Source organism: Lepus europaeus, chromosome 5, assembly GCF_033115175.1.
Source record: "Lepus europaeus isolate LE1 chromosome 5, mLepTim1.pri, whole genome shotgun sequence".
Taxonomy (NCBI): domain Eukaryota; kingdom Metazoa; phylum Chordata; class Mammalia; order Lagomorpha; family Leporidae; genus Lepus; species Lepus europaeus.
In genome coordinates, this window is record NC_084831.1 from 23,520,649 (window position 1) to 23,662,534 (window position 141,886).

The window sequence follows — 141,886 nt, forward strand, 5'->3', positions numbered from 1 at the left end:
GTTTTTCCACAAGTTTATTTAAAAAAAAAAAAAAAAAAAAAAGATTTGAAAGGCAGAGTTAAAGAGAGACAGAGAATCTTCCATCTTCTGGTTTACTCCCCAAATGGCCACAATGGCCAGGAATCTGGAACTCCATCCAGGTCTCCCATGTGGGTAGAGGCTGAAACACTTGGGCCACCTTCCACCACTTTCCCAGGCACATTAGTAGGCAGCTGGATCAGAAGTGGACACCCATGCATGATGCCCACATTGTAGGTGGCAGCTGGCTCCCCACGAGTTGCTTTTTTTGTAGCATTCTGGCCAAGGTCATTTAATATACCCACTTTAAGAAATCTGAGCATAGGGCATCAAATAAATAATATCTTTGGCAGAAAAGTGCTTGTCAAGAGGAGTTGGCAAAGACCCTGTCCGTTAAAAGATCGTGTGCAATCAAGAAGCATGTTCTTTCACCTCTTCAGTGTTCTGCTTCCAGTAGGAAAAAAATATTTGTTACTAATAAATAATTATTCTGGGGCCAGAGCTGTGGCGTAGGTTAAGCCTCTGGCTGTAGTGCCGGCATCTGATATGGGTGCTGGTTAGAGTCCTAGTTGCTCCATTTCTGATCCAACTCCCTGCTGATGTGCCTGGGAAAGCAGTAGAAAATGGCCCAGGTTCTTGGGCCCCTGCCCCGATGTGGGAGACCTGGATGAAGCTCCTGGCTCCGGTCTGGCCCAGCTCCAGCCATTGCGGTCATTTGGGGGAGTGAATCAGTGGATGAAGATCTCTATTTCTGCCTTTCAAATAAATAAAACTTTAAAACTAACTAATTATTCTCTGCTTGTCATTTTCAGGGGAGTAAACCTAGAAACACAGAAAAGCGGGGCACCCTCAGTAAACAGCTTCTCAGAAGTTTAAATGGATTACATCCCATGGCCACACCACGCTTTGCTCTGAAGACTCAGACAGCAATAAAGGCAATCCACATGGCTCTTGTAAAAAAGGCATCTATTTGGCTTTTAATACAAAATGACTCAGAGAAACACAGGAAGCAAATATCACACACGCCAGTTACTGAATTAAGACAAAACAAAACCCAATCAACAAATTTCAGTCACATTCCCTGTCTTCAGCCTGGATTAGAAAACAGGAAACTACAAACCAATCAATATTTGTCCCTTTGAAGAATCTTATTTAAAATATAAAAAGAGTGAAAAACAAACAAGAAAACCAGTCCCTGAAATCTGGCAGGTGGTCTGGAGGCCACGAGAGCCTCCCCAACCATCCTGGTGACGTGGGACACAGTGGCTGCTGGAGGACGGCCACTGCTCCCTGCTTCTTGCTAGTAATGGCCATCTGGGGGCGGTGCCGGCCTGGGCACAACGTGGTGCCGCTCATGCAGACGGAGGACAAGCAGCCTTGGTGTCTTCTGCTCCGCATCTTCACTGGATCTCCCCCATGTACAGTCTCTTGTCACTGGATGCCGACAGAACTAAGATAAAAGGAACAGAGAAGATAACTGGAAATTATGAAGGCTCAAGTAGACCTGGTGCTCAAGGGCTCTTGTGTCAAGAGTCAATTTTGGGACAGAAGAGCAATTGGATTTAGCTTGAACTCCCCTCCTACACAGCACCCACAGGAAACGGTAGCCTGGTTTTTCAATCCAAGTCTTCTGAAAATCATGAGGATGACAGTGCTGTGGGAAATACATTATCAGGCTCTAAGTCCTGATGCCCTTGTCAGTCAGACCCCAGGAGAAAGAGCTTCCTAATCACACTGTAAGAGAGGAACTGCTGTCAGTTGTTTCATAAATGTGCTTCTGCTTGTTATAATGAATATTTACACCCTCACTTGGACACTTACCTTCTTAAATTCAAGGCTCATTATTCCATTTAGATAGCCAATAAAATTTAAGTTGCAACTTATGTCTAAATCTTAAGAAATATTATTTTTTTTCATGCAAATATACCACTGAGGCATAGACTTTAAGAAAATGCAAAAATCTGGAAATAAAAGGACTTGATCGATTTGAGATCAAGAAAATGGAACATTGCTCTTACCCTCACCACTTAAGACAAAATGGCGAGCCTGTCACTGATACCCATGAAGACTGCGTGAAATGCCTAGAAGCAGCTTTCCACTTCCACCTCTGTACTCCTGAGGCCCCTCTGCAGGAGACTGCCACAGGAGCCCCTTCCCGGTTTTTAGGACAGACTTACTGATGGGCTCGTCAGGATGGAAAGCCACTTCATTGATGGAGCCAGCATGGCCAGGCAGCTTATACAGTATTCTCCTGCTCGTGGTATCCCACACATACACAAACCTGCAAGGGGTCATAAACAGCAAGGATAAGGTTTCCCAGGGTGAGGAGTATGCACGCCCTTTTTATTTTTTAAAGATTCATTCATTTATTTACTGGAAAATTCATCATTTATTTGAGAGACAGAGATTGATCTTCCATACGCTAGTTCACTCCCCAAATACCTGCCACAACTGGTGGTGGGGGGAAGTCCAGGCCAAAGTCAGGAGCCAGGAATTCCATCTGAGTTTCTACGTGGGTAGCAGGAACTCAAGTACTTGGGCCATCATGCCCTGCATTCCCAGTAACTGGACTGGAAGTGGAGCAGCTGGGGCTTGAACTCCAATATGGGATGTGGGTGATTCAGGTCGGGGCGTAACCTGTTGTGCCACAATGTCAAACTCAAAGGCATGGCTTTTTAAGGGACACTTGAGCAAAAACTATTAATCTGCCCCATATTTACTTAACTGTGTTTTAGTCTTTTGAAACTAGGATTACAGAGTTTATAAGACATGGACCTTGAGCAACTGAGCAGGAAAAACAAGAATAGTTAAAAATAGAAGCATCATTGGTATGTCTAAACAGACACATCTGAAATGGCAAAGACCATGGAGAGGAAAAGAAACAGGTATTCTAGGCCAGTGCCGCGGCTCACTAGGCTAATCCTCCACCTTGCGGCGCCGGCACACCGGGTTCTAGTCCCAGTCGGGGCACCGATCCTGTCCCGGTTGCCCCTCTTCCAGGCCAGCCCTCTGCTGTGACCCGGAGTACAGTGGAGGATGACCCAAGTGCTTGGGCCCTGTACCCCAAGGGAGACCAGGAGAAGCACCTGGCTCCTGCCATCGGAACAGCGCGGTGCGCCAGCCGCAGCGCGGCTACCGCGGCGGCCATTGGAGGGTGAACCAACGGCAAAAGGAAGACCTTTCTCTCTGTCTCTCTCTCACTGTCCACTCTGCCTGTCAAAAATAATGATAAAAAAAAAAAAAAAAAAGAAACAGGTATTCTCGCAGACCCCATACGAAAACCTTCTTCAAAGAATATCTAGTGTAATATAATCATCCAGGAACGTGTTAAACTCATTAGCTCAACTCACGGCATGCTGAGAACCTAGATTATACCTACAGCTAAATTTCTTAGTATTGTATTCAATGTCTAGTACTGTATTTAAACAGAGCCCAGAGAAGGTACTGGAAGCCTTTATAATATACAAATAACCCAGTCACTTGAGCTAAATCTTGCAGTAAATTCATAGGCAGAAAGAATACTGAATTCTAGGGGTATTCTAGAACGGGAAGAGGTCAACCAAAATCAGCTAAACTTATTTATTTATTTATTTTTTGACAGAAGAGTTAGACAGTGAGAGACAGACAGAGAGGAGAAAGGTCTTGCTTTTTCCGTTGGTTCACCCCCCCCAAGTGGCCGCTATGGCCAGCGTGTTGCGGCCGGGACGCTGTAGCGATCCAAAGCCAGGAGCCAGGCGCCTCCTCCTGGTCTCCCATGCGGGTGCAAGGCCCAAGGACTTGGGCCATCCTCCACTGCACTCCCGGGCCACAGCAGAGAGCTGGACTGGAAGAGGAGCAACCGGGACAGAATCCGGTGCCCCAACCGGCACTAGAACCCGGGGTGCTGGAGCTGCAGGTGGAGGATTAGCCTAGTGAGCCACGGTGCCGGCCCTAAACTCCTCATTTTATAGACAAGAAAACTAGGGTACAGTGACTTTTCAGAGATGACATAGTTCATCAGTGGTAGAGTTAAAAAAAAAAAAAAAGTTGATATGACTTTGAAATTTGCCTGAGTTATTTTAGCTAACGGGTAAAAGTTATCACTTCCATGTGACTATGCCAAAGTATTCTACTGGTAAGTTAAGAGAGGTGGTGGGGATGGGTTTTGGCTCAGCAGTTTAGTCACTCTTTGACCGCTTGGAATGTCCACATCCCACACCGAGGTGCCTGGGTTCGAGTTTTGGTTCTGTTCTCCATTCCAGATTCCTGCTAATATGTACCCAGGGAGGCAGCAGATGATGGCTCGAGTAGTTGGCTCCCTGCCTCCCATGTGGGAGACCTGGATTGGGTTTGAGTCTCCTGGCTTCAGCTTGGCCCAACCTTGGGTGTGGTAGACATTTGGGGAATGAACCAGCATATGGAAGCTCTGTCTTTTAAATATGATAAATAAGTTTAAAAATTAAAAGGAGTGGTCATTTTCATGCAGCTATTAAAGTTTTTATGGAACTGGTATTGTGGCACAGCAGGTTAAGTTGTTGCTTGGAATGCTGGCATTCTGTATCAGTGCTGGTTCAAGGCCTGGCTGCTCCATTTCTTGTCGAGCTCCACTAATGTGCCTGGGAAAGCAACAGATGATGGCTCAAGTACTTGGGCCCTTGCTACCTATGTAGGAGACCTAGATGGAGTTCTGGGGTCCTGGCTTCAGCCTTGCCAGTCCTGGCTGTTGTGGTCATTTGGGGAGTGAACCATCAGATGGAAACTCTCTTTTTGTCTCTCCCTTTCTCTCTGTAACTCTTTCAAATGAATAAACAAATCTTCAAAAAATTATTTACATATTTATTCAATCAATAGCTCACCAGTACACAATTATAAAATGGTGAGTTCTTGCCCAAAACAACAATTTTGGTCCATAGGCAAAAAATTTTTTTAAGGCAGAGAGAGAACAAGAGAGCGAATGAGAGAATGAGCTCTGGAGTCACAAGGACCTGACTCATGTCTCCGTGCAGCTACTTACTAAGTAACCTTAGACATTACTATCTCCGAGATTCTTTCCTTAGTAACAATCATGTAGAAAATATCAATCTCATAGCTTTGATGAGAAAAATAAGGTCATTTATGTAAAGTTTCCAGCACAGAGAATTAATGATAGCTATTGTTATTGTGAGGACATTTATATCAAAACAGAATCACATTAAGTCCATAGGCTCAATCAATCATTCTTGGTCAAGACTGGACAACTTTTCTGTAATCCTTGATAGGGTGATTTCTGAGTAGAAAGGAGAAATGTGCCATACGCAGGCCAAGCTGAACAGCAGGTTTCTGAGGAGCAAAGGCAGGCTTCCCAGGCACTTAAGATTGCAGAACCCCAGATCTCCAAGGTTTACTTCAAGACCTTACCCTGGGAGGATGTGACTTAGTGCTAAATTTAGAAGGGTTCCTTCTCCTCTCTTTACTTTGGTGTGGCAACATGCAGCAGGAACTAGGGTCCTTATACAGAACTGCTTGCTGAGTTGGGGCTAAGTGGTGAGGCCAGCAGGGGGACAGAGCGGGGCAGGCATGCCTCAGACCAGAGTCATGCTTCCACACCGAAGTTTAAAGACGTCAGGGAGGGAACAAGGCAAGAGGGGAAACTGCAAATCAGAAAGCGTCAACTTCAGAAACAAACTGTTTTCAGAAAAAAAAAAAATGCTTATGTGAACATAATTAAATAATTACATAGGAAAGATACACTATTTCTGCTGAAAATTATATGAACTACTTCAATGAATGCAAGTCTGTTTCTTAAGGTCTTCCTATTATTTGACAACTGAAAATCCCTTCAGCCTCCCTCTTCAAGGCAGCTCTCTAACCACCCGGACTGAAATCATCAACGTGGCAGAGCTTCACGTGGACTCTGTCTTCTCCCAGAAAATACCTGAATACTGTCAGGAAGAATAAAGGGATGGGGCTTTCTGAAATTTTCAAGTATGTTTAGCATATTTGCAAACAAGACAGAGGCAGACCACAGCAAAGCCTCTCTATGGCAGTGCTAGGGCCCCAAAAGGCAGAAAGCCCTAGAACATTCTAAAGGCCCTGGCTAGCTCCAGAAAGGCTTCTCATTTACAGGATGGTGCTTGTTCCAGAAAGGAAGGAAGAGAATATATAAAGAAGACAAGAATGGGTTTAAAAAGGGTAAAGACATGTCTCAATGGGAGCCAAACCCACAATCCACCATCAAAAGGTCTTATCATTCTCTTTACCACCTACAAGTGTGGCCCATCAGTTGGCATTTAGACATCCCTGTTCAACCTGATTCCCTCCCAAGTAAGGGTCACTAAAGACAAACCAAATACATCAGCATCTGACAGATTCTCATTGTTTCTCATTCAGCATGTGATGCCTGAGTCAGTTTAAAATCACATTTAAGAAAACTCCAGTCTATTAATTCAGCAGATGACTGGAAAATGCCCAGAATCTGACCAGCAGCCATGAGCTAGGAATTTATTCCTGTAATATCCACTAAGTGCTTAGAATAGCTTAAGGAGTGGGGTTGGTGCTGTGGCACAGATTAATCCTCCACCTGTGGCGCCGGTTCAAGTCCCAGCTGCTCCTCTTCTGATCCACCTCTCTGCTGTGGTCTGGGAAAGCAATAGACAATGGCCCAAGTGCTTGGGCCCCTGTACCCACGAGGGAGACCCAGAAGAAGCCCCTGGTTCCTGGCTTTGGATTGGCCCAGATCCGGTTGTTGCAGCCATTTGGGGAGTGAACCAGCGGATGGAAGACCTCTTTCTCTCTCTCTCTCTCCCTCTTACTGTCTGTAACTCTTTCTCTCAATTAAACAAATAAAATAAATTTGAAGAACAGCTCAAGCACTATTAAACACTGCCCTGGGTTCACAGAAATGACTGAGACCACAGGTGTCCAATATGTTGGACTCTAAGATGTAATTAATATAAAGATTTGGTGTATGAAGTGTGACTACACCAAAGAGTAATTACTTATACCTAAGAGGTAAGGGAGAGAGAAGGCTAGGGAAAGTTATAGATGTAACACAGAGGTGGTTTACCAGAGATGAGAGTTTGGATAATGGAGAAGAGGGGCTATGAGAAGCTGGCAGTGAGGATGCAGAAGGGGGTTAGAATAAGGAGAGCTCCCTGAGTGAAGCACTGTGGTGATGGCGGGGATGTGTATTTGAATGAACTGAAGCATGACAGAAGATCAGATGAGGGAGACTAATTATGAGTCTGAATTTTACTTTGATGGTAAAGGGAATCCAATAGAATCAAAGAAATTGTTGATCCAGTAGGTCTAAAATTTTTTTTTTTTTTTTTTGACAGGCAGAGTGGACAGCGAGAGAGAGATAGAGAGAAAGGTCTTCCTTTTTCCGTTGGTTCACCCTCTAATTGCCGCCGTGGCTGGCGCACCCGTGCTGATCCGAAGCCAGGAGCCAGGTACTTCTCCTGGTCTCCCATGGGGTGCAGGGCCCAAGGACTTGGACCATCCTCCACTGCACTCCCGGGCCATAGCAGAGAGCTGGCCTGGAAGAGGGGCAACCGGGACAGAATCCGGCACCCCGACCGGGACTAGAACCCGGTGTGCCGGTGCCGCTAGGCGGAGGATTAGCCTGTTGAGCCACGGTGCCGGCCCTACCATGGTTTTTAAAATCCCCTTTTCTGCACACAGCTTCCATCTCTGAATACAGCTATAACTCTGCTTCAGCTCTGAATCCGCACCTCATGTATTGAACATGAGAAGACCTGCAAGCTACATCGTTCTTCACCTCACACGCAGTGACCCTTACCTGTCAGCTGAGCCAGCTGCTATTTTGCTTCCATCAGGTGACCAAGAACATCTCAGAAGATTCTGTAATGATTAATAAACAGGAATCTACTAGACAGTCATGTACCAAACTTCTCTTTGCTAGATTAGAGAATCACTGAGACTAAATTTCTGAGGTAGTTTTATTCTCTCTACAAAGATGATCAACAATTATACTCTGTGGTCCAAAACAGTACACTTTATTTTATATTACATAAAAATTAACTGTAGAAAATGCTTAATCAATGGCTAATTAGATTGGATCTGGCAATAAAATTTTGCTCTGCTCACAAATGGAGATGCCCCTTATCCTGATCCTCATTAAAAATTGTTTTTGGTTTACCTTGAAGAAAAATTAAAAAAATCCAACCCAACAGACTTCATTTATAAAACTAAAGTAAATCTCAATGAGCTCTCAAAAGAAAAATCATGTCTACAAACAAATTAAATGTAAGGAAAAGCTGGTTTCAACATACCTGATCTCAGAATTTGAAGGTCTGAGAAAATTTTCTGGCTCTCAGAATCCAGGCCATGGAGCTTAGAGAGGGACATTCTCTCAAGGCTCTAACAGATGGTCACTGGGAGGCTCAGGAAGACCATCTGGGTAATAGTCATGGAGCCTGGATCTCATATGAAGTACTGATCTGAGAGAGTTATAAGTCTAAGGAATTATAAGGAATACAAGTCTAAGGGTGGAATTACAAGTCTAAGGGTGGGGCCGGTGTTGTGGTGTAGCAGGCAAAGCCATTGCCTGTAATGACAGCATCACACACAGGCGCTGGTTCTAGTCCTGGCTGCTCCACTTCCAATCCAGCTCTCTACTATGGCCTGGGAAAGTGGCAGAGAGGCCCAAGTCCTTGGGCCCCTACACCTGTGTGGGAGACCCAGAAGAAGCTTCTGGCTCCTAGCTTTGGATCGGCCCAGCTCCAGCCATTGCAGCCATTTGGGGAGTGAACCAGTGGGTGGGAAGACCTCTCTCTCTGCCTCTCTGTAACTCTTTCAAACGAATAAATACATCTTAAAAAAAAAAAAAAAAAAGTCCTCACAGCCTTCTACACCTCACCTCTATGTGTTTCACTGTCAGCAAGATGCCTTCTGCTGAAGAACGTTACTGGAACACAGCCAACTCTGAGCAGAGCTACTCCTCTCTGTATTTAGTATCACCTGAAATGTTTCTTAGAACCAAATGGACAATAAAACTGTTTTGCCATGCAGAACTCACCTTTTCAAAGTTGTGCACGTTCCCTTGAAATATCTTCACACACCTCTCTTTGGGGGCAAAAGGCCGGACGTCCCAGACCCGCACTACAAAACAAATCCAAACCACAAAACAACTGTCAGCCAGAGGACTCCTGAGAACCCACTGGGACGGTTTCATGCCAGTGACAGATGGTGTTTCCTGACTGGAGAAGTTCCAACATGACACGTGCTGCACGTTAAGGCTTTTTTCCTTTTGTAGGGGAATAAATGTATCCAAGTCCCATTAGCTGGGGTTAAGGACACAGAGGAAAGACAACAAGATAGGAAAGAGAAATGCTAAACATCTTTTTAAAAAGATTTATTTATTTAAAAGGCAGAGTGAAGGAGACAGAAGAGATCTATCTGCTGGTTAACTGCCCAAATGGCTGCAATGACCAAGGCTGTGTCAGGCCAAAGACAGGAACCTGGGACTTTATCTGAGTCTCCCCCATGGGTAGCAGAGGTCCAAGTACCTGGGCCATCTCCCCAGCTTTCCCAAGCACATCAGTAAGAAGCTGGATTGGAAGTAGAGAAGCTGAGACTTGAACCTGTGCTCTGATATGGGATCCTGGCATTACAGGCAGAGGCTTAATGTACTGCAGCACCATGGTGCTGGCCCATTTGTCTTTTCTTAGAAACCCATTTTAAGGTTCAAATAAGACGATAAGGTTCTAAGAATTGGAGGTAATAAACAGAGAATTTCTTAATCATAATAAGAAAGTAAAGATGTTGACGCAACGAATTTGAGTACCCATGGAGTGCCTGGTACTCTTCTTTTAAACATTTTTTTACTTACTGTGATTTATTGAAATGAGGGGGACTGAAAGAGAAAGAGAGAGAGAGAGAGAGAGAGAGAGAGAGAATGAGAATCTTTCATCTATAGGTTTACTCCCTAAATGCTCGCAACAGAGGGGGCCTAGCCAAGCAAAAGACAGAAGCCTGAACTCAATCAAGGTCTCCCATGAGGATGGCGGGGACCAAACCACTGGAACCATGACCTGCTGTGGCCCAGGGCATGCATCTAGCAGGAGGCTAGAATTCCCAGGCAGGACCTGAACTCAGGTACCCTGCTAAGGAATGCAAGCATCCCAAGTGGTGTCTTAATCACTGGGCCAAACGTCCATTCCCAGGTACTGCTTTTGATAAGAAATGCCAGTGAATGCATTTTAGTTCCTGATAAGCCTGTGAATTTCAGTATCGGGGCACTTCCAAACTCTCCCAATATTAACTATGCGAGAACACTGCATAAAGTTCATGAAAAAATGGAATTAAAAGATAGTGCTTGGGCTTCTGCCACCCATGTGGGAGACCAGGATGAAGTTTCTGGCTCCTGGCTCTGGTCTGGCCCAGCCCTGGCTACTGAGGTCATTTGGGAAGTGAAGCAGTGGATGGAAGATCTCTCCCTCCCTTTCTCTGTGTTGCTTTGCCTTTCAAATAAACAAAGAAGGAAAAAAAAAAAAAACCTTAACAACAACAAACAGAGAATGGGCAAGAATATGTGTTTGTATAAATCTAGAACACTGAGATGTTTTAATGAGGACCTCTTCTCACTTCAGTATTTTTAGGGAGGGAAGATACACTGGCAGAAAACACAATAGGTCTATTGATCCCCCAAGCTTGGTACTCTCTGAAAATGCTTGTGAAATGCCTTGAATGGACCACGGGATTCTCATCTTCCATATTAACTAATCATTAGACTTTCTTGTATCCTGCATGGATTCACTGTGTATCAAGCTGAAATGGACCTTAAAAAGGCAAGTCTAGTCCTATAATTTCATCACTGTAGAAACTGATGCTCAGAAAGGAGAAATATTGTGTGCAAGTTACTATTCAGGGACTAGATGGCAGATCGGGGCCCAGAGTCCCAGATTCTTGACCATCTAGTCTATAATTTTTCCCTTTACAATGTCTTCTCCTAACTGCCTAGTAGAATACGAGAGCCATTCTTGACTTCTTCCTTGGACTCTTCCTTTATCCCAGTACACATTTCTAGCACTCAATGTTACTTTATTCAGAGTGACAATGATTGGGCATTGGGAGAGCTTCCCTCTGCAAAGTTACCTGTATTGTCCATTGCATTGGACAAGAGATAAGAGCCTTCAGAACTTAAACTTAACCCAGTCACTGAATCTGCATGGCCTCTCATGGTGTAGGTTAGCTTGTTTTGGCGTAGGTCCCAGACCTGCAAAAACAAAAAGGTGTTCCTAGAAATCAAGCTGAGAAATAGTAAAGAAACATTATTACGCAAGAGTCAATGGCCCGGGAAAACCAGTATTTTAATCTGGCTCTGGGCCACAAATTACTTTACCACAAAATATAGGATTTCTGTTAAAAAGAAAAGAACTTTTATTTTCTTTTTTTTTTTTTTTTTTTTTTTTTTGACAGGCAGAGTGGACAGTAGAGAGAGACAGAGAGAAAGGTCTTCCTTTTGCCGTTGGTTCACCCTCCAATGGCCGCCGCGGTAGCGCGCTGCGGCCGGCGCACCGCGCTGATCCGATGGCAGGAGCCAGGTGCTTCTCCTGGTCTCCCATGGGGTGCAGGGCCCAAGCACTTGGGCCATCCTCCACTGCACTCCCTGGCCACAGCAGAGAGCTGGCCTGGAAGAGGGGCAACCGGGACAGGATCGGTGCCCCGACCGGGACTAGAACCCGGTGTGCCGGCGCCGCAAGGCGGAGGATTAGCCTAGTGAGCCGCGGCGCCGGCCAGAACTTTTATTTTCTTAAAAAAGTCAAAGTTACTATGTTTGCTTAAATGTCAAATATTAAGATAAAGTTTAACAACAACAAAATTTATAGAGGTTCTTCAAGAAGTATTTTAAAAATTTATTTGGAAAGCACAGAAAGAGAGAGAGAGAGAGGCCAAAAGAGATATTCCATCTGCTTCTTCAGTCTCCAATTGCCTGCTAGGGCTAGGCTAGGACCCTCCATCAAGGTCTCCCATGAAGGTGGCAGGAACCCAAGGATTTTGGTCATCAACTGTTGACTCTCAGGGGTGCATATCTGCAGGAAGTTAAGAGTCAGAAGTAGAGCTGGGACTCAAACCCAGTTACTCTGAGAACTGGATGCGAGCACATCTAGTGATGTCTTAACCGCTATGCAATGTACACCCCGTGGAAGCTATTTCCAGATCACAACAAAATGTACTGGGCATTAGTGAAAAAATTAAATGTCATTTAAAACATTTAAACTGTGATTATCAGCCACCAGTTAATAGTGGCATATTGGTTAAGATGCTTCCTGGGATTCATCTGATATAGAAGTGCCTGGTTTGTGTCACGGCTCCCCTGTTTCAGATCCAGTTTCTTGCTAATGAGTGGCCTGAGAAGCAGCAGATGATGGCTTATGTATTTTGGTCCTTGCCACCTATGTGGGAGACTCAGTTTGAGTCCTGGGATCCTGGCTTCAGTCTGGCACAGCCTTGGTTGTTATGGCTATCTGGGGAGTGAATCAGCAGATGGAAAATCTTTTTCTGTCTCTTTCAAACAAAATTAAATCACATAAAAATTAAGAAATAAAAGGGAACTATCAGAACTACATAAAAACAAGTAACATTGTAATTTGAAAGCATCGCCATTACATGTAACAAGACAATATACAAAAACAGATGCTTAATTTTCATTTAACGTTATAGTATGTATGCACGCACGCACGCGCATGAACACACACACACACATAACATACACACAAACATATATAAATACAGTTTGGAAAAGTGCATTTATTTAAAAAAAAAATGCAGACTCACTATTGCCTGTATAGGCAAGGTAAGATAAACTGTTTAACTGGAAATAATCTAAATGTCAAATATAAAAACAGATGGTTTATTAAATTATAGTTCACAAGCACACTGGAGAGTTCTCTTACAGGAGACAGGATGGCATAGTGGAAACAATGGAGATTCAAGGTCAGAAGGAACTGGAGTTTATTGGGCCACTAAATCTTTCTAAGCCTGCTTGGGAAAACAGAGATTACAGTATCTACTTCTTTCGACTGCTCTAAAGATGTACAAATGAGAGTGCTCAGCATAGGACTGGCACATGGCAGGCCTGCAATAATTGGTAGCTATTATTAAGCAGTTCCTAACAAAAAAAAAAAAAAAAAAAAAAAAAAAAAAAAAAAAAACCTCTGGAGCCTGAATGTAAAAATATTTACATAATAAGATATTAAGCAAAAAGGAAAATACAAAGCACTATATTTACATTGACTGCAACTATATAAAATAAACATTAAGACCGACAGAAATAGTCTGGATGTCACATGGAAAAAGAACAGCAATTGTGTTAAGGTCAATGGTTTTATACAAAATTTATTCCAAATTTTATTTAACATTGCTACATAGTCTTCACAGAATAAAATTCTTGCTATTCCTTATAGCAAAGCACCTTCCCTCATTCAGAAATGAGTTAGGTATTGTACGCTAGAGCAATACACAAGTCCACTTTCTCCATCAATAACTCTTTCATGTGTGGAGCCCAACATACTTTATATACGATCATTTTGTGTCAGAATGTTTGCTGCCTCAGTAACCAGGAAAGCTTGAAATGGCTGACATTTTGTTCAAGCCACTGTTCCTCCCTTTAGGGAAGGCACTGTCAAAGCCTTTAGCTCAGTAACAACCAGGAGAGAATGCACTATGCAACCTCTCACAGCACTTGTGTGCTATTTCCAGACTTTCCTCCTTGAGGCCTGCACAACTTGTTTGTGTAGGGTCAAAATGTTTCCAAAGTTTGCCATGGAAAAGAGTATGGTACTAATCTAAGGAAAACATTTTTGCAAACCTCCTAATCAGTCATTCATAGAACATTTGGGTATACATTAGTGGTAAATACTGCTGTAGGTGAAAAACAGAGTCCCTGCTCTCCAGAAGCACACAGTCGAGCAGGAAAAACAGGCATGCAAACAAGTGAGAGAGGCTGCACCAGCAGCAGTAGAAAAGAGCAAAGAGGGATTGCTTCCCTTGTGGAACAGGGATGAGAGCAAGAAAAGGAAGCTTCCGGAGAGAATAAAGCACCTGAGCAGGGTCTGCACTAAAGAAGACATACAAAGTCGAGGGTATTTCCAGCTGAAGGTAATATGCAAAAGTAGAGCCAAAATGACAAAACTGCTGGACTATAGGGAATTAGGCACAGAGAATCAGCAGCTCACAAAAGATTTTCTTTTTTAAAAGATTTATTTGTTTTGGAAGGCACAGTTAGAGAGGCAGAGAGAGAGAAAGAGAGTGAGTCTTCCATAAGCTGGTTCACTCCTCATATGGCCACAATGGTTGGAGCTGTGCCAATCCAAAGCCAGGAGCCTGGAGCTTCTTTCAGGTCTCCCATGCAGATGCAGGCACCCAAGGACTTGGGTCATCTTCTACTGCTTTCCTAGGCCATAGCAGAGAAGATTGGAAGTGGAACAGCCAGGACCAGAGCCTGTATGGAATGCCGGTACTGCAGGCAGCAGCTTTACCAGCTATGCCACAGCGCCAGCCCCTTCATGAAACATTTTGAAATCCTGGCTTGGTATCCATTTCATAGGGGAACCAAAGGATTCAGAGTAGGGGAATGAGTTAGTCAGATTTGCATTCTGGAAAGATCCTTCTGAGCAAGATAATTCAAAGGATAAGAACAGAGTGTAGGAAATCAGTGAAGACCTACACTAGCCCTAAATCACTAGTTAACAAATAAAAATTATCAAATAAACTACTACCCTGACCACAGCTCAGGATGATAACATCAAAGGACAGCCAAACCTTCAAGCCCTCAAACACACCATCTTCTTTCTCATTTTTCTGACTCCTCGATCTTGTCACAGGAGACTGTCAGGAACAGCATATTTGCTCACAAATATCAACAGAATTCATTTACCTCAGATTCTAAAAGGAGTTCCCATTCCTGTTCCTCCTGTCTCAGAATAGCCAGTGCTATCTGAGAAGTAAACAAAAAGTAGGCTCTTTGATGAGCACCTCCAAATGCAATAGGGCAGTATAGTGATTTGCCAAGTGCTCCAGACAGGTAAGCCTGTAAATGCTTTACACTTGTTACCTGACATAGGCAACAAGACACAGTGGAACGATTATTAGTCCTCTGGAGATAGAGCTTTGATCCTGGCTCTACCACTGACTGATCAACAATGTAGTCTCAGCTAATTCAGTAAACCTCTTATAGGCTTTACTTTACTATCTATAAAATAAGATGAATAGACTAGATGTTTAAGGTCCCTTTCATGTCTGACACTCTGTAAGTCCATTTCTGATTCAAAGGGAGCCTCTCTTTTGTATATCTAAATAAATTCATGAGGGCCTGAGGACAGTGAAGAGTACCTTCTAGGGGCAGGTGTCTGGCCTTGTGGTTAAGGTACCTATTAGGACGCCTGTGTCCCACACAGGAGTACGTGGGTTTAGTCCCTGACTGCAGCTTTTGATTCTAGTCTCCTGCTAATCTGGACTTGGGAAGGCAGTGGTGATAACATCAATAATTGGGTGGCTATTCACATGGGAGATCTGGATTGGGTTACTGGCTTTGCTCCACTAACTCCTTTTATTTATTTATTTTTTTGACAGGCAGAGTTAGACAGTGAGAGAGAGAGAGAGACAGAGAGAAAGGTCTTCCTTCCATTGGTTCACCCTCCAAACGGCTGCCATGGATGGCACAGTGTGCCAATTCAAAGCCAAGAGCCAGGTGTTTCTTCCTGGTCTTGCATGCGGGTACAGGGCCCAAGCACTTGGGCCATCCTCCACTGCCTTCCCAGGCCACAGCAGAGAGCTGGACTGGAAGAGGAGCAACTGGGACAGAATCTGGTGCCCCAACTGGGACTAGAACTCAGGGTGCCGGCGCCGCAGGTGGAAGATTAGCCATGTGAGCTGTGGTGCCGGCCTGATCCCCTAACTCTTAACAGCCCCCAGTTGTGGGCATATGAGTAAGCCATCAGAAGGGAGCCCTCTCTTTCTATTTGTATATTTGCCTCTCAAAAACCAACTAAACAACAAACTGCTCCTCTGTATTCAGGGACAATTTAATCTCCTAAAGCACAGTATTTTTTTTTTTTTTTTAAGATTTATTTTATTTATTTAAAAGACGGTGTTAACAGAGGAAGGCAGAGACAGAGAGTGGTTTTCCATCTGCTGGTTGACTTCCCAAATGGTTGCAATGGCCATGGGTAGGCCAATCCAAAGCCAAGAGCCAGAAGCTTCCTCTGGACCTTCCATATGGGTGCAGGGGCCCAAGCACTTGGGCCATCCTCTGCTGCCCTTCCATGCGCTGGATGGGAAGTGGAACAGTTGGGACACAAGCTGGCACCCATATGGGATGCTGCTGTTGTAGACCGGGACTTTAACGGCTGCACCACAGCGCCAGCCCCTAAGCAGAATGTTTTTACATAGGGTTAGAAGACTATTTTCTTTTCTTTCTTTCTTTTTAAGATTTTTATTTATTTGACAGAATTACAGACAATGAGAGAGAGAGACAGAGAAAGGTCTTCCCTCCATTGGTTCACTCCCCAAATGGGTGCAACAGACGGAGATGTGCCGATCTGAAGCCAGGAGCTAGGTGCCTCCTCTCAGTCTCCCATATGGATGCAGGGGCCCAAGCACCTGGGCCACCCTCTACTGCCTTCCCAGGCCACAGCGGAGAGCTGGACTAAAAGAGGAGAAACCTGGACTAGAACCAGCGCCCACATGGGATACTGGTGCCGCAATGGAGGATTAACCCAGTGTGCCACAGCACCGACCCCATAAATAAAGACAAAGGTCAACTTTCCATCTACTGGTTCAGTCCCCAGATGCCTGCAATAGCTAGGGCTAGGCCAGGATGAAGCCAGGAACTCCACTGGGGTCTCTCATGTGGATGGCAGGGGCCCAAATACTTGGGCCATCATCCACTGCTTGCCTAGGTGCATTAGAAGGAAGCTGGACTGGAAGCAGAGCAGTCAGGACTCCAATATGCAATGCTGGCATTACAAGCTGTGGCTTAACCTGTTGTACTACAACACTGGTCCCATAGCAGCATAATCTATAATATTAACACATATGAAAAGCCTAAATGTCCAATAACTTGATGGTCACTTACTACATTATTAAATATTCTAATAATACTAAAAAATAATGATAATGCCATATATAGCTGACATATAGAACACTTACTATGTGAATGCCACAGTGCTGGCAATATTGTATCCTTAATTTTAACTAATATAACAATTGTGCCGGCGCCATGGCTCAACAGGCTAATCCTCCGCCTTGCAGCGCCGGCACACCAGGTTCTAGTCCCAGTCGGGGTGCCGGATTCTGTCCCGGTTGCCCCTCTTCCAGGCCAGCTCTCTGCTGTGGCCAGGGAGTGCAGTGGAGGATGGCCCAAATCCTTGGGCCCTGTACCCCATGAGAGACCAGGATAAGCACCTGGCTCCTGCCTTCAGATCAGTGCGGTGCGCCGGCCCCAGCGCGCCGGCCATGGCGGCCATTAGAGGGTGAACCAACGACAAAGGAAGACCTTCTCTCTGTCTCTCTCTCACTGTCCATTCTGCCTGTCAAAAAAAAAAAAAAAAAATTTTGTATGAGTTAGGTTATAAGAGTACTTCAAAAAGTTTGTGGAAAAAAGAAATCAAAACAAGTTTGGGGGCCAGAGTAGTGGCATGGCAGGTTAAACCGCCACGTGCAAACATGGCATCCCACGTGGGTGCCACTTTGTGTCCCAGCCACTCCACCTCTGTTCCAGCTCTCTGCTAAGGATCCTGGGAAAGCAGCAGCAGATGGCAAAATGCTTGGGCCCCTGAACCCACATGGCACGCCCAGATGAAGTTCCAGGCTTCTGGCTTTCGCCTGGCCAGCCCCAGACACTGTAGCCATTTGGGAGTGAACTAGGAAATGTCTAACTCTTTCAGATAAATAACGAATAAATATTAAAAAAAAAAAAAAAAAAAGAGAAAGAGAGAAAGAAAAGGAACAAGAAGAAAGAAGTGAAGATAGTGAAGGCAGAAAAATCTTCAGAGAATTTCTTATAATTGTTGAAAGCATGACTTTAGGCTGGTGCTGTGGTGTAGCAGGTAAAGCTGCCGCCTGCATCCCATATGGGCGCCGGTTTCAGTTCCAATCCAGCTCTCTGGTATGGCCTAGGAAAGCAGTAGAAGAAGGCCCAAGTCCTTGTGCCCCTGCACCTGCGTGGGAGAACTGGAAGAAGCTCCCGGCTCCTGGCTTTGGATTGGCCCAGCTCTGGCTGCTGCAGCCATTTGGGGAATGAACCATAGGATGGAAGACTTTTCTCTCTGCAACTCTGTCTTTCAAATAAAAAAAACATGACTCTGGAATCAAACTTGAGATTTTAAACTGAGGTTCCACCACTTATTAGCTGTGTAAGCTTAGATTAAGTTGTTATGCCTTTTCTTTTCTTTTTTTTTTTTTTTTTATTTTTGACAGGCAGAGTGGATAGCTTCTTAAGCATGAAATAACACTAGTAGCATTTGACAAAGTTGTTGTGGAGCTTAAATGAGTTAATGATGTAGAGCTGATACATGATCTGACACAAGGTAAGCATTATGTGTTAGATGACGACAATAACATTGTTTTTATCATCACCACCATCTTCTTTTTGCAAGACATTTGGCTGTGAGGAGGAAGAGTCACCAAGCAACAGCAATCTCCATGTGGAACTGAAGGAAGATTCCTCCTTACCTTACTACCATAGTGAAATTCTGATAAGAAATTAGAAAAGCAGGATAGAAGACGCTGAAAATAGAGTTTGGGGAAACTGCTGGCATGAGGTCCTTTAGAAGTGAAGGTTGAAATCTTTCCACTTAACGAGACATGCCATCCATAGTAACAGCAAAGGAAGCAAGCAGGAATGGGAATACAGAACAACTGCCATGTAGAGACACACAGGAAGTTCAGCATCGATCTAACAGTAATTACCTCAGTAATGCAAAGGGTAGGGCCAAAGTTTTTGAGATCCTTTAGGGAACCAGTAAGCAAAGGCTTGAATTGTATAGTCCCAAAATACCCCTTCACATTTATTGGTACTTGCTATATCCAGGAACACTGCAGGTGGTCTAAGGATAGGCTCATTTAATCCCAACAACTCTATGAGGCAGAAGTTACTGTTATTATTATCACCTTCACTCTTCATGTGAGAAAACATAAGCTTGAAGAAGTGAACAAGTTAAAGAACCCATATGAAATCACAAAAAGAAAAAAGAAGTGGGATTAGATCCCAAGTCAAATTAGTTGAAGGTTTAAGCTACACTGTACTGCCACACGGCCCACTGCCTCTTTCTCCAAAAGTATTACTTTCTCTCATTCTTACTAGAAGCTTAGAAAACTTAATTTAAATAGTGTCAAAAAGAAAAAGACAGCAAGAGTGGATGACACCCGTCCTCCCACCAGTCCTCCACCCAGGGGACTCATGCAGCACATGAACCGCCTGGTCCCTGACAGCATTTATATGGGCTGCAATGAAACCTTTGATTGAGGAAGACAATGAGGACAGAAGAGAAAGTAAGTTCCAAGTTATTATTGTAATTTCAGTTGGTATTAAGCACAAAGCTACCACAATCCCAAAAGTCTTCAAAGATTTGCTTCTGTAAGTGGATGCAGGTCAAAGTGAAATACAACACAAACATCACATACCTTGATATCGTTGTCTATTCCACCAGAAATAATCTGATCACTTGTGTCATTGAAGGTCACAGCTAACACTTGGTATGTGTTCTGAAATGTCTGGATGGCTGCTTTCTTCCGGATATCCCAAAGCTAAAGCAGAGGAGTAGGACAGTCTATCAGTAACATCTCCTTGAGAAGTAACTGCACAATATACTCCCTAAGTTCAAGGACTTGGTAGACATGAACACATCTGGAACAGGAACCTCATTCAGAAACTTTCTTGGATGTCCTAGCAACACATGGTAAAAAATAATCACAATTTTGCCAATTTATTTGAAGGCTGGTGGAATAAACTATTTTGGTTATATTTTCAGACTCCTTTGGTAATAAAGTTAGAATAAAATGCTGCTAATCAATATGCCCTTGGAAGAGAAGTCCTCTATAAGTTTACTTCGTATATTCTTTAGGAGAAAGATATTAGACCACTGCCTGAAAAAAAAAAAAAGAACACCACAAAACCACGTATTTACTATTTGAAAGGCAGAGTTACAGTGAGAAAGGAAAGCAAGGGAGAGTTAAGAGATCTTCCATTTACTTGTTTACTCCCCAAAATGGCTGAGGCTAGTACAGGCAGAAGCTAGGAGCCAGGAACTCTATCTGGGTGTCTCACATAGGTGGCAGGGGCAAAGCATTTGGCTCATCTTGTGCTGCTTTCCCAGGCACATTAGCTGGGAGCTGGATTGGAAGCCGAGCAGCCAAGACTTGAACTGGTGCTCACATGGGATGCCAGTGTCACAGGTGGTGGCTTAACCCACTGCATCACAGCTCTGACCCCACATTGTTTTGTTGTGTTTTTGTTTTTCAAAGATTTTTAATTTGACAGGTAGAGTTATAAACAGTGAGAGAGACAGACAGAGAGGAAGGTCTTCCTTCCGTTGGTTTGCTCCCCAAATGGCTGCTATGGCCAGCGCTGCGCTGATCCGAAGCCAGGAGCCAGGTGCTTCTTCCTGGTCTCCCGTGCGGGTACAGGGGCCCAAGCACTTGGGCCATCCTCCACTGCCTTCCCGGGCCACAGCAGAGAGCTGGATTGGAAAAGGAGCAACCGGGACAGAATCCAGCACCCCAACCGGGACTAGAACCTGGGGTGCCAGGGCTGCAGGTGGAGGATTAGCCTTGTGAGCCCCGGTGCCAGCCAGACCACTCTCTTTGTATCCCTACCTTTCTATGTAACTGTCTTTCAAAAAACAACAACAACAACAACAACAACAAAAAACTAAACGTGTTCATGTTCAGTTCTAGTCAATTTCATAACTACATTCATAGTAGATGGTTTACAGTTATAATTAAAGTCAGTTAGTATCCTGATCCTATCCAAACAGTAATTTTTTAAAAGATTTGTTTAATTATTTGAAAGACAGAGTGACAAAAATGGTGAGAAACAGAGAGATCTTCTATCTGCTGGTTCACTTCTCGAATGACCACAGCAGCTGGGACTGGTCTGGGTCAAAGCTAGGAGTTCAGAACTCCATCCAGGCCTCACACATTGGTCACAGGAGCCCAAACATTTGGGCCATCTTCAGCTGCTTTCCCAGGTGCATTAGCAGGGAGGTGGATCTAAAATAGAGCACCTGGGACTCAAAACAGCACTCCAAAATGAGATACCAGCATAACATATGGTGGTTAAATCATGTCACAACTCTGGCCCCCTAAACAGTAATTTTATTAATTCACTCAATAAATGTTTGTTGGCTCACCTCTCTGTCTCACCATGAAGGAAAAAACACTAAGATATAGTTCTAGCTCAGAGAGGAAATTGAGAACTGTTAATGAGACAGAACAAAATACTTTTACACAGATTTTTAAAAGTTATGTTATTGGGGGCCGATATTGTGACGCAGTAGATTAAGTCCCCACCTGCAATGCCAGCATCCCATATGAGCACTGGTTTAAGTTTCAGCCTCTCTTCTTCCAATCCAGCTCTTTGCTATGGTCTGGGAAAGCAGAGGAAGAGGGCCCAAGTGCTTGGGCTCCTGCATCCGTGTGGCAGACCTGGAAGAAGCTCCTGACTCCTGGCTTTGGATCTGCCCAGTTCTGGCCATTGCGCCATTTGGGGAGTGAACCAGTGGTTGGAAGACTTTGTCTTTTCCTCACTCTGTCTGTAACTTTGCCTCTCAAATAAATAAATAAATAAATAAATCTTTAAAAAAAGAAAGATCACACATGATCCTGAGGCACACTTGCACACTGCTGGTAACAGTGCCCCCTGGAGGTTTATGTTGTGTAAAACGGTCTGACGGTGATTTGGGTTTGTCTTGAAACCCTGCAGCTAAAATTTTTATTGCATGTCTTGATTTATCTTACTGCAGAGTGGAGACTCTGACCTAAATTACTTAGCTAGGAATCCTAGCTTTGTCACTTAGTACCCTGGAAAAGTATACTCCATGTGACTCAGTTTTCTTCTCTATGAAATGGCTCTAAGCATACATGCAGAGCCAATCTACAAAGACTGGGAGAGTTTTTTCACTTGTTCTAGGTGATTAAAGATTCACTAGTTGATTACTAAAATAATGGAACAAGACTTCAGTAGTTATGCAGGACAAACAACACAGTCTTCACAAAACTAGTTTAAAAAGTCATTAAACTGGGGCCAACACTGTGGCTTAGAAGGTTAAGCCTTTGCCTGAGGAGTTGGCATCCCATATGGGCCCCTGTACCCATGTGGGCAACCCGGAAGAAGCTATTGGCTCCTGACTTCAGCTGGGCCCAGCTCTAGCCGTTGTGGCCATTTGGGGAGTTAATCAGTGGATGGAAGACCTCTCTGTCTCTTCTATCTGGAACTCTGCCTCTCAAAAAAGTAAATAAATCTTAAAAAAAAAAAGAGTTGTAAAACAAACCAATAACAAGAACTACAATGGGTCTGGTGTTGGAGCATAGTGGGTAAAACCACTGTCTGTGACAATGCCATCCCTTATGGTTGCCGGGTGGAATCCCGGCTGCTCTACTTCCAATCCAGCTCCCTGCTAATGGCCTGGGAAAGGAGCCGAAGAAGGCCCAATTGCTTGGGCTCCTGTGCCCACGTGGGAGACCTAAATGAAGCTCCTGGCTCCTGGCTTTGGCCTGGCCTTACCCCGGCTGTTGCAACCATCTGGCAAGTGAACCAGCAAATGGAAGATCTCTGTCTCAAAAAAAAAGTTTTCAACAAAAAGTTATATAGCATGCAGATAGGCAAGAAATTATGGACCATATAGAAGAAAAGAAAAAAGAAATAGTCTTTTGAACAAATGGTGCTGAGACAACCAGATAACAAGTTAAAGAAAAAAAAAATGATGCTAGTACTCCATCCTCTAATCTCTAAAATATGTAAAAATTAACTCAACATGGATTGAAAACATAAATGTAGGTGCTAAAATCATAAACATTCTTAGAATATAGGGATCTTCATGACCACGATTTGACAATGAATTATCAGATATAACACACCAAAAGCACAAGAAATAGAAGCCAAAATAGGATTTTGCAAAATTAAAAACTTTTATACTGCAAAGGATAGTGTCAAGAAAATTAAAAGACAACAGAGTAAGAGCAAATATTTCCATATCATGTATCTTGATAAACAACTACCATCCAGAATAATGAATTCTTCTTAAGAAAATCCAAATAAATGGGCAAAGAACTAAAAAAAAAAAAAAAACACCCCATTCTTCCTAAGATATAAAAACAGCCAATGAAAAGCTGCTCACTACCATAAATCATTAGGAAACGTAAATCAAAAGAATCAGAAACTACTTTATACCTTAAGATGGCTATTTTATAAAAAAACAGAGACTGAGTGGCTAACACGCCACTGGGATGCCTGCAACCCATATCTGAGTGTCTGGTTTGTGTCCTGGCTCTGGCTCTAATCCAGTTTTCTGCTAATGCATATCCCTGGAGGCAGCAGGTGATGGCTCAAGCACTTGGGTCCCTGACACTCACACAGGAGACCTGGACTGAGTTTCCCAACTCTGGCTGCTGCTGCTTCTTTAAAATTTATTTTATTTCTTTGAAAGGCAGAATTAGAGAGAGAGGTCTTGTATCTGCTGGTTCACTTACCAAATGGCTGTAACAGCCAGGACTTGACTAGGCTGAAGGCAGGCATCTCCTTTGGGTCTCCCACATGGGTACAGGGGCCCAAGCACATGGGCCATCTTCCACTGCTTTTCCAGGCACATTAGCCGGGAGCTGGATTGGAAATGGAGCAGCCAGGACTCAAACTGGTGCTTATATAGGATGCTGGCATCAGACAGTGGCTTTATCCGCTATGTGACACCCCAACCCACTATGCCACAGATCCAGTCCTAACTCCTGGCTTCTTCCCCAGCTCTAGCTATTGAGGGCATTTAGGGAGTGAACTAGTAGGCAGAAATTCACGCTCTCTCAAGAAATCTACAGTAAGGGGCCAGTGCTATAGTACAGCAGGTAAAGCTATCACCTGCAGTGTCAGCATCCCATATGGGGGCCAGTTTGTGTCCCGGCTACTCCACTTCCAATCCAGCTCCCTGCAATTAGCCTGGGAAAAGCAAGAGAAGATGATACAACCATTTGGGCCCCTGTCACCCATTTGGGACATCAAATGAAGCTCCTGGCTTCAGCCTGGTCTAGCCCTGGCCTTGGTGGACATCTGGGGAGGGAGCCAGTGGATGGAAGATGTCTCTCCCCCTTCTCATAACGCTTTCAAAATAAATAAATCTTTAAAACCTATTTCATTCATGGAAATATGAGCTAAGAGCTAAAAAGGTCAAGGCTGGCACTCAAATAGTCCAAAAGGAGTGATTTACTTTTCTCCTCCAGACCCAGCATTCTCTTCCTTGTCCCCCAAACCCTCTGGCTATGGAATTAAGTCCAAACCTCTTAGCTTGGAATTCAAGTCCTTGATAACTTGGCTCCCACATATTTATAAGTCCTACTACAATCTACAAAGACATACCTCTGCTCAGGTTAAACCAATCTTAGTCTTTACCCAAAAAGTTAACCATAGCTACTTGAAATTTGGTTAAAATAATTTAGAATTCAGTGGAGCAGCTGAATCTTGAACCCGCACCCATATGGGATGCCAGCGCTTCAGGCCAGGGTGTTAAGCCGCTGGGCTACAGCATCAGCCCCGATAATCAACATTTTTAATAGATTATTTTATTTTGAAATAATCACAAACTTACAAAAAAGGTAGAGGTAGAAGTAAACTGAAATCACTTAAGTTACTGAGAGGCCAGTGTTGTGGTGCAGCAGGTTATCCATATCGGAATGCAGATTTGAGTCCTAGCTGCTCAGTTTCCAATCCAGTTCCCTGCTAATGTGCCTGGAAAAGCAGTGCAAGATGGTCTTGGGCTCCTATCTTTGGCCTAGACCAGCCCCAGCTTCTGGGGCCATCTGAGGAGTTAATCAGCAGATGGAATCTCTGTCTGATTTTTGAATAAAGAAATACATCTTTAAAAAAAGAAAAGGAAAAAAAGATTTAAGTTGCTGACCTAATACTTCATGAGTCCTAAATACGTTAGTGTTTTTCCTACCAAGATATTCTCCTAGATAATCTAAATATAACCATGAGAAATGAACATTGACATATTAAAGACCTCTATAACCCTACCTTTCAAATAAATAAATACATCTTAAAACATCAACAAAAAACCATCCTTAAGGTACTCTTCCCAGCCAAGCATCATGGGGGCCTCAGGTTGATTAGGCACAAAAGAACTATTCAGTAGGCTGGTGCTGTGGCGCAGTAGGTTAATCCTCTGCCTGCAGCACCAGCATCCCATATGGGCGCCGGTTCTACTCCTGGCTGCCCCTCTAGCCTGGGAAAGCAGAAGATGGCTCAAGTCCTTGGGCCCCTGCACCCACATGGGAGACCAGGAAGAAGCACCTGACTCCTGGCTTTGGATCGGCGCAGCATGCCGGCCATAGCAGCCACCGGGGGGTGAACCAACAGAAAAAGGAAGACCTTTCTCTCTGTCTCTCTCTAACTCTGCCTGTCAAAAAAGAAAAAAAAAAGAAAGAAAAAGAAACCCAAGGTAAAGGTCACATTCTGGCCCCTCTGAAACTGAAACACAGGTAATACCTACCTTAACTGTACCATCGTCACTCCCAGTGCAGACAAGCTGGGGGCCTCTCCTGGCTGGGTAACAGGAATTCACAAAGGAAGTATGTCCTTTCAGCCTTTTAACTCTCTCGCCTGTTTCACTATCCCACACTGCCACAGTTTTATCTGTGGATGCTGAGAAGAGCATACTAGAAAGAAGAACAAGAAAGAAGTGAAAACAAAGAATAACAGATCTACCTTTCCCACTTGCTAAAATGTGCCAAATTCTTTGAGACAACAGACCCGTTGTGCTCTGCCACTTTGCCATACGATGCAGGAATGCCTTTCCTATGTAGCAAAATTCTACTTATGCTCTAGATCAGACAAGGTCTACCTTACTGCTAGATAGGCAGCTAGAAATCAGCCTTATGTGTGTGAGAGGGGCCTGAGGAAACCCGGCATCTACAGAAGCCCACTTTAGAAGCAGCCCAGCATGTACAAAGTTCTGCCCAGAATCTGATAAACGTCCAGGTGGTCCCAGCCCTTCCTCCATGGGAAAGCTCTCTCCTCAGCACCAAATGGGTTACCTGGCCAGATAACACTGAGCAATAAAACCATTACAAAACCATTCCATCCTTCCTCCAATGCAGGCACCCCAGAGAAGTCCCCTGGCCCAGCACCAGCAAGACTCCCCCTGAATGATAAGAAACTTGGGAAAGAATTTTATTACACTCAGCAAACCCTTTGTCCTGGAGAAGGGGTAGGGAATAAAGATAGTCCCTTAAAAACTGGGAGTCTAAACAAAGACCCTGCACTTGGCTCTCTGCTCTCCACTGAGGCGCCCACCTGGCCTGCCAGGTGTATTCTCTCCACTCAACCATGTAACCTTGCTTTCCCCCAGTCTCAGTGACCGGGCACTCTCTCTGTCCCTTCTGTTCTGATGGATGCCCTGTCCCCAATAAAACCTGTGACTTTGCTCTCTGTCTCACACCTGAATTCTTTCTTGTGCGAAGACAAGAATCCCATGACTTCTCTCTGGTGATGTTTCGAAGTTCAAAAATTTCTTTCTGTGAGTTTCGATGACAAATTATGAATCTAATGCAGCATTTTCTCAATCTTTTTCTTCTTCCTTACACATTAGTTATCTTCTTATTAGGAAATGTTGTCACTCCCAAAGTTTAATTTTCTAAGGATGTTTTCTAGGCTATTACTGATTTTATCTTCTTTAAAGATTATTTTCCTGTTTATTACTTATCTGAAAGGCAAAGAAACAGGGACAGGGACTTTCCATCTATTGATTTACTTCCCAAATGCCCACAATGGCAGAGGCTGGGTCAGGCCGAAGCCAGGACTGCCATCAGGGGTCTTCCACATGGGTGGCAGCGACCCAAGTACTTGAATCATTACCTACTGCCTTTCTGGGTGCATATCAGCGTAAAGCTGGAATAGAGTAGAGCTGGGACTAGAACCCAGATGTGGGATGTAGTTGCTCCAAGCAGAATATTTACTGCTGTTCCAAATGCCCACCTCTACGGCTGATTTCATGGGGCTTTCTTACCTTAAAATGTATATAATACTATATACCAGCTGATAGAATACCCTCAAATTTTAGAAATCAAATTTAGAGATTTCAGAGACATAAAATGATGAAAGTTTACCAAAATACCTAACAGTGGCATAAACTTTGCAAAAACCAACCTTTATTTATTATCTTTAGACATGCAATAATAATGCAATCATTAAAACTTGCAGGTTTTGGGGGGAAGATTAAGTTATTTATTGATATGGAAGTCAAAGTTACAGAGAGGAGAAATAGAGATCTTCCATCAGCTGGTTCACTCCCCAGGGTGGCTGCGAAAGGTAGGGCTGGTCCAGGATGAAACCAGGAGCCAAGGGCTTCATCTGGGTTTCCCATGTGGGTGGTAGGGGCCCAAATAATTGGGCCATCATCCAATGCTTTCTTTCTTTTTTCTTTTAAAAGATTTATTTTATTTATTTGAAAGTCAGAGTCACATGGCCGCAATGGCTGGAGCTGTGCCAATCCGAAGCCAGGAGCCAAGAGCTTCTTCTGGATCTCCCACACGCATGCAGGGCAACAAGGACTTGGGCCATCTTCTACTGCTCTCCCAGGCCACAGCAGAGAGCTGGATCAGAAACGGAGCAGCCGGGTCTCCAACCAGCGCCCATATTCAGGCCAGGGCTTTAACCTGCTGTGCCACAGTGCCGGTCCCCATCCATTGCTTTCTTGAGGCCATTAGCAGGGCGATGGATTGGAAGTGGAGCAGCTGGGATATGAACCAGTGCCCACAGAGGATGCTGGCATCTCAGATGGTGGCATAACCCACTATGCCAGGCCCCAAATAATGCTTATTTTAAGAGATATTAAGTGGTGCCGGCGCCATGGCTCAACAGGCTAATCCTCCGCCTGCGGCGCCAGAACACCGGGTTCTAGTCCCGGTCGGGGCGCCGGATTCTGTCCCGGTTGCCCCTCTTCCAGGCCAGCTCTCTACTATGGCCCGGAAGAGCAGTGCAGGATGGCCCAAGTACTTGGGCCCTGTACCCCATGGGAGAACAGGATAAGCACCTGGCTCCTGGCTTTGGATCAGCGCGGTGCACCGGCCACAGCAGCCATTAGAGGGTGAACCAATGGCAAAGGAAGACCTTTCTCTCTGTCTCTCTCTCTCTCACTGTCCACTCTGTCAAAAATAAAAAAAAAAAAAAAGAGAGAGAGAGAGAGAGAGAGAGAGATATTAGGTGGGGTCAGGAGTTGTGTTGCATCAAGTAAAGCCGCCACCTGTAGTGCTGGCATCCCACATGGGTGCTGATTTGAATCCCAGTTGCTCTACTTCCAAACCAGCTCTCTGCTTTGGCATGGGAAAGCGGAAGATGGCCCAAGTCCTTGGGCCCCTTCATCCACATGGGAGATCCAGAAGAAGCTCTAGGCTCCCGGCTTCAGAACGGCCCAGCTCTGGTCATTGCGGCCATTTGGAGAGTGAACCAGTAGATGGAAGACCTCTCTCTCTCAGCCTCTGCCTCTCTGTAACTTTGCCTTTTCAAATAAAAAAATAAATAAATCTTAAAAAAAAAAAAAAAGATATTAGGTGAACAATGTTAAAGGAAAAAAAACGACGAACTAGACTGTACATAGTTCTAACAAATATGTGAAAACTAAATAGTTTTGAATAGAAAAAACGGCTTTCAAAATGTATAATATATAGGGTGAGCATTTGAGGCAGCAGTTAAAGCCTCTTGAGATGCCTGTATCAGAGTGCCTGAATTCTAGCCTTCGCTCCAATTCCAGCTTCCTGCTAATGCATTCCCTAGAAAGCAGCAGATGATGGATCAAGTAGTTGGTTCCTGCCACCTACATGGGAGACTTGCATTGAGTTCCAGGCTCTTGGCTTCAGCTTGGTCCAGCCCCCAGCTGTTGCAGGCATTTGGGGAGTGAACCAGTGGACAGAAAATCTGTCCTTTTACCTCTAAAATAAAATAAAAATAAAAATAAATGAACATGAATATCTTTGGAGTGATAGGAATATAAACTATTTTTCATCTTTCTGTTTTGGGTTTCTCAAATATTTTTATCACATTTGTAATTTAAATAGTTGATTTTTACATTTCTACAAAAATTACAGTTTGTTATATGTCTTTTTTTTTAAGATATATTTTATTCATTTTACAGGCAGAGTTACAGAGAGACAGAGGGAAAGATAAAGAGCTCTTCCATCTACTAGTTCACTCCACAAATAGCCACAAAGCAAGGAGCCAGGAGCTTCCTCCTAGTCTCCCAAGTGGGTGCAGGGGCCCAAGAACTTGGGCCATCCTCCGCTGCTCTCCTAGGCATATCAGAGAGCTGGATCAGAAGTGTTGCAGCTGGGACATGAACCGGCGCCCATATGGGATGCTGGCCACCCAGGCAGCAGCTTTACTTGCTACGCCACAGTGCCAGCTCCTGCTTTATGTCTTAAAAAAAAAAAGAGATAAGTTTACCTGGCTGTGGATATGCCAGATGACAAAAATAATGTCATTATACACAGATAACAAACACCTCATGTTGGGTGACAGTAATGAGAACAAAGCAGCTACCCAAAATGTAGTGGTTTGACAGCAGAGTTGCTTGAGGAAAAAAATTCAAGGATGAAAGGTGAAAAGGTGCTAAGAATTAGTATGAGAAGTAGCTGTCATTCCATTACAGAGGACACTCACCTGCCGTCTGTGTTATAATGCAGCTCCATCACTGCTCCACTGTGTCCCTTCAGTGTGGCATAGTTATCACAGTCACCATAGACATTCCACAACACTGTGAGGGAGAAAGGGCTTCTGTGAGCACTAACTAATACGGCAAAAGAAAATTCATTGCTGGTTGTAGAAAGTGTACTCAGGAATTTACCAGAGCAATGGTTCTCAAAGTATACTTCGTTGGAACAGTTTTGGTTTTACCAAGCAGACCAATTTTCCTGACAAAATAAAAATAATGGCAATATTTTTATAATTCATAAGGTTAAAAAAAGATAACAAAATTTTTGAAAATTCTGAACTTTTTTAAACACACTATTTTAAAACTTGGCATTCATTACTATTTCTTTCCTCTATTTTTTTTTTTTTTTTTTTTTTACAGGCTGAGATAGATAGAGAGAGACAGAGAGAAAGGTCTTCCTTCCGTTGGTTCACCCCCAAAATGGCCGCCACGGCTGGCGCACTGTGCCGGTTCAAAGCCAGGAGCTCGGTGCTTCCTCCTGGTCTCTCATGCAAGTGCAGGGCCCAAGCACTTGGGCCATCCTCCACTGCCTTCCCAGGCCACAGCAGAGAGCTGGACTGGAAGAGGAGCAACCGAGACAGAATCCGGCGCCCCAACTGGAACTAGAACCCGGGGTGCCAGTGCCGCAGGTGGAAGATTAGCCTAGTGAGCCGCGGAGCTGGCCTTTCCTGTAAATTTTCAAGCAGACTGTAAAATATGGTACTATGGAAAATCAAGTAAACTACAACTTGAAGATCTCACAGGAATGCCTTTATAATTCATTCCACTCATCCCACGTGTACTAAGCATCTACTATATTCCAGGTGCTGGAATAAATAAGTAGACATAGATCCTACCCTCAGGAGCTTGGTCTAGCAAGGAGTAAAGTTTAGTAAGCATTATTAAGGATTACCTATCCGCAATGGAGGCATTTAAACACAATAACTTTTTTGCTAATGAAACCGTTCCTATTTTTTCTGATGAAATTAAGCATATTAATAATTCATGAAGGCCGGCGCCGCGGCTCACTAGGCTAATCCTCCGCCTGTGGTGCCGGCACACCGGGTTCTAGTCCCGGTCAGGGCACCGATCCTGTCCCGGTTGCCCCTCTTCCAGGCCAGCTCTCTGCTGTGGCCAGGGAGTGCAGTGGAGGATGGCCCAAGTGCTTGGGTCCTGCATCCCATGGGAGACCAGGAGAAGCCCCTGGCTCCTGGCTTCGGATTAGCGCGGTGCGCCGGCCGCAGCGCGCCAACCGCGCGGCCATTGGAGGGTGAACCAACGGCAAAAGGAAGACCTTTCTCTCTGTCTCTCTCTCTCGCTGTCCACTCTGTCTGTAAAAAAAAAAAAAAAAAAAAAAAAATTCATGAATGTTCTGTAAAAATCCCTAAGCCTTCCAGATGCTTGACTCCTACTAAGTTTAAGGACCACAGAACTAGAACATCCAAATCAAAGTGAACAATAAAGATAGGTATTACCTACCTTAAGACACAGAGTTAACAGAAAAGAGTCAAAGAACTCATTTCATCTCATAATTGAGTAAATGAGGCCAGAAGAAACAAAAAGTCATATAATCGTGTTATCTTTTCTCTTGTTTTTTTCCCATGATGCCTCAAAAATGACTTTTTCTACTTATTTCTTAAATATGGCTAATCCTTACAAGTAGCTAAGAACTTGGTAGCAGATCCTAATGATGTACAAGTGCATTACTTAAGTGAGTTACCACTTTAGGATCCCCTCCTTCCTTCCTGCATATGCTATGATTCTGGGTATGGATCAAGAGGGTCTCATGCTTTGGGGGAAGTAATTTCTCTTAACTCCTATTAATCTCTTAAGCCCAGATAGCTTGCCTTACTGAATCCACTCAAGACTTACCTCCATGAGAAAGTATTTTCAAATTAGAGTAACTCAATTTCCAACTAGTAAACTTTCCGTATTTGGTAAACTCATTCCTGTTATCTGTATCACACAAACTGAGTTCTACATCCAGGAACATTCAGCCTTTTCATGCCCCGATTTTAGAATGGGGGAATGAACCAGCAGATAAAGACCTTTCTCTCTCTCATTCTCTCTCTTTTAACGATTAGATTTTTTTAAAAGATTTATTTATTTATTTGAAAGTCAGAGTTACACAGAGAGAAGAGAGGCACAGAGAGAGAGAGAGAGAGAGAGAGAGAGAGAGAGTCTTCCATCTGTTGGTTTACTCCCTAGATGGCCGCAACAGCCGGAGTTGTGCCTATCTTTGAAGCCAGGAGCCAGGAGCCTCCTCCAGTTCTCCCACGTGGGTGCAGAGGTCCAAGGACTTGGGCCATCTTGTACTGCTTTCCCATGCCATAGCAGAGAGCTGGATTGGGAGTGGAGCAGCTGGGACCTGAACCGGTGCCCATACAGGATGCTGGTGCTTCAGGCCAGGGCGTTAACCTGCTGTACCACAGCACCTGCCCCTCCTTCTCTCTGTCTGTAACTCAACCTCTCAAATAAATGAAATCTTTAAAATTTTTTTCTTTATTTATTTGAAAGGCAGAATGACAGAGAGGAAGAGGCATAGATCTTCCATTTCTGATCCACTGTTCAATGGTTGCAATAGCCAAGTCTGGGCCAGGGCTGAAGCCAGGAGCTCTATCTGGATCTCCCAATGGGTGGCAGGGGCCTAAGTACTTGGGTCATCTTCCACTGCTTTTCCATGTACAGTAACAGGGAGTTGTATTGGAAGTAGGGCAGCTGGGACTTGAATCGGCACTCAATCGGATGCTGGTGTTGCAGGCAGTTACCTAACCCACTGCTCCACAATGCCAGCTCTTAAACTAATTTTCTGTGGCACCCAATGTTAAAAAAAATAAAAATAAAAATAAAATTAAATGCACTATTTGGCAGACAGCAATTACTCCAGATTCCAAAACCATGCCTTACATATCAGTCGGTCAAATCCTGCAGATGCGAGGGTGGATCCATTGGGATGAAACTTGCAGCAGTACACCTCTCCTTCATGTCCCGAGAGCAGCATGATTGGGGCTTGAAGGGAGGAGCACCTTGGAGGCCCCTAAACAAAAGAAGTACAAGAAAACTATTGTATACAGGCAGAGGGGGCTGCAAAATTAGGGGACAGGCAGTGGAGGAAAAAGACCAGGGTAACAGTGACTGAACGGATTTTATTATTCAGAGAATGCAGCTTTGCTCTCATGCCTCCAATATGACACTCTCTTCAACCTCCAAGTATCTCTCCCTCATCCTGCTCTTGTTCCACAGTCAACTTCTGATTGCTCAGATCTTAAACTCATATTGGCCTTGGGATTTTTACACTTGCAATTGCCTCTGACATGAATTCATGCTCCTCAGATCTGGCTCCTTTCATATATTTCCTCTTTCAAAAATCTTTCCATGATAACTCAAATTTAAGCAGCATCCCACCTTCTACCTAAAATTCATGAATTCCACTATATTCTAGTACAATAATTAGCCTTAAGTGAAGTTACCTTCCCCATGCATTTGCTCGTATATTTGTCTTTCCCCTCAGAGAAATGAAGCTTGATGAGTACAGGGATCCTGCCTATGTCTCTTGACACTGTTTTCTCAGTCTTTGGATCATTTAATGAATGACTGGATTGATCTTCCCAACAACCCGAGAGTACAGATTATTAGGCAAAGCAATATCTATTTATTTATTTTTCTTACACATTGTGCAACCTACATCAGTGCTCACAGTCCACACACCAGGAAGCTGAACAATGGTTCGAGGCTGCTGTTTACTCTGGCATGGGTACACTATGAGAGGCCCACAGAGAAGGGCCCACCATAAATCCATTACCATGCTCCAAAGTAGTATTTATTTACCTTATTATTTGGAAGACAGAAAGATATATACAGAGATGGGCGCAAAACTCCCATCCACAGGTTCATTTCCCATATGCCTGTAAGTTGGTAACTCAATCCAGGTCTCCCACATGTGTGGCAGGAGGCTGGATTGAAAACATTGAGTACAGACACCCCAATGTGGGATGTGGGCATCCCAAGTGTCACAAAGCTGGCCACCTATGTGTTCTTTAAATTTTTAATTTATTTGAGAAACAGAGCTCATCCTCTTCTGCTGGTTCACTCCCCAAAGGATTGTAACAGCTGGGGCAGGCCAGGCCAAAACCAGGAGCCTGGAACTCAAGTTAGGTCTCCCATGGGGGCTGCAGTGTCCCAACTATTGAGCCATCACTTGGTGCCTCCCAGGATGCCCATGAAGATGGTATTGTAGTGTCAAAATCAAAATGGAGTAAGCATGGCTAAAAGCTAATTGCAGATCTCTTGCTTCTGTATATGTTAGTTTTGCCTGCCTACGGCTAAGGGTGTATCTTGTGAAACTATGTGGGCCCAAATTCCCAGGAACTAGGTTGACAGAAATGTGTCCTTTGCTGTTATCTTACAACCACATCTTGGATTTGTTACTGGGTTTGTTATTGCTAACTGTTATCTTACAACCATATTCTGGTTTTCTTTTTATTGTTCACTGCATACCAGAGGTTCGGTTGGAAATTGTGAGCCCTAGTGGACAGAATACTATAAAAAGCTGTGTAACCACTGTTGGGGGCCGCACTTTGGTAAGGAGTGTCAGACCCAATAGGTTACCGGTCCCGATTGGTTACCTTGCCTCTCATTTTCAATAAAATTCCTGTGTGACTGTCACTGGCTTTTCTAATATTCTGTTTTAGCTGGTGAGTGGATGCAACAGTATCAGGAATGCAACTCGGAGTCAAACCCAATGGAAGCAGGATCCTAAGCAGCACTATGCCAAATGCTAGTCCCTGGACTTTGGTTTTAACTCTGAATTGGAAAACCGCTGGAAAGTTTTCGGCAGAGGGAAAAGTGATCTGACATTTAGAAGAACTCCTCTGGCTGCTGGATTGTTAACAGACTGTCCCTAAGACGGCAGACACAGGAAGCCCAATGCGGACCACACAACAGCAATGCCAGACCAGGAGACAGGGATGGAGGCGGTCAAAGTGGTAACAATACCGGATATATTTTGCGGCAGATGCCACAAGGATTTGGTTGAAGAGTTGAGAGAAGAGACACAATCTCTGAGGCCAATATCACAAGCAAAGCGGGAGAGGTGTGCTCCCTGTCTCTATCTTACAAGAAATGGAGTGAAGGGCATGGAATCCGAGTTTAACATCGAGATAAGAGTTTGTTTTCCCGTCTGCAAAATGGGGTAACAGTTCCTAACCCACAGGCAGTTACCAAGATTAACGGAGATTTCCTATACAAGGCATCAGTACAGGGATCCATGAATGTTCGCTATCACCCAGCTGTTGTTAGCAACATTACCGCAGAGAAACAAGGGCTAAGTAGCTTGCCCAGTATCCCGAACCGAGCCAGCACCATCTACTTCCCGCCCTCATGCAGTCGTCCACCCACTCTACCAACTTCTCAGTGGATGTAGGACGCCCAAGATGGGCCCGGTCTCAGCGGTGGGCCCAAGACTGACCCCAATTCCATCGCTCCCTCACGGGGCAGCCGAGACGAACAAACGGACGTCAAGGGAGGAAACGTGTGGGGCACCCACAGGGTCCGGGCGCTCTTACAACGTTTAGCTCCCTGAACTCTAGGTAGAGCCCCCTGTCCCCGCAGTGCCGGACCGCCCAGTGCAGCGCTCGGAGGGAGCAGGAAGATTTACTGCGGGCCCGACGCCGCGTGCTACCGCACTTACCGCTTGCAGCAAAGCTCCCGGCGTTGCTTGCTGCTGCCCTGTTCCGGGGCCCGACCCCGCCGCTCCCAACAGCAACTCATGGCGCTGCCGCTTGACTGGGACCAGCGGCAACTCTGGGCCTTTTCGTTTCTGCTGTTCTATCATGGCGGTAGCCGCTTTCCTCAGAGCCGCCACTGACCACACCGACAGCTCTAGGCGCCGTGCGATTGGTTCCGATTTTGTCCTTCCTCCAGAACTTCCTGTTTGAATGAACCAATCGGCTTTCAGCATTCCCCGCTGCAACGCCCTCTGAATAGCCTCTTGTTATTGGTCATAGCCTTCTGACGCCACGGGAACGTGATTTCAGGATTGGTGGGTGGAGCTGGCGTCCCGCCTAGGCGCGCTGTGTCTTGTGGGTGGGAACTGGCTGACTGGGTTTGGCGTTTCGCGCGATGCCGCGGCTGGGAGACCAGAAGCTGACGCCAAGTGAGTATGAGGTAGCTGAGGGGTAGCTGACGGCTCTAAACTGGAGCCGACGCCACAGCCTTGCGGCCTGAGCCTGCCTTTTAGCCGAAGGTGTTGCTAGCAAAGGGCAGGGGGCGGGCCTCGAATTCTCAGCTTTGGTAAATATTCCCTTTACCGCGCTGAAATGGAGCTTTGGAGTCCCTGGCGGCAGGTCGCAGACGGCGCCGGTTGCCTGGGACCCTGCACCGCTGCCTTGATCGGCGGCCAGCCCTGGGTCAGGCGTTCTTAGGGGAGCAAGGCTTGTGTCCCCGCCGCCGCCGCCGGTGCCCTATGTGGCTGTGGAGGCTGACGTGTGTGTGCCTCTGATTCTGCAGTCTTTTATTAGGGCCTGCTCCATGCCCCGCGAGAGGCAGTGGCGACGGAAATGTCCGGCTCCTTCTCCAGATCGTGGTCTCGTTGAAGAAATTTGACACATAATATCTGTGAACCTGGGCCTCGCGTTGTCCGGCTTAGCATCCACTCTGCCTAGCGTTGAACCTAACGCAGTCCCCGATCTCAGGGCTTCTCAGTGCGGTGGGGATAACAGATACTACACGACGGCCTCCCTGATAAACGGAAGTGCTAGGGGAGAAGTCTGATGCTGTGAGTGAAATGAAAAAGCTTTTCTGAGCGAAACGTGCCTGTACTGCTGTCTACAGGCAAGGAATGTAATTGGGTAGAGAGAGGAAGGCAGAGCACCTTATTTAGAGCAACAAGTGCAGAGGTTCTGTGTCGTTTGGAAGGAAAGTGACGAGGGCTCAAAGAGCCAGTGTGGCTGCTACAGAGGAAGTGAAGGGGAGTATGGTACAGGGTGAAGCTGGAGGCTGTAGAGGCTGTGCAGGAATCTGTCGCTTTTCTTTTCAGACGGGGCTGGGAAATCGCTGAGGATCCTCTCTAGGGAGCAGGGCCTGGCGGAGGAGTGGCAGAGGTGGCTTGATCCCTCAGGCTTCGTGGTGTGAGCAGATTGGGGTGGGAGGGACCCTAATGGATGCCGAAAGGTCACTTAGGAGGATGTACAGAAATGCCGGTCAGAGATGTCGTCAAGAACGGAGAGAGCGGGGCATCTGTGGAGAAGTGGGCAGATTAATCTAGAGCTCGAGGAGGTACAATGGGTAGGGCTTGGTGGTGGATTGAATTCAGGAAGGAGAAAGAAAGGAATCAGAGGGAAGTCCTAGGTTTCTGGCTTGTATATTTGAATACTAGAAGATGACTAGAGTCCAATTTTTGTTCTTGATGTGTTTGGTTTTTTGGTGTTTGGTGGTCACTCCTAACATCCAGGAGGCGGTTTGAAATACAGCTTAGATGTGCAGAAATACAAATTTGGGCATACTGGCTATATATGTGATAACTGCACTATAGAGATTGGTAAGGTCACTCAAGTTGGAACTATGAGTAGTAGTTCTAACATTTAATGGCAAAGAACAGGCAGAAAAATGAAGAGCTAGAGAGGTAGACTGGTAGAATGTCTCAGAAGCAAAGAAATGGTCTGTGATACGAACTCTTGGAATTTAAATAACAGGAAGATCGACAAGTATCTGTTGGGTTTATCATCATGGTACTCCTATCAAGAATTATTTTGTTGGTGTGATGGGACCAGAAGGCAGACATGACTCAAGGATTCAGGCAAGGAAATGGAAGCAGTGAACCAAGACAGTATTTTTTAATATATGTGATTGCAAAGAGAAGGGGAAGATGTAATAGCTGATGGGGATGAGGATTTAACAAGGACCCAATTGAGAAGACACTGAAGAAATTGAATATATGAGTACAAGAGTGAAATTGGGTCATCAGTGAGAATGTGGGAATGGATGGGATCCAAAGTACAGGTTGAGTGGTCAGCTTGAGGAAGATGGATGATAGGGGAGGAAGGAAATGAGAACTGTAAGTATATAGAGTACTGTATGATTGGTATTGGCAAGGTGAGCTCCTATTTCATGGCTTTTATTTTCTGTCTTGAAAAGTGGGATCATATGTTTAGAATGAGAGGGGGTCAGAGACTTGAGAAAGCCATTGTGGAGTATAGGAGAATGAGTTTACTAGAGGAATGTAGGATTTCCAGGCAAAGGTTATTTGAGGTTGGAGATCTGATTTTTTTCAGCAGTGTATCAGCTATTTAGTGTATGCAGGGAGAAAACCTATCCTGGTATATCCTGGCGTGCTCAACATACGTTCCAACCTCTAGTGTCTTCTCTCACTGAAGAACCTGGAAAGCTGAAAACTTATTTCCTAGAGTACTTTGCACCTATGATTAGAATTTAATTTGCAACTGAATTAAATGAGAGAAAGAAAGTAAGAGACATTTGGTGACTTTCTGCGGTGATACCTATAACTTTCTTGATTGTGGCAAAGGTAGTGGTATTTTTTTCAAAGATTTAATTTTATTAATTTGAAAAGCAGATTTACAGAGAGAAAAGTAGAGACAAAGATCTTCCATGCACTGGTTCACTCAAATGACTGCAACCAGGCTGAAGGTGGAAGCCTGCAACTCCATCCAGGTTTCCTGTGCGGGTAGCAGGGGCCCAAGTCATCTTCCACTGTTTTCCCAGGTGCATTAGCAGAAAGTGGATCAGAAATGGAGCAGCTAGGACTCAAAACTAGTGCTTAAATGGGATGCTGGCCCCACAGGAGGCAGCTTAACCTGCTGTGCCTGCTGGTTGGTAGTGGTATTTGTAGTTTAGATGCTGTTTTTGAGTTCTGCCAAAGCTTGTTACTGTAGTGCTTCCAATAATTTTGGAATCCACAGAGTAGCAAGCATTAAATCTCTTTCTCCTTACTCTAGCTACAGGGGGATCTCTTGTCTGCAACTGTACCCCCCCAGAGTAGAGTATTGTCAGATAAGTAAGCTGTAAAGACAGAGTTAAAGGAAATTCAGGGTATTATTGGAATAAAGGGCTATGGAATCTAAGCTGGATTGGGAGAAAAGTGAAGGAAAAATAAGGGAAGGGCTAATAGATTCTAAGAATAGAGACCAATAGATTAGGGTTCCAATGAGATCAATGGACAGTATTCTCTGCAAGAGGACTCCCATGTATCCTTTTTAAAAATGTTTTAAGACTTATTTTTATTTATTTGAAATACAGAGCCACAGAATGAGGTAGAGAGAGAGGTCTTCCATCCACTGGCCCACTCCCTGAATGGCCACAACGGCCTGAGCTGAGCTGATCTGAAGTCAGGATCCAGGAGCCTCCTCTGGGTCTCTCACGTAGGTGCAGGGGCCCAAGAACTTGGGCGGACCATCCTCTACTGCTTTCCCAGGCCACAGCAGAGAGCTGGGTTGGAAGAGGAGCAGACAGGACTAGAACCAGCACCCACATGGGATGCTGGCGCTTCAGGCTGGGGCTTTAATCCACTGTGCCACAGTGCCAGCAACACCCCCCCCCTTTTTTTTTTTTAAGATCTGCTTATTTGAAAATCAGAGTGACAGGAGCCTGGAACTCCATCTCTGTCTTCCACGTGGGTGGCATGGATCCAAGTACTTGGGCCATCATCAGCTGCTTTCCCAGGCACTAGCAGGGAGTTGGATCACTCCAATATGGGAACCAGGTGTTACAAGTGGCAGCTTCATCTGCTGCTGTACCATAACACTAGCTTCTTCCATTTTTCCTCTTAAATTTCCCTGCTTCAACTCGATCCCCTCTTTCTTCCTAGATACTATCACAGTGCTTTGTATTTGGTCATCATTATCTGTGCTATACTAGGAAGTCTTTGAGGACAGGAACTCTGTTGAGAAGAGTGGTTTAGTGGCATGTGTGTGTGGCCCTTGGAGTGGCCAAAGGTTTGTCTCTAGCAATGTAGCTTTGGACAAATTACTTCATTTTTGTCAGTCAGAGTTAACTGCTTTGTAGATTTGTTTTAAGGATTGAAAGGTTTATAAAGTAGTTAATGTAGGACCTTACATATAAACATTAATGAATGTTGTACTGAGTTGATGAGTTAACTGTTTAAGATAAAATTAGGGGCCAGCGCTGTGGCATAGCGGGTAAAGCCTCCACCTGCAGTGCCAGCATCCCATATGGGCACTGGTTCAAGTCATGGCTGCTCCACTCCCGATTCAGTTCTCTGCTATGGCTTGGGAATGCAGTAGAAGAAGGTTCAAGTCCTTGGACTCCTGCACCTTCATGGGAAACCTGGAAGAAGCTCCTGGCTTCTGGCTCCTGGCTTCAGATCGGCACAGCTCCAGCCGTTGTGGCCAATTGGGGAGTGAGCCAGCGGATGGAAGACCTCTCTCTCTCTCTCTCTTTGTAGCTCTTTCAAATAAATAAATCTTTAAAAAAAAAAAAGATAAAATTAAATACTTTTTTTAAAAAATTTATTTGAAAGGCAGAATTACAGAGAGAGAGAGAGAGAGGTTCTTCCATCTACTAGTTATTCCCCAAATAGCTGCAATGGCTGGGGCTGGGCCAGGCCCAAGCTAGGAGCCAGCAGCTTCATCTGGGTCTCCCACGTGGATGTAGGTGCCCAAGCACTTGAGTCATCTTCTGCTGCTTTCGCAGGCACATCAGTAGGGAACTGGATTAGAAGTGGAATAGCCAGGACTGGAACAGGCCCCTGTTTGGGATGCTTACATTGCAGGCAGTGGCTTAACCCACTACGCCACAATGCTGGCCCCAAAATTATTATGAAGTATTAAGTATTATTAAGTATTTTAGTAGACAGTTACACATTTTCATGTTCTTTATACTACTAAGCACTGGAGATTTGGAGAAGACATATATGATTACAGACATGACAAGAATGTGTTCAAAGAATTTCACAATCTGGAAAGAGAGGGGAAAATATTCACAAATATGATTTGGACCCCACCGCCGACATTCATAAGTGGTAGGGACCCCAGTGCCTGAGCCATCATCTGCTACTTCCCAGGGTGTGCATCAGGATGAAGTGAAGAACAGAGCTAGGACTTGAACCCTGACATTCTGACTGGACTATGTATATCTCAGTGTTTTTAAAAAAATTTTAAAGCAAAATGTTTTACCTTTACCCAATGAAATTTTACATAGAAGCTTACTGGGTAATGTAGACCAAAACACAGTACTCTGTTAGGCACTCTTTCAGTAATTCCCACTTGCTTTGCCACCATGACCCACCCCAAATCTGGCAAGGTAAGTGGGAATTAGTAGTAATCAACCTCTGCCTAATTTTGCGGAGAACCTCCTTCCAGCTGCACTCAGTGGGACTTTCCCTAACTCTGATTTTTTTAGGGGTTCTTCTCCCCATCTTTCACTCATTTCTGGTTGGTTGGCTTATAGCCAACTTCTTTGGTCTTCTTGAACACTGTGGTGACCCAGGTTTCAGAGTTTAGTTTTAAAAAATAAACTTGAATTAATTAAGAAGTCTTTGAATAATTACCATAGAACCCGAGGTTTCTTCAGCACATTATTTGAAAAGTTTTAAAATCCTGTTTTTAAAAATGACAGCTGGAGAACAGCTGGGAAGATGCCCTTGATGGTGATGGTGGAAAATGTCTTGGATTTCAGAGGGTTTCTGGATTAGCGTGAGAACCAGGAGCTCCAGGCTCCTGGAAGAATTGCTCTAACCTTAGTGTATAGTCAGCTTCTAGTTTTACATTTGCTCCATATGACGTGAGTAATGCAAGGTATCTTTGAGAAAGGATGCCACCTGCTGTAAAGTCTGCAACTTCTGAGCTTGGGGGAATTTGGTTTAGTAGAACGAAGAATCACAGAGATTTCCCTGGGACCTGTGTAACCATCAGTGGTCCTAGACAGTCCAGCTAATCATCAAAGCCCTTAGATGCAACGAGATGAGACTTTGCTGTCATCTCTCAAGCATATACCTCAGTAATAGCTGAAAATTTTGTAGCCTTTATTGAGCTTCCTGTGGAAAAGGCTGTGAAAGGTATCTTAGAGCAAGAATGGCAAACTGACCCCACCATGAGAATGATGTTGCCCAAAAAGCCAACTGCAGGGACCTAGATGTTTCCTTTAACAAATTTATTTCCTTGTCAGAAGCCAGCCCCAGTTCTTCCAGTCCCTAAACAAGCAGCAGTTAACCAGACTAATTATGTGGTTTTCCTTGAAAACGGATTTATCATTCTTAGTTCAAGATCCTCCTCAGAATCCTGTAGAGTGACACATAGAGAAATGTATAATTTTTATTTTCAATTTATTGGCTAGATGAAGCACCTCAGTGTATTATATATATTTTGTCCTCAAACATACTGAGTAGTTTTTAAAACAGCTTCATTTTGTAATATTCAGTAATTTGGATGGAGCCCATCAGTATGATGCAGTTTGTTCATGTTTCCTAGTGACTCCAAGTAAGCATTCTGCTTCATGTAGAACAGTGGTTATCAATGGTCTTTTCTCTGCCCCAGTGCACCCCACAATCCTGTCCTGATAGTTGTTGTGACTGATTAGGATTTGAGGCGAACCATTCCTGCAGGCAGTGGATAGCTAGGGATTTTGATTCACTCTTTTTGGTGAATATACTCTTATTTTCTCCCTGCCTCTTGAGAATGATTAATGTGGAATACAGAAAAATAGAATAAACTTTCCCTTGATAGCCTTTGATTTTTTTCTCCAATATTGTGAGTATGTGCTTCGCTGGCAGCAGGAAGGCTTGCCATGAAAATGTAACTTATGGGAGACATTCATGGAAAGTATAAAGTTGTAACACCTCCTTTGGAAGAGAGGAAGAGTGTGGGATGCACTGTGTGAGGCAGGAAGCATTGAGATAAGTAATACCCTTTGTGGAACTATGCTGCAATGTTGGTTGCTTGTTTTTACCCCTCAGCTCAAGTTCTGCCATTTGGAGAAACAATGAACAAGTCTTTCATTCTTCCTGTGACAGCCCTCTGAATATTTGAAGTTCTTTATGGTATCATCAAGTTGAAACACTCCTTAGTTCTATTATTCTGTATTTGTTCAATAAATATATAATGAAATTACTTAAAGCATATTATTTATTCAAACGTCAGAGTGACCGTGAGAGGGAGACACAGAGATCTTCCATCTGCTGGTTCACTCCCCAAATGCCTGCAATAGCATGGGCTAGGCCAGGCTGAAGCCAGGAGCCAGGAATTCCTTCTGGTTCTCCCATGTGAGTGGCAGGGGTCCAAGTACTTGGGGAAATCTGCTGCTTTCATGGGTGCATTAGCATTGGAAGTATATTGAAAATGGAATAGCCAGGACTGAAACCTGCACTCCAATAATTAGAGGTTAATGCATTGTGTAGCAAAGCTGTCCCCTGTTTAATTCTTAAATAAAAATGGCAAACATTTACTTTTCTGAAGTTATATACCTGTTATTGTTATATTTCAGACTTTCCCTCAAACATGTACGCCCATTTCTTTCTTGAAGAATTGCATAGGGCTCCTCAGGCTATTGTTCTACAGGTAGAGCGAACAGCAGGGTTTTAAATTTAGCTTTTTACGCACTAAACTTCAGTAGAAGTCTGAAAGGGACCACATATGTTCACTTCTGCTTTCATTGCTCTTTCCATGGTCTTTGTGGGAGAGAACAGATGATAGACTAAGATATCTGAGCTCAGTTTAGATGTCCCAGCTGCATCTATGGATTCTGTATTTTACAACCTGTGTACCAAGTGTTGGAGGAGTAGGAAAATCATTGATTTCAGATTCGCTCCTGTTCTGGTATGGGAGGTGAAGGATGCAGGGCAGAGGGAGTGGGAGTCAGGATTGAACTAGAATGAAACATTTTGAATTAAGTTGTTTATCAGCCAGTTCTCAGGAACTGGCAAATTTGCCTCTATTCTCTATATGTGCTGTTTGTGAAGTAATAAACACCTCTGGCTGACTGAAGCCAAAAGGCAAGTTTATTTTAAGGATGCAAGGTTATCTGATGGAGGACAGAGGCATTCCTGGGCCTTGGGTTTGGAAGTCTGGCAAGGTTTGGAAGTCTGGCAGGAATTTCTTTGTTTCAAGTGAGACAGTCTACTTACTGAATGGTTACTTTAAATCAGGAAGATTGTCTTTTTTTTTTTTTTTTTAATGAAATATTTTCATATATTTTGGGCTCCTTTTTTTTTTTTTTTAAAGATTTATTTATTGATTTAAAAGATAAAGTTACAGAGAGAGGGAGGGAGGGAGAGAGAGATCTTTCCATCCATTGGTTCACTCCCAAATGGCTGCAACCGCTGGGGCATGGCCAGGCTGAAGTCAGGAGCCTGGAGCTTCTTCTGGGTCCCCCAGCTGGGTTGTAGGGGCCCAAGGACTTGGGCCATCTTCTGCTGCCTTTCCCAGACACATTAGCAGGGAGCTGGATTAGAAATAGAGCATCTGGGACTCAAACCGGTGTCCATGTGGGATGCCGGGGTTACAGGTGGCAGGCAGCTTTACCTGCTATGCCACAATGCTGGCCCAGGAAGATTTTCTAAAAGTACAACACAAATATCTCAAAGTGAGAGGGCCTGCTGGAGTTGAGGAGAGAGGTAAGTATTTGCCTATGAAAACTCAAGAAAAGTAGAGTTTTAGATGTCCAGCATAATTGGGAGAAAAAAAGAACTGATGATAGTGACACTAAATTTATCTTTAGCAGTGAGTTTTCCAACAGTGAAAAGGAGTTTAAGAGCCGCTAGACTGATGATTTCAGCTCTTTGAAACCAGAAGTCTGAGGGGCCGATGTTGTGGCGTAGTGGGTAAAGCCGCTTCTGGTGATGTCAGCACCCCAGATTGGTGCTGGTTTGAGTCCCGACTGCTCTACTTTAGATCCAGCTCCCTGCCAATGACCTGGGAAAAACAGCAAAAGATGGCCCAAGTAATTGGGCCCCTGCCACCTACATGGGAGATCCAGATGAAGCTCCTGGTTCCTAGATTTGACCTGGGCAAGCCCCAGCTGTTGTGGTTATCTGGGGATTAAACCAGTGGATGAAAGAACTCTGTCTTTCCCTTTCTCTTTGTAACTCTGACTTTCAAAAGAATAAATAAATTAGAAAAACAAACAGGAGGCTGAGCAAAAGTATGTCCAAGGTCCTTTCTGAATTCAGACTTTTTTTTGACAGAGTTAGACAGTGAGAGAGAGAGATAGAGAGAAAGGTCTTCTTTCTGTTGGTTCACCCCCCAAATGGCCACTATGGCTGGCGCGCTGTGCTGATCCGAAGCCAGGAGCCAGGTGCTTCCTCCTGGTCTCCCATGGGGGTGCAGGGCCCAAGCACTTGGGCTATCCTCTACTGCCTTCCCGGGCCACAACAGAGAGCTGGACCGGAAGAGGAGCAACCGGGACAGAATCTGGTGCCCCAATCAGGACTAGAACCTGGGGTGCCGGCGCCACAGGCGGAGGATTAACCAAATGAGCCGCAGCACTGGCCAACTTCAGACTTCTAAGCCTTGCTTCTTAGGCAATATCAGCATTGCCTGGAGCTTATTGAAAATGCATACTCTTGGGTATCATCTCAGACCTACTGATTTTTCATCTGCATCTTAATGTAATTGATAAATCATTAAATAAATTTGGTATCCAACTGGATTATTATGTACGCATTAAAAAAAGTGTGAGAATTGCTGTAATGTATTGAAACAGCTGTAAATGGTTTATAATTTAACGAAACAACTTAATTCCAAGTGTTTCATTTTTTTCTCTACATTTACATTTAGAGAAAAAAAGCACTTTGGGGACAGGTATTGTAGTGTGGCAGGTTCACTCTTGAGACACCCACATCCCATCTTAGGGAAAGACACTGGCACAGATCAGAGGGTGTTTAAGACTGCCAAAGTTTATTAGGGAGAGACACTGTTCCACATCCCATCTTAAAGAAGCTGGTTCAGTCCTGGCACCTCCACTTCTGATCTAGCTTCCTGCTAATGCATTCTGGGAGGCAGCAGATGATGGCTCAAATGCTTTGACCCCTGCTACACATGTAGAAGACCCAGATAGAGCTCCTGGCTGCTGACTGCTACCTGGCTCAGCCCTTTGGGATGTGACCCAGGAAAATCTCTCTGTGTCTCTCTCCCTGTTTCTGGTCACTCTGCCTATCAAGTAGATGAAAATAAGTAGTTTTTTAAAGATTTATTTATTTATGGTGGCCGGTGCTGTGGCATAGCAGATAAAGCTGCTGCTTGCAGTGTCAGCAAGCCATATAGGTGCCAGTTCAAGTGCTGGCTGGTCCTCTTCTGATCCAGCTCTCTGCTATGGCCTGGGAAAGCAGTGGAGGATAGTCTGGGCCGTTGGGCCCCTGCACCCGTGTGGGAAACCCGGAGGAAGCTCCTGACTCCTGGCTTTGGATTGGTGCAGCTGTAGCTGCAGCTGTTGCATTCGTTGGGGATTGAAACAGTGGTTGGAAGACCTCTCTCTCTGCCTCTGCCTCTCTGTAACTCTGCCTTTCAAAGAAATTAATAAACAAATATTTAAAAAAGAGATTTATTTATTTATTTGAGAAGCAGAGTTACAGACAGAGGGAGAGACAGAGAGAGAAGACTTCCATCTGCTGGTTCACTCCCCAGATGACCTCAGTGGCTGGAGCCAGGCCGATCTGAAGTGGAGAGCCATGAGCTGCTTCTGGGTCTTCCATGTGGGTGCAGGGACCCAAGCACTTGAGCTATCTTCTGCTGCTTTCCGAGGCCATAAGCAGAGGGCTATATCACAAGAGGAGCAGCCAGGACTCGAACTAGTGCCCACATGGGATGCCCGCGCTGCAGAGGGAGACTTAACCTACTATGCCACAGCGCTGGCTCTGAAAATAAATATTTTTTAAAAGATTTTTATTATTTATTTGAAAGACAGAGTTACAGAGAGAGGTAAAGACAGAGAGATGTCTTCCATTTGCTGGTTCACTCCCCAGATGACCGCAAAGGCCAGAGCTATGCTGATCCGAAGCCAGGAGCCAGGAGCTTTTTCCGGTCTCCCACAGAGGTGTAGGGGCCCAAGAACTTGGGCCATCTTCTACTGCTATCCCAGGCCATAGCAGAGAGCTGGATCGGAAGTGGAGCAGCTGGGACTAGAACCGGTGCCCATATGGGATGCTGGCGCCTCAGGCCAGGACGTTAACCTGCTGTGCCACAGCATCAGCCCCGAAAATAAATATTTTTTTAAAAAACCACTTTTACATATTAAAAAGTGATGGAGGGGCTGGCATTGTGGCATAGCAGGTAAAGCCTCCTGCTGCAGTGCTGGTTCCCATATGGGTGCTGGTTTGAGTCCCAGCTCTCCACTTTGATCCAGCTCTCTGCTGTGGTTTGGGAAAACAGTAGAAAATGGCCTAAGTCTTTGAGCCCCTGCAACTGCATGGGAGACCTGGAGGAAGCGCCTAGCTTCGGATTGGCTCAGTTCCGGCTGTTGTGGCCAATTAGGGAGTAAACTAGCAGATGGAAGACCCCTCTCGCTCTGCCTCTTGTCTCTGTGTAACCCTGACTTTCAAATAAATAAGTCTTTTTAAAAATCTGATGCAATATAAAACAAATTTAATTATGGATAGTTATTATTTTCTTTTTATTAATGTATTAAACTTTTACAATAAGCATATGTGTTATAATTTATTAGGAAAAACAGTAAAAGCTCTTTTTTTAAGATTTATTTATTTTACTTAAAAAGTCAGATTACAGAGAGGCAGAGGCTGAGAGAGAGAGAAGTCTTCCATCTGCTGGTTCACTCCCCAAATGGTCGCAACAGCTGCAGCTGAGCTGATCCAAAGCCAGGAGCCAGGAGCTTCTTCTGGGTCTCCCACATGGGTGCAGGGGCCCAAGGACTTGGACCATCCTCCACTGTCTTCCCAGGCCATAGCAGAGAGCTGGACTGAAAGTGGAGCAGCCAGGACTCAAACCAGTGCCCATATGGGATGCCAGCATTGCAAGTGGTGGCTTTACCCACTATGCCACAGCACCAGCCCCCTGTTTTTCTCTCTTTTTTGAAGCCAATTTGGATTTAATGCCTAACATAGTCACTAAGAGAATGGATTCTGGGGCCACAGTTTAACTCCACCATTTGCAGGATTTTTGCCATAGACTTAGTAATTTGACTTCTGGAAACTTGAGTTTTTTCGTCTCTAAATTATGATAATAATAGAACCTATATCTTGGAGTTTGAGGATGAAATGAGATAGTGCATGTCTGATGTTTTAACACAATGGCTGGACGTGAGTAAGTGCTTGATAAATGTTAGCCCTATTACTATTACATTTTTTAGAGATCTAGTCACTCGTACCCTCCTGCTCCATTTTAGGCTTCCCTTGGAAAAGAATAGCAACAGTAATAATAACAAAAAAAGCAGAAATCCAACCAAACAAAACCGGCAGTCTAATGGCCTTAGATAAATAGCAAACTGAATAGAAATGTGATCTAGGTTTCCAAAACTCCTCACAATTAGGATAGACAAAAGAGATCTGGATAAATGTACATGTGTTAAATCTGTAGAGATTGGTTGCTGGCTTTCTGCACGTTCCTATCTTTCATGTAGGTGTCTTTCTAATTGGTGTCTGTTTTCTTTCATTGTGACAGGACACTTGAATTAGCTCTAGCAGAAGAGAAATGGAGGAGCCGTAGAGCATTAAGAATGAATTCAGGGAGGCCTGAGACCATGGAAAACTTGCCTGCTCTCTACACTATTTTCCAAGGAGAGGTATGTTCTGTGCTTCGAAATTCTGCCATTTTTATCGAGAATAAGTTGGGGATGAAAAGCAGATGAGTGTGATATGTGTGTCCACTTCCAGTCATGCAACTGCTGGATGGGGCTGAAACAAGAACGCTGGAGCCCAATCCAGATCTCCCTCATAGGGGGCAACCTCTTGAACCATCACCACTGCCTCTCAGGGTTCACATTAGTAGAAAACTAGGGATACTAGCCAGAGCCAGGCATCAAACTTAGGTACTCCAACATGGGATGTGACTCTCCCAACCGGGAAATGACTGCCTCTCAAACCATTTTATAAGGTAGTAATCAATTCACAGGGGCAGAACCCTCATAGCTAATCACCTTCTAGAGGTCCGTTGTATGCATATGGTTTGAATGTTGGGTCTCTCCAAAATTCATGTGGAGGGGACGGCATTGTGAAGTAACAGGTTAAGCCACTGACTGCAATGCTAGCATCCCATATGGATGCCAGTTTGAGTCCTGGCTGCTCTACTTCTGATCCAGCTCCCTGCCGAAGTGCCTGGGAAGGCAGCAGAAGATGGCCCCTGCATTCATGTGGGAGACCCAGATGAAGCTCCTGGCTCCAGGCTTCAGTCTGGTCCATTCCTGGCCATTGCGGCCATTTGGGAGTGAACCATCAGGTTGTTCATTCCATCTTTCTATTTCTCACTTGCTCTTTCTGCAACTTTGCCTTTCAGATAAATAAAATAAATCTTAAAAAAAAAAAAAAGTGCTGCTTAGTTGGGCTGTTTTTTAAAAAAGCAATAAAATTCATGTGGATAACTTAATTCCCATTGTGGAACCTCTTAGGAAATCATTATGTTAGGAGAGCTCTGCCCTTCTGAGACACTTTACATGCTGACACCTGGAACTTGAACTTCCCAGCATTCAGAACTGTGAGAAATAAATGTCTATTGTTATAAATTACTCAGCATGTGTTATTTCATTATACTAGTAGGAATGGACTAGGGTACTGTTTTTTGTAACTACCCATTTTCCTAACAACTTACCTTCATCCTTCAAATCTTAGCCCTTATGTCTCCTCAGAGATCTTTTATCCATCATAAATAAATAGATTCATCCTGTATTTAACTGTGTACTTTTTTTTTTTTTTTTATTTGACAGGTAGAGTTATAGACAGTGAGAGAAAGAGACAGAGAAAGGTCTTCCTTCCGTTGGTTCACCCCCCAAATGGCTGCTACAGCTGGAACTACATCAATCCGAAGCCAGGAGCCAGGTGCTTCTTCCTGGTCTCCCATGGGGGTGCAGAAGCACAAGCATCTAGGCCATCCTCCACTGCCTTTCCGGGCCACAGCAGAGAGCTGGACTGGAAAAGAAACAACCAGGTCTAGAACCCGGCACCCATATGGGATGCCGGCGCTGTAGGCGGAGGATTAACTAAGTGAGCCATGGCGCCGGCCCCAGCTGTGTACTTTTTAAATGTCTACCTTCCTCGTAAGACACTATGCATCATGGGAGCAGAGTGCTCTCTGTTTTGTTGTATATCTCTATCTCATTCCCAAATAGATGGTTAGAAAATAGTAGGTGCTTGATATTTTTTGGATAACTGAATGAATGGTCAATCTTTGGGAGAGTAGGTGTATTTGTTTAGATAGCAAGCGCTTCCAGCCCAGGCAGAACCTAGTTTCTAGACTCAGCCCTTTTGTATACATTATCGTGTTGGTTAAATAAGCTATTATCTACAAAATATAATACCTAAGGCAATGGGAATTCATTAATGTTGTCTTCTCGAAGTTAATGTAAAGCAAAAATTGTTTTCAGTATCATACGGGTGCCTGTAGTATTTTCTTCTTATAGATTTATTTATTTATTTGAAAGGTAGATTTAGATAGAGAAAGGAAGAGATAGAAAGAGATCTTCCATCCACTGGTTTACTCCCCAAATGGTGGCAATGCCCAGGGCTGGGCCAGACCAAAGCCAGGAGCCGAGAGCCTCATCTGATCTCCCATGTGGCTACCGGGGCCAAAGTGCTTGGGCCGTCTTCTGCTGCTTTCCCAGGTACATTAGCAGGAAGTTGGATTGGAAATGGAGCAGCTGGGAATCAAACCAGTGCCCTTATGGGATGCTGGTATCATTGATGATGGCTTACCACTAAGCTACAACACTGGTCCCCTGAAGTATTCTAATTGTATTGTTTTTACAATGTTCATACTTACCTTATGGTTGACAAAAGTTTAATTTCTGAGTAATAATTGAGGCCTTTGAGGATAGACTTCTTGATTGTCCATTGGTTACAGATAATTATGGCTCTTGATTTGTATTAAATTGATCCCAACTTGTAATATAACATTGAAGGTACAAAGGATAATAACGTTCTAACAAATATCAAGTAACTTGGATCCTCTTTTTCTTTATGGCCAATGGTATCCCCAAAGGTTAGTGAGGTACCAGAGCTCAGAAAAAGGAAGTAGTAACTCTTAAGTGAACTTGATTTTTTTGGTGATGAGGCCCTTACTTATCCAGTGCTGCACAAAAGAGAGAGAACATTCTGCTGCCCACAAACTGACTCAGGTTTCTGGTAAAGTGACTCCTGGACCATCACTTTCTCTACTGTGAAATGAGGCTTTAATGATTGTAAGTTTTATATAGCATTATCAAGGAAGGATGGTTTGCTGTAATGTTGCTTTATATTTCCAACTTACTATTTCAGCGGCACATTTTTGAAAAAGGATGCCATGGGGCTGGCTCTGTGGCACAGCTGGTTAAACTGCTGCTTATAACGCCGGCATACCAAATGGGCACTGGTTCAAGTTCTGGTTGCTCCACTTCTGATCCAGCTCCCTGCTAATGTGCCTGGGAAAAACAGCAGAGGATGGCCCAAGTGCTTGGGTCCCTGCACCCACATCAGAGACCCGGACTCCTGGATCCTGGCTTTGGCCTGGCCTAGCCTAGCCCCTTTTGATGTGGCCATTTGGGGAGTGATGCAGCAGATGGAAGATCTCTCTTTCCTTTTCTCCCTCTCTCTCTCTAACTGTGCCTTTCAAATAAATAGATAAATCTTTTTAAAGGAAAAAAAAAAAGGGATGCTATATAAGTGACAATTAGGGGAAGAGAAATTACATGATAATTAGCTATTAGCCAACTGTTTTCAGAGTATTCTACCAGTGAACTTTTTTTTTTTTTTTTAAGATTTATTTATTTGAAAGGCAGAGTTACAGAGAGGCAGAGGCAGAGAGAAAGAGAGGTCTTCCATCCACTGGTTCACTCCCCAGATGACCACAACAGCCGAAGCTGTGCTGATCCGAAGCCAGGAACCAGGAGCTTCTTCCGGGTCTCCTATGTGGGTGCAGGGGCCCAAGGACTTGGGCCATCTTCTACTGCTTTCCCAGGCCATAGTGGAAAACTGGATTGGAAGTAGAGAAGCCAGCATTCAAACCGGTGCCCATATGGGATGTTAGCACAGCAGGTGGCAGCGTTACCCACTATGCCACAGCACCGGCCCCAGTGAATGTTTATTGAGTGCCTAGTATTTATAAAGAAGACCAACGACCTTAAAATTTTAACTATATAATTTATATTATATAATAAATTATATTTATTTTTAATAAATTTATTATATAATAAATTACATTAACTTTTCTGAACTTTCTGTGTTATTGAATCTCCAAAAAAATAATTGGTAACCTCACTTAATGGATAAAGACACTGTTCTCCGAAGTTAATTACCCATGGGGCTGGTGTTATGGAGCAGCAGATTCAGCCACTGCTATGACTCCGGCGTCTCATATCAGAGTGCCAGTTAAACTACTTTAAAAAATATATATATTTATTTTATTTATTTGAAAGACAGAGTTACAGAGAGAGGTAGAGACAGAGAGAGACGTCTTCCATCTCTTCTGGTTCACTCCCCTGATGGCCACAACAGTCAGAGCTTCACTGATCCGAAGCCAGGAGCCAGGAGCTTCCTCCGGATCCCCACGTGGGTGCAGGGGCCCAAGGACTTGGGCCGTCTCCTACTGCTTTCCCAGGCCATAGCAGAGAGCTGGATTGGAAGAGGAGCAGCCAAGACTAGAACCGGCACCCATATGGGATACTGGCGCTTCAGGCCAGCACTGCAGCGCCGGCCCCACCAGTTAGACTTCTAACTGATCTGTTTCCAGGGGAAGATGGCCCAAGTACTCCTCCTGCCATCCATTTAGGAGACCAGGGTGGAGTTCCAGGCTCCTGGCTTTGGCCTGGCCCAGCTCTGGCTGTTACTGCTACTTGTGAACTGAAGAAGTGGGTGGAAGATCTTCCACTCTCTGTCTTTCCTTCACTTTTTCTGCTGTTCTGCCTTTCAAATAGCTAACTAACTAAATAAATCTTTTTTTAGGAAAAGAAGATCATCACCCAGTGATTAAGGGCAAAGCTGGAATGCTGTTCATTTTATTTTATTATTTTTTAAAGATTTTATTTACTTGAGAGTAGAGTTACAGACAGAGTGAGAGACAGAGAGAAAGGTCTTCCATCCGCTGGTTCACTTCCCAAATAGCCACAACAGCTGGAGCTCAGCTTATCGAAAGCCAGGAGTTTCTTCCGGGTCTCCCACTTAGGTGTAGGGGCCCAAGCACTTGGGCCATCTTCTACTGCTTTCCCATGCCATAGTAGAGAACTAGATTGGAAGTGGAACAGCCAGGACATTGAACCAGCACCCATATGGGATGCTGGCACCACAGGCTGAGTCCTAGCCATGATGCCACATCGCCAGCCCCTGGAATTCTAAATCAGTCCTCTTTCCAATTAACTTTTTTCTAAACTTTTTTCTAAACTGCAGTTGGGATTGTCCAATTGTCCATAAATGTATTGGGGGGGGGGGGGGCGACATAGTGGCATAGTGGGTAAAGCCTCTGCCTGCAGTGCCGGCATCCCATATGGGCGCCGGTTTGAATCCCAGCAGCCCCACTTTTGATCCAGCTCTCTGCTATGGCTTGGGAAAGCAGTAGAAGATGGCCCAAGTCCTTGGGCCCCTGTACCCACGTGGGAAACCAGAAGAAGCTCCTGGCTCCTGGCTTTGAATCAGCGCAGCTCCAGCTGTTGTAGCCATCTGGGGAGTGAACCAGTGGAGGGAAGACCTCTCTTTCTGCCTCTCCTTCTCTCTCTGTGTAAGTCTGACTTTCAAATAAAATCTTTTAAAAAAATAAATAAATGTATGGAGTAACAAAAAAACTCATTAGAGAATTCTTTTTAGTTAATTGAGATATGGGAGGAAAACACGGGAAGTCTGATAGTTGCATAGTCAGTTGTTTTGTACGGCTCTATTATAACATTCATCACAGTCTGTCTCTTATTATTTTTACATATATATTTCTTTCTTTTCTTCACCAGATTGTGAGTTACTAGAGAATAGAGGCTCTGGTTGTCTCATATGTCTTGGTGACTACTTCAAATTCATTTTAAGATAGCATCTCTTAGTTAAAAAAAAAAATTATTCTCACTTTATTTGAAAGGCAGAGAGAAAGATCTTCTTATATTTGCTGGTTTACCGCTTGTATGTCCACAACAGCCAAGGGTAGGACAGGCTGAAGCCAGGAGCCAGGGACTCTTGTCTGGGTCTCCCAGATGGGTGACAGGGACCCAATACTTGAGCCATCATCTGCTGCCTCCCAGGATGTGCTTCAGCAGTAAGATGAATCCAAAGTGTAAAGCCAGGTCTTAAACCAAGCAGTCTCACTCAGGATGTGGGCATCCCAAGCCATGACTTAAACACTGTGCAAAATGCTTAAGCTTAATTGGTTTTTATTTCACAGTACCTGATGTGACATTTTGCATATAGGAAGTGCTCAGTAAATATTGGAATAAGGTTGAACCCAAGCCTTGTAGAACGAGTTGTTCTTGAGGAAACTAGTGGTACAGCCCATCTCCTAGCAGTTCTTCTCTTGGCAGGCCAAACAGCTTTGTGGGGCCCAATGACTGAATGACTGAGAAGCCAGTGTTCAGTTAAGCATGATAAGGAGTACAAGCATAGCAGCAGTAGATGTTGGGATCGTTTTTTAAAAAAATTTATTTATTTATTTGAGAGGTAGAGTTACAGAAAGAGAAAGAGAGAAAGGTCTTCCATCTGTTGATTTACTCCCCAAATTGCCTCAATTGCCGGAATTGGGCTGATGTGAAGCCAGGAGCCAGGAGCTTCTGCTGGATCTCCTACGCAGGTACAGGGGCCCACGCATTTGGGCCATATTCTACTGCTTTCCTAGGCCATAGCAGAGAGCTGGATCAGAAAGATAGAAACTGGTGCCCAGATGGGATGCCGGTGCTGCAGGCAGAGGCTTAGTCCACTATGCTACAGCGCTGACCCCAGGAGTTAGGATTAAGCTTAGCCTTGACGTAGCCAAAAAAAAAAAAAAAAACTGCTAAGAGGAGATTCAAGTCGGTAAGGTAGAAATAGCATTGGAATAAAAGTTTAAAAATTTTTTTCTGTCCCTGCTGTGCTACTTTTTAACTTTGTGACTTTGGACAAGTAACTTATGTCTTTGAGGCACAAATTCATCGTTTACATTATGAAGATAATGAGTTTCAAGGCTAGTGCCACCTCTAATCCTGAAGATGGGAAATTTATTTTACCCAAGGCTTGAATTCAGTTGAGATAATTACTGAATTTTCTCCCCTGAGCCATTTGACTAATTATTTTTGGAACACCAGGCAGACTGTATGATCATCTATGGCAGGTGCTATCCTGTTAATTTCAACTCTGACTGCACCCTAGGAGACATAGTGATGCAAACACCTGGTATTAGAAATGAGCAAGAGTGCCTTTTCCTAACTGAACAATTGAGTGCATCCATTCTGAAGCACATTAATCTTTCCTTTTGGGAGAGGCCAAATTAAGGCCTGTTGTAATGCCTCTGAAGACCATGATGTGACACTGGGGCGTCTGGATTGAAAAGTGAGGTCATCTTAATTTAAAGCAGCAAGTGATTTGGACTCCAACTTCCAGATGTTACTTTTAAGTTGATTAGGTAATTATGCTTTTTAATAGTGTTACCCATTATGAAACTCCTCAGCCCTTTTTGTAGAAACTTGAAACAAAAGCCAGACAAAGTACATTGGGGCAGAAGAAAGAAATTTGCTTTCACTGATTTTTAAGTTTTTTGAGAGGTAGAGAAAGTGACATATAGATAGGAAGAGAGCATGTACTCTTCCACCCATTGGTTTCCCTTTCAAATGCCTGCAGTGGCTGTGGCTGAAGCTGGGAGCCAGATTCAGTCCAGGTCTCCCATGTGGTGGGTGGCAGGAACCCAGTTACTTGAGTCATTACTACTGCCTTTCAGGGTCTGCATTAGTATGAAGCTAGAGACAGGAGCCAGAACTGGGAAGCAAACCCAGGTACTCTGGTATGAGATGTGGGTGTCTTGCCAGGCATCTTGACTGCTAGATAAATGCCTGCCCCTGCTTTTACTTTAATTAAAAATGAAAAGGCTTACCTTCTTTATCTGTATGGCCCTCCACACAGAACTGATTGTTTTGTGAGCTTGTATAAGCACATTTTGTCCCTGGTCTTCACTTTACTTATTTGAAAAATGATGTGGGCTGGCGCCTGCCTGCGACGCCAGCATCCCATATGGGCGCCGGGTTCTAGTCCCGGTTGCTCCTCTTCCAGTCCAGCTCTCTGCTGTGGCCCGGGAAGGCAGTGGAGGATGGCCCAGGTGCTTGGGCCCTGCACCCGCATGGGAGACCAGGAAGAAGCACCTGGCTCCTGGCTTCGGATTGATGTAGTTCCAGCTGTAGCAGCCATTTGGGGGGTGAACCAACGGAAGGAAGACCTTTCTGTCTCTCTTACTGTCTATAACTCTGTCAAAAAAAAAGAAAAAAGAAAAAAAAGAAAAATTATGTGATTGGACCAACAAATCTCTAAATTCCTTTCCCTAGTTCCACCTTGCCTTGTTTTTAATTATCTATATCATTGTGCTGTGTCTTTGGGACTGTCTAGTTCCTCTCCCAGTATATTTTATGCATTAGTCCTATGATTTGAATGTGACTTGTCCCTGAAGGGTTCGTGTGTTAGACACTTGGTCCTCAGTGTGACATTGTTAAGAGGTGGTAGACCCCTTAAGAGGTGGAGCCTAGAGAAAGGTTGTTTGGGGCACTGTTCTTGTAAAGAATTATTGTAGTTCTCATGGGACCCTAGTTAGTTCTCACGAGAAGGTTGCTTTAAAAGAACAAGATTGGCTCTTCCTCTGTCTCTACTACTTAATGTCTCACCATGTGATCACTCTGCATGCACTCTCCCCTTTGTGGTGCCATCTGCCATTAAGCCCTCACCAGAGGCTGAAACAGTTGGGGTACCCAATCTTGGACTTTCTGCCTTCAAAACTGTTAGTTAATGAACCTCTTTTCTTTATAAATATCCAGCTTCAGGTATTGTCCTAGTAATAAAAAATGAACGAATAGAGTCTGCAAAATAGGACTTTGGATCTTTGGCTTTATAGCCCATTCTTCATCACTGTGTTGTAGAGACAGCTTGGCTCAAGGGCTGTGTCTCAGTATCTTCATTTTTCTACACTGAAGTGAGTAATGTTGATGTCTGGTAAAGTGGGAAGTACTGAGTAGGTAGAAATCAAGGACGCAGGTTCTGTCCCTAGCTTGTATCTAAGTTAATTGTGTACCTTTCTTCTAGTCACCGATCTTGTTGTGCTTCATTGAAGTGTCTTGGGCTGCACATTTTTAAAAAGCTACACTTTATTGAATGTTATTGTCTGCCGGATATCAGTGCCAACTATATGTACATGATTTGTTATTTGCAGCAACACAATGAGAACAAATGAGAACTTAGGCTCAAAAGGCAAGTTGTGTTCAAAATCCCACAGGTAGGAGATGGCAGAGCTGGGATTTAAAACTACATCACTCACTCGAAAGCCTGTGTTCTTTCCACATCTCAACTATTCTGCCTTATCTGCAGCCTAGGGACCTAACTATATATACTTCCTAGGATTGTGGTTAGGAGCAGATAGAATATCAGATGTCACGTTACTTTTGGCCATTAGAATTTTGTAGCTAAAAGGAACCCATGAGCAATTCTAGTGTAGCTAAAACTCTCTGGGTTCACATCCTGGCTCTGCTACTTACTAGCTTTGGCACTTGGGTCACTTACTTAAATCTCCATGCATCATTTTGTCCTCTGGTGAATGAATGGGTGATGATACCAACTATTGAAGATTATGCAAAACATTTGGAGTAGTGTTTTGTATTCCGTCTATGTTAATGAATAGCAGTACAGCAGGGATCATTTTATTCTGTCCTCTTATTTTAGTTTTAAGCTGAAGTAGTGATAGTCCAAGAAAACAGCTAGTTAAAGGCACTGAAAATAATTTATATGTTTGAAATTATATACTATTTTGGGCATATTGAATATAGTGATAAATGCATTATGTAGTGATGACATTAATCCCAATTCAGAGATGGGGTGGTGTGGACTATAGAAGTGGGGGGATGGAGATAGAGCCTGGGATAATGATTTTCTGGCCAGAGTTCTGGGCCTTCGATCACTAACACTTATTGGTTACCTATAATAGAGAACTACCAAGCCTCTAACTTTCCATCTTAGATCATCTCTGCAAAAGTCGTAGGAACAAATCTTTCTAGGGGTCCATCTCTTCTTTTTAAAGTATAGCTCTTTTTCCTGGCTTAATTACTTGTCTCTTTCTCTGTTTATTAAATTTATTTGAAAGGCAGAGAAAAAGAAAGATTTCCCATCCATGGATTCATTCCCCACATGCCTGCAACACCTGGGTGTGGGCCAGACAGAAGCCAGGAACTTAACCCAGCTCTCCCTCAGGGTAGCAGGAATCCAAGTGTTTGAGTATCTCCTTCTGCCTCCCAGGGTGCACATTACCAGAAAGGTAGAATTGGGAGTGGAGCCATTACTTGAACCCAGATATTCTGGTGTGGGATGTGGACAGCCCAAGTAGCGTCTTAACAGCAAGGCCAAATATCTGCCCCCTGAGTGCAGCTTTTCAGGTTCTGTCAGATGTCTGTGTATCAGCTTTTCTTTAATTATCTTAATAAAAAACCAAGACTCAGATTTGTTTTAAAATATAACAAGCTGTATGGTCTGATTTGATTTGAAGTCTAGGGAAAAGGGATTCCTTACGTGATCTATCTCAAACTATTAGAGTTCTCATTATTGAAGTGGGAAAACTCAGTCCTAGCTAATATAAATGTAACTTTATTACTTGGTTTTCTGCCGTTCCTTTTGTTCATAAAATTCCTTTGATTTCAGTAGGTGTAAGATTGATTTGGCCTTTCCTCAGTTACCCTCATACCATGTGACATCCTCTAATCTCACCCCAGTTTTTACTGTGTACACACGTAGTTGTTAGTCTGAACTTCAAAAGAACAGAAAGAATGTTTGACAGAACATCACTTTTATGCAGTGTATACTAGATTCCAAGTGCAAATTCAGAGCGAGTAGATTAAGTGCTACAGATGAAAGATTCTCATTTATGTGACATTGGTTTTTTTCTGTCTCTATAGGTTGCTATGGTGACAGACTATGGAGCCTTTATCAAAATCCCAGGCTGTCGGAAGCAAGGTAGGATCCTATAACTTGAAATTAAGCTCTTTCATTTCACTCTCTCCACTGTAACCCCGGACATATACTAATTACACATTGTACCTTTTTTTTTTTTTTTTAATTTTTTTTTTTTTTTTTTGACAGGCAGAGTGGACAGTAGAGAGAGAGACAGAGAGAAAGGTCTTCCTTTTGCCGTTGGTTCACCCTCCAATGGCCTCCGCGGTTGGCGCGCTGCGGCCAGCGCACCGCGCTGATCCGATGGCAGGAGCCAGGTGCTTCTCCTGGTCTCCCATGGGGTGCAGGGCCCAAGGACTTGGGCCATCCTCCACTGCACTCCCTGGCCACAGCAGAGAGCTGGCCTGGAAGAGGGGCAACCGGGACAGGATCGGTGCCCCGACCAGGACTAGAACCCGGTGTGCCGGCGCCGCAAGGCGGAGAATTAGCCTAGTGAGCCGCAGCGCCGGCCCACATTGTACCTTTTTTAGAAAGTAGTTATTTTGATTGTTGTTTCGTTTCTAATGCAGAGATATGAATACAAACAAGAATTGACAATTCATTTTTAGCAGAACCTTTTATTTTTTTTTTTTAAAGATTTACTTGTTTACTTGAGAGGCATAGTTACAGAGAGAAGGAGAGACAGAGAGAGAGGACTTCATCTGCTGGTTCACTCCCCTAAATGGCTTCAATAGCCAGAGTGGAGCTGAGCTGATCCAAAGCCAGGAGCCAGGAGCTTCTTCTCAGTCTCCCATGCAGGTGCAGGGACCCAAACACCTGAGCCATCTTCTACTGCTTTCCCATGTCATCAGCAAGGAGCTGGATTGGAAGTGGAGCAGCTGGAACTTGAATAGGCGCCCATATGGGATGCCAGTGCCACAGACAGATGCTTAACCTACTATGCCAGAGTGCCAGTCCCTTTAACAGCTCTTACTTCAAAAGGGTGATGCTGTGACTTGGGGAAGAAAGGTAGAGTATAGCTAACTGAGTTTACTTCTCTCTAGACTTCAGTTATTACCTTCAACAAGTCTCTTGACCTCTTTGGATACAGGATTTGAGGGAGGGCAAGCTACTTCTCTGAGGCTGAGTTGTGGTATGTGGAATGGGAGTACTATTATAACCAATACAAATATTGTATATATAATGCTTTGAATTTTATTCATAAATAGGCATCTGTTAAATATTTTTGGACAGTCTCTTTCATGTCTTTAATCTTACTTGTTTCTCAAAACAGTTGTAATAAGTATAGAAGGCAGATTCCACAAACTGGTGGCCTACTAGGTAGTATCACAGCCAGGACTAGAACCCAAGCCTTTTGATTCCTAGCTGAGTGGGCTTTCTCCTATATCAAGCTGCTAGTGGACCCAAAGACTCAACTCACTAAGACGAATTAAAGATTTTAGCATACAAAATGCAACCATGGTGGGGAGGGGTGGCATTGTGGCACAGTGGGTTAAGCCACTACTTGTGATGCTGACATCTCACATGAGTGCTGGTTCGAGTCCCTGCTTTTCCACTTCCTATCCAGCTCCCTGCTGATGCACCTGGGAAAGGAGCAGAAGATGACTCAAGTACTTGGGCTTCTGAACCCAGGTGGGAGACCTGGATTGAGTTGAACTAGCAGATGAAAAAACACTCCTAGTCGCATGTTCTCTGTCTCTCCCTTTACAGTGCTCTTGTATTCTCCTTGTCTCTCTTTCTCTCTGTAAATCTGCCTTTCAAATAAATAAATAAATGCAACCATGAGAAAATTTAGGGAAATATTTCTTTTTTTTAAATTATTTTATTTATTTTTTTATTTTTTTGACAGGCAGAGTGGATAGTGAGAGAGAGAGACAGAGAGAAAGGTCTTCCTTTCTCTTCCTTTGGTTCACCCTCCAATGGCCGCCATGGCCGGCGCATCTTGCTGATCCGAAGCCAGGAGCCAGGTGCTTCTCCTGGTCTCCAGTGCGGGTGCAGGGCCCAGGGACTTGGGCCATCCTCCACTGCCTTCCCGGGCCATAGCAGAGAGCTGGCCTGGAAGAGGGGCAGCCGGGATAGAATCCGGCGCCCCGACCGGGAGTAGAACCCGGTGTGCCGGCGCCTCAAGGTGGAGGATTAGCCTGTTAAGCCACAGTGCTGGCAAGGAAATATTTCATTAGATAAAAATCTTAGGTTGATGTTGTAGCATAGTGGGTAAAGCCATCACTTGCAAGGCAAGCATCCCATATGAGTGCCAATTCAAGTCCTGGCTGCTCCATTTCTGATCCAGCTCCCTTCTAATGGCCTGGGAAAAGGAGCGCAAATGACCCAAGTGCTTGGGCCCCTGCTACCCATGTGGGAGACCTGGATGAAGTTCCTGGCTCCTGGCTTCAGCCTGCTCAGCCCTGGCTATTGTGGGCTCTTGGGGAGTGAACCAGTGGATAGAAGGCCTCTCTGTCTCTGTCTCTCTTTCTGTAACTCTGACTTTCAAATCAATAAATAAATCTTTTTTAAGTCAAACACCTAATTATGAAAATCATAATAAGCAAAGTTAAATTTGGAAAAAATTTACATTGCATATGATAAAGGGCTAATAAAAATGGTGGGAGAAGAGGGAAAGGGACCAAGGATATGAAAAAAACAACTCATAGGAGAAAAAAGATACCTTTGGTCAAAACTAACTCTCAGTATTGATTAAAAAGTAAGTTTGAACTATGATTCTTCTATAGAATGGAATATTGTTCACTCAGCAATAAAATGGAATGAGAATGAAGTGTTAATACATGCAGCAACCTGCATCAATTTCCAGATAATTGTGCTGAATGAAAAGAAGCTAACCCCAGGAGGTTCTGTACTTCTGTGACTCTATTTATTTATGTAACACTTTTCCACTGAAATTGCCTTATTGACATATAATTTACATTCCATACATGATACCCACTTAAAGTGTAGGGTTTTATGGTTTTTAGCATATTCACAGAATTCTAGAATCATCACTGCAATCTAATTTGAGAACATTGTCAAAATGAAACATTGTTGGCCCAAAAAGAAACCTTGTACCCTTTGGGAGTCACTCCAAATTCTATTTTCTGACTTTAGGCAGCCACCAGTTTGTTCATATGTTTGCCTGTTCTGAACATGTCTTATAAATGGAATCATAGTGCTGAGTGCTTTCAAGGTTTATTTGTAGCATGTACTTGATTCCTTTTTTTTTTTTTTCCTTAAATGCAGAGGAACAGAGAGAAGGACAGATAGAAATAGCTTCCATCTGCTGGTTCATTCACATGCGTGTGCATGCATTGAAATGTGTACACGCACACACACACACACAATAGAATACAAATAAAATGGGAAATTTGAAATGATCTAATAGATTGTACCTGAGATTTTTTTTCCCACACAAGAAAAATCCTCTGATTCTCCTGGTGAATTCTCTGATGTCCAACAGTTCAGTTTAATTCTGATCCTAATTACCTGGGAGTTAGTGCTAGGATTCCACAGATTTAAGAGCTCAATTTCCTAAGACTGACTTCACTTCAGATGTTAGTCCCAAGTATTGAATTCCAGGTTACTCACACTTTCATCTGACAAGTCTACAGTTTTGGGCATTCCCTCCCCATCCCTTCAACCTTCCAGGCACTCAGATTTGATCATTTGGTAGAACAGCTCACAGAACTCAGGAAAATGATATACTAGTAATTTATTTTAAAGGATACAAATGAGCAGTCAGATAAGGGTATACATAAACATATGTGTGTGTATATATATATATGTATAATTTTTTTGTTTTTTTAATTTGAAAGAGGGAGACAGAGCTTCTGTCTGCTGATTTACTCCAAACATCAACAATGGCCAGGACTGGGCCAGGCTGAAGCTAGGAGCCAAGAACTCAATCTAGGTCTTCCACTGGGTGGTAGGGATCCAACCACTTGTCATCACATTCTGCCTTCCAAGGTGTGCATTGGCAGGAAGCTGGAATTGAAAGCTGCAGCTGGGCATCAAACCCAGGAACTCCAAATAGGGATGTGGGCTTCTTTCCTGGGTCTTAACTACTAGACAAAATGCCTGCCCTAAATATGTATGTTTCTTATATGATCATATTATGCCCTTTTTTGATGGTATACTGTAGTTTTATAAAATATCACCATTGAAGAAAACTAGGTAGAGGGTACATATGAAGGATCTCTGTATTTTTTCTTTTGAATGTATACGAATCTGTAGTTATCTCAAATATTTTCAAAAGGGATTTGAAACACTCATCTTTGAGATGAACAAGTCTTTTTTTTTTTTTTTTTGACAGGCAGAGTGGATAGTGAGAGAGAGAGAGACAGAGAGAAAGGTCTTCCTTTGCCGTTGGTTTAGCCTCCAATGGCCGCCATGGCCGGCGCACCGCGCTGATCCGAAGCCAGGAGCCAGGTGCTTCTCCTGGTCTCCCTTGCGGTGCAGGGCCCAAAGACTTGGGCCATCCTCCACTGCACTCCCTGGCCACAGCAGAGAGCTGGCCTGGAAGAGGGGCAACCGGGACAGAATCCGGTGCCCCGACCGGGACTAGAACCCGGTGTGCCGGCACCGTTAGGCGGAGGATTAGCCTGTTGAGCCGCGGTGCCGGCCAAGATGAACAAGTCTTTAAAAAGGTTGCTATTAATACCTAGTGCTGGAAATGGACACTTTTATTCACTCTTAGGAACATAAGTTATCATAGACTTTGATAATGACTATCGACATTCAAAAATTGTTTTTCGGGGCCAGCGCTGTGGCTTAGCGAGTAAGGCTGCCACCTACAGTACCAGCATCCCATATGGGCACTGATTTGAGTCCCTATGAATCCCAGCTGCTCTACTTCTGGTCCAGCTCTGCTATGGCCTGGGAAAGCAGTAGAAGATGACCAAGTCCTTGGGCCCCTGCGCCTGCATGGGAGACCCAGAAGAAGCACCTGGCTCCTGGCTCTGGATCGGCTCAACTCCAGCCATGTGGCCATTTGGGTAGTGAACACCAACAGTTGGAAGACCACTCTCTCACTCTCTCACTCTCACTCTCTCTCTCTTTCTCTCTCTCTGCCTCTGTAACTCTGCCTTTCAAATAATAAATAATTTTTTTTTTTTGACAGGCAGAGTAGACAGAGAGATACAGAGAGAAAGGTCTTCCTTTACCGTTAGTTCACCCTCCAATGGCTGCTGCGGCTGGCGCACCAAGCTGATCTGAAGCCAGGAGCCAGGTGCTTCTCCTGGTCTTCCATGTGGGTGCAGGGCCCAAGGACTTGGGCCATCCTCCACTGCACTCCAGGGCCATAGCAGAGAGCTGGACTGGAAGAGGGGCAACGGGGACAGAATCTGGCTCCCCAACTGGGACTAGAACCCGGTGTACCGGCACCACAGGTGGAGGATTAGCCTATTGAGCCACAGCGCCAGCATCAAATAATAAATAAATCTTTAAAAAAATTGTTTTTCAATGTATTCACTAATTTAAGTTTTATTTGAGAGAGAGAGAAAAACACAGAGAAAGCCCCATCTACTGGTTTACAGCCTAAATGATCATAATGACCCTGGGCTGAGGCCAAAGCTGGGAGCTGTGAACTCTATCCTGGTCTCCCTCATTTGTGGCAGGAACCCAATTAATTGAGCTATCATTGATGCTTCTCAAAGGTTGCATTAGCAGAAAACTGGAATTGGCAGAGTTGGGTATGGAAGCCAGGCACTCTGATGAGAGATGTGGATGTTTTAATCACTAGAACAAACACTCACTCCTGTGTTTTATTTGAGAGAGAAAAAGAGCAAGAGCTCCCATCTACTGGTTACTCCTCAGACGTCCAGGACTGGGCCCGAACAAAGCCAGGGGTCGGCAACACAACCCGAGTCACCCATGTGCGTGACAGGAACCCAGTTACTTGAGCCTTCATTGCTATCTTCCAGCTGGAGTCAAACCCAGGTATTCTGATTTGGGACGCAGGCATCTTAACACTAGACTAAAATGCCTGTCTAATTTGTCTGATTTGAAAGGCTGAGAGGCAGGAGAGCCAAAAGCTGACCTTTGGCTAATGAAACCATGCCTCTAACCTTGCATACTACTAAGCTATAGTTTGAATCTTTGCATTAGAAATAGCTTACTAGGGGCTAGTGCTGTGACATAGCAGGTAAGGTTGCTGCCTGCAGTACTGGCATCCCATATGGGTGCCGGTTTGAGTCCAGGCTGCTCCACTTCCAATCCAGCTCTCTGCTGTGGCCTGGGAAAGCAATAGAAGATTGTCCAAGCCCTTGGGCCCCTACACCTGTGTGGGAGACCCGGAAGAAACTCCTGGCTCCTGGCTTTGGATCGGCTCAGCTCCATAAGGCATGCACCTCTTTGTGTCAAAGACAAAATTTCTTGTTATTTTACTTGCCATGGTTGCCAGTGTCTAAAAGTACCATTTTTACCTGGGCATTTATGTGACACTTTGCGGACTGTGGGGATTATGAGCCTGCTGCCTCCCAGCAATCAGTCTTCAACTCAGTTGTGTTTACATCTTGTCAGGTAATGCCTCTGATGTGTGACTGACAGCTTGCAAGGGAATCTGCCAGTCTGACAGCTGTGCTAGACAAGCCTCAGAGGATGAACTCAGGGAGCCAAATAATTAGGCTGAAACTGAGTTCTAATCTTGGGATTTCCTGCAGGTTTATTGGATAACTTGAGCAATTGACTTTCTTACAGTGTACCTTATCTCCTTTCTCCCAAAGAGGGGTATTATTAAGTCTCACCCTGAAAAGGCTGAGCTATGAAATAACTCAGGTCTGATCAGATCTTAATATCTTTGAGTCAGGAAGGTAGACTATAATTTGAATAATAAAAAATTTGAATTAATTTCCAAAGCTTTTATTCTCAGAATTCTTTAAGCACTACTGAGTTGAAGACCCACACCTACTATTCAGATTTAAACTAGATTTTGGGCCTAGCAGTTAAACTGCTGGTTAGGATAGTGGCAGTACTTGGATTTGATTCCCTGTTCTGGCTCCCAAGTCCTGCTTGTGTAGACCCTGGGAGGCAGTGATGGTGACTCATGTAATTGGGTTCTTGCCAGCCGCATGGGAGACCTGGTTAGCATTCCAGCTCCCAGCCTTGGCCTTTGCAGGCATTTGGTAAGTGAATATGCAAATGGGAGCTCTGTTTCTCTCTCAAATAAATTAAAATAAACAATAAAAGCCATTTTCTTTCCCCTCTCAGAGTTGTCCAAAAGAACTTTCTGTTATGATGGTAGCGTTCTGTATCTGTTCTGACTTATTTTCTGACACTAATCAATTCTGCAGTTGGGTATACAGTAACTCAATTCTGACGCTATCTACCTTGAGTTAGCATCAGATCCCACAAGTTAAAAGAGTCGGTTCCACAGGATTGCCTCCACTTCAGATGCCAGGTGCATGTCCTGGGCCACCTGTATTTCTGACCAACCAAATGTAAATTGGGGGTTCCTGCAGCCCCTTCATCAGTTTAATAATTTGCTAGACTGGCTCACAGCGCGGGAAAATGCTTTACTTAGCTTTGCAGGTTTATTATAAATGATACAACTGAGAAAGAGCCAAATAATGGAAGCAGTGCATGGGGCAAGGTATGGAAAGGGTGAGATGGAGAGTGTTTGTGCTCTTTCTGGACATCCTCCCAGGACTAGGGCTTGTTCACCAAACCAGAAGCTGAGTCTTAGCTTGTACCTTTCCCCTTCCAGGAGTGGGGAGGTTGGTGGGGGGACAGAAAGTTCCAACCCTTTATTCACTTTGTTTTGACCCACTCCATTCTGAGATTCTCTAGGGGTCCCACTCTGTCATCTGTCACCATATTAGCATAAAGACTAGAGTGATCAAAATGGGATTCTTTTTTTTTTTTTTTAAGATTTATTTATTTATTTGAAAGTCAGTGTTACACAGGGAGAGAAGGAGAGGCAGAGAGAGAGAGAGGTCTTTCATCCACTGGTTCACTCCCCAGATGGCCTCAATGGCTGGAGCTGCACCGATTCGAAGCCAGGAGCTAGGAGCTTCCTCTGGGTCTCCCACGCGGGTGCAGGGGCCCAAAGACTTGGGCCATCTTCTACTGCTTTCCCAGGCCATAGCAGAAAGCTGGATCGGAAGTGGAGCAGCCCGGACTTGAACCAGCACCCATATGGGATGCCAGCACTGCAGGCAGCAGCTTTACCGGCTAGGCCACAGTGCTGCCCCTTAAATGGGTTTCTTATGAATGGCAAAGGACATTCCTGTCCATGAGGAAATTCCAGAGGTTTTAGGGATTCTTTGCCAGGAATAGGGATAAGGAGCAAATATACCTTTATAACATATCAGTGCTATCTAATATAGTAACTGTTGACTTTTAAATTTCATTTAGCGGGGCCGGCGCTGTGGCGAGTGGGTTAAAGCCCTGGCCTGAAGCGCCGGCATCCCAGATGGATGCCGAATCTAGAGAGGAAGATCTTCCATCTGCTGGTTCACTCCCCAGATGGCCACAATGTTCAGGGCTGAGCCAGGCTGAAGCCAGGAGCTTCAGCTGGGTCTCCCATGTGGGTGGCAGGAGCCCAAGCACTTGGGCCATCTTCCACTGCTTTTCCCAGGCCAGCAGAGAGCTAGATCAGAAGTAGAGCAGCCAGGACACGAACCTGCACCCATATGGGATGACAGTGTCACCAGCACTTTGTGAGCCTTTCACAGAGCTGATATAAAGATCTAATGAATGGAAGGATAGACCCAGCACAGAGTCAAGGGGCCTCAACTCTTATTTGCTGTTTTCTACTATAAATACTTTATGCAACTCTTAGTAGTATGTGCGTGTAACAGTAAAGTACCTCTCTCTCACTGTCTTTCTTTCTCTTTCTCTCTCCCTCTGTTCTCTCCCTAAGGCACCATCCCACCCCCCCACACCCCCCCACACCTTTCAACTGAGTAAATATGAACAAAACAAAACAAAATAATGAGGCAAGCATTATGGTACAACTGGTTAAGCTGCCTCTTGGAACCCCACATCCCATATGGGTTTGCTAGTTTGAGATCCAACTACTATGTTTCCTACTAATGTGCCTGGGAGGCAGCGCATGATGGCTCAAGTGATTTGATTTTTTTGCCACTCACATGGGAGACTTGAATGGAGTTCCTAGCTCTTGGACTAGACCTGGCTGTTGTAGCCGTTTAGATAGTGAACCAGCAGATGGAAGATCATTTTCTCTCTCTCTCTCTCTCTCTCTCTCTCTCTGCTTTTGAAATAAATAAAGTACCTCTGTAGAGTTCAGACTGCCTTCTTTAAATAAAGATTTATTTTATTTGAAGGGCAGAGTTATGAGGTAGTCGGGGCAGGGGGAATCTTCCATCTGCTGGTTCACTCCCCAGATGGCCACATTGCTCAGGGCTGAGCCAGGCAGAAGCCAGGATCCTGGAACTCCATCCAGGTTTCCCACGTGATTAGCAGAGACCAGGTATTTGAGCCATCTGCTGCTTTCTCAGACACATTAGTAGGATTGGAAGTGGAGAAGCCAGGACTTGAACTGGCATTCAAATGGGATGCCAGTGTTACAGGCCGTGGCTTAACCCATTGCACCTCATTGGTGGCTCCCAGAGTGCCTTCTACAAATGAATCTAGTTATGAATTTGCATATATATTATGGGATTAACTATATTTAGAAATAGGCCAGAGGGCTGGCACTATGGCACAGCAGGTTAACGCCCTGGCCTGAAGTGCCAGCATCTTATATGGGCACCGGTTCTAGTCCCAGATGCTTTTCTTCCAATCCAGCTCTCTGCTATGGCCTGGGAAAGCAGTAGAAGATGGCCCAAGTTCTTGGGCCCCTGCACCCACGTGGGAGACCCAGAAGAAGCTCCTGGCTCCTAACTTCGGATTGGTTCAGCTGTGGCCATTGCAGCCATTTTGGGAGTGAACCAGCGGATGGAAGACTTTGCTCTCTCTGTAACTGTCTTTCAAATAAAAATAAATCTTTAAAAAAGATAGGCCAGGTTATTACGTTTAAAGCTATGACTGAGAAATTGAGACCACTTAAGACTTCAACAATTAACCTGGATGTGATTTCAGAGAAAGAGAATTAAGCTAGAATAATGGATTCTTTTATGAGAATTGATAGCTCATTAAACCTTCATGGGATGGAAAAGTATATCAAAACACTTATTTCCTTTTTGTTAATTCCATGTTGAAGCAGTTTCTGATCACTAATCTAATTTTCAGGCATTTGATATGGGGCAGCAGGTAGTCCAGGTGAGGAATCAGAACCTGGGCCGGCGCCATGGCTTAACAGGCTAATCCTCTGCCTTGCGGCGCCGGCACACCAAGTTCTATTCCTGTTTGGGGCGCCGGATTCTGTCCCGGTTGCCCCTCTTCCAGGCCAGCTCTCTGCTATGGCCCGGGAAGGCAGTGGAGGATGGCCCAAGTGCTTGGGCCCTGCACCGCATGGGAGACCAGGAGAAGCACCTGGCTCCTGGCTTCGGATCAGCAAGATGCGCCGGCCGCAGCGGCCATTGGAAGGTGAACCAACGGCAAAGGAAGACCTTTCCCTCTGTCTTTCTCTCTAACTATCCACTCTGCCTGTCAAAAAAAAAACAAAAACAAAACAAAAAAAAAACCAAAAACAAAATCAGAACCTTCCAGGTATAAGAAACATATACCCTATATATTAGCATTTCATCCAAATAGCTGACAAGCTGCATATAAAAAAAGGAATTTATTTTGGCTCATGATTTTGGAGGTTCATATAATCCGAGGTCAGGTGATTAGTTTGTGTTCATTATGAAACATAATTTTAAAAAAAATATATATTTATTTGAAAGGCAGAGAGAGGGAGAGAGAGAGATCTCCTGTCTACCAGTTCACTGCCCAAGTGCCCACAACATCCAGAGCTGGGCCATGCTGAAGGTAGGAACTCAATCTTGTTCTCCCACATGGGTGACCACAGCCCAACTAATTGACCTATTATGTGCTACCTGCCAGGGTGATCGTTAACAGGAAGCTAGAACTGGGAGCAGAGCCAGGAGCTGAACCCAAGTACTCCAGTATGGGATATGAGAGTCTCAAGTGGTGTCTTAACTACTATGCCAAATACCTGCCCCTTCCCCATCTTTAAGATTCTTTGCATAAACATTTGATGACACTATCATTCACATATATCACATAATCATTTTATGTTTTTTCTAATTTTTCCTGTTAAGCTTCTAGAAATGCCATATTTATCCAGGAAAGAGGTGACTGGACCAAAAAATATCATACTTAGGGATTTGGTGGGTGAACAACAAGTTGCTGATGCCATTGTTTCTTTGTTGATACTTCAGTAAATCTTCTGTTTTAAGGAAGAAAAATAATGTCCTCTCAAGTATAATGGTCAATATTAGTTTCCTTCACAATTTCCTTTAGCCATAGACAAGAGGTGTGAATTTTAATAATTCAACTATAATTGCAGGCCAAAATGTGTCAAAGTAAAAGACTTTTATTTTCATTAGGGGTTATGAATTTCATCTTTAAACTTCCCAGTTAGGCTAGTCTGCTCATTTCATTATCATGTAGGGAAAATCAAATGTATAAATTTTACTCAGCTTGGAGGTTATGTGTTGGTCTATAATTAAAAACATGGGGGAGAGGGTGTTGTGCTGCAACAGGTTTATCTGCCACTTGTGACACCAGCATCCCATATTGGAGCACTGGTTCCAGTTCTGGCTGTTTGACTTCTTTTTTTTTTTTTTTTTTTTTGACAGGCAGAGTGGACAGTGAGAGAGAGAGACAGAGAGAAAGGTCTTCCTTTGCCGTTGGTTCACCCCCCAATGGCTGCCGCGGCCGGCGCACCGCGCTGATCCGATGGCAGGAGCCAGGTGCTTCTCCTGGTCTCCCATGGGGTGCAGGGCCCAAGCACTTGGGCCATCCTCCACTGCCTTCCCGGGCCACAGCAGAGAGCTGGCCTGGAAGAGGGGCAACCGGGACAGGATCGGTGCCCCGACCGGGACTAGAACCTGGTGTGCCGGCGCCGCAAGGTGGAGGATTAGCCTATTGAGCCGCGGCGCCGGCCTGTTTGACTTCTGATCCATCTCTCTGCTAGTGGGCTGGGAGTGGAAGGTGTCCCAAGTGCTTGGGCCCCTGCTACTCATGTGGGAGACCCAGATAGAGCTCCAGGCGTCTGGCTTCAGCCTGGTGGTGTCCTGGTGAATGAACAGCAGATGAAAGATCTCTTTCTGTCTCTCTCTTTCTGTCTGGCACTCGGCCTTTCAAGCAAACAAACTGATAAATAAATCTTAAAAAAGAAACAAACATTGGGGGCCAGTGTAGTGGTGCAACAAGTTGCCACTTGCAATGCCAGCATTCTATTTCAGAGTGCTGGTTTGGATTTTAGCTGCTTCACTTCCAATCAAGATTACTGCTAATATGTCTGAGAGAGCAGGAAGATGGCCTAAGAACTTGGGGCACTGCCACCCATATTGAAGACCCAGGTGGAATTCTGGGCTGCTGGTTTTGGCCTGTACCAGCCTCAGCTGATGTATCCATTTGGGAAGTGAACCAATGGATGGAAGATATCTCTCTCACTCTGACTTTCAAATAAATAAGTAAATTCTTAAAAAGGGCAGGGGGGAGCAAAACGACTTGAGGCCAGTGTTGTGGTATAGTAGGTTAAGCTACTGCTTATGATACCTGCTTCCCATATCAGAGTGTCAATTTGAGGCCTGGCTGCTGTGCTTCTGATCCAGCTCCCTGCTAATATACCTGATAAGGCAGCAGATGATGGCCCAAGGTACTTGGAGCCCTGCCACCCGTATGGGAGACTATGATGGAGTTCCTTACTCTTGGCTTCAATCTGGCCCAGCCTTAGCTGTTGAAGCCATTTGGGGAGTGAATCAGTAAATGGGAAATCTTTCTGTTTCTACCTCTGTTTCTTTTTTCTTTTCTTTTTTGACAGGCAGAGTGGATAGTGAGAGAGAGAGACAGAGAGAAAGGTCTTCCTTTGCAGTTGGTTCACCCTCTAATGGCCGGCGCATCACGCTGATCTGAAGCCAGGAGCCAGGTGCTTCTCCTGGTCTCCCATGCAGGTGCAGGGCCTAAGGACTTGGGCCATCCTCCACTGCCTTCCTGGGCCATAGCAGAGAGCTGGCCTGGAAGAGGGGCAACCAGGATAGAATCCAGCGCTCCGACTGGGACTAGAACTTGGTGTGCCGGCGCCGCAAGGTGGAGGATTAGCCTGTTAAGCCACCGCGCCGGCCAAAAAAATTTTTTTTAAATGTAGCTTTTGTAGTATATAAAACATTTTGGAAGCCCCAGAATTATTCAGATAGGTAGGCTATCACCCTCCAGAATTCGATAATGTAGTAATAGAGATCCAGAGAGCATGGGTAGAGAAAGCAGGGGTTTCCAGGAGGAGCTCCAACTAGAAAGGGCAAATACTTTGGGTTTCACACACATATAGACACCTGAATACATGTGGTGTGTGTATGTGTGTGTGTGCGAGAGAGAGTGAGCAAGTGATAATAAAGATCAAATAATCTCACAGGCAACTTTAACGGGGGTCGTTTTTAGATATAATTCCTGGTTTATCATCATTAGAATAGTTTATTCTCGTTTTCTTAATAATATAATAATAGAATAATTACTTATTTTTAACAATGTTTTTAAAAGATTTATTTATTTATTTGAAAGAGTTACAGAGAGGCAGAGAAAGAGTCTTCCATCCGCTGGTTCACTCCCCAAATGGCCACAATGGCTGGAGCTGAGGTGATCCGAAGCCAAGAGCCAGGAGCTTCTTCTGGGTCCCCCACGTAGTTGTAGGGGTCCAAGGACTTGGGCCATCTTCCACTGCTTTCCCAGGCCATAGCAGAGAGCTAGATTGGAAGTGAAGCACTTGGAACTTGAACCAGCTTTACCCACTACGCCACAGCTCCAGCCCCCAAATTTTAAAAAACATATTAATTTATTTGAAAGGCAAAGTTACAGAGAAGCAGAGGCAGAAAGAGAGAGAGGTCTTCCATTCTCTGGCTCACTCCCCAAATGGCTTCAACAATCAGAGCTGGGCCAATCTGAAATCAGGAGTCTGGAGCTTCTTCCTTGTCTCCCATGGGCTACAGGAACCCAAGCACTTGGGCCACCCTCTGCTGCTTTCCCAGGAGCATTAGCATGGAGCTGGGTTGGAAGTGGAGCAGCTGGGATTTGAACTGGCGCCCGTATGGGATACCAGCACTGCAGGCAGAGGTATAAAACTCTATGCCACAGAGCCGGCCCCCATAATTGAGTTTGTTGAATACTAGGTTGTTCCTAAATTGTCTTGCCTCAAAAATATGTTGTTGTTGTTGTTGTTGTTGTTTTAAGGCTTACTTACTTATTTGAAAGTCAGAGTTATATAGAGAGGGAGAGAGGGAGAGAGAGAGAGAGAGAGAGCGAGAGAGAGAGAGCGCTTCCATCCGCTAGTTCACTCCCCCAATGGTTGCAATGACTGGGACTAGGTCAGGGCCAAGCCAGGAGCCTGGAGCTTCTTCCAGGTCTCCCATGTGGGTAGCAGGAGCCAAAGCACTTGGGTTGTCTCCCGCTGTTTTTTTCCAGGCCATTAGCAGGAAGCTGGATTGGGAGTGGAGCAGCTGAGACATGAACCGGTGCCCACATGAGATGCTAGCATTGCAGGTGGTGGCTTTATCCACTACACCACAATGCCGGTCCCATTGAGTGTTTTGATGTAGATCAGCCTTCCTGAAGCATGCAGGCTTTCCCATGTGTAAGATTATTTTCAAAGGACAGATTCCCAGAAACAGTTGTGGGTCAAGTTATTATTAGATAATTAATCCAAGGGGCAGAAATATAGTTGAGAAATACTTAGACCTATCTTACTGGGAGTCTCAGGGATAAATATACCTTCAACCCTGTCTGTATCAGGTGTTCAGATGACACCTTGAGGGCTTTGTCTTTTGTTTACCAGGTTTCCTTTGCTTCCTTCGGGCAAACTCGCCATCTGGTGGTGAAGGTGTGCAGTGACAGTTTTTTTTGTAGTTTATGATATTGACAAAAGTCTTCACAAATGATTGAGTTAGCTGGTTTCTTGTGTCTCACTGAACCAATTAACTGTTGCCAAGGAGATGAAGTACTTTGATTGACTAAGCCTGTATCATTCATTTATAATTAGGGGTTAGGTCGGCTCCAAGCAAATCACAGGAACTGACCAGAGTATTCTAGAGTTTAAGAGGTGGGCCTCGGCCGGCACCGTGGCTCACTAGGCTAATCCTCTGCTTGCAGCGCCGGCACCCCGGGTTCTAGTCCCTCTCGGGGCGCCAGATTCTGTCCCGGTTGCTCCTCTTCCAGTCCAGCTCTCTGCTGTGGCCCAGGAGTGCAGTGGAGGATGGCCCAGGTCCTTGGGCCCTGCACCCGCATGGGAGACCTGGAGAAGCACCTGGCTCCTGGCTTCGGATCAGCGCGGTGCACTGGCTACAGCGCGCCGGCTGGAGTAGCCATTGCGGGGTGAACCAACAGTAAAGGAAGACCTTTCTCTCTCTCTCTCTCACTGTTCACTCTGCCTGTCAAAAATAAAATGAAATGTTATTGTCTTTAAAAAAAAAAAAAAAAGTTAGGTGGGCCTCAAAAGGAAGGGACCAAGGCTGACAGTAAAAGAACATCTCAAATATTATTAAATGATTTTATGTACTTTAAAATTTTTATATATTAAATCAATATTTTTACCTTTTTTAATAGCCATTGCTAAGTGACTTTCCAAGGTTTGTTGTGGCTTAAGTAATATTATTACTTTTGCCAATATTGAGTTTTGTTGTTTTCTTTTTTTTTTTTTTTTTGACAGGCAGAGTGGACAGTGAGAGAGAGAGACAGAGAGAAAGGTCTTCCTTTGCCGTTGGTTCACCCTCCAATGGCCGCCGCGGCTGGCGCGCTGCGGCCTGCGCACCGCGCTGATCCGATGGCAGGAGCCAGGTGCTTCTCCTGGTCTCCCATGGGGTGCAGGGCCCAAGTACTTGAGCCATCCTCCACTGCACTCCCTGGCCACAGCAGAGAGCTGGCCTGGAAGAGGGGCAACTGGGATAGAATCCGGTGCCCTGACCGGGACTAGAACCTGGTGTGCCGGCGCCGCAAGGTGGAGGATTAGCCTAGTGAGCCGCGGCGCTGGCCAAGTTTTGTTGTTTTCTAAAAATACTTTGTTCATATTTCCTGTTTTCACTTAACATCTATCATTATGTTCTATAATTATATTTTAAATGTCTACTCATTCTTCATTTAACTGATTGCCATAGTTTGCCAACCTCTTTTTCAGTTATTGGTCATTTAGATTGTGTTATACTTCTTTTTTTAATCCTTATAAGTAATAATACTGCAGGTATAGTGTATTCATGGATTTTTGTCACTGTTGAGTTTTTTCCTTTGGAAACAATTCCAGTGATGATGTTTTTGCATCAAAGATAGAAACGTTATGCCTTGGCTTTCAAAACATTTTACCAATTTGTATTTCTGCCGGTATTGTATGATGTAGTTATTTTGTCAGATTTTTACTAGCCATAAGTATTATTTGAAAGCATGTTTTCTGGTTGATTACATTTTAAAACATTCTGAACTTGTTTTAATTTGCAATGTTAAATTAACAAATGTTTTTCAGTGAAAAATTCACTTCTCCATTGAATTCTCCTATTTGTCTTCTTATCTAGCCATTTGAAATATACATGCCAGCCATGTCCTTTTTTTCATTTTATTTCTCCTTGTGCTCAGGTCTGGTCCATCGAACTCACATGTCATCCTGTCGGGTGGATAAGCCCTCTGAGATAGTAGATGTTGGAGACAAAGTGTGGGTGAAGCTTATTGGTCGAGAGGTAAAGTTCTGTGTAGCTTTCATATAGTTACCAAGATAAAACACTGGGATTTTCTTGGTTTTATGATGGTGGGTGTGTAGGTGTTGTTGATTATGGCTGACAATTTTTTTTTAAAGACTTATTTATTTTGCTTGAAAGTCAGACGTCAGAGTTACACAGAGAGAGAAGGAGAGGCAGAGAGAGAAAGGTCTTCCTTTGCCGTTGGTTCACCCTCCAATGGCTGGCGTGCTGTGGCCGGCGCATCGCAATGATCCGAAGCCAGGATGTCTCTCTCTCTCTCACTGTCCACTCTGCCTGTTAAAACAAACAAACAAACAAAAAAACCAAAAACTACCTGCCTGGTAGTCTTCAGTTTGTGCCAAAACAAAAAAGGATACAGAGAGTTTAATGTCTGCCTGCAGTGCTGGCATCCCATATGAGCACGATTTAGTCCTGGCTGCTCCACTTCTGATCCAGCTTCCTACTGATGTGCCTGGGAAAACAGCACAAGATGGCTCAAGTGCTTGGGCCCCTACACCCATGTGAGAGACCAGGAAGAAGCTCCTGGCTCCTGGCTTCAGCCTGGCTCAGCCCAGCCATTGCTGTCATTTGGGGAGTGAACCAGCAGATGGAAGATCAGTTGATCTCTCTCTCTCTAACTCTGCCTTGCAAATAAATAAAATCAGTCTTTAAAAAAAAGGGTGGGGGGAGTTGAACAGACATAAATGATCTTAACTATTATGGAGTTTATATAAAATATGAATGGAGGAGACAATTTTTTAGAAAATAAAAATATTGATAAAATACTTTTTATCAGTTGTAAATTATAATAAGTGTTGTGTTGGTTTCAAACAGTATTTTCAGTAGATTTAGATAAAATTGTTTGGAAGGGGCTTTCTGAGTAGATGATGTATTAGCAGAGACCCAAAGGAAGAGGAAGTAGCTACCCAAAGTGAAGAGTTAGGATTACAACATTTCAGGCAGAGAGAATAGCTGATGCAGAGACCTTGAAGTTCAGAGCAGCTCCATGTGCTGCAGGAGATAAAAGAAAGCTAACATGACTAACATGTCTTTGTGCTTCGAGGAGTGGTCCAAAAGGAAATCTAGTCTCCAGGAATGTTCTAAAGCACATCTTAGGCTTATGGATTTCGGAACTGATTCCTATGATGAATTTACCTGGAAGAAACAGTTTTTATCTTATTATTTTATTTATTTATTTATTAAGATTATTTATTTGAAAGTCAGAGTTACACAGAGAGTAGGAGAGGCAGAGGCAGAGAGAGAGAGAGAGAGGTCTTCCATCTGCTGCTTCACTTCCCAGCTGACTGCAATGGCTGGAGCTGTGCCGATCCGGAGCCAGGAGCTTCTTTCAGGTCTCCCAAGCGGGCACAGGTGCCCAAGGACTTGGGCCATCTTCTACTGCTTTCCCAGGCTATAGCAGAGAGCTGGATCTAAAGTGGAATAGCCAGGTCTCAAACCAGCACCCATATGGAATGCCAGCACTACAGCTGGTGGCTTGACCCACTATGTCACAGAACCGACCCCCAGTTTTTATTTTATGCCCATTTACCTGCACAGGCCTTGAGTTTATTTTGCAATTTTTATTTATTTTCATTTTATTTGGAATGCAGAGAGACAGAGACAGAATTGTTGGTTCACTCTTCAAATGCCCGCAACAGCCAGGGCTGAGCCAGGTCAAAGCCAGGAGTCTAGAACTCAACGTAGGTCTCCCACATGGGTGACAGGGACCCTAATACCTACTGTCTCCAAAATTGCACATCAGCAGGAAGCTGGATTGGAAGAGAAGTAGCTGGAACTCAAACAAGTCACTCCAATATGGATGCAGGTGTCCCAAACAGTCACTTAACCACTGAGCCAAATGTCTGCCCCAAGGCCTTACATTTCTGAGCTGTCATTTCCCGTCTTTCTCTCAGAGGAACAGAAATGAGATGAAGACCATTTCCTAACTTCTTTTACCATAGGGTCTACGTATTATGCTGCTTTGTTTCCTGAAGGACTCAACATTTTGTTATGAGGATGGAAGTTTTAATTCTTAAATAATTCTAGATTTGGCAGTCTAAATGATACAGTTTTTGGTGACTTTGCTTTTGTCTTTTTCAGATGAAAAATGATAGGATAAAAGTATCTCTGTCCATGAAAGTTGTCAACCAAGGAACTGGGAAAGACCTGGATCCCAACAACGTTATCATTGAGTAGGTAGAAAGTTCGGATGAGCTAATAAAATCCTTCTACCTTCCAAAGCATACAGTGTTGTAGTAAACCAGACTGGGCTGGGAACTCTACCATATAGACTTTGTGACACTGATAAGTTATGCAGCCTCTGTGATCTGTAGTTTTTAGGGCTAACGAGCAAAGGTCTTGGCATAGGAGTTCTGCATCAAAGGTTTTGTTTCCTTCCACTTAATCTTTCTGTTTATTCCCTTTTTTCAGTTAACCAGTAATGGAGTAAAGATGGTTCCTGACTTTTGATGGTTTGATTTAGAATTTTTTGACTTTATGATGGTGCCAAAGCATACCCACACAGTCATTCTGTTTCCACTTTCAGTGCACCATTCCATAGGTTACATGAGATATTCATCACTTTATTATAAAAAAAAAAAAAGCTGTTAAATAATTTTGCCTAGCTGTAGACTAATGTGTTCTGAGCACATTTAAGGAAGACTAAGCTAAGCAACAATGTTTAGTAGGTTAGGTGTATTACATGCATTTTTACCTTAGGATATTTGTAACTGACAATAGGTTTATTGAGGCATAACCCATTGTAAGTTAAGCAGCACCTTTGCTGTTATTTCCCTTTCTTCTAGTGATTTTTGCATTAGATCTACAAAAAGGTAGCTACAAAATGAGAGTAGCAATTTCACTGGGGTTTAGATTCCCACATCTTGGCATACACTGTATTCTGAATGCAGCATCTTATTTAAATTGACTCTCTGACCTTTCACTTAGAAATGCAAGATTTTCTTTTTTTTTTTTCAATTGCATCTTCATTTGATGATTTTTTTTTTTTAGGATTTATTTATTTATTTGAAAGTCAGTGTTATACAGAGAGAGAAGGAGAGGCAGAGAGAGAGAGAGAAAGAGGTCTTCCGTTTGATGGTTCACTCCCCAATTGGCCGCAACAGCTGGAGCTGTGCTGATCTGAAACCAGGATCCAGGAGCTTCTTCCAGGTCTCCCACGTGGGTGCAGGGGCCCAAAGACTTGGGCCATCTTCTACTGCTTTCCCAGGCCACAGCAGAGAGCTGGATCAGAAGTGGAGCAGCCAGGTCTTGAACTGGCACCCATATGGAATGCTGGCACTTCAGGCCAGGGTGTTAACCCGCTGTGCCACAGCACTGGCCCTGAAATGGAAGATTTTTTTATTCATGTAAGATAATGTTATTTGTAGGGAAATGCTTATATGTATAGCTATGAAAAAACTCACTTTGAATATGAAGGAATTTATTGAAAAGGAAGGGAAATACTATTTATTGAATACATACTATGTACCAGACATTATGCAAAACAATTTATCTACATTAGGGCTTACATTTCTCATAACCTGTGAAGTGGGTGTTTATCTCCATTTTACTTTACATTCCTGCTTTCTAGCTTGGTGCTTGCTAATAAGTAACTTGCTTGTGGTTACATAATAAATCATGGGTCAGAGGTTGAAAGCTAGATCTCTCTGACTTTAAAGCTACCCTTTTCACAATGTAATGCTTCCAGCTGTTGCATGTGACTTACAGAGTTTTTCATATTTCTGTAGTTTAATCTCTAAATATTGACATGTTTGTAGGGCTGCTTATTGACAAAACACTTTCTAGTTACAGTAGCAATCCTTTATATCTCAGAGCTCAGAAATGTTATTTAAGCCTGGCATTTGTTGATTGCATTATAATAAATTGCTTCTGCTCTGGAATCCTGTTCTGCACAGACTCATTAAAAAGTGATGAATTTCCCAAAGCTACCGTTCCAGTGGTAAAATATGAAGCAAGTAAGATAAAAGAGCTAACTCTTTTTCTCAGAGAAAGGGCAGGGAGAGGATCAAGGGCACTGTATGTGTCTCTGTGTTTAGGCTTTTTCTAATGACTGTCACATGGCTGAAATAGTAACTGTTGTAAACTGGGTCTATAGCTGCATTCAGGAAAAAACTTGGCTTAGTGAAACGATTATTGGTTTTAGGGTTAGATTTGAATCAGAAAGAGTCCTAGTTCTGCCGCAGGTAAGCATATAACCTTGACCAGATTACTTAGTCCCTGAACCTCAGCTTCATCATTATACAATGGAGATATTAGCAGTTGCGATGCCTGCATTGCACATCAGAGTGCCAGTTTTGGTTTTCCTTCTATTTTTATTTTTTTAGTTAATTAATTTGGAAAGCAGAATTAGAGAGAGAGAGAGAGAGAGAGAGTGAGCAATTGATTTTCTATCCACTGGTTCATTTAGAGAGAGAGAGAGAGAGAGCGAGCAATTGATTTTCTATCCACTGGTTCATTTACCAAATGTCCACAACAGATGGGGCTGGGCCATGCTAAAGCCAGGAACCTGGAACTCCTTCGGATCTCCCACTTGGGCCATCCTCCACTGCTTTCGCAGGTGCATTAGCAGGGAGCTGGATTGGAAATGGAGCTGCCTGTACTCGAGATTGGTGTGCATATGGGATGCCTGTGTTGCAGGTGCCAGCTTAACCTGCTGCATCACAACGCTGGCTTCCTGTTTTGGTTTCTACCTTCAGCTCCTGATTCCAGCTTTTCCACTGGTGCAGACCCTGGGAGGCAGCAGGTGATGGCTCAAGTGGTTGATTCCTTACTACCCAGATGGGAAATCTGTACTGAATTCTCAGTTTCTAGATCTAACCCTGGCTTTTGTGGGCATTTGAGGATTGGAATAATGTGTGGGAGCTCTGTTTCTCCAATAGAATCTATAAAATAAAAAAATAGAATGAAGTCATGACACATATCTTAGAGATGATAGAATGGGGACTGGCACTGTGGTGTAGTGGGCTAAGCCTCAACCTGTGGTGCCGGCATTCCATATGGGCGCTAGTTCAAGTCCACTTCCAATCCAGCTCTCTGCTATGGCCTGGAAAAGCAGTAGAAGATGGCCCAATGTGGGAGACCTAGAAGAAGCTCCTAGCTCCTGGCTTCAAATTGGCTCAGCTCCAGCCGTTGCAGCCATTTAGGGAATGAACCAGCAGATGGGAGACTTCTCACTCTCTGCCTTTGCCTCTCTGTAACTCTACCTTTCAAATAAGTAAATAAATAAATCTTTTTTTTAAAAAGATAGAATTATTTAAGAAAATTTTTGATAAGGAGTCAGCTTAGTATCTAGTCTGTAGATTATATAGGCAGTTTCTTGTAGTTACTGTTTTAAATGACTCTTTGTTTTTCTGGTAATATCGGAGGTCATCATACCTTCACTTTTTTTTGTTTTGTTTTTTACTAAAGATTTATTTATTTGAAAGATAAGGAAAGAGAGAGAGAGAGTGAAAGATCTTCCATCTAGTAGTTTATTCCCTAGATGGCTGCAGTGGCCATTAGTGGGCCAGGCCAAAGCCTTTGCCTTTTGTTCTTTTTAAAGATTTTGTTTTCTTTGTTTGAAAGGCCAGAGTATCAGTGAGAAAGAGGGAGATATTCATCCACTGGTTCAGTCCCCAGTGGCTGCAACATCCAGGGCCAGGCCAAAGCCAGGAGCTCAGAGCTCCATCTGGGGCTCCAGTGCGTGTGATGGGGCCCAAACACGTGGGCCATCTTCCGCTGCCTTCCCAGGCTGTTTAGCAGGGAGCCAGATCAGATGTCAGGCAGCTGGGACTTGAACTGGCATTCACAATATGGAATGCCACTGCTGCATTAAAGTGTCAGCTTAACCCACTGTGTCACAACACCAGCCCCTCTGCATAAGTTTTGTGTTTTTTTTTAAAGATTTATTTCTTTATTTGAAAGCGTTACATAGAGAGAGGAGAGGCAGAGAGAGAGAGAGAGAGAGAGGTAGGTCTTCCATTTGATGGTTCACTCCCCAATTGGCTGCAACTGCCAGAGCTGCGCCAGTCTGAAGCCAGGAGCCAGGAGCTTCTTCTGGGTCTCCCACACGGGTGCAGGGGCCCAAGGACTTGGGCCATCTTGTACCACTTTCCTAGGCCATAACAGAGAGCTGGATCAGAAGTGGAGCATCTGGGACTAGAACTGGCACCTAAATGGGATGCCAGTGCTTCAGGCCAGGGCATTAACCCGCTGTGCCACAGTGCTGGCCCCTATGTGTGAGTTTTGGAGAGTCAAATCCTACTCAGTCCATAACAAGGAGAAAAACTAGAGGAAGGCAGTAGTTAGTACTTTAGGTAAAACATGATCAGACCTAAACTAGCCTGCTAGCAATAAAGACAAGACAGGGAGGCATGTGGGTGAGTGATTTTTGAATGATTGTTAGGTGGGAAGTATAATTTATTTTGTAGTATGTTAGAATCCACAGAGTATTGGCTTTGATTACAACAGAATTTGTTTAAGCTGTACTTATATAAGGCACTCAAAACTCAGCTCTATAAATAAGGACACCTGAATGCCATTTTGTGTGTGTGTGTGTGTGTGTGTGAGAGAGAGACTTTCCTGCTTTATGTTTGTTACGCAAGTATTTTTTAAAAGGACCCTATCCCATAACTCATGCCAGACAATGGGCTTCTTGTCTTTTGAGTAAGATTCTTCTAGAGCAAAAACCAAGAATGTTGAGCAAACATTTAGGTAGCTACTGGTAGCATATGGCTATTTAAGTATATGAGCCACATGTTTGGGCTTTGTAGACTTACAGACATGAAGAATACTGCCATCATTGCTTTCTCTTGGGCAACAATGTGAACAGTGTGTTCCTGGAGATCCTACCTGAGATGCAAAGAGTGAAGCAAAATAAACAGGATGAAATGATGAGAAGGTAGGATGCTGAGGAAGCAGAGTACTGACAGAGTAGTTAATTAGCTCTTCCTTGTGATAGCAGGGAACAGTTCATAGAGCATGCCGTGTTGAGCCAGGCTTTGAGGAGGTTCAGAATTCAGTGAATGGGACAGGTTCTGGAGTATGTTTGTCCCCTTGAGCCTGCATGTCTCATGAAACTGTTGGCTGAAATATGTGAAGTGATTAACTTTGTTCTGCTTTTGAATAGCTGTTCTGCATTTCTCTGGGTAATGTGACAGGTTTGGCAGAATATTTCTCTACTTTTGCTGGACTATAGAGGTGTAGTGAGTGGTTTGAAAGTCTTAGGTGATTAAACATTTTCTGAATACCCTGCAGGTACTGTGTGTTATAGTAAAGGCAAAAAGTAAAAGTCCTGACAGCTGGAGCATTGACAGTCGGCTGGTCGGAGTGTGCGCTGTAAAGGTACTATAGAAGACTGCTGGGCATGTTTACTAAAGCTGAGTCCTTGAAACCCAGCAGTTCCACTCCTCTGTGGAACCAGGCCTTTCCTAATAGAAATCCACATACCAATCTGTGGACTAGAAAGTTCATAAAAGCACTCTTCTTTTTTTTTTTTTAAAGATTGATTTATTTTATTTGAAAGGCAGAGTTATGCAGAGGGAGAGAGAGAAAGGTCTTTTATCTGCTGGTTCACTCCCCAGATGGCTGCAGCAGCTGGAGCTGTGCCAATCTGAAGCCAGGAACTTCTTCCAGGTTTCCCACATTGGTGCAGGGTCCCAAGAATTTGGGCCATCTTCCACTGCTTTCCCAGGCCATAGCAGAGCTGGATCAGAAATGGAGCAGCTGGGACTCGAACCAGTGCCCATAAGGGATGCTGGCACTGCAGGCAGCTGCTTTACCTGCTATGCCACAACACCAGCCTCAAAAGCACTCTTATAGAAATTACTCAAATACCCATTGACTGTAGATGATCATATAGCAATGAGAATGATTGCTAATTACATACACAGGGATGGGTCTCACAAGCAAAAGAAGCCCAACACAGAAGTGTCCAAGTCTTTGACTCTGTTTACTGTATATGGTTTACAAAAATAGGTAAAATGGGGCCAGTGTGTTGGCACAATTGGTTAAAAGTTGCTGCTTGCAGTGCTGGTATCCCATATGGGCACTGGTTCAAGTCCTAGCTGCTCTACTTCTGATCCAGCTTCCTGCTAATGTGCCTGGGAAAAAAGCAGTGGATGGCCCAGGTGCTTGGACCCCTGCCACCCATGTGAGAGGTCCAGAAGAAGCTCCTGCCTCTTGGCTTCGACCTGGCCCAGACCTGGCCTTGGTGACCACTTAGGGAGTGAACCAGTGGATGGAAGATCTTTGTCTCTCCTTCTCTCTCTGTAACTCTGTCTTTCAAATAAATAAATGGATCTTTAAAAAAAATAAGTGAAATAAATCTATACTTTGAGAAACCAGAACTGGGGCCAGGACTGTGGCATAGTATGCTAAGCTTCCACCTGTGGCGCCAAACATCTCACATAGGTCCTGGCTGCTCCACTTCCGCGCTTCTGATCCAGCTCTCTGCTATGGCCTGGAAAAGCAGTGGAAGATGGCTCTAGTGCTTGGGCCCCTGCACCCATGTGGGAGACCCAAAGGAAGCTCCTGGCTTCTGGCTTTGAATCAGCTCAGCTCCAGCTGAGCCATTTGGGGAATGAACCAGCGGATGGAAGACCTTTCTCTCTGTCTCTCCTTCTCTCTGTTTGTAACTCTGCCTCTCAAATAAATAAATCTTAAAAAAAAAAAAAAAGAGAGAAGAAACCAGAATCGCAGTTACCCTGAGGGGGAGCCTGATGGCTAGAAATGAGCACGAGACTAGCTTCTGAGGCACTGGCGCCATGCTGTGTTTTCATCTGAGTGCTGGTGAAAATGAGCAAACTGTACACTTAGAACAAAAACTATATGCATATTCAACATATTCCAGAATTCTGGAATTTTACAAAAATGCCATGGTGTTGTGATCAAAGAGATTAATTCTGGCTGAGGTGCTCAGGGAGAAAGAGTGAAAGGAGGAGAAGTGATGCCTGAGCTGAGCTCTGGAAGCGCTCACGTAATAAAGTAGTAAGGTGGGAGCAAGGAGGCAAAGCAGAGCGCTTTGGAGAGAGGGAGCTGCCTGAGCAAAATCACTGAACCATCTGGGAAAGTGAAATAGTCTTATTTGGATACAACCTATTGTGTAAGTAAAGATGAGACTGGAAAAGTAGGTTAGTTAGAGACATACGGTGAAAGTCCTTGAATGCTGAAGCAGGTAATTTAGGCTTGATTTTCTAGAAAGCCTTTGGTGCACTTTTAAACCATGAGTAACCTGGTAAGGGTTATGGGGTGTTTATCATGGTGGGTAATTATAGCTTCATCCTCTGTGCATTAGTGAGATGAGGCCTAGTCTGATTCATGATTGTTAATTCAAAGCCTTGTCCTAAATTTTTTTTTTTTTTTTTTGATAGGCAGAGTGGACAGTGAGAGAGAGAGAGAGACAGAGAGAAAGGTCTTCCTTTGCCATTGGTTCACCCTCCAATGGCTAACGCGGCCGGCGCACTGCGCTGATCCGAAGGCAGGAGCCAGGTGCTTCCTCCTGGTCTCCCATGGGGTGCAGGGCCCAAGGACCTGGGCCATCCTCCACTGCACTCCTGGGCCATAGCAGAGAGCTGGCCTGGAAGAGGGGCAACCGGGACAGAATCCGGCGCCCCAAACGGGACTAGAACCCAGTGTGCCGGCGCCGCTAGGTGGAGGATTAGCTTGTTGAGCTACGGCGCCGGCCCTTGTCCTAAATTTTTAAAACTGGCTATTTCACATCATTGCTTTCACTGCCTGTCTCGTTCTGCACAACACTTTTCCTTTCCCTTCTTTTTCTCTTCTCCCTGCCAAAAATAAAATCCAATTCCGACATACCTGGTAATATCTTTGGGTGCATCTGTTTGGAGAGCCAGCAGTCAGTGTCTTTTTCATAACAGGCAAGAAGAGAGGCGGAGGCGATCCTTCCAGGACTACACTGGGCAGAAGATCACCCTTGAGGCTGTTCTGAACACTACCTGTAAGAAGTGTGGCTGTAAAGGTAAGAGGAACCCTTCACAATTTCCATCGTTCTGTCCTTGTAGATGGACCCTTTACTGAGTGAAGGAGATAGCCCAGTGTTCATTTAGCTCACCCTGTTTTTGAGCCAAATGATAACCTCATCTGCCTGTGCCATTGTTTCTGCCAGACCTATATCTGAGTTCATGGGTTGATGCTTTTTCTGTTTACTTTTCTGAATACTGGCCCTGCTGGATTCTGTATCACCACTCCCTGCTCTGCAACTGATGCCCTCCCTGGGCAAAGTACTTGTATACAAGGCCAGGAGGGATCAGAGTATTGGATTATGATTAGTACTCTAAACTTTTTTATCTCCAAGGATGGTTACTATTATGCAAAAATCAGGCAACTTGGAAGTAGGTTCCTTAAGGATCCAGGTTAAACCCTTTGTTTCTTAGCTTTATCTCTTTAACTTCAGAGTTCTGAATACAGTATCCTTTTAGTAATGAAGAATAGAAGATAGTCAGTTGTTTTTAGCTCTCTTTCCTCAGGTTTCCTCTAGTCTTACTCAAATATTAAAAAGCTCTTTCAGCCTGACTTCCTTTGTTGGAGCTATAGTGAGAAGGATTGCCAGCTTCTCATTTTCAGAGTGCCCTCAATTTGTCACCCCTTGTCCCTAGCCTGCCTTCTGTCCTGCTCTGTTGATTTTTCTACAACAATAAGTAACAGACTTGTACCTTCATTAAGTTGTGGAGTTTAAAGCCCCTTTATGGCATTAATATAGAAAGTGAAAGGGAAAAATGAAATTGAAAGAGCACCTTCTCAGGGGAACTGTGAGAGCATTCTAGACATTTGGAAACTGTTACTGTATCCCTTTCCAGGCACCATCTAGCTTATGGACCCAGAAGTGCATTGCTTTTTGATTATCTCGTGTAATTCCTCTGAGCCCTGAGACAGGATGTGCCACAAGCACAGACAAAACCAGCTGTGTAGAGCATAGCATCTCTTAAACGGCCCCTTACTAGCATTGTAGGCTCAGGGAAGGTAGAGTCTCTTACCTTGTGTCCATGAGGCAGAGAATGAGAGGTGTATTTTGTCCTAGTCAATAAAAGGCAGTTGGTTTTACTACAGCAGAGCACAGGGCAGGGAGGCATGATATGGGGTGAAGTATAGCTCGGCTGATCTCTCTGTAACCTTGAACTGCTTATCAACTCTGGGCAATCCTATCTTCTGTACATGCGGGATGTTGGATGCGAGGAATTCCAAGGGCCCTGCCAGACCTCACAGTCTGAATGTTCAGTGCCTTAGGTGACTGTGCCTCTCTGTGTGTTTGGATGTATGTGCCCACTTCCTGTCAGCTGTCTTCCTGTATGACTTGGCCTGCCACTCCGCTCCATCTGCTAAGCATCCTGCTTTCTGGATAAGCCTTTCATTGTCAGGAATAAGTTTCAAAATTGACGTTTAAAATTTAATGGGCCCTCGTGCTAATGGAAGGCAGCACAAGCCTCATATCCTCTACCGTTGTTTTTGTTTTTTGTTTTTGGTTTGTAGAAATTTATTGATATTTCGAAGATGTTTCTTCTATCCCATTCTACCATTTCTAAGCATTTCTAAGGCAGCACATGTGTTCCTCACAGCTGCAATCCCAGCTGCTAGTCTAGCTCTGAGTGAGTGGTGCGACTTTCAGGTGATGGATTATCTTCTGTGGTTCAAACAGCTGTCCTGAGTGAATTTATTAGTATGTTCTGAACCAGTGAGCCCCTTTTACATATGTCTGGGGGTTATCCACCTATTGAGGGGAGAGACTATTTCCTTTCTTTCTACTTTGTTCTACTCTTCTGCAGGTCACTTTGCAAAAGATTGTTTCATGCAGCCAGGTGGGACCAGGTACTCTCTGATACCTGATGAGGAAGAGGAGAAGGAAGAGGCAAAGTCAGAAGAATTGGAGAAGCCTGACCCCACAAAGAATTCTTCTCGAAAAAGAAAGAAAGTGAGTGTGTCTTGCTTTTATTTATAATTTTTTAGAAAGATTTATTTGAAAGGCAGCATTACAGAGAGAGCTCTACCCATACATATAAATGCAAAATTATGGTCATATAGGTATAGTTTATGCCCTACTGTTTTGGTTTTACTTAAAGGATTTTCTGGTTCCTCAAAAACTTGAGTTAAGAACAATTTAATCTACCCTATGGGTGTATGATTATTTAATTGCTAGATATTTTTTATTACTTCGAACTTGACTTTTTGGCTACAATCTCTTTTTGTTTACTTTGGATACATTTATTTGAAAGAAGTAAGATTACTGAGTTAGAGATTTAAGCCTCACTAATATATTTTACCAAATTACTTTCCAGAAAGTACTTATCTGTCTCCATCAGTTGTAAGATTGCCTGACTTACTGAGTTCTGTCTCTTATGTATTACTTAGAGCAGAGCAATTCATAAAATAGGCATATTTGCATATTCACATAATAGATGTAGTGAACAATGCATTTGTGGCATGCAGTGCAGTGAGGAAATAAAAGAACTGTGCTACAGTTTTTTGGTTTTTTTTTAAAGATTTATTTATTTGAAAGGCAGAGTTAGAGGCAGAGGCGGAGAGAGAGACAGAGAGAGAAAGAGGTGAGAGAGGTCTTCCATCCACTGGTTCACTCCCCAGATGGCTGCAATGGCTGGAGCTGTGCCGATCTGAAGCCAGGAGCCAGGACCTCCTCCAGGTCTCCCTCACGGGTGCAGGGACCCAAGGACATGAGCCATCTTCCACTGCTTTCCCAGGCCATAGCAGAGAGCAGAATTGGAAGTGGAACAGCTGGGACTTGAACCGGCGGGCCGTATGGCACCCATAGCAGCTTTACCCGCAACGCCACAGTGCCAGCTCTTGTACTATAGTTTTGTCAGGAATTAGTTGTTTTTCTATCATGTGGGATTTTTCTGATTGTGGCCAGTTACTAAGTTTTGTTTTAAGTCTCTTACAAATTTTAATTGAGTGGTCCTTTTTTGCCAAGGGTTGCAAATCTAGGAATACAAAAACTATTATGAGATACTTGTCCTCAATGAGCATTATTTACAAATTAGAAAAATAGCTCGGTGTAGACAGTTGCCCAACTCCCGAGGTAGATACAAAGCTTTGAAACGTACATTCCTAATGTTGACTGGTGTGACTGCCGTTGTCTCTTTCATCCCTCCTTGCTAAACACACATGTGCCCCCCTACCACAAATACAGTCACTAACATCAAAACCCTGCTTCTATCCTTATATCTTTTTTTTTTCCCTAAAGATTTGTTTATTTATTTATTTGAAAGTCAGAGTTACAGAGAAGGAGAGGCAGAGAGAGAGAATCTTCCATCCACTGGTTCACTCCCCAGATGGCCACAACTTTTGGGGCTGAGCCGATCCAAAGCCAGGAGCTTCTTCTGGGTCTCCCATGCAGATGCAGGGATCCAAGCACTTGGGCCATCTTCCACTGCTTTCTCAGGTGCATTAGCAGGGAGCTGTATCGGAAGTGGTGCAGCCAGGACTTGAACCGGAGCCCTTATGGGATGCTGGCTCTGCAGGCGGCAGCTTTACCCGCTATGCCATGTCGCCAGCCCCTCTATCCTTATATCTTAATATTACCTAGTTTAATGGCAGCAGTCCCCTCCCAGCCTCCCAAGAGGGAAACCTATATGTGGTTCTTCTTGTCTCCTTTTCATCCCACATCTGGTCAGTCATCGAGTCCTACTGTGTTACCTTTCCAGCACCTCAGTTGTATTCCCTCCTCTCAGGGCTGCTGTTTACTTTCTCTCTTCACATATCTCAGACTCAGGCAACTGAACTGGCCTGTGGGGTTTTGAAAATGCAGATTTGCGCTCCACCTCTGATATACCAACTTCACAGGGCCTCTGCCTAGGCTTCAGTCTTTTTTTTTTTTTTTTGTAAGGACCTTCACCTCATTGCCACTTCTCTTCACTGTTAATTTTTCACCCTCTGCTTTCTTTGTATGTTGAGTGCTCCATGGTAATCTCATCCTGTCTTGTGATTTTTTTTCTTTTTTTTTTTTCTTTTTTTTTTTTGACAGGCAGAGTGGACAGTGAGAGAGAGAGAGACAGAGAGAAAGGTCTTCCTTTGCCGTTGGTTCACCCTCCAATGGCCGCCGCGGCTGGCACGCTGTGGCTGGCGCACCGCACTGATCCGATGACAGGAGCCAGGTGCTTCTCCTGGTCTCCCATGGGGTGCAGGGCCCAAGCACTTGGGCCATCCTCCACTGCACTCCCTGGCCACAGCAGAGAGCTGGCCTGGAAGAGGGGCAACCGGGACAGAATCCGGCACCCTGACTGGGACTAGAACCCGGTGTGCCGGCACCGCAAGGCGGAGGATTAGCCTGTTGAGCCACGGCGCCGGCCCTGTCTTGTGATTTTAAATACTATCTATATACTAGTAACCCCCAAATTAAGTTTTTATATCCTTATTTTTATCCAAATCTGCATTTCTACCCCTGACCTGTTCTCTGAAACTCCAAGTTTAGACAACGAACTGTCAGTTGACATCTCCATCTGGCTTCAAACTTGATATACCCCAATACTTGATTTCTCTACTCAAAGGAACTCCTTCTACATCCTGCTCCTACTGAATGAATCACATTCACGCATTTGATCAAGCCAAAATCTGTAGCTTTTGGATATAGTGGCTTTTTTGTTTTTTGTTTTTTAAATTATAAAGTGCATAACATAGGGGCCAGCACTGTGGCTTAGTAAGTTAAGTATCTGCCTGTGTTGCCGGCATTTCATATGGGTGCTGGTTCATGTCCTAGTTGCTCCACTTTCAATCCAGCTCCCTGCTGATGCATCTGGGAAAGCAGTGGAAAATGGCCCAAGGGCTTAGGCCCCTGCACCTGCATGGGAGACCCGGAAGAACCTCCTAGCTCCTGGCTTCGGATCAGTCCAGCTCCAGCTGTTACAGTCATTTGGGGCATGAACCAGCGGATGGAAGACCTCTCTCTCTCTCTCTCTCTCTCTCTCTCTCTACCTCTCCTCTCTCTGTGTAACTCTTTCAAATAAATAAATAAATCTTTTTAAAATAAATGAATAAATAAAGTGACTTTAAAACTCAGTTAATATATAATTAATTACAAGAGAATTCATTAAATTTACCTTCATAACAGATTTCTAAAGCATATAAATAATTATCCCTTAGAAAATAGCAGAGTATTGGATTTATAAAAGAATGGCAACTTGGATGAAGTTGGATAGCTTTTAAGGCATAAATTCTTTTTTCAGTTGTTTCAGTATTTGAGCTTTGCTTGTAAATATCTCTAAATTAATAGTTTATAGGTCAAGTTGCAAAACAAATCTTTATTGTCTAGAACTACAGATACCCCACAAAAGATGCTCTTTTCTCATTTCTCTGTCTTCTTCCTGTTTTACACCTCTGATATAAAGGATATTATTATAACTTATTAAAACATCACCCAGATGTCCAGACAACACCCTACCTTGTGTTCTTCTTATTTGTAAGCTGCATTTTTCTGTCTTTCTTTCGTTTCTTTTTCTTTAGATTTATTTATTTGAGAAGCAGAGTTACAGACAGAGGGAGAGAGAGAGAGAGAGAGAGAGAAAGAAAGAGCTCTTCTATCCACTGTTCACTTCCCAAATGGCTGCACTGGCCGGAGCTGAGCCGATCAGGAGCCAGGATCATCTTCTAGGTCTCCCACACACGTGCAGGGACCTGAGCACTTGGGCCATCTTTAAGGCCATTAGCTGAGAGCTGGATGGGAAGTGGAGTACCCAGGTCTGGCACCACAGACATAGGTTTTACCTACTATGTCACAACACCAACCCCAGTAAGCTGCATTTTCATGTGGGTATCTATAGATACCAGATAGCCCTTGTACTCCATTCCCCACTTAATGGCTTTTCTTCTAATCCAGTGAGAAAAGGTTTGGAATTGAGGCCTAACCTCAGCTCCACTAACAGTGCAGGCTGCTTGTGGCAGACTATGCCTTGCTGACTCACCTGCCACCTGTCCCTCCTGCCTGGAAGCTGCTCCTACATGCCCTGAACTGGTGAGGTTTGAAAGAAATGCTAAACTTAACTTTTCATTCCATTTTCCAAAACCTTTTTGAAGTGCCCTCATAGAAGTGAACACATCTGGGTCTCTGCCATGTGTTTGGTCTGTGTGTGTGCTGGCAGTCAGCCACCTCTGTGAGTTTATTTTTTTCTTAATAAATTCATTTTGGCTGTGGAAAACAAAAAAGAAAAGAGAAATGAACACATCTCCTATTTCACGTGCTGTCCTCTGAAGACTGTAAAACTTCAGTATTGCCAGTTTAGCCCAGGGTTCTCACAAAGGCAGCTCTGGGCCTCCGGTGAGTCCTAACTCCAAACACAGGGTTTGACCTTGTGTGCCTTTATCATTGATGTTGGCGTTTCCAGAACCTTCCCTTAGAGACCTGCAGACTTGCTTTAAAGAAATAAAAGGGAAGTTTCCACTATATAACCACATTATTGAAATAGAAAAGAAAATCTGTTTATAATTCTGCTTTACCAGAATCTCCATTATTGTGGCTCGTATTTTCTGCCAGCTGTTTCCAAATAGAGATGTAATCAGAATATATGTGCAATTTTGTTTCCTGCCTTTTTTCATTTTGTCCTAAACATTTCCGTTTTGTCACATAGTATTATAGTCTTATAATACTCATTTGCAATGGCTACACAATATTCTTTCAGGTGCTAAGGAATTACTGTTTTGAGAGGCATTAGAAGGCAGTGCTTTGGAATCTAGGCTACAGAGACTGCCTGGATTCCACTCTCAGCTCTGTCACCTCCTCACTGTGGAACTTAGGTCAATTACTGATCTTCTCTGATTGTTTACCTATTTGTAAAGTAGAAATAATAAACATCTACTACATGAGGTTGTTGAGAAGAGGTGATATGTGTAAAACTCTAATTATCCATTCGCCTGTTAAAAGATTCTTGGGTTATGTCCACTTTTTGACTATATAACGCTGCTATCAACAATGGTGTACAAATACCTCTTCAAGGCCCTGCTTTCACTGCTTTTAAGTATATATCCAGAAGTAGAATTGCTAGATCATATGTTAATTTTTAACAATATTTTGCAGAACTGCTGTGCTGTTTCCCAGTATACCATTTTATATTCCCACTGGCAGTATACAAGACTTCTAATTTTTCTACATCCTCACCCACATTTATTAATTTTTTTAAAAAAGATATATTTATTTATTTGGAAGTCAGAGTTACACAGGGAAGAGGCAGAGAGAGAGAGAGAGAGAGAGGTCTTCTATCCACTGGTTCACTCCCCAGATGGCTGCAACAGCCGGAGTTGCACCGATCTGAAGCCAGGAACTAGGAGCTTCTTCCAGGTCTCCTATGTGGGTGCAGGGGCCCAAGGACTTGGGCCATCTTCCACTGCTTTCCCAGGCCATAGCAGAGAGCTGGATCAGAAGAGGAGCAGCCGGGACTTGAACCAGCGCCCATATGGGATGCTGGAGCTTCAGTCCAGGGCATTAACCCGCTGCGCCACAGCGCCAGCCCCCACACTTATTAATTTTTATGATAGTTATCCTAATTGGTAGAAAATATATTTCTTTATGGTTTTGATTTATATTTCACTAATGACTAGGGAAAGATGTTGAACATCTTTTCATGTTCTTGCTGTTAATTTGTTTACTTTTGGAGAAGTGTCTATTTTTAAGTTCTTTGCTCAATTTTGAACCAGGTTTATTTTTGTTGTTGTTGTTAGAGTTCTTCACATGCTCTGAGTATCTTTTCCATCTGGTATGTGATTTTCAAGTATTTTCTCCTGTTCCATGGATTATGTATTAATCTTTTGATAATTAGTGTCCTTTATTTCCCCTCCAAATTTACATTTTTAAAAAACTGTAGCAAACAACATAAACTTTACTGTCTTGACTATTTTTTAATTGTACAATTCAGAAATGTTAAGTATATTCGCATGATTTGTGTTCTTTGCACAAAAAAATTATAATTGTGATGACATTCAGCTTACCCACTTTTTTCTTATTGCCTGTGCTATTTTGGTGTCATATTTAAGAAATCAGTGCCAAATCCAGTGTCATGTACACTTTCCTCTTTTGTTTTCTTCTAAGATTTTTTATACTTAGCTCTTTGATCTTGATCCATTTTGAGTTATTTTTTGTATATGGTGTTGTATAAGGGTTCACATTTTCTTGCATGTGAATATTCAGGTTTCACAAACGATCTGTTAAAAAGACTGTCCTTTCTCCCTTTGGATGGTGTTGGCACCCTTGTCAACAATCATTTGACCATATGAGTGTTTGTTTATAAGTTCTCTCTTCTATTCCTTTTGTTGTATATGTCTGTCCATATGCCAGTACTGCACTGTTTTGATTACTGTATCTCTACCCAACTTTTCTCTTCTTTTTACAGGTTTTTTTTGTTTGTTTTTACTATCTGTATTCTTAAAGATTCTATATGAATTTTAGGATGAATTTTTGTTTCTGCAACAAATGTCATTGAGATTTTGAGAGATAGAATCTATAGATCATTTTAGGTAATATGGACATCTTAACTATATTGTCTTCTAACCTATGAAAACAGGCTGTCTTTACATTTGTATCTTTAATAGCCCTATTTTATAGATTTCAGTAGACTGATTTTTCATCTCCTTTTAAAATTTTATTCATAAGTTTTGTATTCTTTTTGATACTATCACAAATTCAGTTGTTAATTTCGTTTGTGGATTGCTTGTTGTTAGTGGATAGAAACTCAGCTGGTTTGCATGTTGGTTTATATCCTGCTTCTTTGCTAAATTCATTTGTTAGTTTATTTGTGTGTGAAATTTTTTACATAAGTCATGTCCTATGCAGACAGAAATACTCTTGCTGCTTTAGTACAGCTAAATTTTAACTGATCTTATTTATATTTTCCAAGGATTATTCTTTGTCTTTTAATCTTTTAGGAGGTAAATGGTGTTTGTCAGGTTCCTAAAGTGGCTATATGAATGATATCTCAGCTTTTGTGAGTCTTTAGTTGAGTCTTTTTTTTTTTTTTGCATTAATGACTTGACTTAGTATAACTAATTATTGCTGTCTTGCTAAAGCTGCTTTGAGATACATATTTCAGTTCACCAGAAAAACTATTAGGTTCTGTTGGGTATGAGGCTCTCTATGACCACTTTACTACCATTGACTGCCCTCCACTTAGTAGAAGAATGGTTTGACAAATAATGGCAGTAATAATCATCATACCTTATTACTCTTTATAGTACTTCTGTATATATGAACTTTTAACTCATGAGTCTTCTTTGATTAAAAAGTGTTCCAGCGGGGCTGGCACTGTGGCTTGGTAAAGTTGCTGCTGGCAGCGCTGGCATCCCATATGGGTGCTGATTCAAGTCCTGGCTGCTCCGCTTACAATCCAGCTCCCTGCTAATGTGCATAGGAATGCAGTGGAAGATGGCCCAAGTATTTGGGCCCCTGTACCCACGTAGGAGACCTAGAAGAAGCTCCTGGCTCCACCCTGGGCATTGCAACCACTTGGGGAGTGAACCAGGGGATGGAAGATTCTCTCTCTCTCTCTGCCTCTGTCTCTCTATAACTCTGCCTTTCAAATAAATAAGTAAACCTTAAAAAAAAAAAAAAAAAAAGCTTCAGGGAGTTGAAAAGGTTAAAACTTCCCTCTTGATGCCCATTGTTTCTACTGAAGCGTCCTTTGGCACCATTGTCCTTTTACCCCATTATTAATCCCTTCATCACGTTTATGCCTCACCTTTATTTAGTATAGTTTATAAAATACCTTCCTACTGTTATTTCTTTTTGTCCTTTTTCAGTCCTATGAGGTAGTTAGAGCAGGTATTAATACCATTTTAATTATGAAGAAATAGGGATCCAAGGAAATTGGCTGACTCCCCTAAAGTCACATGAATGTAAGATATAGTGCTGAAATAAGAACCCAGATCTTTGGATGGGCATTGTGGTGCAGAAGGTTAAGCTGCCACCTGCGATGCCAGATCCCGTATCAAAGCACTGGTTCAAGTCCTGGCTGCTTTGCTTCTGATCCAGCTCCTTGCTAATGTGCCTGGGAAAGCAACAGAAGGTGGCCCGAGTACTTGGACCCCCTGCCACCTGCATAGAAGACCCAAATGAGGCTCCTGGCTTCAACCTGGCCCAGCCTCAACCTTCACAGCCATTGGGGATTGAACTAGCAGATGAAAGAGTTATCTTTCTCTATCTCTCCTTTCCTCTCTAACTCACTCTGCCTTTCAAATAAATTAATTAAAAAACAAAAACAAAAAAAACCAAAACTCGGAGTGGGTGTTGTGACACAATAGATTAAGCTGCTGCTTGGAACACCTGCACCCCATATTTGAATGCCTAGTATTGAGTCCTGCCTCTGCTTCTGTCTTGGGTTCCTGCCATCCCTATGGGAGACTGGATGGGGTTTCTGGCTTCTGGCTACTGGCTTTAGATTGGCCCAGCCTATGCTGTTGCAGGCATTTGGGGAGTAAACCAGTGGATGGAAGATATTCATATTCTCTCTCTCTCTCTTTCTCTAACACACACATCTTTCTTTTTCTCTGTAACTGTGCCTTTTCAAATATTTCTGAAATTTTTAAAGATGTATTTATTTCAGAGGCAGAGTTAGAGAGAGAGAGAGGTCTTCCATTCGCTGGTTCACTCCCCAAATGACTGGACCCGAGCCGATCAGGAGCCAGGAGCTTTTTCTGGGTCTCCCTTGTGGGTGCAGGGGCCCAGGCACTTGGACCATCTTCTACTGCTTTCCCAGCCACTAGTAGGGAGCTGGATTGAAAGTGGAGCAACCAGGACTTGAACCAGTGCCCATGTGGGATGCTGGAGTCACAGGTGGACACTTAACCTATTATGCCATAGCACCAGCCCCTGTTTCTGAACATTAAGAGGAAGCATGTGCCCTGGGGAACAGACTGCTCATGGATTACAATGAAGTTTAGCTATAAGACAAATCTTCAGAAAGTTCACAGAAAATGCTTATTTTGAAAAAACTATGCATGTATGAGGTGGGCCTTATGGCAGAGTGGGTAAAACCTCCACTTGGGACACCCACATCCCATAGCAGGGTGCCTGGTTCAGGTCCTGACTACTCCAAGCTTCCCATCTAGCTTCTTCCTGATATACCAGGGAGACAGCAGATGATGGCTCAGGTGCTTGGGGTTCCTGCCACCTACATAGGAAACCCAGTTGGGTATTAGTTCCCCAAAGGCCATGTGTTAAATGTTAAAAGCTTGTCCCCAAAGTCTTATATGAGTGGTTAGTGGATTAAGGGTAGAAATGTAATTCAGTTATGAGGTTTGGAGGCCAGGCCTTTGAGAAGTGAAGAGTTGGATTAGGCTGTTAGGGTGGGACCCTGGCAATAGGATAATGGTGGCATTGTCAGGAAAGACTATATAGACATAGCTATAGACAAGTATGCACCTTCTCTGCTTCCTAGCTTGCCATGTGATTGTTCCTTACCCTCTTCGGAACTTTCCAGATAACCAAACAAATGGAGTCACCTGATCCTGGATGTTGACCTTCCAAAACTATAAACCTTCTTCCTTCATAAGTAGCCTGACAGATTTGTGTTACAGTAATGAAAATCTGACTAATACACCAGGCCTTTCTCATAAGGTATCATTTGAGTGGATATCTGAAGAAAATGAGGAAGCAAGATAGTCAGATAAGTGGAGAAAATTTTAGCAAGTGCAGTAGCCAGATGTTGGAAAGGAGCTGGGCATGACTAAGGAGTGGTAAGGAAGCCAGAGTGGCTGGAGTGCAGTGCATGTTAGGAGCAGAAGTTAGAAAGGTCAGAGGGAACAGGTTGTGGTGGGCCTGAGTGCTGGTTGTGAGGAATTCAGCTTCCACTGAGCATGAGATGGATGTTACTAGGGGATTTTGGCAGAGGAATAACATGATCTGACTTACTTGTAAAGAAATTATTCTGGCTGCTGTATGAAAACTAGATGGTCAGAAGTCAAGGGTGGGCGCAACAGGCCAGTTAATAGCGTTAATCATTCAAGTGGGAGATGGTGGCTTCAGCTGGAAGGACAAGGGTAGAGATGATGAGGAAGCATTTGAAATGTGAATATGTTTTGAACTTGACATAATTTGTTGAGGGACTGAATATGAGATAGGAAAGCAGGTGAAGATGGCACCAAGATTTTTGGATGGAATAACTGGATGGTTTGAGTTGAGGAGAAGAAATATAGAAGCAAGTGTAGGAGTGGGAAGCACACAGGAGTTTAGTTTGAGTTTCTGACTATGAAGATGAGAAAAAAGCTAGAGGGAGACTAGTTTTGGGAGAGGGTAGGACATAGGAATTGAGATGTCTATCAGATTTCCAAATATAGAGTAAACATTGGATGTATAGGTTGAAGTTCAAGGGAGAGGCCTGGGTAGAGATACAAATTTGGGATCATTAGGAAGGATGGTATTTGTATTCACAAAATATTATGATATTACCTGGAGAGGGATTTAAGGACCGAGCCTCAGAGTGCTCAGCACTTAGAGGTTATGGAGATGAGGATGAGCCAGCAAAGAAGACCGGAAAGGAACAGCGCAGGAAATTGACTGAGAAGTGAGAGAATGTAATGAAAATGAGGTAAGGAATATGTGCATTTAGACTGTTTCATCAAGAAAATGAGACCCAAGAGTTTGGCCATCAAGAGACCATTGATGACTTTGATAAGAACTCTTTCAGTAGTGGGCTGGCAACCTGAGGACAGCGTTCATGAGGTTGGCTTTTTTCTTTCTCTCTAATGGAAACTCTGATGGCATGCTTAATTATTGTTGAGGATGAGCCGGTACAGAGGAATAAAGTGACACAGGAGACAGTGCAATTTCCAGAATGATGGCTTTGAGTTGCAGAGAAGGGATAGGATTCTGTGTATAGCAAATTAGTAGTAATGTAGGACAGTTCACCACTTCCTGAAAGACCTTTCATGTCTTTACTTTGTGCTGTCTTCCCTCTGGCTTACAGGCCCTCACTTCCCTTCTCCCACCAGTACCACCATCACCACCACCACTTCCCCACCTGCCAAACCATGTTCATGCTTTGAAGCACAGCATATTACACAGCCTTCATAGTGCCATCCTCAGAGTCCTTGGACTTACATCGGTTTATTTCCCAGGTGTTATGGCATACTGTTTGTACTTGTGCTACATTGCCCTCTATGGATTACCTAGTATTTTAGTCTTTCTCCCTGCCTAGACACTTTGTTCCTTTAATTCATGATCCCTGATTTCTAACCTCATGTAACCATTTTTAACCATTATTATTATTATTATTTTAAGATTTATCTATTTGAGAGGCAGTTACAGAGAGAGGGAGAGATAGAGAGGTCTTCTATTCACTGGTTCACTCCCCAAACAGCCACAATGGCCAAAGCTAGGCCAATCTAAAGCCAGGATCCAGTAGCTTCTTCCAGGTCTTCCACATGGGTGCAGGGGCCCAAGCACTTGGGCCATCTTCCACTGCTTTCCCAGGTCTTCAGCAGCGAGCTGGATCAGAAGTGGAGCAGCCAGGACTCGAGCTGACATCCATATGGGATGCTGGCACTGTAGATGGCAGCTTAACCTACTGTGCCATAGCACTAGCCCCTAACCATTATTATGAGACAAATTAATGGATTTTCCTGCATGTTGGAAGGTACTCAGTAAATGTGTGTTGAGTGCATGTACTGTATAGCTGTTAGAGGTTATTCTTTCCCTTGTTTGATGAACTTGGCTCATGTTTGGAGGCGATGGTGTCAGGCTCCACTGCTGAGTGTTTACTTTGCAACTCCCTCCCCCATAGCACCTGCATAATGCTTTCCTCTAGAAGGCACTAAAGTCTAAGTGTTTCCCTCATCTTCTGAGCAACACTTTATGTTATTGTGACTCTTTAAAGTACTTTGTATTAGTAAATATCAGTAAATATTGTGAATTGATTGAAAAACCTTTTTTTTTTTTCCTTCTGATCCTTGCTTTTTCCTTTCTAAACTGTGATACACTGGTATGTTGTAGGCAGAGTATACCCATGAATCACCTTCTATCCTATATCCCAAAATTTATCCTATTTATTCTATTTATCCTATTTATTCTATCCTATATCCCAAAATTTATTTATGTGTTAATCAAATCATCTCTTGAGAATTAGTCATTTCTCAAAAATAAATGCTTGCTTGGAGCCAATGTTGTGGTACAGGAGTTAAGCTGCTGCTTGTAAAGCTGGTGTCCTGTATCTCAGTGCCACTTTGTATCCTGGCTACTCCATTTGTGATCCAGCTCCCTGCTGATGTGCCTAGAAGGGAGCAGAAAATGTCCTAAGTACTTGGGCTCTTGCCACTCATGTGGGAAACGCAGATGGAGTTCCTGGCTCCTGGCTTTGACCTGGCTCAGCCCTGACTGTTGTGGACATTTGAGGAGTGAACCAGTGGATGGAAGATCTCTATGTATCTGTCTCTCCCTCTCTGTCACCTTGCCTTTCAAATAAATAAATCTGAAAAGAAAGAAAAAGAGATGGTGGGATTGGGGAACAGAAGGGAGAGGAATGAAACATACCAACTTGATTGATTTATGGCTAAATTAGCACCTATTTGTTGGGAGGTGTTGTTAGGTACCAAACTTGATGTGGTTATGGGGCTGGTGTTGTGGCACAGTGGGTTGGGCTTCTACCTTTGATGCTGACATTGCATATGGGCTCCAGTTTGGGTCCTGGCTGCTCCACTTCTGATGGTGGCCAGGGAAAGAGAGGGAAAGGGGCAGCAGAGGATGGTGCAGGTGCTTAGGCTCCTGCTGTCCAGGTAGGAGACCCAGATGGAGTTCCTGGTTCCTGGCTTCAGCCTGGCCCAGCCCCAGCCCTGCGGCCATTTAGGGAGTGAACCAGCAGATAGAACTTTCTCTCTCTCTCTCTCTCCCCTCTTTCTCCCTCTCTCTGTAACTCTGCTTTTCATTTGAAATTAATTCATTTAAACAAATAAATAAATCCTGAAAGAAAATAAATTGATAGGACTAAAAGAACATCTTTGGGACCCACCATGAATCAAATCCAGATTCTACCACTTGGACAAGTCCCTTCAGCTCAGTCAACTTCTCTGAGGTTATACTTTTCTTTTCTGAAAATACATGGATAGTTATCCCCACTTTGTAGATTTGTTGTTGAAGGTTAGATGAGATATGTATGCAAAGGGCCCAGCATCCAGGTGAGCAAGTACTCAATAAGTGCTCACTTCTTCAGGTTTTTTTTTTTTTCTTTTTTAAAAAAAGTTTATTTATTTATGTTAGGAAAACAGTTGCAGATTGGTGCCTCCTCACACGGGGCACCAAAATGTTGGGAAGAGAATCGCAGAATAGAGAGGAGACAGTGTACGAATTTACAGCCAGACTGAATTTATTCAGAGAAAATAAATCCGTACAAGTTTCGTGACCAACTGCCCATGTACACACTGATGCTACACGTGGCAGAAGGCCCTGACCCCAGGGGCCAGGCCTTTTTATATTTTAGGAGGGCTGGGGATGGGGATTGGGTAGGGGGCAGCAGGCAGAGGGGAATTCCTGGAACTGGTCTTTCAAGTGTTCAGAGCAACTGGTCTTTCAGGTGGCTGTTAAGAGGTGGGGTATGAAGCAATAGGATGTGAGACCCAATTGAGTTTCAAGGGCAAGGAATACATTCCAAAGTTTATCTCTTTTGGGCAATGAGGGAGAATGGCTGAGGCTTATGTCCTTGTTCCATCAATTTATTAGGAAATCAGAGAGAGAGAGAGGTCTTCCATCTGCTAGTTCACGCTCCACATATGCCTACTGAGCCAGGCCAAACTCAGAAGCCAGACACTTCGTCTAGTCTCAAGCAGTTGGGCCATTAAATCTATCTGCTGCCTCCCAGGCACATCAGGCAGGAAGCTGAATCAAAATTGGATGTGGTAATTTTATCTCAGTCACTCAGCAATATGGAATATAGGCATCCCAAGCAGCATCTTAATCTGCTGTACCATAACGCCTGTCCCTTCCTTTCTCAGTTTTTGTGTTTGTTTTGTTTTTCTGTCATACTTGGATGCTGCTGTCAGGACTGTAGAGAAAATAAAGGGATTAGCTGCTCAAACAAGAGTATGTGCCTTTGAAGGGTAGTTACAGAGAGAATTGAGCAACAGCTTCCTTTCAGTTCTCCCTCCTGGCTTGTCATGAGCTCACACCTCTGAGTCTTTTTTCACCCTTTTCTCTTTCTCTTCTCATGTGAATACAGTCAAGGATCCAGAAAATTCTGGCTTTTGGGCTTTCTGGACCCCAACTTCCAATTGAAATGGCTATTCTTTTGTTCTCTCTCTCCTCTCTCTTTTTTTTTTTTTTTTAAGATTTATTTATTTATTTATAATTCAGAATTAGAGAGAGAGAGAGAGAGAGATCTTTCATCCGCTGGTTCACACCCCAAGTGGCTACAACAGCCAGAGCTGGGCCAGGCCAAAGCCAGGAGGAGCCAGGAGCTTCTTCCAGGTCTCCCACATGGGTGCAGGGGCCCAAGCACTTGGGCCATCCTCCACTGCTTTCCCAGGTGCATTAGCAGAGAGCTTGTTTGGAAGTGGAGCAGTCAGGACAGACTCACTGGCGCCCATTTGGGATGCTATCACTACAGATGGTGGCTTAACCCCAGTGCTGGCCCCATTCTTTTGCTCTCTAGCCCAGGGCTAGACACACATGAAAATGACACCACCTGGGGGAGGGTTGGACTGTCTTTGTTCAGGCTGCAAAAACACTTTCACATTGAGATAGAGGTCTACAAAGCCATCTCCCAGGTCTGCCTTGCTAGCTAGAGCTCACGTTTCAGCATGTCAGTTTTCTAGTGCTTCTTTTTCCTTCTAAGTCTATCTAAGAGAGTGAAAGGAGTACAGTGCCTGACTCTGTATAGCATTCTTGTTGCCTTAGCCTTTGTCAATTCACTTCACTTCTCTCTGAATTGCACTTAAAAAAAAAGTTACCATTTCTCCACTTGTCAGTTTTATTATTATTTGAAAGATAGAAACTCCTATCCACTGACTCATTCCCCAAATACCTGGAGCCAGGATCCCAGTAACTTGAGCCCTCATCACAGCTTTCTCCCAGGTTGGTTAGCAGAAGACTAGCTATGAACCAGAGCCAGGAGTCAAAGCCAGGTATTCAGATAGGAGACATAGGCATCTTAATTGCTAGGCTAATCGCCTACCCCAAGTTGCATTTTTTTATCTGTAAAATGAGAGTAATTTATGAGTTTTGGCTCTGACATATTATCAGATGAGGGATGCAAAAAGTTTGATAAGTGCTGTTTAGATAAGACAGTATTATTATCCTCATTTATCCAGGCTGGGCTCGGCTTGGAAGGAATTGGTGCCAAACTCTACATTTATTTATTTCCCAGGACACTGTATTACATAAGGTAAGGCCTGTAATACCCTGTGATGGACTTCAATGGTCTTGCCAGCCTGGAAGGTGCAATGCTACAAGCCAAACCATTGATTTGTCAGCTCTCGGCTCCTCCCGGCCATGGCTGCTACAGTACTATAATACCATAATGTGGGTCTGGGAAGCTTTGTTTCCTACTACTCCATTGAAGATGCCAAGAAAGAATTTAGGTTTAATCTCTTTTGAAAACATTGACTCATCTGCGGTAGATATTTGGCCAGACTGTTAGAACACCCTGAAATGAAAGAAAAATATTCCTAGATACCACTGAGTGCCTATGTTGTATCACCACAGTTAGTACTTATTAATCCTCATTGCATCCTTCGAAATAGGTACTTTATTTTCAGTTTACTGAAAAGAAAACAGGTTCAAAAAGTTAAGTCCCTTGTTAAGTCACATAAACAAGTGACAGAGCTGGAATTTTCTTTCTGTCTTAGTCCAAAATTGTTGTCCCGACCACCTTCCACAGGGCCTCCCATCACAGTACAGGAAGAGGGACCATATGCTACATAGAAAACTCTGGAGATTCCCATTGACACCAGCTACATGCAGATCCCTCTGCCTTGGGATCTGGGGCGAGTGGCTTTCACGTTCTGCAGGCCGTAGGTTCTGTCATTAAATCATCACAGCCATATGACTAAGGTGCTATTCTTATCTGTTTTCCATTCGAGGAGACGAGGCCTCTGTGGGGTGAGATGACTTGCCCAAGGTTACAGAATAGTAAGTGGTACAGCCAGAACTGAAGTCTAGGTCGGTCTACCACCTGCCTCAGAGTTCTTTCCACCATTTCTCAGAGACAGCTGATAAGAGGAACAAGTGCAGGAGCCTCACTTTCTTCTGTTCTTTCCCCTTCTCTCATAATCTCTCCCTCTTTTAGAAACCTTACCAAGGCAATAAAGATCTTTGAAACTTCAGGAAAAAGGTTTATGAAGAGCTTAAAAATTGCCTGGCCTGCTCCATATAAGTCAGGGAAACTGCTTCCTGTCCTTTGTATAGTGTTGTATTGTTACTTTCAGCACGGTGTGGTGGGTGTAGCATTGGGAAAGTTCTTTCTGAGCTTTGTTCTTTATCAGTATGATATCTTCAAGGTACTGTAAATATTAAGATGATAAATATTCAAAGGTAGCAAGTAGAGGCTCTTTAACTGACAGTGGTTCTTTTCCCTGGCAGCAAGGTCTAATAGAAACCAGTCTGGGAGTCAGGAGTCCTAAGTCTCTCTCTCTGGTTCTGTGACCTTGGATATGTGAGTCATTGTCTCTAGATGGAACAGGTAATCTCTAGGGACTGCTTTCAACCTTTATGTCCTGCTTTTTACTAATGTCAGTAATAGATGGTTGGCTTTTTGTTTTTAATATTAATTTATTTGAAAGGCAGAGGAAGAAGAAAAGAAAGATCTCTCATCTGCTGATCACACCCCAAATGCCAGCAAAAGCTGGGGCTGGGCCATGCCAAAGCTGGGAGCCAGGGATTCTTTCCAGATCTCCATGTGGCTGGCAGGGACACAATCAACCACCTGAGCCGCCATCTGCCACCTCCCAGGTGCATTAGTAGGAAACTGAATCAGAAGCGTGGAGTAGCCAAGAGCTAAACCAGGCGCTCCAGTGTAGGATACAGATAGCTTAACCTGCTTTGCCACAGTGCCCACCCTGGTTGTTTTTTTTTTTTTTTTTTTTTCTTTTTTTTGTAGATCAAACTGAACAGGTTATATGAAAAAGACTTAATGAACTAGAAATTTTTATTCTCTACCTCTTCCTCTATTCAGTTCATTCCCAAGTTAACACTTGTTACTAGTTTGTGCCCTTTCCAGTGTTTTCTGTATTAAGTGTATATAGGTATGTATAAATACATATACACCACATGATGTGCACATATAATGGTACTTCAAAAAAATTTTTGAAAATGAAATTAATGGGCCAGAATTGTGGTATAATGGGTTAAGCTGCTGCCTGCAATGCTGGCATCCCATATAGGGGCTGATTCATGTCCTGGCTGCTCTACTTTTGATCCAGCTCCCTGCTCGTGGCTTGGGAAAGCAGCAGAAGATGGCCCAAATCCTTGGGCCCCTGTCACCCATGTGGAAGACCCAGATGAAACTCCTGGCTCTTGGCTTCGGTGTGGCCTAGCCCAGTCATTGCAGCCATTTGGGGAGTAAACCAATGGATGGAAGATCGCACTATCTCTCTCTCTCTCTCTCTCTCTCTCTCTCTAATTCTGCCTTTCAAATAATAAAATCTTTTTTTAAAAGATCTATTTATTTATTTGAGAGAGTTACACAGAGAGAGAAGGAGAGGCAGAGAGAGAAAGAGGTCTTCCATCCAGTGATTCACTCCCCAGATGGCCTCAACAGCCAGAGCTGTGCCGATCCAAAGCCAGGAGCCAGGAGCTTCCTCCAGGTTTCCCACCTGGGTGCATGGGCCCAAGGGCTTGGGCCATCTTCCACTGCTCTCCCAGGCCACAGCAGAGAGCTGGATGGGAAGTGTAGCATATGGGATTCGAACTGGTGCCCATGTGGGATGCTGCACTGCAGGCGGTGGCCTTACCAGCTACGCCACAGCACTGACCCCTCAAATAATAAAATCTTCTTAAAAAATCAAATTAAAAGATACTTATTTTGATATAAAAATGTGAAAATCATGCATAGTTTCTTCATAATCATTTTCCATGAGCTTTTTTTTTTTTTTTTAGATTTATTTATTTGAGAGGCAGAGTTATAGTCAGAGAAAAAGGTGTTTCATCAGCTGGTTTACTCCCTAGATGGTCGCAACAGCTGGAGCTGGGTCAATCCGATGCCAGGAGCTTCCTCTGGGTCTCCCACTTGGGTGCAGGGGCCCAAGCACTCGAGCCATCTCCTACTGCTTTTCCAGTCCATAAGCAGAGACCTGGATCGGAAGAGATGCAGCCAGGCCACGAATTGGCACCCATATGGGATACTGGCGCCACAGGCAAAGACTTAACCTACTATGCCACAGCACCGGCCCCTCCATGAGCTTTTTAAAGACCCCTTGTGTGTGTATGTAAAAACCCATATGGGGTCAGAGTTGTATAGCTTGTAAGGCCTCTACTTGCAATGTCATCATCCCATGTGGGTGCTGGTTTGTGTCCTGGCTGCTTCATTCCTGATCCAGCTCCCTGCTAATGGCCTGGGAAAGCCGCAGAAGATGGCCCAACTACTTGGGCTCCTACCACCCATGTGGGAGACTTGAATGAAGCTCTTGGTTCCTAACTTTAGTCTGGTACAGAGCTGGCTGTTGCAGCCATCTGAGGAGAACCAGCGGGTGGAAGATGTCTCTCTCTCTCTCTGTAACTGATTTTTCAAATAAATAAATAAATCTTTAAACCACACACACATATGTCATATACATTGGAATCTAATACATGATGTCTTTTTCACTTGAAAGGGCAGAAAAGCAGTAATCTTCCATCCACGGGGTTCACTCCCCAAATGCCTGCAATAGCCAAGGCTGGGCCAGGTTGAAGTCGGTAGCCCAGAACTCCCTCAACTCAATCAAGACCCGAGTATTTGAGCCCTTACCACTGCATTCCAAGGTATACATTAGCAGGAAACTGAATTGAAAGCTGAGCAGCTGAGACTTGAACAACCCAGCCACTGATGTGGAATGCAGGCATCCCAAGTAGCATCCTAACCACTGTGCCAAACACCCAAACCCTCTGGTTAGTTCTTCAATATTTGCTTTATTGCTTTTAATTAATGCCTCATAATGTACTAAGTGACCTATTGATTGGCTATATGCTATTATTTTTAAAACCAGATATACCCACACAGTGTTGAATTTTTAAATTTTCTTTTCAGGAAAAGAAGAAAAAGAAACATAGAGACAAGAAGTCATCTGACTCTGACAGCTCAGACTCTGAGAGTGATGCAGGCAAGAGGGCCAGGCACACACCCAAAGACAGTAAGGCAGCAAAGAAGAAGAAAAAGAAGAAGAAGCACAAGAAGAAGCATAAGGAGTGAGACTAGGAAGAGCAGAGGGGGTGGCTGAGAGAATCAGGAACCAGGAGCCTAGTGCCAATGAGCCCTGGGTCCTGAGCAACTTAATGTGGCCTCCCACCCCGCTGACTCTGCTCCCATGGGAGATGGCTTTCCTCATGTAGCAGGCAGGTTTGGGAGTTAAGAGTTCAAAAGCAGCTGCCTAGCTGAGTTACTGTTTCCTTGTCACACCCAGATCCTTTGCAGTGACCTCTGTGTCTACCCATTCATTCACACAACTTCTTCACTCACTGGGAGGTCATGTTACCCTCCCCAGCTGCCACTGCCAGAGCTGGATTCCTAGGGGTCTAGGCTAAATCCACAGGTCCTGCTGTGGAGGTGAATCTGGCTGTAGTTGGACACAGAGTGATTGGCCCCTTCCTCCTGTTGGTCTGTGTTGGGCCAATTGGTGGGTGGTCTCTGCCGCATCCAGCACAGGAGCAGGAGACCGGCAGCAGGAGGCAGAACACGGTAAGAAGTGGTGCTCACTTCTCCCAGTCCCCCAACACCGTTCGCCTGTGCTGGAAGTGACAGCCAGTGGCCACCGTCAGAAAGGAGCCATCCAGCGTGACTGAGCTCGTGTGTGACATTCCAGCAGAACACTGAACCAGACATCTGAAGCCAAGATCATTGCTCTACTTTGTATCTGCTACCGTGTGAGTCAGTCGGTTCCACTTCAGATCTCTGCTTAAATTCCTGGCACTAAATGGAAGTGTGTTTGGTTTTAAACTTACTGAAAGTTCTTACACCTGTAATCCTCTTCCTAGGTAACTTACAGGCTTAAAGTCACTGAGCCTGCATTAATTGACAGGAAAATACTTAATATGTTACCTTAGACCTTGGAGAGACCAGCTGAGGTACAGAGCCAGAGGCACTAGCAGGTGCCAGCCTTCTTAGGAGATCACTTATAAGCCCTCCTGTAAGGATTGGGTGACCTCTTCACACAGTCAATGAGAGAACCAGTAAGAATTGGTAACCATGATGACCAGCCTGGCTCATAGGCAAGAGCTCAGAAGTCATCTTAGGCAGTGGGCATTCTCTCCCACCACCATGGCACAGCGTGGATCCTGTGTCCTGAGAAAGGGAAGGACCACAAGAAGAGCCAGTGCAGGGTGGGCCCACGGTGACAGGTCAGTAGTCACACCTGGGGAAGCCTCAGCACTGCCTGGACTAGAGCTCAGCTGACCGTGAGGAGGGTCAGTGTGAAACAGGTATAGGTACAGCTGTGCTGTTACTCAGCGTGGAAGGGGGTCAGCTGACAACCATCTGAGACCGTCCACGTCAGGCTCTCGTCTAATGCTTCCCCTTAGTGACCTTCAGGCAGCCTCACACAAAAGGAAACTGAGACTTCTGGCATCCTATCACCAGAGGAAACAGACAACTGGGTGGCCTTAGCTCTGCTTTATTGACCTCAGAGCACCCTTTGGATGCAGTTAAAAAAAGAAGCCACATACACAATGAGAACTGGAACTGGATCCAGGCTGATGCCACCTGACCCCAACTAAGGCAGATTTATACAAAACACGAGAGGAAAAAAATGAGGCAATGTGGTGCTGAGTTGAGGGGTAGCCGGCTGGCAGAGGAGCAGTCAGTGACGGTGCGGGCAGGTCATGCTTCTTTCTCGTAAGTGCGCGTGCTAACTGTACTGCCGTGGGTGAGCGTCTGGAAGGAAAGACAGAGTTAGATGGGGGCGGGCAGAGCAAGGGAAGCTGTCAGGAGCACCCTTCACGTTACTGACTATAGTAATCGTCACTTCAGTACTATGTGCCAGGCACTTGACACATATTCGTTAGAATTCCTCTTTTAGAAATTTGGAAAAATGAGCTTTGAGAGAGGAAGTAATTTGGTTAAGATCCTGGAGTGTTTATCTTTCCCCTACACCATTCAGCTTCCTTCCTCCTTAGTGCAGGCACATAGCAGACAAATAGGTGAGTAAAAATGGCCTAAGATGCTTGGGAAAAGGCCTTGCTAGGCTACCAACTTTCCATTCCCTTCCTGTCTTGGGATAGTGCCTGGGCAGAGCTCCAAGCTTCCACCATCCGGCCTGGTTTAAGAGCCAAGGCTATGTCCTCACCATGGTGCAGTTGCCCAGTGAGGATTTGTCTTTCTCATCACCAAAGCTAAGCACCTCATTCTTATTTAAGAGTCAGTGCAGGTTACACTCACCCAAGAAGAATATGCTATGGAAATGCCACAGTGAGAACTTGATGCCGTACGGTTAGAAGGCAGAGACCAGGTTATGGGGAGAGTTCAGTCAAGGCTGTGTTTTCCAAGTGAAGTCCCCAAGCTTATCCCAAAACAGACTGCACTGAGAGGAGGGGGGACTGCAATGGGGGAAAGGCTTATGCTGTTCAGACAAGGGCCTACCCTTATGTGTGACCATGCAGTCCTAGGGAGAAAGAAATGCTGCGATGGGAGATGGGAGCCTCCCCTAAGCATCTGGGATCATATTTGGCCCTGCTTTCCGCCTCTTTCTGGGGCAAAACAAGGTGGAAACAGAGGAGGGGACAAAAGATACGGAGTACCTGCTGTACTCCTCCCACCTCAGCTCTGTGCTGTGCATGTATGATCTCTGTAGCTCCCAGAGTCCAAAGGTTGGTGTTACTGATGCCGATTTTACAGCGGCACTTGGAGAATTTGCTTGTCTCAAGTCATACAGCCTATATGCTGAGATTTGAACCCAGGCCTGTGTTGAACCCAAAGTCACCACAAAAAACTCCCACATCTACTCTTTGTCCTCTGCCCCCACCTCTTTTTCCCAGCCTCTGGGCACCCAGGGAAAGGCCTTAGCTTTTTAAAGCAGGCTTGGGTAAAGGGGCAATCTAAAGGAGCAGAAGTAACCAATTAGGTGAGGCTTAAATTTGCCCATCTTACCAGGATGAGTTTCCCGTCACTGAGCTCCCGCACAAGCGTTGTCTCCTGGCCATCCCACTTCTGCAGGTGGACAAGTTTGCCTCCATCCAGTGTCACAAGGGACTGTGGAGAGAGGGTGGAAGCCTGAGCAGCGATCTGAGCCAGGACTGAGGTGCAGAATGGGTCAGGATACTGAGGACACAACCTCTGACCCAAACTAGGGAGGATGCGGGAAGCAGAGCTCAAGCAGCCCACCTCCAGCCTGTCTTCACGGGATGTCCAGTTCACCTCCAGCCTCTGCCCCACTGCTTCCTGGTTGGGGGAGGGACTGTCATACATTGGGTGAGTAGGGAGATACAAGGAGTTCAGTGGGGCTAGACAGCCTGGCCCTGAGATGGGGCAGGAGTCTTCAAGGTGAGGTGATCCACAAAATGTCTAAAAGACCCCCAGTGATGGAAAGTATTGATTAATTAAACTTCTCTCCCCTCCTTGCCCCCATCATGTGACTTCTACGGCTAAGGGCAAAAATGGCAAGAACCTAGGACTGGGTGTCCTTGCAGTGATCTCAGCCCTGGGTCAAATGCCCACGTCATCCCCCGGCTGCTACTGGCATGCATCAGCTAGTTCTCATTTGGCAGCTCTCCCAGGTCTCTTGAGGAATTTGGGGGCGCTAGGCCAGACTAAGGAACCCTGACTGAGCAGGTTCAGTAGGAGAATTTGGGAAGACTCTGTGTGCTTGGGGATGCTCATCTCTGTGCTTTCCTAATCTCCTTATTCCTCATCCTCTTCCCCCAAGTCTTTTTGCCCACTTGGAACAGATTATTTTTGGCCTAGACATCCCAGGTGACTGCTGTTACGTTTTACCTTGAGAATTGGGCAAGTTTGGGAAGGTAGGGGAATGTGGTAAGGTAGCTTCCTTTGTCAAAGGGAGGCTGCCACTCATGGATACCATCCCTAGCTCTGCTGCCTGCCTCCTGTGTGATCCCAGACTGGACTTCAGCTCCTCTCCCTCTGTGAGAAGACCAGACCCCACCCTGTCCTTCCTAAGGGCAACTGTGAGGAAGAGGGGACAGCAGAGGGGCTGAAACAGGGTCATGATGGAGAGGATTCTGTGGGGACACCCTGTAGGAGTCAAAGCACCTCAGTTCTCATCCATGGCCCATTGCTGGGAGCCTGAGGCACGATGCCAAGATAGGGCCACCACAGGGTGACAGAGCCCTGAATCTGTGGGTAGATGTTCACTACCCCAGCCTGGGAAAGTGAGCAAAGACTCAGACCCACAATGCAAATGCCCCATCCAGAACATCCTGCCTGTCATTGGACTCATTGGAAATCGTTCATCAGGGTCAACAGCAAAGCCTGAGAACTGAGGTTGCAGAAGACACACATCTGAGCAGGTCTCAGCTGCTTATTCCTGGCTGCCGCCTTTGGTGTGGGAAGCAAGGCTAACCTCACACAGTGAAGGCCCTGATTTCTCCTGGGTGTTGTTCCTAAAGCACTCAAAATCACAGCTGTGGCCACATAACCGCCCCATCTATGGAAGAAAGAAACCCAGAGGTACTCCATGCCTTGTACAAGTCACCCAGCTGGAGCTGGGGTAGACATGGAGGTCAGAAGAGCATCCTAGCTCTGCTGCCCACTCCCAGAGGCAGCTGGCAGGTGTTTGCCAGTGAAAGAAAATGAGGATAGAATAAATGCGTATCTAGCACCTGGAACTTCGGTAGCCTGCACCTCGGGGTGCAATGTCAGGGAGTCAAGACTGCCAGCCCATTTCCCTTCAGGGCCTCAGCACCCTCCATTCCCCATGCCACGTTCCCTGACGCACCTTGACCTTCCTGTCATCTGCTGTTGTCTCATCGAACTCCACCCCAATCTGAAAGCTGATCTCCGTGTTCTTGAAGGTGCTGTGTGTTTTCAGGGTGATGATGTCTCCGTTCTTTTCGATGATCGTGGTAGGCTTGGTCATGTTGGCCACTTGCCTGGTAGCAAAACCCACACCTGAGGACAAGGGGCAGGTTACACTTAATAGCTGCAATGTACAAGCTCTGAATAAGTTCTAGGCACAGGTGTCGAGAAGAGGAAAAAGGGTAATCCATTGCTTCAAAGCCTTTTATGGCCACTTTTAAAATTCAGTCTTCCCCTTAGCTCTGTGGTGAATAGAGACTACTGATCCCATTAGATGAGAAACTTTAGAAACAGTATACCATAGCAACTCGGTCAGAACTGGGGTTAGTGTAAGCTGTTGCTAAGTGCCTTTCCTCTGGGAGGATTCTGTACATGGGTGATCTCGTTCACTTCTTCCTGTCCCCTTGAAGAGTGATACTCTTATCCCCTCTTTACAGATGGAAATACTGAGTTAGAGCTAAAGCTCAGGGTCCCAAATCTGGGTTGGAAGCCCAGATTGGGGGCTGGTGGTGTGGTACAGTGGGTTAAGCTGCTGCCTGCAATGCCAGCATCCCATACTGGAGTACTAGTTCCAGTCTTGGTTGCTCCACTTCAATCCAGCTCCCTGCTCATATGCCTGGGAAAGCAGCAGATGATGGCCCAAGTCTTTGGACCCTGGCCATCCACATGGAAGACAGAGATGGAGTTCCAGGCTCCTGGCTTTGGGCTGGTCTGGTCCCAGTCATTGTGGCCACTTAAGTGAACCAGCAGATGGAAGATCTCTTTCTCTGTCACTCTGCCTTTCAAATAAATTTCAAACAACAACAACAAAAACCCTCCAGAGCTTATATCACTGCTCAACCACACGACCTCTCAAGATTAGAGCCTTAGGTTGTCTTCCAGGACACCTCAAGTCAGGCACTAATGGAACAAGAGACAGACTTGGCCTTCCAAAGCCTCAGGAACAAGAATTTTCCACCTTTGGAAGTTTTTACTCTGAACCATGAGAAACATTAATGCTTTTGTCCCCCACATATGACAAGGCATTTTCGAAGCCTCCTACCTATGATCCAGGAGGTGGATTTAAAGGGAGTATATCCCATTATGCACATACACGTAAGAGAGGCCTAAAGTAAGAGCAGCAAGACTCAAGCCCAGGTCCCCTGATTCCTATTGTAAGATCCTATAAGAGGGGCCAGCATGGTAGGTAAAGTCGCCATCTGCAGTGCTGGCATCCCATGTGGGTGCCAGTTCAAGTCCTTGGCTGCCCCACTTCCAATCTAGCTCCCAGCTAACAGCCTGGGAAAGCAGTGGAAGATGGCCAAAGTACTTGGGCCCCTGTACCCAGGTGGGAGACCCAGAAACAAAAAACTCTATAGGAACTCTCTTGACCCAAGCATGGCTTCCCTGGATGCTGGGCAAAGCCCAGGTGTCCTACAAGCAGTGAAGAACAAAGAACTCTTAGGCTAAGGCTTGACTACTCCATGAGGTTATCCTAGGATCTGTCCTTTTGTCTCCAACCTCCCATCACAACTTCACTGTCCCTTCATCCCCAGAGCCTATGCTGGCTGGCTTCTATGAGGCAGGAGGGCAGCCCAGTATGGTGAAGTGGTATGCATCAAGTCTCCAAGCAGCGCAACCCCGTGCCAGCTGACACCTAGGTACGTTTTAAAAAAAATTTGTTTGAAAAGCAGAGTGACAGAGCTCCTATCTGTTGGTTCACTCCCCAAGTGCAGCAACAGTTGGGGCTGGGCTAGGCCGAAGCCAGTAGCCTTCCCAGGTGCATTAGCAGAGAGCTGGATTGGGAGTGGAGCAGCCAGGACTCAGAATCGATGCTCTGATAGGGGATGCTGATGTCAAGGCAGTGATTTAACCCACTGTGCCACAATGCTATCCTGTGCCTAGGTAGTTTGCATGAGCCCATGAGTTGCTTTGCTTAATGCTTAGGACAATGCTATAGGATAGCTTTATTATCCCCAATTTATAAATGAGGCCCAGTGAAGTATCTTGGCTGAGTTGAAAACAGTCACTGATTAACCTGGATTTGAACCTAGGCTCCAAAACTGTTCTATGCCTTGGGTCATTCTGCCCAGCACGTCCTCAGTTCAGGCACTCAGACCACCAGTTGTTTGTGGTCACTGGTACCACGTTTTTGCTCCCTGAGAACCCTTGGTCTGTCTGCAACAAGAGGGATGGGCTGCCTAGCCAGTGAGGGACCCGGCCTTGCCTGCTGGTGTCAGAGTGACCCAGGCCAGTCAGTCCCCAGCACAGAGCAGGGTCTTGTCACTGCACCTGGAGCTCTGTTTGCTTAGGACCTGCCCAGAGGTGTGGAGTGTTTGAGGAGGGAAATCACTGTGGGATGAGTGTAGGAAAGTAAGAACTGGGCAGAGTTTAGGAGACTCGGGAAGAGCTGGGTTTCCTTAGAAATGAAGCCAAAGCCATTTACTGAGAACTGAGGGTCTTTTCTCTGTAATGAGGAAAAGCAGGCTGAAGGGAGTCTCAGCCCCTCACGTAAGAAACTGCCCAGGAACAGGTCTCCAGGGATACCTGCTCCCTGGCTGAAGCTGAACAGGGTGGTAAGGCTGGTGTAACTCAATTCAGAGATTCAGCTCCTTGGCCCTAATGTCTGCTTCGTGGGAACAAACAAAACTTGGGCCCTCCGGCTTCCCCAACAGCTGCCGTGGGCCCCCGCTTCTCCGAGAACGCAGTCTTCCTGGAGTCACTGGCATAGAGCCCGGGCAGGGGCAGGGGCAGCACTCTGGCCCCAGGAGCTGTATCTGGAGGCCCTGTTCCAGGAGCGAGTGAGGAGCAGAGGTGTAAGAGGTATAGGAAGTGGGCTTCCCTACCCCTGTGCAGCCCTCCTGCCTTGGGAGGAAATCATGGACCGAGCTCAGCCATGAGCACCATTCCAGTTGTCCCTATTCCAGCCTGCTGGACTAGATTAGTCTCGTAGCTGGGAATTGTAGAGAAAGGGTGACATGCTGTAAGCCCAAACCAGGAGCGGAAGACCTGCCAGCCGCTAATCCCTTCCCCTACTTCCTACTCACAATGCCTGTAGGGTAGTGGGAAGAGCTCTGGGTTGTGGATCTAGAAATCTTGGGTCTTCCTAACAGTTTAGCTGTGGAATTGGTAGGAGATCCTCCGCTGTCTGGGTCTCGGTTTCTCTTTCTGTTGAGCTAAGCAAGCTATAGCCGTGTCCACGGTTCTTGCCTGTAAGAATCTTTGAGTCTTTAGTCTTCATCCCAACACCACACAGCAAGCCAAGCCCTCCTGGACCAACACACCTCACCCTCTGCTGTACCCTAGAAGGCTATGGCTTTCTCCACCCTGACCCTCACACTGCATTGGTTCAGCGTCAGGTTGTAGAAAAGGCCCCAGCTGGTGATGGGCCTCTTCCCCCACTCTACCACAGCTCTCACAGCGACCAAGACCTGTGTACATACCTCTGCAGGACAAGGTCAGACTGGCCGGCGAGAAAAGAGGGCCTCCAGCGAGAATCCTCTACCCAACCCCACATGGAGGGGCAGGGGTTGTTGCTACCTGAGCAGATCCCGGCCTCACCTCTTCCCCTTATCAGATTCACCAATTCACCTTTTCCCCAACTCAAGCTCCCTCCTCCCGGGTATCTCCTATATCCAGAGGCCATAGTACACTCCCTGTCAGCCCCATTGCTTTTCTAGGTTCAGTCACCGGACATTTCCAGACCACCCATGCTCCTGGTTTTCTCGCCTCCCCAGCCTCCCACCTGCCCATCTTCCTCGAAAGCACCGCCCTGCCCCCACATCTACAGGCACAGCTGCCTCTCCTTCCTGTTCCTCCCTACCTGGAGAGCCCTCTCCCAGGGTGGGACCAGGACACCTCCTCCCGACGGGCCCCTCATGCCCCGGCCCGGGCTGCCAACCTCGCGTTCCCCTGCTCTCCGACCTTAATGAGGCAGGATGCCGGGGCACACAGGGCAGTAGCCACGCAAGGATCGCTGTGCCGGGCTCGGCGTGTGGACAGCGTCTTCCCAACCCAGCATCCTGAGCCCCGCTGGTCACTCACCGATTGACTTCATGTAGTCATCGAAATTCTTGCTGTCCACCAGCTTCCAGGTTCCCACGAAGGCGTCCACCATGGTGAGAGTGAGCGAGGCTGAGAAGCTGTGAGAGCAGGCGTGCAAAGACTCCCGGAGCGGCGGCTCCCTAGCCGAGCTGCCGCTTTAAATAGCCCTTGCATCACATGATGAGACGTGGCCCACGCCCCCCAATGGCTCCCGAAATAGGAAGCCCCGGGCTGGCGCTCACCCGCGAGGGGCTGGCCGCCCCTCCCCCAGCCCGCCAAGAGGGGAGGAGACAAACCCGTGGCACTCCGCTCTCCTGCGTCAGCGCGGGTGCCTGGCTTCTGACTCCCTGCCCCAGGCTGGCAGGACTTGCCCCCTTCCCTGTCTTCGGCGCTCTTGGGAATCCGAGAAGGAAGCCCCTGGAGCGGGTGCGGCGAGCCAGGACGCACGCCGCGCTAGGGCGCACGCCGCGGACCTCCTCCACCCCACAGTCCCACCACGAGCTTGGAGTCCGAGCAGAGATGAGAATAGGGAAGAAAGGAAATTCGCCCTTGGGTTGGTACTCACTGGGGAAAGCTCTGGTTGACCCTTGTGACACAGGTATCTGTCCTTTTACGAGGAAGGAGCCTGCGACTCAGGGCAACTGACAAGGTCACAAGAATACCTAGGAGAGGGGGAATTGCAAACCGGGGCTAGCAGGCTCCAGGGCTGGCGCTCTCCCGCCGCTCCCACTGCCTGGTGGCAGAGGCAACATCTGCGGCCGAGCTGCCCTGCGTCCTCGCCTGCTCCCGGTGAAAGTATGACCCTTACCTGGCGCGGCGCCCGCACCGCGCCCGCTCTGCACCTGCTTGCCCCGCCAGGTGCCTTTCCCCTGGAGCCCAACTCCCCACCCACCCCTGCCAGCATTCCAAGATTTTCTGATCTCTGAGTTTTTGTGCAAGTTGTTCTCCTCACCCTCTTTCAGAAATGCTGTCGATTCCATCAGCCCGAGGCCCCCTCCCCCACCTGTGGGACTCCACCGCCTGCCTTCTGCACTCCGCACTCCTGCAAGTCAGCCTACACTACCCTTATATTTTTTTCTCGAAGATTTATCTGAAAGGCAGAGAGAGGGAATGACGGACAGAGATCTTCCATCTGCTGGTTTACTCCCCAAATGGCCACAATGGCCAGCCGGGCCAGCACAAAGCCAGGAGCCTGGAATTCCAGCCAGGTCTGCCACGTGGGTGGATGGGAGTGAGGCTCCTATGGAATACTGACATTGCAGGTGATGGCTCAACCCACTGCCCCACAACCTCAACAACCTCAACCTCGAGGCAGGACTCACCTCCCTTAAAGAACCTGTGCCAGTGTTTGACACTTGACAACTTAAAGAACAGAAAGACCTATGGTAGTGTTAGTGTGTATTGATCCTTATTGCACACCCCAAAGGGCCTTAAGAACATTGTGTCCTTGAACTTTTAAAACAAAATCCCTGGAGCAGGCATTAAGGCGCAGCAGGTTAAACTGCTTTAAACCCAAGTCTGGGTTCACAGCATCCCATGTCAGCACTGGATGGAGCCCCAGCTGCTCCACTTCAGATCCAGCTCTCTGGGAAAGCAGCAGAAAATAGCCCAAGGACTTGGGCCCCTGCCATGTGGGAGACCAGGATGGAGTTCCTGGATTCAACTTGGCCAAGCCCCTGGCATTGTGGCCATTTGGGGAGTGACCAGTGAATGGAAAATCTCTCTTCTCTCTCTCTCTCTCTCTCTCTCTCTCTCTCTCTCCCTCCCTCCCCCTCCCTCCCTCCATTACACAAACAAAACAACAGAATCCAGAAGCAGATGTTATCATTACCCCTCCCCCCCCCTTTTAAATGGATGAACCAAATGGAGCTTTGGAACAAGACACGTGCCTAAGTCCAAGGGGACTTCAAAAAGTTGGTGGAACGTGGCATTAGAAGATATGTTCATTTTGGCGCAAAATTGCTTTAATTCCACGTGTAGTTTTTTTCATAATATATGTTTCTCCTCGAACCTTTTGAAGACACCCCCCCCCCCATAGTTAGGGGATGGGAGGGGGTATTTTTGCCAGAGACTGTGTGGTATGAATGAATTCCTGACAGAGCCAGCCCTGGACATGAGGCCACGAGGAAGCCGAGCTGCACTGAGCGTGGGCTGTCCAGGGTAGGTGTGCGGGAGCTGGCACGGGAGCCCTGGGGCCTGACCAGCCCTGCCACATGTACAAGCTGGTCCTGCCTTCCTGCCTCTCTGGGCCTCTGTTTCTCCAGGCGGAAGTCCCTGCCCCTGCTCTTCTGGGAAGGAGGCTGAGGAGGAGGAGCCCTCTTTCTCTTGAAAGTCTTGGAAAAAAAGAGATTTTGTTTATTTATTTGAAAAAGTTACACAGAGAGAAGAAGAGATGGAGATCATCCATCCACTGATTCACTCCTGGCTGGGCCAGGCCGAAGCCAGGAGTCAGGAACTTCTTCTGGCTCTGCCATGTGGGTGCAGAGGCCCAAGCATGCAGACCATCTTCTGCTGCTTTCCCAAGCGCAACAGCAAGGAGCTGGATCAGAAGTGGAGTAGCCAGGTCTCGAACCGGTGTTCCTATGGGATGCCGGTGTCACAGGTGGCAGCTTTACCAGCTAAGCCACAATGTAGACCCTCTCCTGAATGTTTTGGTTCCTTTGAATAGTCCAGTGGCCAGAGGACCAAGAGGCCAATTTCTGCCAGAGCTACTGGCACAGGCTTCAAGACTGGACATGGAGCCCTGGTGACCTCACTGTGGGAGCAGGTGCCAGGAGTCGGGGGAGTGGGGTGGTTTCTGACCCAAGGTCACAGCCTTTAGACACAGGGCCACCTCCTAAAGGACTGAGTGGCTGGAGACCTGGGGCCCGGAGCTGTTTCCCTGTGTGGTCCCTGGGAGGAGGCAGAGTGTGGCGGCTGGGCTAACAGCTGCTGGCAGGTGAAGCTGCGGCCCCATCCCAATTCACTTCCGGCGATTCACTCAAGCCACTCTGGATCTCAGGTTCATCACTGAGAGGGAGACGTCTGGGGACCAGATGAGAGAATACATTTAAAACGGTGCCAGGTTTGACTCAATCATTGCTCACTGCTTCCGCCAGGCTCCCACTGTGATCTCCAGAACACCTGAAGACTGAATGTGTGCTCCATCCCTCCCAGCTGAGTCACCAGGCAGGTTGCTTTGGTTCTCTGCTAATAAGGGTTTGACACTGCAGCTGGGGTGGGGTGGGAGGCACGGGGGAGCTGTGAGGTCTTCAGGATGGGTGGGGGGGGTAAGATATCACAATGTGCATTTCTGGGCTTTCATCCATGGCTCCTGGCTCAGAGCTCCTTCCCCAAGGAGGGCCATAGAAGCTAGAACGTCCCTTCTCCACCGGCAGGTCATAGGAGCTCTTCCTTTGCCCTTGCACCTTGGAGCAGGCCCTGAAGGGATTCTTGGACTTACCTTTGGCCGATAGTAGATCACAAGGCCCTCCTCATTCCGGAGAGGACTGGCCTCGGAGCCCGAAGAGCGGAACCTTGCACCGAGAGGTCATGAAGCACACTGAAGCAAACAGCCGCGTTGGGCTTCCCCACCCAGTCTGTTGGCAGTTAAGTCCCTGCAATGAAGTTCCCATAAAAACCCGCAGGGCTGGGTCTGGGAGTTTCCAGAGGCTCCTGGCGGGCGGCGTGGCTGGGAGCTCCCGGCTCCTCCGCTGTGCCTCATCCCGAGCATCTCTTCGTCTTCGCCCTCTGTAGTAGCCTTCACAAGAAGCCAGGGAGGGTGCTTCTCTGAGTTCTGTGAGCGACTCAAGCAAAGCAGTTGACTCTGAAATTTGGGGGGAGAGGCAGCGCTAGCAGGAACCCCAGTTTATAGTGAAACAGCCTGGGGCTGGGGACAGGTGGCAGGAGTGAGAGGCCGGCTTGGGGGCTGAGCTGTCACCCCGTGGAATCCGACCCTGCCTCTGGGTGGACTGGGTCAGAATGAACCAAGTCAGGGCACGGCCAGCGGGTGTGTGCAGTGCGCACCTGATGGCTTGCTTGCTGGTGGGGAGAAACCCTCCCACGTCTGGAGGTTGCAGAAGGCGTCTGCATTTGCTGTGGTGTCAGAGCAGAGGGGAGGGGGCTCAGTGTTCTCCTGTGGGGTACACTGCCAGAAAATCCTTCTGTTCCTCCTCTTGGGCCCTGTCTAAGCTAAGCAGTACAGAGCTCTGAGAATCTAGACAGACCTCAGACCGACCACCTCTGCTGCGCTTCCCCTCCTTTGCCCCACCCACCCCCAGACCTCACTGCCACGGTTGACTCCTAAGTGGCACCCCACCTCCTGTACACCTGGTTTTTATCCTTTCCCTTCTAAGTGTGTGCAGTTCTCTCCTTATCCCTCTCAGTACCTGCACCTTCCTTGCCCTCTTATGCCCACTCCACTCGGGGCCTGTGGATGTGAGACCTGTCCCCTCGTCCTGCTCTCTGTCCTTGACCTGGCAGATCCAGATGTGGGTATTAACAACTGGCAGGCAGCAGGACCACTGCCTGCCAAAGTGCAGCATCTACCCTCAGCCCTCGTCCTGTAGTGATGTCAGTGTTCCGTGTTTCCATGGCAATGGCTGGCAGAGAGGATGCAGAAGAGGAGAGATGAGGAACCAGGAGCCAGCCAATGAGAGGGCCCAGCCGCACCGGGTGATCCATGAGGCCATGGGGAGGGGGGAGAGGGAGCCTCCTCAGCATCTTCTGCTGTTTCCTGGCCCCTCCCTGCCATCTGTGCTCTTGGCACAGGGAGAAAAAGCCTGAAGGTAGAGGCCAAGCAGCCTGAGCGGGAGGCTCTGCTGATGGACGTGCGGGTTCAGGGCCCGAGTCTGTGGGCGCTGACCGCCTCCCCCCCACCCCGTGCCCCACCCTCCTTTCCAGCCTGATACCGCTCGCCAAGATTAATTTTTTTCCTCTGCCTGCCATGGAACCATCTTAGGTCTGTTTTTTTTTAACACTGAAAATGTGAGCAGTTTATTATAATTTATTTAGCCATCTAGGAAGTGCACAGCCGTCAGCAGCTCCAGTGCCGTTGGGCATTTGGGCTCAGCAGTGGAGCTGTCAGCGCAGGGCAGGTGCAGGTGAGACATGCACGGGCTTCCGGTTGCACCTGTGAAGGGATCGCCCCCAAACCGACCTCACCGGTTGTGGCTTTAGCTGTTCCTGATGTTAGTGAGTGTTCTTGCTTTTCACAACAAATACAAGGCCATGAGAGGACAGCAACCTGACCTTCGTGGCCTCATAGAGTCACCCCTCTCCATCCACTGTGTTCTTACAGAGTTCTACTTTGCTTCCACAGGAACTTTAGAAGTTTCTCAACAGCCCCGCAGCCCCTCCTCAGGGCTGCTCCCTACCCCACCCCCACCCCCAGCGGCCTACCTGTACACACACACACACCTGCGTCTTAGGTCCTAGGCTGCACTTCTTTGTGCACCGACTGCTCTCCCGGTGCTCGGGCTGGTTCTAGGTCCCAGGCCTGCCTCTCCCCAGCAAGAAAGCTAGGCCCGTCTTCCTCCGCCTCTCAGTCTCCATTCGCCATGAATGGAGAAAGGCGACCAGCCGCGCAGAGTTGTGGCCAGCGTTGCGGAACAGCGGGTTAAGCCACCGCGTGCAACACCAGCGTGCCGCATCCAGCTTCCTGCTAATGTGCCTGGGAAGGCAGCAGAAGGTGGCCTGGCCTGCACCTGCCAGGGGCAGCCATTTGGATAGTGAAGCAGCGGATCTCTCCTCTCTTCTCTCTCTGTGGCGGTGGGGGTGTGGGAGCATCCTCTCTCTGTGTTGCTCTGCCTTTCGAATAAATAATAAATAAATCTCTCAATAAAAAACCTCTCAGGGTTGTCACAGACTTAAAGGAAAGCCCAATAGACGCTCATGTTCAATGAATAGTAACTCCCTTCTCCTTCCCCTCTTCCGGGTCTCCTTCCCGGGACAGGGGAGTGAGTGAGCCAAGTTCCTCTGAGGCCCTGAGTCACCAGGCAAGCGTAGGCCAAGTCCCGTTCACTGAGGTCCTGGAGAGTTCCTGGGACATTGCAGATCACGCTCCGGTCTCTCCCTGAATGATTCACCCATTCTCCCAGTCTCAGCGGAGGCCCTGCCCTGCCCTGCGCTGTGCTGTGTGCACAGGACACGGAGCCTGCAATCCAGCAGTCGGCAGGCAGGGACACGGGGCAGAGCATTCCACCGCCGCCAGGACATCGGCTTCCTTGTTACCCAAGAGTCCTAGGGGCAGAGAACAAGTGATGGCAGCAGCCGGCAGTTTGTCCCACACCAGCGTGCTTCTCGGGAGTGGCTGCCCGTGGCACAGTACTCCCTGGAAGGAGGACAATGGCACTCACTGCCCTGGGCAGAGGAGGTAGCCCCTGGAGGAGGACAGGCAAACAGTCCAGCCTGGTCTCATCTGCTGTGTGGATCTAGCTTGTTCCTGTTCTGAGAAATGTGCCTGGCAGACAGACAGCTCAGCGCCTTGAGCGAGCGAGGGCGTCAGCTGGTGTGACTCCGCCTCTCTAGCTTGGGGGACTCTGCAGGAAGACTCACTTGGGCTCCAGTCTTGCCCTTGTTGCTTATACACCAGCTGTGTGACCGCGTGGGCAGGGCCGGGTCTTCCTGGGCCTCAGTTGTTCTTCTGTGTAAAGCACATCAAGTCCCCGCCTGGCCAGCCTCCCAGGGGCTCCGGGACGACCCGGAAGGGAAAGGGGGAATGCGGGTCAAAGGTTGCTGACGTCTCCTCCAGCCTCTGCCCTGGGCACCTGACTCTCGGCACACGCCCACTTCCCTCGGTACAGCTGGCGCTCAGCCTTGCCTGCCTCTCCCAGTGCTCCACGCGGCGCCACTCTGGCCTTTCTGCACCTGTGGGGGTGCCATGTTTCTCTTTAGCTGTTTGCCTTCAATGCTTTTTTTTTTTTAAAATGCCTTTTAAATTTTTATTTATTTATTTGAAAGGCAGAGTTACAGAGAGAAAGAGGCAGAGAGAGAGAGAGAGAATCTTCCACTTGGTTCACTCCCCAAATGGCCACAAAGGCCAGGGCTTGGCCAATCCAAAGCCAAGGGCTTCTCCTGGGTCTCCCACCGGGTTCAGGGGCCCAAGCACTTGGGCCATCTTCCACTGCTTTCCCAGGCCATAGCAGAGAGCTGAATCAGTAGAGGAGCAGCCAGGACTTGAACCAGCACTATATGGGATGCTGGCACTGCAGGTACCGGCTTTACCCACCACAGTGCCTGCCCCTTCAATGCCTTTTTTTTTTTTTTTAAAAAAGATTTATTTTATTTATTTGAAAGGCAGAGTTACAGAGAGAGAAAGAGAGAAGATAAGGAGAGAGAAACAGCATCCGTCCACTGATTCACTCCCCAAATGGCCACAATGGCCAGAGCTGGGCTGGGCTGAAGCCAGGAGCCAGGAGCTTTTTTTCTGGGTCTCCCACATGGGTGCAGGGGCCAAGCACTTGGGCCATCTTCTGCTGCTTTCCCAGGCCATAGGCAGAGAGCTGGATCAGAAGCTGAGCAGTTAGGACTCGAACCAGCACCCATGAGGTATGCCAACACTGCAGGTGGTGACTTTACCTGCTTTTCATAACAGGGCCCCTCTGCATAAAAAAAAAAAATTAAAGACTTTGTTTATTTATTTATTTGAGAGGCAGAGTTACAAAGAGAGAGAGAGAGAGAGGCAGAGAGAGAGAGAGAGAGGTCTTCCATCCTTTGATTCACTCCCCAGATGGCCACAATGGCCGGAGCTGGGCCAATCTGAAGTCAGGAGCCAGGAGCTTCTACTGGGTCTCCCATGTGGATGCAGGGGCCCAAGCACTTGAACCATCTTCCACTGCTTTTCCAGGCCTTTAGCAGGGAGTTGGATCAGAAGTGGAGCAGCCAGGACTCAAAGTGACACCCATGTGGATGCTGACGCTGCTGGCAGGGGCCTGGTCTACTATGCCACCACGCCGGCCCCTGCAGAAATCTTCCTAACCTGTAGTACTGGGTCAGGTAGAGCATTGTTAGAGAGGTAGAACTCATGCTTCCAAAGCCGCACCTGGGGCCTGTTCATGTGCTGATGCCTGGCCGCCATCCCCTCCACTGGCACCAAACACTTGCGTCAGTGGTCGAATCTCAGAGTGTTGTCTGTTCAGAAGCACCGTGCCCAAGGTTCTGGAAGCCTCATCAGGGGACCTGATGAGCCTGCCAGTGTGGACAAATGACCATTGTGTGTCGGCACAGGGCGAGGTGTTCCAGGAAGCAGGTGTGCAGCCAGGTTGTCAGCTGGCCCTGGGCTTCTTTAAGGGCCAAGGACCTTGGGGGTGTCTGGGGCCAGTGGGAGCAGCATCCCTGGGCTCCACAGTGGAAAAAGAAATTGGATGGGAAGAGGGAGGCTCATCTGTAGGAAGGACTGGGTGGGCTGAGAGTAGGACTGGCGCCCAGGGGAGAGACTTCCGCTTCTAAAGATGGAAGGTTGGGGATCCAGGGTTAGAGGGTGGGGTCAGGGAGAGGTGAGGTCAGGTGAATACAGTTGCCCTCCCTAGAATGTAACATTCCACGCGAGGCCAAGAACTGCCTGAGGACCAGCTTGTGGCCTCTGTGCCATCTCCCTCTCCATTTGGTGAGTTTACTATGATCCGCCAGGGACAAGAAAAAGGCGGTGTCAAAACCACTGATGGGGCCGGCGCTGCGGCTCACTAGGCTAATCCTCCTCCTGCGGCGCTGGCACCCCGGGTTCTAGTCCCGGTTGAGGTGCTGGGTTCTAGTCCTGGCTGCTCCTCTTCCAGTCCAGCTCTCTGCTGTGGCCCGGGAAGGCAGTGGAGGATGGCCTAAGTGCTTGGGCCCTGCACCCGCATGGGAGACCAGGAGGAAGCACCTGGCTCCCGGCTTCGGATCAGTGCAGCGCCAGCCGTAGCGGCCATTTGCGGGGTGAACGAATGGAAGGAAGACCTTTCTCTCTGTCTCTCTCTCTCTCTAACTCTGCCTGTCAAATAAAAAAGAAAAAACACTGATGGGGCACCGGCAGGTTTAAACCACCACCTACAACACTGCATCCCATGTGGGCACTGTTTCCAGCCATGGCTGCTCTACTTCTCATCCAGCGCCCTGCTATTGGGAAAGCTGTGCAAGATGGCCTGAGTGCTTGAGCCCCTGCCACCCACAGAGGAGACCGTGACAGTGTTCCAGGCTCCTGGCTTCAGTCTGGCCCAGCCCTGGCCATTGTGCATTGGCCCTCTCTCTACATCATAAAATAAATTTTTAAAGATTTACTTATTTATTTGAAAAGCAGATTTATAGAGAGACAGAGAAAGAGAGATCTTCCATTTGCTGGTTCACTCCCCAAATGGTTGCAACAGCTGGAGATGGGCTAATCCAAAGCCAGGAGCCAGGAGCTTCTTCCAGGTCTCCCCCACGGGTCCAGGAACTTAGGTCATTTTCTACTGCTTTCCCAGGCTGTAGCAGAGAGCTGGATCGGAACTGGAGCAGCCAGGACTTGAACTGGCACCTATATGTGATTCTAGCACTGCAGGCAGCAACTTTACCCGTTGTGTCACAGCACTGGCCCCAAAATAAATCTTAAAAAAAAAAAAAAAAAACACTGGCAGGGAAGTTGGCAGACATGCCACCTGTGGCAACATTGGTAAGTCGGTCTCTGCCTTCTTCCTCCTTGTGCGGATAGCAATGTCTAACCTCTCATGGTTGTCAGGAGTAAATGAGATTGTGGGTTGTGTCAGTCCACTTTGCACCATGGTAACACGTGCCTGAGAGAGAAACTACTCAGGAAGGAATCTTGGGGTCTCACAGTTCAGAGTAGGGCAGTACCTGATGAGGGTGGCAGTGGTCAGGTGTGGAGTTCGGGCAGAGGACGGATCACAGGGCGAGCCAGGAAGCCACGGGACAGATTGGGAAGACACATATTTCCCCCTCTGGGTGGTATCAGTTCAGTGCCATCACTTCCTAATGGCCCCACCCTCAGACACTACAATGGGACCAAGTTTCTACCCTTAATTCCATCAACTTAGCCCCCGGTTTAACGGCTGCCTGAGCGGGGGAGCCATAGCGTGGGTCTGAGGGCTTCGTGTGCTGCAGAGTATGGGCAGAGAATGGTTGCTGATGTTCAGGCTTCTTGTCTTTCCACTCACGTCATCTTTCTATTTAAAATAAAAAAAATTATTGGGACTGGCTCTGTGGTGCCGGCCCCCCATATGGGTACCAGTTTGAGTCCCGGCTGCTCCTCTTCCGATCCAGCTCTCTGCTGTGGCCTGGGAAAGCAGTAGAAGATGGCCCAAGTCCTTGGGCCCCTGCACCCACGTGGGAGACACAGAAGAAGCTCCTGGCTTTGGGTCATCCCAGCTCTGGACGTTGTGGCCATTTGGAGAGTGAACCAGCAGATGGACGACCTCTCTCTGTCTCTCTCTCTTTCTGTAACTCTGCTTTTCAAATAAATAAATCTTAAAAAGATAGTTTATTTTATTTGAGAAGAGAGACAGACACCGAGAAACCTCCTAGTTGCTGGTTCACTCCCCAAATGCCTGGGAGCTGGGCAGTCTACCTGTGTCCCCAACGTGGGTGACAGGCACTCCCATACTTGAGCTGTCACCTGCCGCCTCCCAGGGCACACATTAGCAGGAAGCTGCACTCAGCAATGGAGTCAGGATTCAAACTCAGGAGCTCTGATGTGGGATGCGGGCTTCCCAAGTGATGTCTTAACTACCATGCCTGGCACTTGCCACTCATGTACATTTTTTTAAAATATTTATTTATTTGAAAGAGTTACAGAGAGAGAGAGAGAGAGAGAGAGAAATCTTCCATCCACTGGTTCATTCCCCAAATAGCGGGAACTGCTAAGTTTGGGCCAGGCTGAAGCCAAGAGCCTGGAACTCCATCCTGGTCTCCCATGTGGGTGCAGGGCCCAGACACGTGGGCCATCTTCTGCTGCTTTCCCAGGTGCGTTAGCAGGGAGCTAGATGGGAAGTGGCAGCAGCCAGGACTTCAACCAGTGCCTATATGGGATGCTGTTGCTGCAGGCAGTGGCTTAATGGAGCGTGCCACAATGCCAGCTCCACTCATATAGTCTTTTTTTTTTTATATTTATTTATTTATTATTTGAAAGGCAGAATTACAGAGAGGCAAAGGCAGAAAGAGAGAGAGAGAGAAGAGAGAGAAAGAGGTCTTCCATCTTCTGGTTCACTCCCTAGATGGTTGCAATGGCCAGAGCTGTGCTGATCCGAAGCCAGGAGCCAGGAGCTTCCTCCAGGTATCCCACACAGGTGTACGGGCCCAAGGACTTCCACTGCTTTCCCAGGCCACAGCAGAGAGCTGGATCAGAAGAGGAGCAGCTGGGACTTGAACTGGCACCGACATGGGATGCCTGCACTGCAATTGGCAGCCTCACCCACTACGCCACAACACTGGTGCCAACTCATGTACTCTTGAGAGTGACCTAGTGATGTAGGTCCTTTGTCACCATCCGCAGTGTAAAGATGAGAGGCAGGATTAGGCCATGGCCCTGGGGGTCACGTGGCCTGACCACTGCCCTGCCCTGACTTCCCTCCGACGGCTCCTCTGCTGTGTCCGTGACCTTGCATCAGGCTTTTTCCGCAGTGTCCTTGACTCCAGGGTAGGGGCTTGGGCCACATGACTGCCTCCATGCTTCCAGCTTTGGCAGTGGAGGTTCACGTCAGGAAGGGGGCTTCCAAGTAGGGAAGAGAGCAAGGTGGGGCCAGAGTGGACAAGGACAAATGTTTCCAGTGTCCCTGCCTGCGCCTGCCCCCTCATCAGAGCGGGGCTGGCAGGCTCCCCTTTGCCCTACAAGTGGGGCCAAGGGAGCAGGTGATGGTCAGTCTGGGCCTGAAATAGTCCCTGGTCACTGAGGGTCACCAGCACTCAGGCAGGGCATGTCAGCCTTGACTCAGGGACGCAGGTGGCTCGTGGCCCAGGCAGCAGGGCACAGCCCGCCTCACTCACTCTTCAGTCTGCACACACCCCCATCTGGGGGCTCCACCCCTCACCTAGGATCAGTTTATCTGGGCACCAGGCCTGGTCTGGGGCTCAGCGACGGGGCTATTTCTGGATGCTCTCTGTATCTCCTTGGCCCGGGCCTCTGGCCAGGTCAGGCAATTCACACACACACACGCGCGCGCGCACGTGCACACACACATGCACACACACGCTTTCTCCCTCCCTCTCACTCACTCACTGAACTTGACTGCTGTTGGCAGGGTGCTTGGCTCCATGCTGGGCAGTGACAATCAGGATATGACCTCGACTTGGTCCCCAGTCCCTGGAGAGATGGGAGAGGTGGCAGCTTCTACAGACTGAGACAGTTCAGACAGGCGCCACCCACGTGGCGTGGAGGAGCAGAGGAGCCGCCACTCACTGCACCAGGAGGGTCGGGCCAGGCTTCACCTGGAGGTGATCCTGGGGTTGGGTCTGGCAGGGGCGCTGGGAGTCTGTGGTGTGGGAGGGCAGCTGGGAAGGCGGAGGAGGGGACAGTTGAGGAAGGAGGGGCTTTTCCTGGCGATCGGCCCCGGGACTAGGCAGAGGACGAAATGGCGCTGGGAAGCCGGTTGGAGGCCGGCTGGGGAGGCCCTCCCTCCCCTGAGGAGTCTGGCCTTCTTTCTGGAGGTGGTCAGGAGTCATTAGGGCTGCAGGGCAGGGGAGCGCCATGCTCTGCCTGGCATTACAGGAAGAAGCTGTGGTGTGGAGGCTGATGGGAGGTGGGGCGGAGGCTGCGGCAGCTGTCCCAGTCTGTAGGACCGGGGCGGGGGGGGGGGGGGCAGCCTCACATGGCAGCCAGCGGGACAGGGGTTGGGGTGGGGGCACACACCCCTTATAACGAAAGGCGTGGCTGGGGCCCGTGCCGTGGCTCACTTGGTTAATCCTCCGCCTGCGGTGCCGGCATCCCATATGGGCGCCAGGTTCTAGTCCCGGCTGCTCCTCTTCCAGGCCAGCTCTCTGCTGTGGCCTGGGAAGGCAGTGGAGGATGGCCCAAGTGCTTGGGCCCCTGCACCCCATGGGAGACCAGGAGGAAGCACCTGGCTCCTGGCTTCTGTAGCTCCGGCTGTAGTGGCCATTTGGGGAGTGTACCAGCGGAAGGAAGACCTCTCTCTGTCTCTCTCTCTCTCTCCTTGTCTCTATCTCTACCTGTCAAAAAAAAAAAAAAAAAAAAAAAAAAAAAGCGTGGCTGGCAGCTGCAGATGAGCCAGCTCCGCATTCACAGCTGCGGGCAGACGGGACTGAGAAAGGCGTCGCTGTCCTTTGGAGGAAGAGAAGAGGGGGTCCAGGAGCCTCAGTGACAGCCCAGCCGAGCCCCTTCCCTCGGGGCGGGTGAATAGGAGGGGCGTGGCTAGGTCTGAGTCGAGGCGAGGTCACTCGAAGCAGAGCTCTCACTGCGGACACCTTTGCCTCTCTCTGGACCTTGCTCTCTCCATCTGCACTCCGGAGCTCGCGGATCTGACCACCTCCCTGCCTTCCTGCTGGGTGATTGTGAGGATCACGTGTCCTGATCTGGAATTCGGTGGCACCTGGCAGGGCTGAGGGCCCGGGAGGGACTGTGCTGCGCATGACAGCGCGCCCCCTCCTGGGAAGGAGAAGAACTGCATCTCTGTCCTGCCTGGCTCCCCATGCCAGCCTTTGGCCTGCGCTCCTGGTAAGAGGTAAGAGAATGAGGCCGACGCCCGGCTCAACAGGCTAATCCTCCGCCTTGCGGCGCCGGCACACTGCGTTCTAGTCCAGGTCGGGGCGCCGGTTCTGTCCCGGCTGCCCCTCTTCCAGGCCAGCTCTCTGCTATGGCCCGGGAGTGCAGTGGAGGATGGCCCAAGTGCTTGGGCCCTGCACCCCATGGGAGACCAGGAGAAGCACCTGGCTCCTGCCATCGGATCAGCGCGGTGCGCCGGCCGCAGCGCGCCTACCGCGGTGGCCATTGGAGGGTGAACCAACGGCAAAAGGAAGACCTTTCTCTCTCTCTCACTGTCCACTCTGCCTGTCCAAAAAAATGAGAGGGAGGGGCGAGCCTAGAAAGATTGGGGTGGGAGGAGAAAGGGGAGAGGAGGGTAGCAACTTAGGGAAGAAGGCCGAGCCGTGAGTGGGGCTTGTGCCACGGAGAGTAAGTCTAAGGTGAAGGGGGAGCCCTGGAACCAGAATTCGTGGATTGGTACCAGGCTCTGTGCCTTGCTGGGCCTGTGTGAAGCCTCCCCACCCAGCCCTGAGCAGGGGACGATGCGAGGGCAGCCCTGCCCCGGGAGCTCCTGGCCCACCTGAGCCTGAGTGTGGGCTATCACAGAACCCTATCTGCAAACCAGTTCTTGGGTGGCAAAAGGGAGCTGCAGTGGTGGAAGCCGAGCCTGGGGAGCGCCTGCTCCCAGATGCCAGCATGGCTGCTCCCCTTCCGGCCTCTGCCCTGCCCTTGGGCCACAGGCTCTCTCCCCCTCCTGCTCTCTGTGCTCCAGCCCCCACCCCCCACCTCACCCTGGCCTGCCCGCTGGGTCAGGGCTGGAGGACAGGTTTATAAAGCAATGGAACGGTGCCTGGTGCCTGGAACGTGCTGGGTTACTGTGTTGTTGGCATCTCCTTGGAGTGGCTGGAGGGCCTGGCATTGCCCCTCCTCTAATTCAGGTAATCCCAGCCCTATGAGGGCGGTATTGTTTTTGTTATTTCCATTTTTCATACAAGGAAACTGAGGTGCAGAAAATTCAAGTCACTTGGACAAGATCCCACAGCTATAAGAAAGGGGGCCAGGATTTTTTTTTTTTTTAAAGATTTGTTTATTTATTTGAAAGGCAGAGTTACAGAGAGACAGAGGTAGAGAGAGAGAGAGAGAAAGGGAGAGAGAGAGAGAGAGAGAGAGAGAGAGAGAGGTCTTCCATCCACTGGTTCACTCCCCAAATGGCTGCAATGGCCAGAGCTGTGCTGATCCAAAGCCAGCAGCCAGGAGCTTCTTTCTGGTCTCCCATGTGGTTGCAGGGGCCAAGCACTTGGGCCATCTTCTGCTTTCCCAGGCCATAGCATAGAGCTGGCTTGGAAGTGGAGCAGCCAGAACTCAAACTGGTGCCCATATGGGATGCTGGCACCGCAGGCGGCAGCTTTACCTGCTATGCCACAGCGCCGGCCCCGGGAGCCGGGATTTGAGTCCAGTCTGTCTGCTGTGTCAGTTGCTGATGTGACTGTACCCAGCGTGTCTGGCACGGAGGACTCTGGTTTCAGAGCCTGACTCTGAGATGCTTGGAGTCTCTTGCGAGGTGAAGAGGTGATCACAATGTCGCCTCACTATGACTAGGTGCCATGTGCACACTGGGAGTCTAGGTATGGTCACCACATTGAAGAAACAGAGATGGTTTTCTTTTTCTTTTCTTTCTTTCTTCCTTTTTTTTTTTTAACACTTCATTTTATTTTGAAAAGCAGAGTTACAGAGAGAGTTACGGAGAGAAAGAGAGACAGAGAGAAAAGATCTCTTCCACCTGCTGGTTCACTCCCCAGGTGACTGCAATGCCTGGGGCTGGGCCAGGCCAGAGCCAGGAGCCAGGAGCTTCTTCTAGGTCTCCCATGTGGCTGCAGGGACCCTAGTACTCGAGCCATACTCTGCTGCTTTCCCCGGGGCACATTAGTGGGGGAGCTGGATGGGAAACCAAGCAGTCAGGACTCGAACTGGCGCTCCCACGTGGGACGTTGGTGTTGCCGGTGGCGGCTGGACCTCTGCAGCACAGCACCAGCCCTGAGATGATTTTCCTTTATTCTGATCTGTGTTTGCTTTCCCCTCAGGTCTGTGTTTTCTTTTTCTTTCTCTTTTTCTTGCAGTCTCAATATCTGGAAAACGTTTCAGGGGAGACATCTTCCTTTTTGCTTTTTGCAGACAACATTGTCAAGCACAGGAGGAAGGTATTTCCACTGACAGCACTGGGCGTGTGGTCAGGCAGTGGGCAGCCCCAGGGTGGCCTGTCGCCTCTGGGCAATGAGTCCAGCTGAGCCCACCTACGCACCAGACCATGGACTCAGTACAGGAAGGAAGCAGAAGGTGAGGCCCCCCGCCCCGAGGTAAGAGGAGTGGGCACCCAGACCCATTGTTGGGCAGATCGAGGGGGAGGGCTGGGTGCGTTACACTGTGGTTGCCTGGTTGAAACTGTTTGGAAGTTAGAAATTAGTGTATGTGCGGGGCCAGCGCTGTGGCATATCGGGTAAAGCTGCTGCCTGCAGTGCCGGCATCCCATATGGGCGCCGGTTCTAGTCCCGGTTGCTCCTCTTCCGACCCAGATCTCTGCTATGGCCCGGGAAAGCAGTAGAAGATGGCCCAAATCCTTGGACCCCTGCAACCACATGGGAGACCAAGAAGAAGCTCCTGGCTCCTGGCTTCAGATCAGTGCAGCTCTGGCCGATGTGGCCTTCTGGGGAGTGAACCAGTGGATGGAAGACCTCTGTCTCTCTGTCCATCTCTCTCTCTCTCTCTCTCTCCCCTTCTCTCTCTTTGTGTGTGTGTGTATAACTCTGCCTTACAAATAAATAAATAAATAAATAAATCTTTAAAAAAGAAATTAGCATATGTGTGAGCAAGGGCCTAAAAACAAACTTTTTTTTTATAGGCAGAGTTAGTGAGTGAGAGAGAGAGAGAGAGAGATCTTCCTTCCGTTGGTTCACCCCCCAAATGGTTGCTACGGCAGCGCGCTGTGCCGATCCGGAGCCAGGAGCCAGGTGCTTCCTCCTGGTCTCCCATGCGGGTGCAGGGCCCAAGCACTTGGGCCATCCTCCACTGCCTTCCCGGGCCATAGCAGAGAGCTGGACTGGAAGAGGAGTAACCGGGACAGAATCCGGCGCCCCAACCAGGACTAGAACCTGGTGTGCCGGCACCACAGGCGGAGGATTAGCCAAGTGAGCTGCGGCGCTGACCCTTCTTTGTTTCTTAAGATTTATTTATTTATTTGAAAGCAGAGAGAGAGAGAGCGAGAGAGAGAGGTCTCCCACCCACTGGTTCACTCTCCAAAGGACCTCAATGGCCAGAGCTGGGCCGACCCAAAGTCAGGAGCCAGGAGTTTCCTCCAGGTACTTCCCAAGTACTTAGGCCATCTTCTACTGCTTCCCCAGGCACAGTAGCAAGGAGCTGGATCGGAAGTGGAGCAGCGGGATGCATAGGGGATGCTGACATTGCAGGCGGTGTCTGAACCCTCAGAAGGTAACCGCTGTGGAAGTGCACCGCAGCCCAGTATCTTACACTACAAAGTCCTGCCCTTACCCCGAGAGCTCTGCAGGTAGTCCCAGCCTTCCGCCAAGAGGCGACTGAGCCATGAAACTTCTGCGGCCTCTCCCCATCAGACCTCTCTTCCTTGCTGAACCTTTGTCACTCACCTGCGCTGAGCGAGTTCCTCATGGCTGCACTTGGTCTAAGCTAAGTTCTCATGAAAATGGAGCACTGGTTCACATCCGGCACACCCAGCCCGGAGGACTGGCAGGAATGAAAGGAAACTCTTCCGGCAGGTGACCTTCGGGAGCCCTGCCCCGCCCGTGCCCCCCACCGCCTCCCCACGAGGTTCGCCTGCGCTCACACAGCCCGTGTGTGTGTCCTGTGACTCCCCTGCCCCTCCAAGGTCCTGGCTGTGACCGAGGCCCAGGAACGCCTACCGGATGAAGCAGGGAAGTCAGAGTCTTCAGACTGGGTTCTGGCCATCAAAACGTGATGGGGTGCAGCTCGTGACCAGGTGCTCCCGGCGCCAGCCCCAGCCTCAGCACCCCTGTGTCACACCCAGCCCAGCCACTGTCTGCACTGCGGGCACCCACACGAGCAGCCCTTACTGCCCAGCCTTTCCCGTCCGATCCAACTTGCCTGTTCTCTTCCGGCAGAGAGGAGGGACTCTCCCTGATACTGACAGGGAGGCGGCGCCCTTTGGCCTGTCAGGCTCCTCTTCACCCTTCAACACCCTCCCTCTCCCCCAGCCCCTCCCTCCCGACACCTCACCTTCCAAGAGTGACAGCTGAGACCCTCCCTGCTCCCCTGTGAATGGTGCAGCCTGGAGTGTGGACTTTCATCCACCAATCAGCGCTTCCCTCAGGGCCAAGGGCCTCGGCTGCCTGTGTGCTGTCCTGCGGCCAGTGCCCAGGGCAAGGCCTGCCACCAAGTGTCTTCTCCATTCCTTGGCTAAACTAAAAACCTGCAGGTGCGTTCCAGGCCCTGCGGCTGCCTGTGAACCCTGGGAGATGAGTCTGACCCAGTCCTTCACTCAGGAAACTCTTCTTGGGGTCCCTCGCACCTCCTCCTCCGGCCCCCACTGGGACTCTGAATGTCAGAGCCACAGGGGCCCCGAGGCCGCCCACCGGAACCATCAGTTTATTGTGCAGAAGGGGAAGCTGAGGCCGGGCAAAGGCAGGGGTTTGCCTGGGCTCACACAGCCCATTGGCGCAGGTGCAAACCCAGTCTCACACCTCCCAGTGCCGACTCCTCTTGTTAGAGCTTCTCAGAGATAGGGAAACCGGCTCAGAAAGCAGGAAATGAGAGCAAACACAGAATCATTTATTTTAAATTTAACTTTATTTTGTAAAGGTATATTTGTTTGAGAAGCAGGGTAACAGACAGAGAGAGGGAGAGAGAGAGAGAAAGAAGTCTTCCATATTCTGGTTCACTCCCCAGATGGCTGCAATGGCCAGGACTGGGCCAGGCCAAAGCCCGGAGCAAGGAGCTTCTTCTGGGTCTTCCACGTGGGTGCAGGGGCCCAAGGACTTGGGCCATCTTCTGCTGCTTTCCCAGGCCACAGCAGAGAGCGGGATCAGAAGTGGAGCAGCCAGGACTTGAACTTAGAGGCAGAGCTTAACCTAGTACACTACAGCACCAGCCCCCAAACACAGAATCAGGGTCTGGGAGTTCTCCTGGCTCACCCAAATAGCCACAAATCATTCCCTTTCTTTTTCTTTTATATTTATTTGAAAGGCAGACTTACACACACGAGAGTAGGGGAGAGAGAGAGAGAGAGAGAGAGAGAGAGAGAGAGAGGGGAGAGAGAGAGAATGCCCCAACGGCTGGGGCTGGGCCAGGCTGAAGCCAGGCGCCTGGGCAGGGAGCTGGATGGGAAGTGGCGCAGCCGAGATCCGAACCGGGGCTCACATGGGATGCCGGCGTCGCAGGTGGCGGCTTAACCCGCTGCACTGTAAGGCCGACCTCTCCGATTCCTCTTGAGCCCCGGAAATGAGGCCTGCGGGGGTCTCCCCACGCAGCCAGCCCCGCGCCGCGACTGCGAAGGGCCGATTCCGGCGGGGCCCTTCCCCGGGATGAGGGAGGCGCTCACCCGTGTGTCCGCCAGGCGGCGCTAGCGGCCCAGCTGCGGGCTCCTGAGCCTCCGCGCCCTGACCAAGCGGCGCTCTGGCCAGGGCGCAAAGCGGGCGGCCCGGGGCTTGCTGGGGGCTGGCCCGGGGTCCTGGGGGTGTTCGCCCCGGGAGCCAGTGACCGAGAAGGCTTTTGAGCCTCCCTTTCTGAACAAGCCCCTCCTCCACCTGTGGGGGCGGGGCTTCCTTTCCTGGGCGCTGCGCTCCTGGATCGGGCTGTGCTGTGCCCACGCCCCAGCTGGCCTGGCCTCGCCCCTGCACCCTTACGATGACCGGCGCTGTGCCTCGCCCGGCCCCATCCGCACCCTGTCCAGGGCCGTCCACCCTCCCTGCCCGCTGCCCGCATCAGTGCACGGCTTTGCGCTTTAGCCGACGCGGTCACAGGCTCTGCTGGAGTGGAGCACAGCGGGCCTGGGGTTACACAGACCTGGGCGGCAGTCTCGGGCCAGCTACTCGACTTCAGATCTGGTTGCACAATCCTTTGTGCCTCAGTTTCCTTATCTGTAAAACAGAAAGAAGACGAGGGTCTTCAGACCGTTCATGGAGAGTGCACATGACGGAGGGGGCTTTGGCTCAGAGATTCAGAGGCCACCGAGCCGCAGGGAGACCGACATCCCGCCTGGGGTACCTGGTTCCAGTCCCTGCGCCTGAGTTCAAGTCTCTCGGAGCCAGCAGGTGTTGGCTCAAGTACTTGGGTGTCTGCCACCCACACGGGAGACCCAAACGGAGTTCCTGACTCTTGGCTTTGGCCTGGTCCAGCCCTGGTTGTTGTAGACATTTGTCTGTCTCTCCAGCTCTCTGCCTTTCAAATAAAATGAAAATATCGGCCAGGGCTGTGGCATAGCGGGTAAAGCCGCCACCTGCAGTGCCGGCATCCCGTATGGGCGCCGGTTCGAGTCCAGGCTGCTCCACTTCTGATACAGCTCTCTGCTATGGCCTGGGAAAGCAGTAGAAGATGGCCCAAGTCCTTGGGCCCCTGCACTCACATGGGACACCTGGAAGAAGCTCCTGGCTCCTGGCTTCAGACTGGCGCAGCTCTGGCTGTTTCAGCCAATTGTGGAGTGAACCAGTGGATGAAAGACCTCTCTCTCTTCTCTTTCTGCCTCTCCTCTCTCTGTGTAACTCTGACTTTCAAATAAATAAAATAAATAGATCTTTTAAAAAAAAGATGAAAATAACTGTAAAATATTTTAATCACACAGAAGAATATTTAAAGACAGAGAAAAATTTTTTAACAGAAGAAAATGTGTATTCTAAAAAAATGCATAAATTTCAATTTTTTTTGCACCAATATAAACTTGTACTAACTTGTACAGGATCTAGTCTAGGTACTAAGAAGGCTAAGGATATCACTTTTTTTTTTTTTTTTTTTGACAGGCAGAGTGGACAGTGAGAGAGAGAGACAGAAAGAAAGGTCTTCCTTTTGCTGTTGGTTCACCATCCAATGGCTGCTGCGGTTGGCGCATTGTGCTGATCCGAAGCCAGGAGCCAGGTGCTTCTCCTGGTCTCCCATGCGAGTGCAGGGCCCAAGCACTTGGGCCATCCTCCACTGCACTCCCGGGCCATAGCAGAGAGCTGGCCTGGAAGAGGGGCAACGGGGATAGAATCCGGCACCCCAACCGGGACTAGAACCCAGTGTGCCGGCGCCGCAAGGTGGAGGATTAGCCTATTAAGCCACGGCGCCAGCCAGGATATCACTTTTGAGAAGAGCTGCCGTCAGAGCAATGTGAATTCTGCTAGAACTGAAGCACGAACAAGCATCACATTGAAGATGAAGCCTGGGTGAAAGAATGGTGACGTCACTGATGCTTTAGGAAGAATTCATGGGGGAGGGGCTGTGCTGGGGCACAGAAGGTAAAGCTGCCTCTTGCAGCGCCGGCATCCCTTAGGGGCACTGGTTTGAGTCCCAGCTGCCCCACTTCTGAGCCAGCTCTCTGCTATGGCCTGGAAAGGCAGTAGAAGATGGCCCAAGTCCTTGGGCCCCTGCACCTGCGTGGGAGACCTGGAAGAAGCTTTTGGCTCCCAGCTTCAGCCTGGCCCAGCACTGGTTGCTGCGACCACTTGGGGTGTGAATCTCTCTTTTTCCCTCTTCCTCTGTAACTGTGCCAAATAAACAAACAAACTAACAAATAAATAAATAAATTTTTTTAAAGAAAAGTTTATGGGGGCAATGCCCTGAAGAAATCAGATGCTTCCCTCGTGGGTTTCTGAGCCCTGAAAGTTGGGAACTTCTTCGCACCCAGGAGGCTGCACCTGGTGGTTCTAAGGCCACAAAATGAATATATTGAATTACACCGTAAATGCTATGGGGACCGTTTGGATTACCATGAGAAAAAGAGAAAAAAGGAAAGTTGGGAGGCTCATGAACGTTCAAAGAAAGCAAAAAAGATGATTGGTCTGAAGGCCAAGCTCTACCACAAGCAGCGCCATACTGAGAAAATACAGATGAAAAAGACTATCAAGATGCATGAGAAGAGAAACACCAAACAAAAGAAGGATGAAAAGACTCCCAAGGGAGCAGAGCCTGCCTGTCTGCTAGACAGAGAGGGACAGTCCCAAGCTTTCCAAGATGATTAAACCAAAACGAAAAGAGAAGGCGGGAGAATGGGAAGTCCCTCTGCCTAAAGTTCGTGCCCAGGGAGAAACAGGAGTATTAAAAGTTATCCGGACAGGGAAAAGAAAAAGAAGGCGTGGAAGAGGATGGTTACCAAAGTCTGCTTTGTTGGAGATGGCTGTACAAGAAAACCACCTAAATATGAAAGATTCATTAGACCAATGGGCTTACGTTTGAAGAAGGCCCATGTAACACATCCAGAACTGAAAGCCACCTTCTGTCTGCCAATACTTGGTGTAAAAAAGAATCCATCATCCCCATTATACACAACTTTGGGTGTGATACTAAAGGCACTGTCATTGAGGTGAATGTGAGCGAGCTGGGCCTTGTGACGCAAGGAGGCAAGGTTATTTGGGGGAAATATGCCCAGGTTACCAACAATCCTGAAAATGATGGATGCATAAATGCAGTCTTACCTGTTTGATAACAGGAACTTCTAACCATTATTGAAGACTACAAACTAAGTGGGAAAACTGTCTTTACTACGATTTTTCTGAATACTGCCAAACAGCCTTCATGTCTGCCGTCAGCAAGAGAATTATTTTAAGGTGTAAAAAACATTAAAAAGATGCACTTTTACTGACTGTTCTTTTTTGGAGTCTGCTTAAGGTTTACAAGTTAATAAAATGTGAACAATTAAAGCAAAAAAAGAAATCAGATGCTTCCAAATGGTAACACATTTTAAGAAGGTATCAGGCATTATTAAGGGTAAACCCTCAACGGCGAACTAGCCACATCAGTGTGCTAGGAAAACATTAATCTAATTCATGCCTTCACTGAGGAGGGCTAATGTTTAACACAGAACCAACAGCCAGCACCCTAGACGGAGCCCTGGGTTCAGCTGCCACAATTCTGACTACAGAAAGTGCGACAAAGCTGCTGTGCCTAGATCAGCTGCAGGCAAGAGCAGATCTTTCTTTAAAAATATTTATTTTTAATCTTTAAAGATTAATTTATTTATTTGAGAGGCAGAGTTCTGTAACGAGAGAGGGAGAGGCAGAGAGAAAGGCCTTCCATCCACTTGGTTCACTCCCCAGATGGACAAAATAGCCAGAGCTGGGTTGATCTGAAGCCAGGAGCCAGGGGCTTCATCCGGGTTTCCCATGTGGGTGCAGGGGCCCAAGCGCTTGGGCCATCTTCTACTGCTTTCCCAGGTGTGCATCAGAGGTGGATTGGAAGTGGAGCAGCTGGGACTGGAACGGGTGCCCACAAGGTAAGCCAGACACTGCAGGCAGTGGCTTAACCTGCCAGCCCCAAGAGCAGAGCTTTTTACCAGAAATGGAAAACAAGGGAGATCAAGACCCTGGAGCATTTCCTGGAAGAATTGCAGCAGGAGGTGGAACATTGCTTCAGCAGTGCTGCCCTGAAGACAAAGCGCAATCAAAGCAATGGCTCCTAAGAGGGGGCTGTGGCTGGACCAGAACAAGAGGGTCAAAAGCCAAGGTCACGCAGCAGTTGGGATGCCCAAGGCATTCTGCTGTTGACTTTCTGGAGAACCCTAACATGTGCTTATTAGGAGAGTGTTTTTGAGAAAATTAGCCAACGCTTTAGCAGAAAACTCCCCAGAAAGCTTCGCCGGAGAGTCCTTTTCCATGACAGTGTTTCTGCTGGCCTCTCTCACGGAGTTTCAGTGGTGCATCATTACCAGCTGGGACTTGAACCCGTGCCCCTGTGGGGTGCCAGTGCCGCAGGCGGCGGCTTAACCTGCTACGCCACAGCACTGGCCCGATAAATAAGTCTTTTAAAAATGTCCTTAAAGGCATCTGTTTTCTTTAGTTAATTATGTGTAGAAGGGGCCTTGTGGCACAGTGGGTTAAGCCACAGTCCCAGCTGCTCCACTTCCGGTCCAGCTCCCTGCTAGTGTGCCTGAGAGAGCAGCAGAGGACGGCTGAGTGCTTGGGCCCCTGCACCCATGTGAGACCTGGATGAAGCTCTGGCTCCTGCATTCGGCCTGGCCCAGTCCCAGCTGTTGTGGCCATTTGGGGAGTGGACCAGAGAATAGATAGCTCGCTCGTAGATAGCTCTCCCTCTCTCTCTCTCTGTAGCTCTGCCTTTCAAATAAAAATTTTAAAAATAAATTTAAAAACATGTAAAGGAGACTGTAATGGCATGATGAAATTCCTAGGAACCATGGTTTTTCAGAAATGGATGAACTGGTGGGTATCATCACTTACAAAAGCATCTTTTTTTTTTGTGGACAGTGAGAGAGAGACAGAGAGAAAGGTCTTCCTTTTTGCTGTTGGTTCACCCTCCAATGGCCACTGCGGTAGGCGCGCTGCGGCCGGCGCACCGCGCTGATCCGATGGCAGGAGCCAGGTGCTTTTCCTGGTCTCCCATGGGGTGCAGGGCCCAAGGACTTGGGCCATCCTCCACTGCACTCCCTGGCCACAGCAGAGAGCTGGATGGAAGAGGGGCAACCGGGACAGGATTGGTTCCCCGACCCGGACTAGAACCCGGTGTGCCGGAGCCGCAAGGTAGAGGATTAGCCTAGTGAGCCGCGGCGCCGGCCTCAAAAGCATCTTGACCTTGAAGTAGCTTATGTTGAGAGAGAGATTTTTATACTTACCTGGCAGGGCAAATACCACGATCACGAGAGATAAATTTTATTCTTTATTTTAAATTTTAGTTATGTTTATTATTTTATTATATTATTAATGTATTATTGTCATTTTAAAGATTTATTTATTTAGGCAGAATTACAGACAGAAGGAGAGAGAGAGAGAGGTCTTCCATCCGTTGGTTCACTCCCCAAATGGCCACAATGGCCGGAGCTGGGCTGATCCAAAGCCAGGAGCCAGGAGCTTCTTTTGGGTCTCCCACATGAGTGCAGGGGGCCCAAGCACTTGGGCCATCTTCCACTGCGTTCTCAGGCCGTAGCAGAGAGCTGGATGGGAAGTGGAGCAGTCGGGTCTCGAACCGGCGCCCATGTGGGATACCAATGTCGCAGATGGAAGCTTAGCTTTATTTTATTTATTTGTTTTTTATATTTATCTTTTTAAAAGTTTATTTTTATTTGAAAACTAATAAATAGATAAACAAGCAATAGAGAGAGAGAGAGAGAAGGATTTTTCACCTGCTGGTTCACTCCTGAAATGCCCACAACAGCCCAGGCTGGGCCAGACTGAAGCTAAGGGCCTGAAACTCAATCCAGGTCTTCTTCACAGGTGGCAGGGGCCCTAGGACGTGAGCCATCAACCATGGTCTCCTGGGTGCTCATTTGCAGGAAGCTGGAACTGGCAGCAGAGTTGGGTCTTGACCACAGGCTCTGTGATGTGGTTTGCTGGAGTCCGAAGTGCTGACCTCACCACTCCGCCCTCAGGCCCTCACGGCTGGTCACATCTGACAGGTTTGTTAAGAAGACCTTAGGAGATAGCCCCTCAGGTCCATGGGGTCTGACTCTCATGTCTGAAACCTGCACAAGCATCCTGGGAGAGAAACAGGACTGCCTGCCCCTCACAGGTGACAGCTGCGACTCTGCGTGGTCTTGCAGGGAGCAGGGATGGTGGAACCTTCCATCTGGGTGCAGGTGTGAGTGCCAGGCCACAACCAGAGATTTCTGTTTCTTCATTCCAGGGCTGTGTCGACATTGGGGTGGGAGAAGCTGAAGCCTGGTGGATCCACGTGCTTTCTGGTCGTGTGTCTGAACAGGTCACCTTGGTGACACCATTGTCCTTTTGACCTAGAGTGGCCTTTCTGGGATGGACATCTCCTTCTCTTCTCCTGGGCATCCCCGGAGGGCACACGAATGCTGCTGGGTAGGAGTGAGGCTGAGGCCGGGGCCATTCTGATCAGTGTCCCTCTGGCTCTTGCTGGACCAGGGATGCACTCACCGCTGGCTCCACCCCCTCTTCCCCTGCAAGCCTTGCCTGCTCTAGCCTGCCTAACCAGCCACCTTCTTGAGTCGGCAGAGGCAAGAGTAGAAAGATGGCAAAGTACCTGGAGAGAAATGAACAGATCAATGATGTGATACATATTTCAGGAGGGCCCTTTTTTAAAGAGATTTATTTGGGGACGACATTGGGGTGCAGTGTGTTAAGGCACCACCTGCAATGTCAGCATTGCAT

General features: G+C 46.4%; 3 protein-coding genes, 1 non-coding gene and 2 pseudogenes across 5 annotated transcripts; 3 read left to right on the forward strand and 3 right to left on the reverse strand.

The window, feature by feature from the left end:
- Positions 1 to 967: 967 nt before the first annotated feature.
- Positions 968 to 35,771, reverse strand: SNRNP40 (small nuclear ribonucleoprotein U5 subunit 40). Its single transcript, XM_062190832.1, has 10 exons — positions 35,581 to 35,771; positions 32,799 to 32,928; positions 29,861 to 29,954; positions 25,698 to 25,863; positions 19,627 to 19,749; positions 11,095 to 11,215; positions 9,017 to 9,099; positions 7,778 to 7,839; positions 2,196 to 2,299; positions 968 to 1,468 (listed from the first exon to the last, which is right to left on the reverse strand). Exons 1-10 carry the CDS (start codon positions 35,722 to 35,724, stop codon positions 1,419 to 1,421), a joined length of 1,077 nt encoding a protein of 358 aa, XP_062046816.1. The 5' UTR covers positions 35,725 to 35,771; the 3' UTR covers positions 968 to 1,418.
- LOC133761326 (small nucleolar RNA SNORA42/SNORA80 family) lies at positions 33,562 to 33,698 on the reverse strand. Its single transcript, XR_009866128.1, has one exon. It is a non-coding gene; the product is annotated as a small nucleolar RNA SNORA42/SNORA80 family (small nucleolar RNA).
- Positions 35,772 to 35,946: 175 nt separating the features above from the next.
- ZCCHC17 (zinc finger CCHC-type containing 17) lies at positions 35,947 to 107,871 on the forward strand. 2 transcript variants are annotated; one of them, XM_062190833.1, is made up of 8 exons: positions 35,947 to 36,045; positions 48,470 to 48,590; positions 59,073 to 59,130; positions 75,739 to 75,839; positions 77,940 to 78,031; positions 85,715 to 85,815; positions 87,617 to 87,762; positions 106,988 to 107,871. In XM_062190833.1, exons 2-8 carry the CDS (start codon positions 48,525 to 48,527, stop codon positions 107,147 to 107,149), a joined length of 726 nt encoding a protein of 241 aa, XP_062046817.1. In that variant the 5' UTR covers positions 35,947 to 36,045; positions 48,470 to 48,524; the 3' UTR covers positions 107,150 to 107,871. The 2 variants fall into 2 exon arrangements, with proteins under 2 accessions (XP_062046817.1, XP_062046819.1); XM_062190835.1 differs by lacking the exon at positions 35,947 to 36,045 and adding an exon at positions 69,846 to 69,930 and having other exon boundaries at positions 48,502 to 48,590.
- LOC133760656 (COP9 signalosome complex subunit 8-like) lies at positions 41,500 to 41,996 on the forward strand (annotated as a pseudogene).
- Positions 107,872 to 108,550: 679 nt separating the features above from the next.
- FABP3 (fatty acid binding protein 3) lies at positions 108,551 to 116,101 on the reverse strand. The gene is made up of 4 exons (XM_062190836.1): positions 115,946 to 116,101; positions 111,843 to 112,015; positions 110,039 to 110,140; positions 108,551 to 108,826 (listed from the first exon to the last, which is right to left on the reverse strand). Exons 1-4 carry the CDS (start codon positions 116,016 to 116,018, stop codon positions 108,773 to 108,775), a joined length of 402 nt encoding a protein of 133 aa, XP_062046820.1. The 5' UTR covers positions 116,019 to 116,101; the 3' UTR covers positions 108,551 to 108,772.
- A 20,878-nt stretch (positions 116,102 to 136,979) lies between these two features.
- On the forward strand, positions 136,980 to 138,401 carry LOC133759043 (ribosome biogenesis protein NSA2 homolog; annotated as a pseudogene).
- The last annotated feature ends 3,485 nt before the right edge of the window (positions 138,402 to 141,886 follow it).

What these genes read in the sequence shown, in the direction of transcription:
- ZCCHC17 (XM_062190833.1), top strand. Translation starts at nt 48,525, where the DNA reads ATGAATTCAGGGAGGCCTGAGACCATGGAAAACTTGCCTGCTCTCTAC. An exon ending in ACACTATTTTCCAAGGAGAG is followed by an intron (nt 48,591 to 59,072) that starts GTATGTTCTGTG and finishes CTGTCTCTATAG; the next exon opens with GTTGCTATGGTGACAGACTA. An exon ending in CCCAGGCTGTCGGAAGCAAG is followed by an intron (nt 59,131 to 75,738) that starts GTAGGATCCTAT and finishes CCTTGTGCTCAG; the next exon opens with GTCTGGTCCATCGAACTCAC.
- FABP3 (XM_062190836.1), bottom strand. Translation starts at nt 116,018, where the DNA reads ATGGTGGACGCCTTCGTGGGAACCTGGAAGCTGGTGGACAGCAAGAAT. An exon ending in CAGATGACAGGAAGGTCAAG is followed by an intron (nt 110,141 to 111,842) that starts GTGCGTCAGGGA and finishes CTCTCTCCACAG; the next exon opens with TCCCTTGTGACACTGGATGG. An exon ending in GTGACGGGAAACTCATCCTG is followed by an intron (nt 108,827 to 110,038) that starts GTAAGATGGGCA and finishes CTTTCCTTCCAG; the next exon opens with ACGCTCACCCACGGCAGTAC.
- SNRNP40 (XM_062190832.1), bottom strand. Translation starts at nt 35,724, where the DNA reads ATGATAGAACAGCAGAAACGAAAAGGCCCAGAGTTGCCGCTGGTCCCA. An exon ending in CATTATAACACAGACGGCAG is followed by an intron (nt 25,864 to 29,860) that starts GTGAGTGTCCTC and finishes TCTTCTTTCTAG; the next exon opens with TATGCTCTTCTCAGCATCCA. An exon ending in CCATCCTGACGAGCCCATCA is followed by an intron (nt 1,469 to 2,195) that starts GTAAGTCTGTCC and finishes CTTTTATCTTAG; the next exon opens with TTCTGTCGGCATCCAGTGAC.